Below are 129351 nucleotides of genomic sequence, written 5' to 3'. Positions count from 1 at the left end.
ACCTAACCTAACCTAACCTAACCTAACCTAACCTAACCTAACCTAACCTAACCTAACCTAACCTAACTAACCTAACCTAACCTAACCTAACCTAACCTAACCTAACCTAACCTAACCTAACCTAACCTACCTAACCTAACCTAACCTAACCTAACCTAACCTAACCTAACCTAACCTAACCTAACCTAACCTAAACCTAACCTAACCTAACCTAACCTAACCTAACCTAACCTAACCTAACCTAACCTAACCTAACCTAACCTAACCTAACCTAACCTAACCTAACCTAACCTAACCTAACCTAACCTAACCTAACCTAACCTAACCTAACCTAACCTAACCTAACCTAACCTAACCTAACCTAACCTAACCTAACCTAACCTAACCTAACCTAACCTAACCTAACCTAACCTAACCTAACCTAACCTAACCTAACCTAACCTAACCTAACCTAACCTAACCTAACCTAACCTAACCTAACCTAACCTAACCTAACCTAACCTAACCTAACCTAACCTAACCTAACCTAACCTAACCTAACCTAACCTAACCTAACCTAACCTAACCTAACCTGACCTGACCTGACCTGACCTGACCTGACCTGACCTGACCTGACCTGACCTGACCTGACCTGACCTGACCTGACCTGACCTGACCTGACCTGACCTGACCTGACCTGACCTGACCTGACCTGACCTGACCTGACCTGACCTGACCTGACCTGACCTGACCTGACCTGACCTGACCTGACCTGACCTGACCTGACCTGACCTGACCTGACCTGACCTGACCTGACCTGACCTGACCTGACCTGACCTGACCTGACCTGACCTGACCTGACCTGACCTGACCTGACCTGACCTGACCTGACCTGACCTGACCTGACCTGACCTGACCTGACCTGACCTGACCTGACCTGACCTGACCTGACCTGACCTGACCTGACCTGACCTGACCTGACCTGACCTGACCTGACCTGACCTGACCTGACCTGACCTCTGACCTGACCTGACCTGACCTGACCTGACCTGACCTGACCTGACCTGACCTGACCTGACCTGACCTGACCTGACCTGACCTGACCTGACCTGACCTGACCTGACCTGACCTGACCTGACCTGACCTGACCTGACCTGACCTGACCTGACCTGACCTGACCTGACCTGACCTGACCTGACCTGTTCTGACCTGACCTGACCTGACCTGACCTGACCTGACCTGACCTGACCTGACCTGACCTGACCTGACCTGACCTGACCTGACCTGACCTGACCTGACCTGACCTGACCTAACCTTGTCGCAAGTCTTGAGAAGTTCTTGTCCCAAGTCTTGAGAATTTCATGTCCCAAGTCTTGAGATGTCACTTGTCCCAAGTCTTGAGAAGTCCTTGTCCCAAGTCTTGAGAAGTCTTGATAAGTTCTTGTCCCAAGTCTTGAGAAGTCACTCGTCCCAAGTCTTGAGACGTTCTTGTCCCAAGTCTTGAGAAGTTCATGTCCCAAGTCTTGAGAATTCACTCGTCCCAAGTCTTGAGAAGTCACTCGTCCCAAGTCTTCAGAAGTTATTGTCCCAAGTATTGAGAAGTCACTCGTCCCAAGTGGCGTGAAACGCGAAGAAAACTAAGAAAAATCGAAATTTTCGAAAACAATTTGAATTCAGCTAAGATGGGTGAGGCACAGCCCTAAAAAAGCAGACAACACTTGGGACAAGAACTTCTCAAGACTTGATACAAGAACTTCTCAAGACTTGGGACAAGAACTTTTCAGTTTTTCTTAGAATTTTCCGAACTTGTACCAAAAACTAAGTTTTTGGCAAAGTTCGAAGAAATTCTCAGTTCTACCTAGAGTGTATGGAAGTAATTCAGGAATCCTAAATGATAACATTATTCAAAATAAAAAAGTCTTTATTATGCAAAAAAATTCTGTTTGTACATCAGTTTACAAAATATAATTCATTCACTTATTTCATCTTCTTAATCTCGACTGGAAAAAAGTATCATCACCTGAACAAAATCAAAAAACAAACATTAATTTCAATCAAAGCAAATAAAATTAACTGAAAACAAAATAAATATATTCTGCGTAGGACTTCTCAAGACTTGGGACAAGTGACTTCTCAAGACTTGGGACAAGTGACTTCTCAAGACTTTGGACAAGGACTTCTCAAGACTTGGGACAAGTGACTTCTCAAGACTTGGGATAAGTGACTTCTCAAGAATTGGGACAAGAACTTCTCAAGACTTGGGACGAGTGACTTCTCAAGACTTGGGACAAGTGACTTCTCAAGACTTGGGACAAGAACTTCTCAAGACTTGGGACAAGTGACTTCTCAAGACTTGGGACAAGAACTTCTCAAGACTTGGGACAAGAACTTCTCAAGACTTGGGACAAGTGACTTCTCAAGACTTGGGACAAGTGACTTCTCAAGACTTGGGACAAGAACTTCTCAAGACTTGGGACAAGGACTTCTCAAGACTTGGGACAAGTGACTTCTCAAGACTTGGGAGTCTAGTCCTGATAAAGATGGGACAGGTCAAATTTAGAACGAGAAATTTTCAAATTTTTGGAAAAATAAAAAAACGCTACAAACCTTCTGAAATGCGCACAAAACCAAAAATTTTCGGAAAATTCGGAAAAAAATTAAAAGTTGAAAATTTTCAAAAATTCTTAGTTTTGTGCGCTATTTGGACGATTTGCCACGTTTTTCGATTTTTCGAAATTTTTCGAAAAAATTGAAATTTCTCAAAGGGGTACCCCTTTGAGAATTTTCAAATTTTTTCGAAATTTTAAAAAAATTAAAAACGACTGCAAATGGCGCGAAACGCGAATAAAACTAAGAATTTTCGAAAAAATTTGAATTCAGCTAAGACAGGTGAGGCACAGCCCTAAACAAGCAGACAAGACTTGGGACAATAACTTCTCAAGACTTGGGACGAGTGACTTGTCAAGACTTGGGACAAGAACTTCTCAAGACTTGGGACAAGAACGTCTCAAGACTTGGGACGAGTGACTTCTCAAGACTTGGGAAAAGAACTTCTCAAGACTTGGGACAAGTGACTTCTCAAGACTTGGGACAAGAACTTCTCAAGACTTGGGACAAGTGACTTCTCAAGACTTGGGACAAGAACTTCTCAAGACTTGGGACAAGAACTTCTCAAGACTTGGGACGAGGGACTTCTCAAGACTTAGGACAAGTGACTTCTCAAGACTTGGGACAAGAACTTCTCAAGACTTGGGACAAGTGACTTCTCAAGACTTGGGACAAGAACTTCTCAAGACTTGGGACGAGTGACTTCACAAAACTTGGAACGAGTGACTTCTCAAGACTTGGGACAAGAACTTCTCAAGACTTAGGGAAAAGGACTTCTCAAGACTTGGGACAAGTGACTTCTCAAGACTTGGGAGTCTAGTCCTGATAAGGATGGGACAGGTCAAATTTAGAAGGAAAAATTTTCAAATTTTTCGAAAAATCAAAAAACGCTGCAAACCTTCTGAAATGCGCACAAAACCAAAAATTTTCGGAAAATTCGGAAAAAAATTAAAAGTTGAAATTTTTCAAAAATTCTTACTTTTGTGCGCTTTTTGGACGATTTGCCACGTTTTTCGATTTTTCGAAATTTTTCGAAAAAATTGAAATTTCTCAAAGGGGTACCCCTTTGAGAATTTTCAAATTTTTTCGAAATTTTAAAAAAATTAAAAACGACTGCAAATGGCGCGAAACGCGAAGAAAACTAAGAATTTTCGAAAAAATTTGAATTCAGCTAAGACAGGTGAAGCACAGCCCTAAACAAGCAGACAAGACTTGGGACAATAACTTCTCAAGACTTGGGACGAGTGACTTGTCAAGACTTGGGACAAGAACTTCTCAAGACTTGGGACGAGTGACTTGTCAAGACTTAGGACAAGTGACTTCTCAAGACTTGGGACAAGAACTTCTCAAGACTTGGGACTTCTCAAGACTTAGGACAAGTGACTTCTCAAGACTTGGGACAAGAACTTCTCAAGACTTGGGACAAGTGACTTCTCAAGACTTGGGACAAGAACTTCTCAAGACTTGGGACGAGTGACTTCTCAAGACTTGGAACGAGTGACTTCTCAAGACCTGGGACAAGTGACTTCTCAAGACTTGGGACAAGAACTTCTCAAGACTTGGGACAAGGACTTCTCAAGACTTGGGACAAGTGACTTCTCAAGACTTGGGAGTCTAGTCCTGATAAGGATGGGACAGGTCAAATTTAGAAGGAAAAATTTTCAAATTTTTCGAAAAATCAAAAAACGCTGCAAACCTTCTGAAATGCGCACAAAACCAAAAATTTTCGGAAAATTCGGAAAAAAATTAAAAGTTGAAATTTTTCAAAAATTCTTACTTTTGTGCGCTTTTTGGACGATTTGCCACGTTTTTCGATTTTTCGAAATTTTTCGAAAAAATTGAAATTTCTCAAAGGGGTACCCCTTTGAGACTTTTCAAATTTTTTCGAAATTTTAAAAAAATTAAAAACGACTGCAAATGGCGCGAAACGCGAAGAAAACTAAGAATTTTCGAAAAAATTTGAATTCAGCTAAGACAGGTGAGGCACAGCCCTAAACAAGCAGACAAGACTTGGGACAATAACTTCTCAAGACTTGGGACGAGTGACTTGTCAAGACTTGGGACTTCTCAAGACTTGGGACAAGGACTTCTCAAGACTTGGGACAAGTGACTTCTCAAGACTTGGGACAAGAACTTCTCAAGACTTGGGACGAGTGACTTCTCAAGACTTGGGACGAGTGACTTCTCAAGACTTGGGACTTCTCAAGACTTGGGACAAGGACTTCTCAAGACTTGGGACAAGTGACTTCTCAAGACTTGGGACAAGAACTTCTCAAGACTTGGGACGAGTGACTTCTCAAGACTTGGGACGAGTGACTTCTCAAGACTTGGGACGAGTGACTTCTCAAGACTTGGGACAAGAACTTCTCAACACTTGGGACAAGTGACTTCTCAAGACTTGGGACAAGAACTTCTCAAGACTTGGGACAAGAACTTCTCAAGACTTGGGACAAGAACTTCTCAAGACTTGCGACGAGTGACTTCTCAAGACTTGGGACAAGAACTTCTCAAGACTTGGGACAAGTGACTTCTCAAGACTTGGGACAAGTGACTTCTCAAGACTTGGGACAAGAACTTCTCAAGACTTGGGACAAGGACTTCTCAAGACTTGGGACAAGTGACTTCTCAAGACTTGGGAGTCTAGTCCTGATAAAGATGGGACAGGTCAAATTTAGAACGAGAAATTTTCAAATTTTTGGAAAAATAAAAAAACGCTACAAAACCTTCTGAAATGCGCACAAAACCAAAAATTTTCGGAAAATTCGGAAAAAAATTAAAAGTTGAAAATTTTCAAAAATTCTTAGTTTTGTGCGCTATTTGGACGATTTGCCACGTTTTTCGATTTTTCGAAATTTTTCGAAAAAATTGAAATTTCTCAAAGGGGTACCCCTTTGAGAATTTTCAAATTTTTTCGAAATTTTAAAAAAATTAAAAACGACTGCAAATGGCGCGAAACGCGAAGAAAACTAAGAATTTTCGAAAAAAATTGAATTCAATTAAGACAGGTGAGGCACAGCCCTAAACAAGCAGACAAGACTTGGGACAATAACTTCTCAAGACTTGGGACGAGTGACTTGTCAAGACTTGGGACAAGAACTTCTCAAGACTTGGGACAAGAACTTCTCAAGACTTGGGACAACAACTTCTCAAGACTTGGGACAAGAACTTCTCAAGACTTGGGACAAGAACTTCTCAAGACTTGGGACAAGTGACTTCTCAAGACTTGGGACAAGAACTTCTCAAGACTTGGGACAAGAACTTCTCAAGACTTGGGACAAGTGACTTCTCAAGACTTGGGACAAGAACTTCTCAAGACTTGGGACAAGAACTTCTCAAGACTTGGGACAAGTGACTTCTCAAGACTTGGGACAAGTGACTTCTCAAGACTTGGGACAAGAACTTCTCAAGACTTGGGACAAGGACTTCTCAAGACTTGGGACAAGTGACTTCTCAAGACTTGGGAGTCTAGTCCTGATAAAGATGGGACAGGTCAAATTTAGAACGAGAAATTTTCAAATTTTTGGAAAAATAAAAAAACGCTACAAAACCTTCTGAAATGCGCACAAAACCAAAAATTTTCGGAAAATTCGGAAAAAAATTAAAAGTTGAAAATTTTCAAAAATTCTTAGTTTTGTGCGCTATTTGGACGATTTGCCACGTTTTTCGATTTTTCGAAATTTTTCGAAAAAATTGAAATTTCTCAAAGGGGTACCCCTTTGAGAATTTTCAAATTTTTTCGAAATTTTAAAAAAATTAAAAACGACTGCAAATGGCGCGAAACGCGAAGAAAACTAAGAATTTTCGAAAAAAATTGAATTCAATTAAGACAGGTGAGGCACAGCCCTAAACAAGCAGACAAGACTTGGGACAATAACTTCTCAAGACTTGGGACGAGTGACTTGTCAAGACTTGGGACAAGAACTTCTCAAGACTTGGGACAAGAACTTCTCAAGACTTGGGACAACAACTTCTCAAGACTTGGGACAAGAACTTCTCAAGACTTGGGACAAGAACTTCTCAAGACTTGGGACAAGTGACTTCTCAAGACTTGGGACAAGAACTTCTCAAGACTTGGGACAAGAACTTCTCAAGACTTGGGACAAGTGACTTCTCAAGACTTGGGACAAGAACTTCTCAAGACTTGGGACAAGAACTTCTCAAGACTTGGGACAAGTGACTTCTCAAGACTTGGGACAAGTGACTTCTCAAGACTTGGGACAAGAACTTCTCAAGACTTGGGACAAGAACTTCTCAAGACTTGGGACAAGTGACTTCTCAAGACTTGGGACAAGAACTTCTCAAGACTTGGGACAAGAACTTCTCAAAACTTGGAACGAGTGACTTCTCAAGACCTGGGACAAGTGACTTCTCAAGACTTGGGACAAGAACTTCTCAAGACTTGGGACAAGGACTTCTCAAGACTTGGGACAAGTGACTTCTCAAGACTTGGGAGTCTAGTCCTGATAAGGATGGGACAGGTCAAATTTAGAAGGAAAAATTTTCAAATTTTTCGAAAAATCAAAAAACGCTGCAAACCTTCTGAAATGCGCACAAAACCAAAAATTTTCGGAATATTCGGAAAAAAATTAAAAGTTGAAATTTTTAAAAAATTCTTAGTTTTGTGCGCTTTTTGGACGATTTGCCACGTTTTTCGATTTTTCGAAATTTTTCGAAAAAATTGAAATTTCTCAAAGGGGTACCCCTTTGAGAATTTTCAAAATTTTTCGAAATTTTAAAAAAATTAAAAACGACTGCAAATGGCGTGAAACGCGAAGAAAACTAAGAATTTTCGAAAAAATTTGAATTCTGCTAAGACGGGTGAGGCACAGCCCTAAACAAGCAGACAAGACTTGGGACAAGAACTTCTCAAGACTTGGGACAAGTGACTTCTCAAGACTTGGGACGAGTGACTTCTCAAGACTTGGGACAAGTGACTTCTCAAGACTTGGGAGTCTAGTCCTGATAGGGATGGGACAGGTCAAATTTAGAAGGAAAAATTTTCAAATTTTTCGAAAAATCAAAAAACGCTGCAAACCTTCTGAAATCCGCACAAAACCAAAAATTTTCGGAAAATTCGGAAAAAAATTAAAAGTTGAAAATTTTCAAAAATTCTTAGTTTTGTGCGCTTTTTGGACGATTTGCCACGTTTTTCGATTTTTCGAGATTTTTCGAAAAAATTGAAATTTCTCAAAGGGGTACCCCTTTGAGAATTTTCAAAAATTTTCGAAATTTTAAAAAAATTAAAAACGACTGCAAATGGCGTGAAACGCGAAGAAAACTAAGAATTTTCGAAAAAATTTGAATTCTGCTAAGACGGGTGAGGCACAGCCCTAAACAAGCAGACAAGACTTGGGACAAGAACTTCTCAAGACTTGGGACAAGTGACTTCTCAAGACTTGGGACGAGTGACTTCTCAAGACTTGGGACGAGTGACTTCTCAAGACTTGGGACAAGAACTTCTCAAGACTTGGGACAAGTGACTTCTCAAGACTTGGGACAAGAACTTCTCAAGACTTGGGCAAGTGACTTCTCAAGACTTGGGACAAGAACTTCTCAAGACTTGGGACGAGTGACTTCTCAATACTTGGGACGAGTGACTTCTCAAGACTTGGGACAAGTGACTTCTCAAGACTTGGGAGTCTAGTCCTGATAGGGATGGGACAGGTCAAATTTAGAAGGAAAAATTTTCAAATTTTTCGAAAAATCAAAAAACGCTGCAAACCTTCTGAAATGCGCACAAAACCAAAAATTTTCGGAAAATTCGGAAAAAAATTAAAAGTTGAAAATTTTAAAAAATTCTTAGTTTTGTGCGCTTTTTGGACGATTTGCCACGTTTTTCGATTTTTAGAAATTTTTCGAAAAAATTGAAATTTCTCAAAGGGGTACCCCTTTGAGAATTTTCAAAATTTTTCGAAATTTTAAAAAAATTAAAAACGACTGCAAATGGCGTGAAACGCGAAGAAAACTAAGAATTTTCGAAAAAAATTGAATTCTGCTAAGACGGGTGAGGCACAGCCCTAAACAAGCAGACAAGACTTGGGACAAGAACTTCTCAAGACTTGGGACAAGTGACTTCTCAAGACTTGGGACGAGTGACTTCTCAAGACTTGGGACGAGTGACTTCTCAAGACTTGGGACAAGAACTTCTCAAGACTTGGGACAAGTGACTTCTCAAGACTTGGGACAAGAACTTCTCAAGACTTGGGCAAGTGACTTCTCAAGACTTGGGACAAGAACTTCTCAAGACTTGGGACGAGTGACTTCTCAAGACTTGGGAGTCTAGTCCTGATAGGCATGGGACAGGTCAAATTTAGAAGGAAAAATTTTCAAATTTTTCGAAAAATCAAAAAACGCTGCAAACCTTCTGAAATGCGCACAAAACCAAAAATTTTCGGAAAATTCGGAAAAAATTAAAAGTTGAAAATTTTCAAAAATTCTTAGTTTTGTGCGCTTTTTGGACGATTTGCCACGTTTTTCGATTTTTCAAAATTTTTCGAAAAAATTGAAATTTCTCAAAGGGGTACCCCTTTGAGAATTTTCAAAATTTTTCGAAATTTTAAAAAAATTAAAAACGACTGCAAATGGCGTGAAACGCGAAGAAAACTAAGAATTTTCGAAAAAAATTGAATTCAGCTAAGACAGGTGAGTCACAGCCCTAAACAAGCAGACAAAACTTGGGACAATAACTTCTCAAGACTTGGGACAAGGACTTCTCAAGACTTGGGACAAGAACTTCTCAAGACTTGGGACGAGTGACTTCTCAAGACTTAGGACAAGTGACTTCTCAAGACTTGGGACAAGAACTTCTCAAGACTTGGGACAAGTGACTTCTCAAGACTTGGGACAAGAACTTCTCAAGACTTGGGACAAGGACTTCTCAAGACTTGGGACAAGTGACTTCTCAAGACTTGGGACGAGTGACTTCTCAAGACTTGGGACAAGAACTTCTCAAGACTTGGGACAAGGACTTCTCAAGACTTGGGACAAGTGACTTCTCAAGACTTGGGAGTCTAGTCCTGATAAGGATGGGACAGGTCAAATTTAGAAGGAAAAGTTTTCAAATTTTTCGAAAAATCAAAAAACGCTGCAAACCTTCTGAAATGCGCACAAAACCAAAAATTTTCGGAAAATTCGGAAAAAAATTAAAAGTTGAAAATTTTCAAAAATTCTTAGTTTTGTGCGCTTTTTGGACGATTTGCCACGTTTTTCCATTTTTCGAAAAAATTGAAATTTCTCAAAGGGGTACCCCTTTGAGAATTTTCAAAATTTTTCGAAATTTTAAAAAAATTAAAAACGACTGCAAATGGCGTGAAACGCGAAGAAAACTAAGAATTTTCGAAAAAATTTGAATTCTGCTAAGACGGGTGAGGCACAGCCCTAAACAAGCAGACAAGACTTGGGACAAGAACTTCTCAAGACTTGGGACAAGTGACTTCTCAAGACTTGGGACAAGAACTTCTCAAGACTTGGGACAAGAACTTCTCAAGACTTGGGACAAGAACTTCTCAAAACTTGGGACGAGTGACTTCTCAAGACTTGGGACAAGAACTTCTGAAGACTTGGGACAAGTGACTTCTCAAGACTTGGGACAAGAACTTCTCAAGACTTGGGACAAGAACTTCTCAAGACTTGCGACGAGTGACTTCTCAAGACTTGGGACAAGAACTTCTCAAGACTTGGGACAAGTGACTTCTCAAGACTTGGGACAAGAACTTCTCAAGACTTGGGACAAGTGACTTCTCAAGACTTGGGACAAGTGACTTCTCAAGACTTGGGACAAGAACTTCTCAAGACTTGGGACGAGTGACTTCTCAAGACTTGGGACGAGTGACTTCTCAAGACTTGGGACAAGTGACTTCTCAAGACTTGGGAGTCTAGTCCTGATAGGGATGGGACAGGTCAAATTTAGAAGGAAAAATTTTCAAATTTTTCGAAAAATCAAAAAACGCTGCAAACCTTCTGAAATGCGCACAAAACCAAAAATTTTCGGAAAATTCGGAAAAAAATTAAAAGTTGAAAATTTTAAAAAATTCTTAGTTTTGTGCGCTTTTTGGACGATTTGCCACGTTTTTCGATTTTTCGAAATTTTTCGAAAAAATTGAAATTTCTCAAAGGGGTACCCCTTTGAGAATTTTCAAAATTTTTCGAAATTTTAAAAAAATTAAAAACGACTGCAAATGGCGTGAAACGCGAAGAAAACTAAGAATTTTAGAAAAAAATTGAATTCAGCTAAGACAGGTGAGGCACAGCCCTAAACAAGCAGACAAGACTTGGGACAATAACTTCTCAAGACTTGGGACAAGGACTTCTCAAGACTTGGGACAAGAACTTCTCAAGACTTGGGACGAGTGACTTCTCAAGACTTAGGACAAGTGACTTCTCAAGACTTGGGACAAGAACTTCTCAAGACTTGGGACAAGTGACTTCTCAAGACTTGGGACAAGAACTTCTTAAGACTTGGGACGAGTGACTTCTCAAGACTTGGGACGAGTGACTTCTCAAGACTTGGGACGAGTGACTTCTCAAGACTTGGGACAAGAACTTCTCAAGACTTGGGACAAGGACTTCTCAAGACTTGGGACAAGTGACTTCTCAAGACTTGGGAGTCTAGTCCTGATAAGGATGGGACAGGTCAAATTTAGAAGGAAAAGTTTTCAAATTTTTCGAAAAATCAAAAAACGCTGCAAACCTTCTGAAATGCGCACAAAACCAAAAATTTTCGGAAAATTCGGAAAAAAATTAAAAGTTGAAAATTTTCAAAAATTCTTAGTTTTGTGCGCTTTTTGGACGATTTGCCACGTTTTTCGATTTTTCGAAAAAATTGAAATTTCTCAAAGGGGTACCCCTTTGAGAATTTTCAAAATTTTTCGAAATTTTAAAAAAATTAAAAACGACTGCAAATGGCGTGAAACGCGAAGAAAACTAAGAATTTTCGAAAAAATTTGAATTCTGCTAAGACGGGTGAGGCACAGCCCTAAACAAGCAGACAAGACTTGGGACAAGAACTTCTCAAGACTTGGGACAAGTGACTTCTCAAGACTTGGGACAAGAACTTCTCAAGACTTGGGACAAGAACTTCTCAAGACTTGGGACAAGAACTTCTCAAAACTTGGGACGAGTGACTTCTCAAGACTTGGGACAAGAACTTCTGAAGACTTGAGACAAGTGACTTCTCAAGACTTGGGACAAGAACTTCTCAAGACTTGGGACAAGAACTTCTCAAGACTTGGGACAAGAACTTCTCAAGACTTGCGACGAGTGACTTCTCAAGACTTGGGACAAGAACTTCTCAAGACTTGGGACAAGTGACTTCTCAAGACTTGGGACAAGAACTTCTCAAGACTTGGGACAAGTGACTTCTCAAGACTTGGGACAAGAACTTCTCAAGACTTGGGACGAGTGACTTCTCAAGACTTGGGACGAGTGACTTCTCAAGACTTGGGACAAGTGACTTCTCAAGACTTGGGAGTCTAGTCCTGATAGGGATGGGACAGGTCAAATTTAGAAGGAAAAATTTTCAAATTTTTCGAAAAATCAAAAAACGCTGCAAACCTTCTGAAATGCGCACAAAACCAAAAATTTTCGGAAAATTCGGAAAAAATTAAAAGTTGAAAATTTTCAAAAATTCTTAGTTTTGTGCGCTTTTTGGACGATTTGCCACGTTTTTCGATTTTTCAAAATTTTTCGAAAAAATTGAAATTTCTCAAAGGGGTACCCCTTTGAGAATTTTCAAAATTTTTCGAAATTTTAAAAAAATTAAAAACGACTGCAAATGGCGTGAAACGCGAAGAAAACTAAGAATTTTCGAAAAAAATTGAATTCAGCTAAGACAGGTGAGGCACAGCCCTAAACAAGCAGACAAGACTTGGGACAATAACTTCTCAAGACTTGGGACAAGGACTTCTCAAGACTTGGGACAAGAACTTCTCAAGACTTGGGACGAGTGACTTCTCAAGACTTAGGACAAGTGACTTCTCAAGACTTGGGACAAGAACTTCTCAAGACTTGGGACAAGTGACTTCTCAAGACTTGGGACAAGAACTTCTCAAGACTTGGGACAAGGACTTCTCAAGACTTGGGACGAGTGACTTCTCAAGACTTGGGAGTCTAGTCCTGATAGGGATGGGACAGGTCAAATTTAGAAGGAAAAGTTTTCAAATTTTTCGAAAAATCAAAAAACGCTGCAAACCTTCTGAAATGCGCACAAAACCAAAAATTTTCGGAAAATTCGGAAAAAAATTAAAAGTTGAAAATTTTCAAAAATTCTTAGTTTTGTGCGCTTTTTGGACGATTTGCCACGTTTTTCGATTTTTCGAAATTTTTCGAAAAAATTGAAATTTCTCAAAGGGGTACCCCTTTGAGAATTTTCAAAATTTTTCGAAATTTTAAAAAAATTAAAAACGACTGCAAATGGCGTGAAACGCGAAGAAAACTAAGAATTTTCGAAAAAATTTGAATTCTGCTAAGACGGGTGAGGCACAGCCCTAAACAAGCAGACAAGACTTGGGACAAGAACTTCTCAAGACTTGGGACAAGTGACTTCTCAAGACTTGGGACAAGAACTTCTCAAGACTTGGGACAAGAACTTCTCAAGACTTGGGACAAGAACTTCTCAAAACTTGGGACGAGTGACTTCTCAAGACTTGGGACAAGAACTTCTCAAGACTTGGGACAAGTGACTTCTCAAGACTTGGGACAAGAACTTCTCAAGACTTGGGACAAGTGACTTCTCAAGACTTGGGACAAGAACTTCTCAAGACTTGGGACGAGTGACTTCTCAAGACTTGGGACGAGTGACTTCTCAAGACTTTGGACAAGTGACTTCTCAAGACTTGGGAGTCTAGTCCTGATAGGGATGGGACAGGTCAAATTTAGAAGGAAAAATTTTCAAATTTTTCGAAAAATCAAAAAAACGCTGCAAACCTTCTGAAATGCGCACAAAACCAAAAATTTTCGGAAAATTCGGAAAAAAATTAAAAGTTGAAAATTTTAAAAAATTCTTAGTTTTGTGCGCTTTTTGGACGATTTGCCACGTTTTTCGATTTTTCGAAATTTTTCGAAAAAATTGAAATTTCTCAAAGGGGTACCCCTTTGAGAATTTTCAAAAATTTTCGAAATTTTAAAAAAATTAAAAACGACTGCAAATGGCGTGAAACGCGAAGAAAACTAAGAATTTTCGAAAAAATTTGAATTCTGCTAAGACGGGTGAGGCACAGCCCTAAACAAGCAGACAAGACTTGGGACAAGAACTTCTCAAGACTTGGGACAAGTGACTTCTCAAGACTTGGGACGAGTGACTTCTCAAGACTTGGGACGAGTGACTTCTCAAGACTTGGGACAAGAACTTCTCAAGACTTGGGACAAGTGACTTCTCAAGACTTGGGACAAGAACTTCTCAAGACTTGGGACAAGTGACTTCTCAAGACTTGGGACAAGAACTTCTCAAGACTTGGGACGAGTGACTTCTCAAGACTTGGGACGAGTGACTTCTCAAGACTTGGGACAAGTGACTTCTCAAGACTTGGGAGTCTAGTCCTGATAGGGATGGGACAGGTCAAATTTAGAAGGAAAAATTTTCAAATTTTTCGAAAAATCAAAAAACGCTGCAAACCTTCTGAAATGCGCACAAAACCAAAAATTTTCGGAAAATTCGGAAAAAATTAAAAGTTGAAAATTTTCAAAAATTCTTAGTTTTGTGCGCTTTTTGGACGATTTGCCACGTTTTTCGATTTTTCAAAATTTTTCGAAAAAATTGAAATTTCTCAAAGGGGTACCCCTTTGAGAATTTTCAAAATTTTTCGAAATTTTAAAAAAATTAAAAACGACTGCAAATGGCGTGAAACGCGAAGAAAACTAAGAATTTTCGAAAAAAATTGAATTCAGCTAAGACAGGTGAGGCACAGCCCTAAACAAGCAGACAAGACTTGGGACAATAACTTCTCAAGACTTGGGACAAGGACTTCTCAAGACTTGGGACAAGAACTTCTCAAGACTTGGGACGAGTGACTTCTCAAGACTTAGGACAAGTGACTTCTCAAGACTTGGGACAAGAACTTCTCAAGACTTGGGACAAGTGACTTCTCAAGACTTGGGACAAGAACTTCTTAAGACTTGGGACGAGTGACTTCTCAAGACTTGGGACGAGTGACTTCTCAAGACTTGGGACGAGTGACTTCTCAAGACTTGGGACAAGAACTTCTCAAGACTTGGGACAAGGACTTCTCAAGACTTGGGACAAGTGACTTCTCAAGACTTGGGAGTCTAGTCCTGATAAGGATGGGACAGGTCAAATTTAGAAGGAAAAGTTTTCAAATTTTTCGAAAAATCAAAAAACGCTGCAAACCTTCTGAAATGCGCACAAAACCAAAAATTTTCGGAAAATTCGGAAAAAAATTAAAAGTTGAAAATTTTCAAAAATTCTTAGTTTTGTGCGCTTTTTGGACGATTTGCCACGTTTTTCGATTTTTCGAAAAAATTGAAATTTCTCAAAGGGGTACCCCTTTGAGAATTTTCAAAATTTTTCGAAATTTTAAAAAAATTAAAAACGACTGCAAATGGCGTGAAACGCGAAGAAAACTAAGAATTTTCGAAAAAATTTGAATTCTGCTAAGACGGGTGAGGCACAGCCCTAAACAAGCAGACAAGACTTGGGACAAGAACTTCTCAAGACTTGGGACAAGTGACTTCTCAAGACTTGGGACAAGAACTTCTCAAGACTTGGGACAAGAACTTCTCAAGACTTGGGACAAGAACTTCTCAAAACTTGGGACGAGTGACTTCTCAAGACTTGGGACAAGAACTTCTGAAGACTTGGGACAAGTGACTTCTCAAGACTTGGGACAAGAACTTCTCAAGACTTGGGACAAGAACTTCTCAAGACTTGGGACAAGTGACTTCTCAAGACTTGGGACAAGAACTTCTCAAGACTTGGGACAAGTGACTTCTCAAGACTTGGGACAAGAACTTCTCAAGACTTGGGACGAGTGACTTCTCAAGACTTGGGACGAGTGACTTCTCAAGACTTGGGACAAGTGACTTCTCAAGACTTGGGAGTCTAGTCCTGATAGGGATGGGACAGGTCAAATTTAGAAGGAAAAATTTTCAAATTTTTCGAAAAATCAAAAAACGCTGCAAACCTTCTGAAATGCGCACAAAACCAAAAATTTTCGGAAAATTCGGAAAAAAATTAAAAGTTGAAAATTTTAAAAAATTCTTAGTTTTGTGCGCTTTTTGGACGATTTGCCACGTTTTTCGATTTTTCGAAATTTTTCGAAAAAATTGAAATTTCTCAAAGGGGTACCCCTTTGAGAATTTTCAAAATTTTTCGAAATTTTAAAAAAATTAAAAACGACTGCAAATGGCGTGAAACGCGAAGAAAACTAAGAATTTTAGAAAAAAATTGAATTCAGCTAAGACAGGTGAGGCACAGCCCTAAACAAGCAGACAAGACTTGGGACAATAACTTCTCAAGACTTGGGACAAGGACTTCTCAAGACTTGGGACAAGAACTTCTCAAGACTTGGGACGAGTGACTTCTCAAGACTTAGGACAAGTGACTTCTCAAGACTTGGGACAAGAACTTCTCAAGACTTGGGACAAGTGACTTCTCAAGACTTGGGACAAGAACTTCTTAAGACTTGGGACGAGTGACTTCTCAAGACTTGGGACGAGTGACTTCTCAAGACTTGGGACGAGTGACTTCTCAAGACTTGGGACAAGAACTTCTCAAGACTTGGGACAAGGACTTCTCAAGACTTGGGACAAGTGACTTCTCAAGACTTGGGAGTCTAGTCCTGATAAGGATGGGACAGGTCAAATTTAGAAGGAAAAGTTTTCAAATTTTTCGAAAAATCAAAAAACGCTGCAAACCTTCTGAAATGCGCACAAAACCAAAAATTTTCGGAAAATTCGGAAAAAAATTAAAAGTTGAAAATTTTCAAAAATTCTTAGTTTTGTGCGCTTTTTGGACGATTTGCCACGTTTTTCGATTTTTCGAAAAAATTGAAATTTCTCAAAGGGGTACCCCTTTGAGAATTTTCAAAATTTTTCGAAATTTTAAAAAAATTAAAAACGACTGCAAATGGCGTGAAACGCGAAGAAAACTAAGAATTTTCGAAAAAATTTGAATTCTGCTAAGACGGGTGAGGCACAGCCCTAAACAAGCAGACAAGACTTGGGACAAGAACTTCTCAAGACTTGGGACAAGTGACTTCTCAAGACTTGGGACAAGAACTTCTCAAGACTTGGGACAAGAACTTCTCAAGACTTGGGACAAGAACTTCTCAAAACTTGGGACGAGTGACTTCTCAAGACTTGGGACAAGAACTTCTGAAGACTTGAGACAAGTGACTTCTCAAGACTTGGGACAAGAACTTCTCAAGACTTGGGACAAGAACTTCTCAAGACTTGGGACAAGAACTTCTCAAGACTTGCGACGAGTGACTTCTCAAGACTTGGGACAAGAACTTCTCAAGACTTGGGACAAGTGACTTCTCAAGACTTGGGACAAGAACTTCTCAAGACTTGGGACAAGTGACTTCTCAAGACTTGGGACAAGAACTTCTCAAGACTTGGGACGAGTGACTTCTCAAGACTTGGGACGAGTGACTTCTCAAGACTTGGGACAAGTGACTTCTCAAGACTTGGGAGTCTAGTCCTGATAGGGATGGGACAGGTCAAATTTAGAAGGAAAAATTTTCAAATTTTTCGAAAAATCAAAAAACGCTGCAAACCTTCTGAAATGCGCACAAAACCAAAAATTTTCGGAAAATTCGGAAAAAATTAAAAGTTGAAAATTTTCAAAAATTCTTAGTTTTGTGCGCTTTTTGGACGATTTGCCACGTTTTTCGATTTTTCAAAATTTTTCGAAAAAATTGAAATTTCTCAAAGGGGTACCCCTTTGAGAATTTTCAAAATTTTTCGAAATTTTAAAAAAATTAAAAACGACTGCAAATGGCGTGAAACGCGAAGAAAACTAAGAATTTTCGAAAAAAATTGAATTCAGCTAAGACAGGTGAGGCACAGCCCTAAACAAGCAGACAAGACTTGGGACAATAACTTCTCAAGACTTGGGACAAGGACTTCTCAAGACTTGGGACAAGAACTTCTCAAGACTTGGGACGAGTGACTTCTCAAGACTTAGGACAAGTGACTTCTCAAGACTTGGGACAAGAACTTCTCAAGACTTGGGACAAGTGACTTCTCAAGACTTGGGACAAGAACTTCTCAAGACTTGGGACAAGGACTTCTCAAGACTTGGGACGAGTGACTTCTCAAGACTTGGGAGTCTAGTCCTGATAGGGATGGGACAGGTCAAATTTAGAAGGAAAAGTTTTCAAATTTTTCGAAAAATCAAAAAACGCTGCAAACCTTCTGAAATGCGCACAAAACCAAAAATTTTCGGAAAATTCGGAAAAAAATTAAAAGTTGAAAATTTTCAAAAATTCTTAGTTTTGTGCGCTTTTTGGACGATTTGCCACGTTTTTCGATTTTTCGAAATTTTTCGAAAAAATTGAAATTTCTCAAAGGGGTACCCCTTTGAGAATTTTCAAAATTTTTCGAAATTTTAAAAAAATTAAAAACGACTGCAAATGGCGTGAAACGCGAAGAAAACTAAGAATTTTCGAAAAAATTTGAATTCTGCTAAGACGGGTGAGGCACAGCCCTAAACAAGCAGACAAGACTTGGGACAAGAACTTCTCAAGACTTGGGACAAGTGACTTCTCAAGACTTGGGACAAGAACTTCTCAAGACTTGGGACAAGAACTTCTCAAGACTTGGGACAAGAACTTCTCAAAACTTGGGACGAGTGACTTCTCAAGACTTGGGACAAGAACTTCTCAAGACTTGGGACAAGTGACTTCTCAAGACTTGGGACAAGAACTTCTCAAGACTTGGGACAAGTGACTTCTCAAGACTTGGGACAAGAACTTCTCAAGACTTGGGACGAGTGACTTCTCAAGACTTGGGACGAGTGACTTCTCAAGACTTTGGACAAGTGACTTCTCAAGACTTGGGAGTCTAGTCCTGATAGGGATGGGACAGGTCAAATTTAGAAGGAAAAATTTTCAAATTTTTCGAAAAATCAAAAAAACGCTGCAAACCTTCTGAAATGCGCACAAAACCAAAAATTTTCGGAAAATTCGAAAAAAATTAAAAGTTGAAATTTTTAAAAAATTCTTAGTTTTCTGCTCTTTTTGGACGATTTGCCACGTTTTTCGATTTTTCGAATTTTTTCGAAAAAATTGAAATTTCTCAAAGGGGTACCCCTTTGAGAATTTTCAAAAATTTTCGAAATTTAAAAAAATTAAAAACGACTGCAAATGGCGTGAAACGCGAAGAAAACTAAGAATTTTCGAAAAAATTTGAATTCTGCTAAGACGGGTGAGGCACAGCCCTAAACAAGCAGACAAGACTTGGGACAAGAACTTCTCAAGACTTGGGACAAGTGACTTCTCAAGACTTGGGACGAGTGACTTCTCAAGACTTGGGACGAGTGACTTCTCAAGACTTGGGACAAGAACTTCTCAAGACTTGGGACAAGTGACTTCTCAAGACTTGGGACAAGAACTTCTCAAGACTTGGGACAAGTGACTTCTCAAGACTTGGGACAAGAACTTCTCAAGACTTGGGACGAGTGACTTCTCAAGACTTGGGACGAGTGACTTCTCAAGACTTGGGACAAGTGACTTCTCAAGACTTGGGAGTCTAGTCCTGATAGGGATGGGACAGGTCAAATTTAGAAGGAAAAATTTTCAAATTTTTCGAAAAATCAAAAAACGCTGCAAACCTTCTGAAATGCGCACAAAACCAAAAATTTTCGGAAAATTCGGAAAAAAATTAAAAGTTGAAAATTTTAAAAAAATTCTTAGTTTTGTGCGCTTTTTGGACGATTTGCCACGTTTTTCGATTTTTCGAAATTTTTCGAAAAAATTGAAATTTCTCGAAGGGGTACCCCTTTGAGAATTTTCAAAATTTTTCGAAATTTTATAAAAATTAAAAACGACGGCAAATGGCGCGAAACGCGAAGAAAACTAAGAATTTTCGAAAAAATTTGAATTCAGCTAAGACAGGTGAGGCACAGCCCTAAACAAGCAGACAAGACTTGGGACAATAACTTCTCAAGACTTGGGACGAGTGACTTGTCAAGACTTGGGACAAGAACTTCTCAAGACTTGGGACAAGAACTTCTCAAAACTTGGGACGAGTGACTTCTCAAGACTTGGGGCAAGAACTTCTCAAGACTTGGGACAAGTGACTTCTCAAGACTTGGGACAAGAACTTCTCAAGACTTGGGACAAGAACTTCTCAAGACTTGGGACAAGAACTTCTCAAGACTTTGGACAAGAACTTCTCAAGACTTGCGACGAGTGACTTCTCAAGACTTGGGACAAGAACTTCTCAAGACTTGGGACAAGTGACTTCTCAAGACTTGGGACAAGAACTTATCAAGACTTGGGACGAGTGACTTCTCAAGACTTGGGACAAGAACTTCTCAAGACTTGGGACAAGTGACTTCTCAAGACTTGGGACAAGAACTTCTCAAGACTTGGGACAAGAACTTCTCAAGACTTGGGACAAGTGACTTCTCAAGACTTGGGACAAGAACTTCTCAAGACTTGGGACAAGAACTTCTCAAGACTTGGGACAAGAACTTCTCAAGACTTGCGACGAGTGACTTCTCAAGAGTTGGGACAAGTGACTTCTCAATACTTGGGACAAGTCACTTCTCAAGACTTGGGACAAGAACTTCTCAAGACTTGGGACGAGTGACTTCTCAAGACTTGGGACGAGTGACTTCTCAAGACTTGGGACGAGTGACTTCTCAAGACTTGGGACAAGGGACTTCTGAAGACTTGGGACAAGAACTTCTCAAGACTTGGGACAAGGACTTCTGAAGACTTGGGACAAGTGACTTCTCAAGACTTGGGAGTCTAGTCCTGATAGGGATGGGACAGTCAAATTTAGAAGGAAAAATTTTCAAATTTTTCGAAAAATCAAAAAACGCTGCAAACCTTGTGAAATGCGCACAAAACCAAAAATTTTCGGAAAATTCGGAAAGAAATTAAAAGTTGAAAATTTTCAAAAATTCTTACTTTTGTTCGATTTTTGGACGATTTGCCACGTCATTGCTAAAATAAACCTCTTCCTTGTATTAAAAGTGGTGGTGTCTTGTGTGAATCTCGTACATCATTGTCAAAAGAAACCTCTGCCTTGTTTTGAAAGTGGTAGTGTCTTGTGTGAATCACGCACGTCATTGCTAAAAGATACCCCTGCCTTATCTTGGAAGAGGTAATCTCGTGTGTGAATCTTGTACGTAATTGCCAAAACAAACCTCTGCCTTGTATTAAAATTGGTAGTGTCTCGGTTGAATCACGCACGTCATTGCTAAAAGAAACCCCTGCCTTGTCTTGGAAGTGGTAGTGTCTGTGTCATGACCTTGACCTAACAGTGACATCAATGTTACAAGAGAATAATCACTCTGATAACTGATGAAGATGTGAGGGCGAAATAATGTACAACAGTGGTCCCCAACGCGGTGCCCGCGTTGATACGGAAAGAGGTTATACTGAATAATAAAGGCCGTTCAACCATGAACATTATAAAATCAAAGCACAGTTCTCTACGTACCAATGCCCATCTTGACGATTGCGAGCAGCAACATCATCCTACTCTCCCAAATTTGAAAAACTGGCCGCTGAAATGCAGTGCCAAACATCACACTAACTTCCCACTTGAGTAATAATAATTGTACTTATAAAAGTACGTATTTTTGATTGCGTGGTTTCTTGTATCAATAAACGTCGTGTTGTTTTGTGTATTATTTGGTGTCCATATCTTATTTGTCCAGAGAAAAGGAAATTTGGCTTTGTTAATTGGTTGGCGCCCGCCACGATCTCATAAACTCTGAAATGTGCTCTTGGGCAAAAAAAGGTTGGGGACCACTGACGTAAGGCAATACATGCCAAACATTACCATCAGTGCGTTTGGTGTAATCACGCACGTCTGCTGATATCGAAGTTTCAACGTTCCTACGTGCGGACATCCGTATATCCCATGTACACATAAGATCGAGATTAAATACATTTCTTTTGTACATTCATGTATGTCTGATGGTACTCATGTTGATATGGGTTGCCATTATCCACACATTGAAGGCAGATTCAGATTTATTTATGACGGATTTTGCTCGACTGTCTTAACTACCACGCACCGTGGGACATAGCCGCAGAGCTCGACCGTCCATGTACGACGCAGTGCGAAGAATGAAACAATAAGAGAAGGGGGGAACTCCAAATTAAAATATAAATAAACATCAGCAGCTTACCGTGTCTCGTTTGTGTGCGGTGTGCGGTAGTTGGCTGCCTGAGTCAAAGTCACACGGTGCGTGATATCTGACTGGCTAACTTCTTCGGTGCGTGCTACTTTCCGCGTTGCCTGACAGCACAAGTCCCTCGGCGATACCGACTACATAAGAATAAAATTAAGAATATATATACGCATGTGTATATAAATATGGATATATATTTTTGAGAGAATAAGAAATTTTGGTAGAATCAAAAAAGAGTAAAAACATAATATAATAAGAAATCACATAAAGTACGTTGCCGTGGCTTCTGTGTGTGCGCGCGAGTGCGGTGCATGCTACTTGGTCGGTCGAGTTCCGAGTCAATGTCCGGCGGTGCGTCGTAGTCAGCAGCTCCCGTTCTGAGGCAAAGTCAGACGGCGCGCGGTAGTTTTCTGTTTTGCTTGGCACCACAAACCCCTCGGCGATACCGACTTGGTAAGAATAAAAAATAACAATATATATGCATACATACATTTTTATGTACGTATTTATATATTTTTTTAAAATAAGTGTTAGTGAAGGCACGACCGGCGATTGCTGATTTACGGGTGGCTGAGAACGCAGTGCCGCGAGCGAGGCAGGCCTCGAAGAGGGGACAGATACAATGGTCGGCCGGTCGCCGGGAACTCTTTCGCGGGAAAGGCCCCATGGGCAGCCCGGCCGAGACCGTGAGAAGCAGAGATTGGGTGCTGCACAGACGGAGTCTCGCATGGACTGGGTGTCATTCAACGTTTCTGGTAGGTATAGAATGGGAAAAATTTCGACATTTTCATAAATTTTCATAATTTTTTTTAAAAAACTAAAATTGCTGGAAATTGTCAAAAAAAACACAAAACACAAAAAAAATTTAAGTTTACATTTTTCTAATTCTTTAAGCTTTCTGCGTCCTTTCAAAGTAAAGAACTATATTGAGGAGACTTTATGGCCTTACAATTTAATGACATTGCACATTAAACAACAAAGGTCCTAATACAGATCCTTGAAAGATACCAGACAATAAATCAAAAGGAAATGACAAAACTCCAGAATAACGTACTTGCGAATGTCTGCTGGTTAGGTAACTAAGAAATCAATCATATAACCAGCAGACAGTTCATAGTCACCAAGTTTGTGCAAACGTAAGACATGCGAAACAACACTGATAAATGTCAAATCACAATTTATAATAAGATGATAAAATATAAAATATTTAAAATATCATTTCACGTTCCGCATCGAATGATCGATTTAGAAATTGGAACGTCTCTTACGACATGTTTCGGTTATATTTAACCGTCTTCAGGTATAAATTAGATTGGTAAATTTAAAACTCGAATTACAATCCTTTACAATGTTATGCAGTTTATGGAAGATGTTCTTATCAGAATTACTCTTATATATTAGAACGAAGGTATTGTTTTTTATATGGCGTGGTTCATCTGATGTTCATTATTAGTCTGTAAAGCAATGATTTAAAGAAAACATTAATAAATATGGAGTAATATAGAAAACAAAATGATGGAAGTAAATAAATGATAAAATCAACATAAAATGCATCAGCTTGAGACTGGGAACAAGCTATAGGGGAAAATACATCCAAAAACGTAACCAGATTAGAAGTGGTGGATTTGGATTTACTAAAACCATGTTGACAAGGGATTCATTTAGAATTAAAATTATAAGAAACATGGTATGTACAATAATTTCAAATATTTTGGAAACATTATTAATTATGGTAGTAGGTCTATAGTTTATAACAGAAACAGTTTTGTCTTCTTTTTTGAAAACTGGAACAATAGCTGCTTGTTTCCACAAAGTGGGAAATTGTTGCTGAGAGAAGCTAAAATTGAAAATAAATTTAAGAATAGTAGCAAGGATTTCAGAACCCTTAATAATAACTTGGTATACCATCTAGTGCAACGCTTTATAGCATTACGAATATGTCTGCGTTTGCGGGTAATATTTTCTTTGCGATATGGGAATGAAATAAAAGTAACGAAATGGATATATGGCTTTTATTTAGCACAACAAATATACAGCCACCTACAGATGCACCCGATGCACCCTAGTCAAACAATATCTATGCCACTGAACTGGTAGCTAGCTAAGAACACAGACAAGCCAAATCAACTCATCCACATGAGAAAGTACCCTGCTTTGGACGCAACCAAACCCAACAAACCTAAGTTACTAAGGACGTATGCTGTTACGGACACAGCCTAGCCCAACCAACCTGAAGCGGATTAGACGAACGAATTAAGACAACTGTGGACGCAGCCTAGCCCAACTAAATAAAACGTATGCAGTAGTATCCCGTTTCGGACGCAGCCATCTCCCAGTAATCTGTTTCGTACGCGGTTTACGGAAAATAACTCTGCTTCGAGCAAAGCCTTGCCTAACCAACATATGTTCGTAGTGAGGTCGGTGAATGGTGGTGACCTGTCAAGTATGTGTAAGAAGCCTCCTGAGCATAGAGCACAGCCAAACTAAATTATGCCCATAACAGAGCAGATCGCTGCAGAAAAAATCGTGTATATTGAAATTAAACAAAATTTTTGTTTTGAATCGTTTAATTCATTTGCAACTTACATTTATTGAATACAGGGTAGTGGTATGAGAAGTAGGATACATATGGCTTTGAAATTATTTGAATACCTCTTGCAAATGTCAAATCTATACAAGTTTTCCCTTGCGTGGTTGGTTTGTCCAAATTATTCACTAGTTCAAGTTTAAAGAATTTCTGAAGGTACGCACATCAGAGTTCTAAATTTTCGTCACTATTATATTCTAGTTCGAATGTTCGAACGTTTTCACGTCAAAAAGTATGGCCAAACATATCTGGATCTGAGCACGTAACCTGCGACGGACGTAGCCTACTCCAACCAATCTATGCAATTGAGCCTGTATCCTGCTTAGAACGCAGCCAACTATCAGAAAATTAAACACGCTAGGATGTAGCTCGCTTGCCTCGCAAAAATTACCGATAGCCTTAACCTGCTTCAGATGCAGCCTTGACCAACATACGACTCCCACGTACTTGATGCAGCCTCGGCTAAAGAACCTATTCACGCTTTGGACGCACACTAAAGTAAACAACCTATGCCAATCAGGTGGTAGCCTGTTTTAGACACAGCATAGCCCAATCACCCAAAACACTCGAGAAAGTACCTTGCTGTGGACGTAGCCTAGCCACACCAACCTATGCCTCTAAGAATGTAGCATTTTAGGGAGTTGTCATCAGACCTCACTTTATCATAACTACATATCAACTGTATGATACTACAATTTTAAATTCAGTTTTACTTAATTGCATCTTTCCTTCTGTATCTTTATCAGTTGTATTGTACTATAAATCATCTTGTATCTTCTTAAATAAGTTGCCTGTCTGCTTCCTCGCACAAACAAGAAGCAATGACAATACAAACACATTTACAGATCACTTAATGTTACTGCTACAGTGCGCCGGCCATGCATAAGCAACATAAGGAACCCATCACCAGTAGAAGGAAGAATTAGAACTTTGTTAGTCGGTTAATAGACACAAAATATCTTTAAGAGTGATCTGTTAATGTGTATGTAAGCATCATCTGTTGCATTTATGGCTTCCCATCTCATGAACATAATGTACTACTTCAACTTTAATAAGTGTTTGCCAGAAATGTTTTAACGCTTAAAGATTACCATAGTAAAGTGAACAAGTTAAATAAATTTCTTTATTTTTCTTCTATCTAAATTAAACGTTAAGAATTAATTTAATTCAATTTTTCTGTATTTGAAACAATTTATTATATTTCAAAATTTCATGTGCTCTTAAACATTCTTTTCTGTGCTTCCGTGCACTCCAGTTCTTCTTAAATCACTTTCTTTCAATCATTCTTGTGATAGACTTCCTAAGATATCAATTATAGTGAGCAATTAGCCAGCTACGGACGCAGCATAGCAAAGGACACTGCCTAGTACTATCGTAATATCCACGTTACAAATTATCCTCCTCTGGACGAAGCCTGACACAACAAACCTATGCAAGTAAGGCAGTAAGCTGCTATGGACGCGGCCTTCAACACAGTCGATCTCTTCGGACAGAGCCTTGTCAACCCAACCTGTGATTTATTCAGCCACTAGGAATCTATGTACGCAACCCAGACTGACCAATGTTTGCCTGTGGTCTTGTTGCCTTCTACGGCCACAGCTGGGCCAAACTAAGCATGTGAAAAGATTTATTGCTACCGCAGCAACCTAGGATTAATAACAAACCTCTACAGTGGTGGCCTATTTCAGACACAAAGTAGGCAAGCAAACATAAACCTAACTGGTACAGCACTGCACATGCAGCATTACCAAACAAACCCATACAACTGACAAGGCACACGGCTACAGACGCAGCCTAGGCTAAGCAAGATATTCACGTCAACCAGTCGCCTGGCATGGACGAAGCATCGCCCAACAAAACTATACATGTCGACCACTAGCCTGATGGCCAGCTACTGACGCACTCTAACCCAGACTTCTTAAGCCCTGCAGATGCGGGATAGCCGAACGAAAGTGTGTACCTGAGATCGTAGCCAACTACGGACACGGCGCACCCTCAACAATTCATGCAAGTGAGCCAGCATCCTGCTACCTATTCACGCAGAGCACGTACCTTGCTGTTTCTATAACCTACAGAACATGATGTATCACCATTTTCTTTTAGCCTGATTCCAACGCAGCTACTCCTACTCCTAGTAAATCCAAGCTATCCTCCAAGAGCTGAAAATCTCGAAGACGCAGCATACGCAAACTACACCGTGACCCTTTTCGGGTGGCCTGATTCAAACGAATCCACAATAAAAACATACATATGCTAGTGAACATTTCGGTAGAGGTGGCGTGACATGTGAGAAAGTAGGTGTGCCTCTTCGCAAGCAGAAAAGACTAAAGGCTGATGGATACATGCCTACGCTTCCGACCTCCTTGTCATAGTAGAGTAGTAGTAAACTATGTCTTATGCAGGAAATGTCTGAGAAGTGTTCGCCAAAAAACAAAATTGACAGCACAATCTTCCACGTGCCTCATGGTGGTGGTCCAGGGGGCAAGTAAACAGAGCGAAATGCACAATGCAACCAATTTCCTTCCATCCATATCTCTGCTTCTTAAAATAAATTAAAAAATAAGTCACTCTGCCTCAGTCTCTCCTTGAGGCTGACACTTGCCGTGGTGAGCCTCGTGGTCAACCAAACTCAAATACTTTACCTACTCAGAGTGTGTCATACTCTACATTTAATGGGGCTACACGCAATCTGCCTACATCTTTGACCGTTCTAAACAGCCAACAGAGGGCACATGTCAATGTCTGATTTCAAATCAGAATGAAATTTCAAAATTCCTTTGCGTTCGTCGGACTCCGTTAGAGACAATAATAACTCTACATGATCGAAAAAATCAACTACCTTTGCACGTTGCACCAAGTACTGCACCATACGCCATTCAAAGTAAGCTAATGAACGATACCGCAACACACGCACAAAGAGCCCTTCGCTTCGAGTCCCCTCCAGAACACGCCGCGTCCACTGGTACGTGTCCGATGCACTGGCGTACATGAAACACAAACACAGAATATAAGTCAAACATACCAACCACCGATCGCCAATGCTCAGAAATGACATCGATAAAATGGAAAGAAAACAAACCTTTTAACAGTATCGGCCTTTCTGAAGTTAAAATGGGGAGGTTCTTGGTGTCATTACATCCACCGGCAATCCCATTTTATGTAAACTGGATGTAAATGAACAATGATAAGGAGATATAAATACAATATCAATTTCAAAAGAATCAAACATGAGCAAACATTTACAAAGTTCAAAACCACAACAACGAAGACTCAAACGATATCTCAACCTCTCACAAGAAATAAATAAAACACTCTCTCAAAAAAGAGAAACTCGGCCTCAGTCTCTCACCGAGAGATAGGGCAGCTATCTTACCTATCCTAGAAAGCCCCTTTCTTGACCAAATTAAAATACCAATGCCAAACACATAAAATGAAGGCAGAGCTACCTCCAATGGAAAACATGGTAGAATACTATTATTATTATTATTCAGTGTTCTGTCTTACAACAGGTCCATTGCTTTGCCCAAAAAGAACTCTCCAGTTTTCCCTATTCTCAGCTTCTCATTTTAATTCCTGGAACTTCATCTTCTTTCCTTGTTTCAGATCGTCGGTTAGCTGTATCAGTCTTCTTCCCAGTCCTCGCTTTCCTTCAACCTGACCTTCGATGATGTCACTCAGTAACCCATTCCTTCTCGTAATGTCCGAGCCAGTTAGCTTTCCTTCGTGTAATCGCCTGCAGAATGTTTCTTTGCTCGTCGACTCTCCTCAATACTTCTTCGTTGGTAACTCGATCCGTCCACCTGATCTTCTCTATTCTTCTCCAACACCACATTTCAAAACTCTCCAGGTATTTCTGTTCCTTCATCCTGAGTGTCCATGTCTCTGCTCCATACGTAACACTTCACTAGTTTCTTCTTCATCTCCAATCCCAACTTGTTAGTGAGAAGTATCCTCTTCTTGACGGAAAACTGCCTTGGCCATGGCTATCCTTGCTTTTACTTCCTTGGTGCATAGGGCGTCCGTCGTGATTATGCTTCCCAAGTACTTGAAATTCTCCACATTCTCCAGCCGTTGGTTTTCAACTATAACGTTCAATGGTTCTGCTCTCGGTGCCATCCTCATTACCTTTGATTTTTTAATGTTGATTTCCATTCCATACTCTCTACCTGTTACCACTAACTTGTCCATCATGTTCTGTAATTCCTCCTCTTCCTTCGCCAATACTACCAAGTCGTCTGCATACTTTACAGTCATTATGATCTTCCTCCAATTTTGAAGTCTCCACAGCTTCCTTGGCAAGCCATTCCCCGTACAGGTTAAAAATAAGTGGTGATACGCAGCATCCCTGTCTTACACCTCTACCTATCTCAACGCTGTTGGTGTCTCCTGAGTCCAGTCTCACGTTGACTTTCTGCTGCATGTACAGGTTTTCGATTAGTCTTCTATCTCTCCAATCAATTCCAATTCTCTGTAGGATCCTCATTAATTTCTTCCATTTTACTCGATCGAAAGCCTTCTTCCTGTCGATGAAGCAGGCACATACTTCTTCCTTGACATCGAGAACTCTCTCTGAAATTATTCTCATAACTCCGATGGCATCTCTGGTTCCTCTTCCTCTCCTGAATCCAAATTGGTCGTCTCCCATCACTCTTCTTTTCTAGTCTTTTAGTCAGTATGGTAGAATACTAACATCAAATAATTAAAGAAATACATGTCTTTGACGGCCCCTACACCTCATGTAAAGCAAATAAATTCACATTCCATTTTGAGAAGACATTTTTTGTCATGGGTCTATTTTAGGTTAAGACAGTGAAGCAACCTTATATTATTAGGTCTGCCAGTACTCCACACCACACCCTAATACTGTCCTTCAAACTGTGAAACTTGTTCCAATGCAGATATCAAAACATCTTGTAAACATAAACAAGATCTTTACCTAAATTGACAGGTATTTCTACTTACAGACCAGTTTCATTACCAACGGCATTCTCTAAAAAATTTTCAAAAAGACATGCAACAACGTGCTATTGAATTTTACACACAAAATCTTAAGTGAACTAAATAATGAAGAGCATGTTGGTGGAATATTTCGCTATCTTGCCAAAGAATTTGATTGTGTGAATCATGAATTAGCACATCTGATAATCATATTTCTCGTATACTTACACAATGCATGTCAAGTTGACACAGAGATAAATCTCTCGCAGACATGAGGTCCTTCGTGATAACAGCCGATTGATTTCCTGTCGTCATATCAGTGAGCCACCATAGTGTTTCTGCACATACTCCACTCTTTTCCTGGCAAGCAGTAGTCATGTCAGGTGACGCATCCTTCAACCTCAGTAAAGTCCCATGGATCAATCAAGCTTCTTCTCTGCAGCTATTACCAGAAAAAAAATGCAATCACATTCAACACATCACCTAATTTAAAGGTTTCATAACCGATCCCCTTGCTCAAAATTAACCAAAAGCACAGAAAATATCCCAGCAGCTCCGGTCACTGTGCACAATACTCACACGTCAACAAAACTAAATTCCTCACCTTGGCAATTACTCACTTATTAATTAGTAAACACATCACATTAAAGGCTCCACAGCACTACACACATCACACATGTAACAAAACCACTCATTAACAAAACCTTATCACAAATAGTCACCACACTCGTCTACAAGCTATACCTAACCTCCAATTTTGATGTCCTATGAACAATATATTCACTAGAGAATCATGAATGCCTCTAGCATACCACAGATACTGCAATTATGCCAATCTCTCACCGCACATAGGTCTTTCAACATATCAAATCTCACATTTAAGTTCACAACATCTGAAGTACCTAATAAAATTGGACAGACTCATCTCTCTCACACGACAACCACATCAAATACATTCTAATGCTCATGTACTCACACAACGAATGCCTCGTTCAGACTGATATCAGTTTCTTGCGGATACGATGTTCCTTCTTTGTCCCAGCAGGTTTAATCTTCTGACATCAAGTCGGTCCGCCAACTGTTACCGCACGTACTTCAATGCTTGTCTGGCTGGCAGTACGCAGGTCACGTGACAAACAGCATGGTGCTCAGTAGAATCTGAAGGATCATTCTGTTTCTCGTAATCTGCTACTCCCAGAAAGAGAAAATACAGTCACATTCAAGAAATCAAGACATCACACTCTTCTAAGAGCACACAGTTTTACTTCACCAAGCAGTTAACACTCCTACCTTAGCCAATGAACAAGCACCTTCCATTTTCAGAAGACAAATTCTGTCAAGTTCATTACAAACCCATTCACAAGTTAACTTTAAATACGGGTCACGACAGTGTCACAACCAGCGACCTGACAAATTCTGAACTCCCTCACTCACAGATTCATACTGGAGCCTTTCTTTCCTCCCCCCCCAGCAAATTTAAAGCATTCGCCAAGTGGGCCATTATTCCACACGTCATAATACTGCAACTACAAACTCTACAACTCACACACATCACGTCAGTCCCACGCAACTTCTGTTGCCACTGATTCAGTGGATATTTAACGAACAGTTCGCTTGCCGTCTGTTTGGAACCGAGGATGTTGATCGCTGTCTCCAAGATACACGGCTCCCTCTCCTCGTGCCCCATTATGACAGCAAGGGAGTCTACAAACACCAGTCGGTCCATGCCCCTCAGGTTCGCCTGTTTTGATGTCATGGAGAAAGGACCTAAATGAAAGATTAAGAAATGGCAAGCCACTACAACACACCCAACATCTGTAGCACTTCTACTACTAAGGTGAATTCAACCGACAAGGGGCAAGAGGTAGCCGTAGCAATTAGATTTTTTTTCCATATCACCATCAGTAATGCCACTTTATCATACCTTCTGGAAGCAAAGGTGGAAACTTCACCATCAGTAATATAAATTGTTTCAATGTTGAACAATCTAAATTTATAAAACTGAACTCACCAGCTACCTGAGATATCGCCACCATTGTGTAGTGACAAACAAGGAACACACCGTCGTAACTCTTTCATGGCTGCAGCAACAAACACTCCTACCAACATACACAACAGGCCTTACTGGCTTTTCCAGATATGAAGCAGACGCTTTCAACAAGTTCACATACTAAATGTGGTTTTAAGAGAGATTTCAGGTTCTCACAGTGGTCTTTGGGTTCTAACACCACTTGGACTTACAGAAAACCAACACAGATTATGATTTTTAAACATTTAATGGTTCGCTATATCAGCTGCAGTTATCCTTGTGACTAAGCGCAATGCCATGAGGCAGTGGGAGCATGGAGGTACACTCCATGCATTCTCAATTATAGAACAATGTGGAGGTCAGCCTCAAAATGTGGTTCCTTAAACTGGCAAAGAAAAATCACGTTCTTCATTGTTTCTTTGTAGTCTCAATAGAAGAAATAGACAAGTTCTTTATTTCATTAAAACCATTTACTACTTTTCAGGAAAAAAGGTCTTCTTCTTTCAATAATGGCATTGCAATTCAGAAAATAAGTTCATTAAACAATTTACTCAAATGGATGAACTTGCCTGTGACTGCCATCTGGTGAGTGGCTCTGGCTTGCTTGTCCTGCAATCTGCACGCAATCCCATGGACTGCGGAGATCTCCACATGTGGATCATCAGAACTGCAACGGCGAATCACAATGAGTACAGATAATTACACTCACATCCTAATGTTCAGTGTACAAAATGTTGGTCACAACAGTGGCCAATGCAGTAGCTGCTTCCTAAATCAGCAACTGATGTAAAAGGGACAGAGAAAATGGGAAATCTGGGTTTATGATATGAGAAAGAAATACATTACGTGCAGATGCCTCCTGGTACTGGCAGGATACTAAACACAAACTAATTGTGATACAGCCTCTAACAGGCTCACTGTACCAGTAAATAATGAGTTCTGGGTGCTCAGAGAAAGATCTATACCAGTGCCTCATAGACTGCCATGGGACTCGCTTACAATTCTGCGTTGAAAAGCCAGTGATTAACAATCTGTTATGTCATGTTAGTACCATCAGGCTGGAAAAACATCTTTTATTTTGTACACTTTTTTAATATCAAGAATGAGGTTAGTTTTACAATATTCTTCTGCCTCCAACTGCTCTTATATACCTTGGACAGGAGAAAAGCTGCTGCACTGTATTCTCATCTTCATTAAAATTCAGGGATGCCACCAAGAAACAGCAAATTATTTCCCAGCACTGACGACGGTAACGGATCCGTCGTGCTTGACTTCAGAGCAATACATGCTGTCTCCACGACCTGGAAAACACAAGCAACAGTTTCAAGTTATAACGAGTGACAACGCAGGCCAGATTCACTGGTAAGGGAAGTCAAATGTTTTAGTTACAGTAACTTTCAAGTACTGCACTTACTGTAATACTCTAAACACCTTTTCTCCACATCAGGGCGCATGTCATATTTATTTCCAGAACCTTTGGGATTCATGGACACCAACATATCATTGACTAGACTTTTATTTTGTAAGTGGACTTTGACAAATCTCAACAATAAAATAAAAATTAATTACAAGTATATAATTTTTCTATAGTCTATGCTAACCGTAATAAACGTCAAAAAGGAACGTATTATACGCGTATCAAGTCATTTAATGATCTTCCACCAACAATTAAAACTCTAAATGATTTAAAGGTGTTCAAGCCTGCATTTAAATTATTTTTCATAATTGAATTGCAGAATCTGAAGGTTATGTACATTCACATGTGAAACACATCCTTGTAATTGTGTCAAAAGTACTGAAGTTTATATGTATTGTATGAAATGATTTGTTCTCCATCCTTTGGTTTAGTCCTAAGAAGGATCTATGGAATGTAAATAAACTGTACTCTCTAACATACCTGAACAATGCAATTCCTTATCCAAGTCACAAACACTACAGGTGCTTCGTTCTGTCTGGTTCTTCACATCTCCAACTCCAAAAAAGCTGCTTCCCCATCACGCACACATCTTCTGAAACGCTGATATTCAGACAAATTAGTCCTCCATGTCTTCGTTGATACCAGTAAACACACACTACAGCTACAGTTCACATGAAAGTTGCTGCTCAGTACATCCCCTGATCTCAAACTACTCTTTGAGACAGACTAGGCACTCCCACTAAATCTATAACCGTACACCTCCTCGGAAAGCAAGGTAATCGCACGAGGGCCTGAGGTCTTCCTTGTGGCATTGTGAGGCATGCTACGAACACCCCATACTTGGTCACTAGGAATCAAAAGTGGGCAACGGCTATAGTATCCCACATGCTTGCAGGCACTCCTACCTGAAACAATACCAAATACCAAAATAAATATCCGCATTGTGACACCAGTCGTAACTGCTACTACGAATGCACTCTACACCTCATCAATAATCAACTGGCCAACTAAACCAACCCTCCATGCAACCAAAATATTTCACACTTATGTCCTTCACACAAGGGAAAGATGACACACATCAATTCAAATTAACTTCCACGCCCTGGCAATATATATGAGAGTAAATCTGCACTGGACTCAGAATGCATCCTAGCAACCAAAGAAATACAGAGGGGCAGAACGCCCACGCCATTTTATCATAGGCAGGGACGGCAACGTCTGAAAAACAGCGAACTCATCCGACCTCCTTGTCATAGCAGAGTAGTAGTAAACTACGTCTTACGCAGGAAAAGTCTGAGAACTGTTGGACAAAAAACAATCTTCCACGTGCCAAATTCCTGTTGCGATAAGAAGTGAGCCTGCCAAGTGTACTGAACATACTCCACTGATTTCCTGGCAAGCAGTAGGCTGGTCAGGTGACAGACAGCTTTTCCCCGAGTAAAATCCCAAGGATCAATTAAGCTTCTTCTCTCAGCTATTCCCAGAAAGACAAAATGCATTCACTTTTAACTAACACAAATGCAAAAATAAACAGCATTCTGATGACGCAGTTGATTGAACATGTACTTTTGTTCTTGGGGAGGGGGGCACACCACACACACTTCTGAGTATATAAATGTCACTTATCAATGCCGTAAACGCCTCATGGCGTTTATTTATTTGATTCCTCGGGAATCATCGACACATAACCTCAACCGTTAAACGAGAACACCCCATCATTCCGTAACCTGATGACAGCCCACCTAGTTCGCTGTTCGCACACATAAACTTACAGCACCTCCAAGACTCCGAAGACTAGACTCACGCTTACCAACACACACTCACTCTCACTCACTCTCTCTCACTCTCACTCTCTCTCTCACTCTCTCTCTCTCTCTCTCTCTCTGTGCGAACTTGACCACAGCGAATTATAGTAGCGAACCCAGTAAACTACGTATTGAGCGGGAACAGAAGGGCAGCCGAATGGCATCGGCAGTTCGAGACCCAGCGGATTCTTACAGTAGTATTAAGTGTAGTATTAAGTTCTAAATATAAAACGAGGGCAGGACTGAACCGATTTCTGATTTCTGCCCTCTAAAAAAATAATTGAGGGTTAACGGGTGGGTGGGGAGCCGAAGATGAGAGAATGAGGGGGTTATGCAAAAATATATTTATGAGGGAGCAGCCAAAGGTGGTCCAAACAGACATCATATCAATCAACAATCTTTAACCAAAATGTGTTCAAAGCACTTGAGTCGAAAGAAAAAATCCAGCCAAATAAATCAACAAATCTGTCATCTACTGGGCATGAGATTTTTGCAAGCAAATCCAAATTCATAACAAACACCACACGCCAAACTTACAAGTTTACAAGTTTTAAAACCTTTATCCTTGCTTAACACACCACAAGCACAGAAAATACCCCGGCAGGTCACAGCACTACATAACAAAAACCAAAATCACTTCACAAATAGTCTCCACCCACGCCTACAAACGATACCTATACCAACTGGAAACAGCAATAATGTCAATCCCAAACTGCATTTACTTCTGTCAACATATCATCTCACACTTACAATCACAACATTTAAAGTACATCCTATAGGTCAGGTAATTACACACTTCATTCATTGTCCCATCAGGTTTCCTGTTCAGATATCAAGTCAGTCTGCGAACACACTCAACAGCTTACATGACAAGCATGCAGGTTTGATGGTTTGATTTATTTCGCTGGATTGTTTCTTTTTCGACTCATATGCTTTGATGTCTGTATGTTGTTGGTATACCCCCAACTGAGCCCCCTTTTATATATTTGTGCATAACCCCCCTCATTCTATCATATTAGGCGCCCCACCCTCCCGTTAACCCACAATTATTTTTAGAGGGCAGAAATCAGAAATCAGAAATCAGAAATCGTTTGAGTCCTGAGTCCTGCCCTCGTTTTATATTTAGAACTTAATACTACTGTAAGAATTAAGAATTAATACTACTGTAAGAATCCGCTGGGTCTCGAACTGCCGATGTCGTATTCCGCAGGCCAGCACGCTATCCATTCGGCTACCAGGCTCCTACAAGATTACGATTCTGGATCTTCCTGATATATCGATGCCCTGCATTTCCCGCTCAATACGTAGTTTACTGGGTTCGCTACTAGAATTCGCTGTAGTCAAGTTCGCGCAGAGATAGAGAGAGAGAGTTGGTAAAATTTGTTGCGTGAATCTAGTCTTAGGTGCTGTAAGTTTATGTGTGCGAACAGCGATCTAGGTGGGCTGTCATCAGGTTACGGAATGATAGGGTGTTCTCGTTTAACGGTTGAGGTTATGTGTCGATGATTCCCGAGGAATCAAATAAATAAACGCCATGAGGCGTTTACGGCATTGATAAGTGACATTTATATACTCAGAAGTGTGTGTGGTGTGCCCCCCTCCCCAAGAACAAAAGTACATGTTCAATCAACTGCGTCATCAGAATGCTGTTTATTTTTGCATTTGTGTTAGTTAAAAGTGAATGCATTTTGTCTTTCTGGGAATAGCTGAGAGAAGAAGCTTAATTGATCCTTGGGATTTTACTCGGGGAAAAGCTGTCTGTCACCTGACCAGCCTACTGCTTGCCAGGAAATCAGTGCAGTATGTTCAGTACACTTGGCAGGCTCACTTCATATCGCAACAGAAACCTGACCTGCCTACTGCTTGTATCACAATGTTGTTGCACATTAAATCCCTTACCAGCTGTAACATTAACTTCACAAAGTTTACAGAACAGAATTGTTCCATCAGAACTAAAATATTCCTCACCGAAATCTTTAATGAAAGCTCTTAACTTTGCACTTTCAGAACACCACTTTTGGCATCTGAACTAAATGAAGGATTCACTGTAAATGCCCGAGAAATGTAGTTTCAAGTAAGAATTTCATACCCAAAATATGAATTTTATCCTCAAAATATAACCAAAATGATCCTAACCATGAATCACCAGTATTGTTCCCAACAAACTGTGGTCAACCGGTGTCCTTGAAGATCTAAACATGATTTTGTGATTGTAAATAAAATTTTCATGAAGCAGAGTCCTTGAGAAGCTAATAGTAGATCATACAGTAAAGACTGCACCAAACCCTTAATTTAGTATGACTCCTTCTTGTTCCTGTACGAACAAATATCTTTGAACAGAATGAGCAGTTGATTGATCCACTGGTTGCTTAGCCGCCTGACTGTGATTAAGAGATCAAGTGGCTAAAAGGGTGAATGAACTGACTAATTGATTCGTAGGCTTTTTAATAATTATATTTCAACCGTACAAATTACTTAATACTAAATGGGATTAGGATTATTGTGAATGGAGGATCCAAGACATGAAATTGTAATCTGAACAAAATTAAACAAACAGCGATGCAAATACATAGTAATTAAATGGCTAATTTGAAGGAAAAAAAACATGCACAAACAATATTGATTATATAACTATCCACTGCTAATACTAAAGTGCCACTACATTCCTTGGGCAACACCAACCACCCACTGGTTTCTTGATTTGAACACTTTCCCAAAAAAACAGCACAATTCATGAAGCTCCTCATTATGTAATTTTCTCTCGCTGCCTGTATGTTTCTCTTAGTTACATGTATTCTGCTCATCACAGACATCAGTGCAAGACACCAAGTTTAACACCCACACAAAACAGCAGGTGAAATAAGTAGCCATTATTATCTGTAATTAAGAACTTTTCCAAAAGCAGGAACTTTGAACAATGAAGCATGAACTGGCCTTCAACCTAATAGAGGAAATAAATGTCTTAAATATACTGTCTCTTAGTATAACGATATTGCACAGTTCAGTATCACCTCACAATTGAATAAATATAGTCATTTCTTTCACTCTGATGTTGGAAACATACATGGCACCTATCACACCGTGCAAAGACGTCCATTCGACACAGCCCACACTGACAGGTTAATATTTCCCACTTATAGGACCACAGTTCCCTTGTTCTGTAGTGTCCTCTGTATCAATGAAACATTATGTCCATGTGACCATGCACTCTTTCTCCTACACAGTAACAATTCTAAGGCCATGTGATATCCCCAATTTCATCATGATCATGTAGTAACTGCTTACCATAATATACTACCAACATAATAAACAACAGGAAGCAGCAATTACCTGGCATGTCACAGCATTAGTGGGGGAGCCTACACAGACAAGACATGCAACATAAATCACATGCGTTGCGCATATGCGCATGCCAATCCAAATGTTCTTGGATCAGCACACAAGAACAAAACACAATTCTAACACACATGAAGAATCACAGCAAGGTGAAAAATCACTAACACACTGTCTGACCGGTATTCTACACTACTGTGAATGAAACAGTGATCCACAGAGCAATAAAATTAATTTAGTGTCCTACAAAACAACTCATTACAAAGATGGTTGCCTGCGACGTTGCACAAACTGATTTTTACATTAAATGGTGCAACAACCTGCAAGACAGCCACCTCCATATTCACTATCATAAGAACCTCAAAACTCAATTCAGTAATGGCAGATGACAAAGTTAAAATGAACAGAAGATCAAGAGAACTGAAATGGTAGATATTCACACCAAATTTCACAAAAACCAGTCAACTGCTGTGTAACTGAATCAGGCTAGATGGACATACACATGCAGCTTACTTAATTAATAAGACTGCTTTATAAGTCATTCAAAAACCACTGGATCAACTGGCATATTCTGATACACTATGATCAGATTCAACTGGAAGATCTGAGGAAACTGACAAAAAAAACCCTCTTCAGTCAGGACAGCAAATCCCCTGCTGAGACTTGTGCATAGGACGTAATTCATTTGAGAAACAGGAGTGCTAACACAACACTGCTATAATTTACTGGTAGAATCACTCCTTCCCAAACGAGGATTTGCACAGAATAGTTTTGTCCATGTACTACACAACAATTCAGATCATTTTTTCCTTACGCATAGGAGATATTTATTTATGGGGGATTTACACTAGTGACAGACTTCCTTCCTGTTGCTATAAAACAAGTTTGTGTCCCAAATTCCCCAAACCCTATTTCCTTCATGTATTCTAAAACACAGGTAACCCACAAATTTAGCATTCTGTACTTGCTATAGTACATTCTTTTCCAACTGAAACACATTTGCTCATCTTACATTCAGTTCACATATGAATAAAATGGGAAGAACCCTGAGAGAAGGCACAGACAGACCACAGAAATCACGTCCACAACATTCACAATAACACTCACCTGCGAGCTTCTTCATACTTAATCTGCTGTCGCAAGAACACCGCATTCTTCAGCAGTTCCTGTATGTTACCAAGGTTATCCTCTGCCCCCTCCATAGACTTCACTGCCCTGGAGAACAATACAACTGCTGAAAAAACTACACAAAGTTCTGGGAAGGTCTTGTGATTCTCACTTTTCTTCCAAATCATATATATATATATATATATAGATAGATAGACACATGCACACACACCATATTTGGCGACTTTGTGTCAGGACTCAGGATCTTATTCCTTTGCCAGGCAGAAATGTCAAATGAATGAAGGTCTAAAATCACTAAGTTAATTGATTAAATAATAAGCTTTCCTTGTAACATAAAGAAATTACACTTCACATAATTCAAAATGTCAACTAGAAATGAGCAAGATGCTGCTACAAGCCTGTGGAAAAGTATTCACTTGGGAACAAGGTTCCTCTTGAATACTAGTGAACGAACAGAATTTCCTTTAAACCTTACCCAATGGCATACTCCACATCGTAGCAACGTCCCTGCAACTCATGATGCAGTCTGGTAACTTCTACCCTCTTCTCCACCATCGGGGGCAGTGCTTTGCAATGTTACGTATATAAGTTCAACATAAACAACTCAATCCATGTTTGACACGTTTTCAAACCTTTTTTAACTTTCATTTCCAATTCCGGGTCTGATGACAGAGACATCGACATGATTCTCAACACAGTTACGTTATATTACCGATAACAAAGCACATCCATATGTGCCTAATAATTATTCCAAATAATCGCATACGAAGTACAGCCGATTAACAAACTACAGTTCTGAGTTACAAAGCATGTTACAAACTATGGAACTTCTAAACTTCCGTGTTTAACAGTGAAGCCAAAACAGTTTCATTTTAACATTGGCAACGGCTGGAACGGTATATTTTATCGTCATTAACTTTTAAATTGGTGACAATGAAGGGAACCGGAACTAATTTTTAAGTGCGGTCATTGCCAGTAGGAGTCGAATTACATGCTTTGTTGCTTGTGAGTTGGCAACGAGTTGGAAGTTTTGATAAAGAAGTGCCATTCCATTGGGAAAGATTCGAAGTACTCGTGCGTACAACACGTTGGGGAGTGTATAAATTAATATTTCGTTAAAAGTCTTGAAAGAATGAAATTTATAAGTATTTTTGTTCTCGCAGCCCTAGCTGCTTATGTAGATGGTAATGAGGAAGAAGAAACGGGTGCCAGATTGCTAATTTCGAAACAGATACTGAATAGATATCTGGTTGAAGACATGGACATAGTAGCTGGGATATTTAGATGTCATATTGTTTCAGAAACATTATCGTCCGGTTGTTTTTGCAGAATAGAAATTTTTACATATCATAGGCCGTTTATGTTACAAGCCAAAGAATATGGAGCATCTCATGATAATATTGTATTTAGTACCCATATAATACCAACATACCTCATAAACTTGTTTGATTATAACACACAACATTCTTTGCAGTACACACTATATAATGTTGGCACAAGTACTGCTCTTGGTGTTAAGCTGAGTGACAGTAGCTTTCACAAAGAGGCCTTCACTTTGGTGGGTGGTCAGCTCAACATCAAGATTGACAGGATCCCTGCAGGGACAAATGTATCTCATGTAGTAGCTGTCAGACCAAGGAAATATGGATACTTCAACTTCACAGCTGCAGAAGTCAACTACAGACCAACAGAGGATGCCTCTGAAGTGAGTTATCACTTGCATGGACCGTGGTCAAAATTTATAGAAATGTTTGTAATTTCCATTGTGCTGGTCCTAAATTATATATTTAGAATGTACAGGAAGCCATTGTAAAATAATGAGCATAAAACACAAATTCTTCAGATTGATAAAATGATTTTCATTTTGAAACATTTAAATATTATGTAAGACTTGAGGTTCTCACAGCGGTGAATATGAAGATTTCTGTCTTCTGGGTTATTGCGCTGTGTAGTCTGGTCGATGTTAACCAACGTTTCAGAGGTCATCCAGTTCACCATGGAGACTGAAAAGGACGGCCATCTCCCATTCCTCGACATAGACATTCACCGGAAACCTGACGGCTCATTAGGCCACAAGGTGTACCGGAAACCAACCCATACCGACCTTTACCTCAACTCCAATTCCCATCACCACCCGTCCAACAAACAGGCCGTGCTCTCGACCCTGGTACACAGGGCTAAAGCCCTTTGCGACCACGACAGCCTACAGAGTGAACTGGAGGCACTCACCACCACCTTCAGGAAAAACGGATACAGCAACCGTCAGATTCAGAAAGCTCTCAATCCGCCTGCGAGGCTGCCACCGCCTACTGAAAAACCAGCCTCGGTTGCCTTCCTGCCCTACGTCGGGACGACCTTCAACCGCATAAGCAGGTTGCTGGCCAGGCACGACATCAAGTCTGTTGGTCTTCCGCCAAAGAAAATTCCCAGTTTTCTCCGGCCGGTAAAGGACGACCTAGGACTGAAGACGCCTGGCGTATACAGAGTTCCCTGCGAGTGCGGAAAAGTCTACATCGGCCAGACAGGCCGTTCCGTTGAGGCCAGGATCAAGGAGCACGAACGCCACATCCGGCTCGGGCAGCCCGAGAAATCTGCGGTTGCTGAACACCGCTTCAACTTGGAGCACAAGATACAGCTAGAGGACACTTCTATCCTCTCCTCAAAAACCGGCTACATGGACCGGTTAATCAGGGAAGCCATCGAGATCGAACTTCATCCTGATAACTTTAACAGGGAAGATGGACTTCACCTGAGCCGGTCCTGGAAGCCTCTGATCCACACACTCCGAGGACTCCGAGAACGAGCAAGAGTGCGCCGCCAGAACCAACCAGACCACTAACTCGGCCCCTTTCAGGGCCTTTATCCATACAACTACACTCACCTTTCTCTCTCTACTTTCTCTCCCTCTCCCACCCTCGCCCACGTGCTACCATTGGTCCACTCCCATACCTGCTCCCATTGGCTCGGGGCAGGCTACACCTTTCACTTCCCTGCCTATAAAATCCAACTCCTCACACCCTATTGGCATATTCATCGCCCTGATGACGGAGGCAGTATGACCTCTGAAACGTTGGTTAACATCGACCAGACTACACAGCGCAATAACCCAGAAGACAGAAATCTTCATTTAAATATTACTTGGAAAATCCATCTATGGACACCATACTTGTTTCTGTCTGCTTCTCTGATATTCAAAGCTCATAATTAAAATGAACTGAGGACTGAATATAGCTAACATCAAAGCTAAAATTGAATATTAATCTCCAAACTTCTTACAAGTCTTCCAAGTGGTGTTCCTCAGGTTTCACCATCAAATTTCTGCATACATTTCATTTTTCCAGAACTTCTTGACAAATACATATGCCACAAAGCCTGTAATCATGTAAAATTCCTAAGTTTATCTCTTGTTTTGTTTTTTGGGTTTCTGTTAACATCGTCACACACTGCTCCTGTAGGACGCAACAGAAATGCATAACAAGTCTTTCCGTTTCAGCTGCAAGTGGCCGTGACAAGCGAACCCGGCGAGGGTCTCATCATTGCCTTCCGTGACTATGATAAGAAAACCCTGTCTCTCAAATGAGATACAAACCCAAGATCTGCCAGATATGAAGTAGGAGAGTTAACCGCACAGACAAAACGTTTAACCGATGAAAGTTTTAAGTTAGTCTGTATAAAATTTACTCTCTAACAGTGCTGTAAATCCATGACAACTGTGTGATACATACTCCAGGTGGCAACAGTATTGCCATCTTTGGTGATGTTGTACTGGAACACACCACCGATCTTCTTGGCACGCTCTGGGTTTGCCGCAACCCGCTTTTTCAGCAAGTCAAACACACCATCCGAATCCAGCGCTGATGTGGATGCCTGCACCAACAATGCAACCTCACATTACAGTTTACAAAGCCACCAACATCATACACCATTTCTGCATGTCTCTAGGAACCTGTTAACTCTCTGGTGATAGAAAACGAAGGTCGAACATTGCCAATACCAAACAGTATCACTAGCTGCAGGACCAAGCCACTTTGGCACAGTTCAAACACATCTGTATTTGTCTAAGATCCAGCTTAATATTATCCTCCCCTTAAATTCTCAGTCTTACTTATGTCCAATTTTTTTAACAGGATTCCCACCAAACTATGCATACATTATGTGTTTTCATCTTATGAACAACACATTTAGTCCTTTAGTTCACTATCCTAAGAATCCACTTATTTGATCCTTCAAGATCCCAAATAATATTTGGTTGTTTTCAAACACAATTTAGGTTCTTCACACAAAGAAAGAAACCATATTTTACAACCATACAAAAGTGGAAAAATATGGATATGATGTAATTTGATCTTTAGCATTACTGAGAGTAGTTTCGATGGTTACACACTCTGTAATCAATAATGAGTACTTCCTGAACGTGTTAAATATTTATGAATACTATATTTTTAGCTTAAAAACAAATGCAAAACAATGTTCATATTTTCATTCTATGTCAGGACATGAGATGTGCCTCTCAACTACAAATTCCAGTTTTCACTTCCCTCACCTTGGTGGACCACATCACAGCAGGCATAGTGACTGACTGATGCAACCAGCATACATCAGAGCTACTCACTTGTGTTTCTTCCATGACCTTGAACACAGCTACTGTACTGTACTGTACTGTACATGTTATCAAGACAACCTTACATGTAGGCTAAAGTGCAAAGTCTTTCCTGCCTCCTTGACAGTGACTCAGCTAGTCAAAAAACTTACTGCTTTTACAAAACAAAGGTTCATTATTCTGTTACACAAAACACACACAAATGGCCATATCATGACTCGGCTCCACCCCCAGCTTCATGCCAAAATTTTTTTCCAAGTCTAAGCCAATTTCTGACCTAATGACATTTTACATAAACAAGTGTAGTGAAACAATGTATTCATGTGACAACTTCTCTTTGTCTCCCACAGTTCACTATTCACAAAGCACTAAGTGAACTGTACAAATCGTGAAGTTTGTTCCTCACTTTGCCCACTGAAGATGCAAATATCCTGAGAAATTGATTTGCAGATATTTACCATAAGCTGGAAATGTAACTAGGAAAGAGAAAACAAAGAAATTCCATAGAGCTCTTGAGTAACCTCTGAAGACCAACTAGGAAATTAAAGAAAATAATTAACCCCTTCAGCCACAGTGAAGGTGCATAATATTCTATCAATCCATTGTTACCTCAAAGAAAACACAACACGTCTCCACGACAACACTAAACTAGTTAATGCTGCTTAGAGAAATAAATTACTGTTTATTCTGAGATCAATATAAAACCCACATTATATATTCTGTGGGCAAAATGCAGAGATAATGACTGTTACAGCAGGTGGTACATACAGTTACAACTCAGCTTTAAAGGGTTAAAATGGATCTTACTGAAGATGTGATACTAGCAATGCTGTAATGTTTGGGATCTTAACAAAAAGGAAACATAACCTTGTCACTGAGAGTAAGAAATTGCTAGGCTGAACAATGCAGGTTATCACAAGATAACAGAATATCAGTTACACTTTATATCGATTATAAACACAACTTGCAATCTGTAGGAACAAACACCACACAGCTCAGGCCTGCCTCATGGACTTATCTTGAACCACTTGAACACAATCCACAACCTAACACCCAGTATTTTAAAGATCCATTTTAATATTACACTCCCATCTATGAGTTGGTCTCTGAAGCCATCTCTTCCCTCAGGTTTTCCACACAAAATTCTGTACTCATTTCATGTCTTGCTCATGCATGCTGTATGCCCTGCCCATCAGAGCTTTCCTATCATTTTACTAAAAATCCAGAATTAAATCTTATATTTGGCTCATTAAACCCACACTAAATTAAACATTCTCCAACACACAATTACAGAATTTACATCAAAATGTACATTTATATTAAGTAAGCTTTACATGCAAACAACACAGCTCAAATGCTTCGTCTTGTTTAGTAGCAGTGTACTGCATAATCAAATTGCATTTTTCTGTGAGGAACCTGCAATATGTGTGACTTTTTATTTCCACTGCGTAGACATGAAATTTGACACAAAAATTTCATTGGAAAAGCTGAAAGGAAAACAGTACTTGGGAGATCTACACACACACACACAGACATTACTAAAATGCACCTTAGAGAAATATGATGTGAAGAGATAGATAGGACTCAACCAGCTCATGACAGAGCATAAGGGCAGAATTATGTGAACGTGATGAAAGGCCAGCAGCAACGAAATTTCTCACCAGCAGAACAACCATCATCAAAGATGATCTTGGCCCATCAGTCAGCCACAAAAACGTACCTTGTGCTGCGGGACGGATGCCTCGGTGAGATCGACATATGCGCCAGATATCACCACGCTCCCCGTCTCTTTCACCTTGGTCTGAAAGTGGATACGGTTCCCCTGTTGCCACATGTCAGTCTGTAGTGTCTGCCCAGGGATAACCGGCTTGCTGAACCGAGCCTGTAAACCAGTGACAGTCATCATTTTCTTCATACCCTCACACTCTGATGGCCTGTGTAGTGCAACGATCTAAACCATATTAATGGGGATATCAGGTTGCATCTCAGTCCAGTTTCTGACTATCCTTCTCAGGCTAATCAGAGTTCTCCTCAGTCCCTCCAAAGAACTTCCAGCATAGTAACATGAAAATTAATATTACTGCCCCTTTCCAAATTCATACCCATTCATTATCCTCTCATTCTATCTGATGCTATATAACCTCTGAAAATGAAACACATTCATGAAATAACATCATATTTAACAATCTCTCTGATGGAAAAAAAGTACAAAGAACTTACAAAGCAACAAGATGATAAAATTAAAAAGAAGAGACTGAAATGGTAAAATGTTATGAACAGTCCTCCGGAATTACAACTTAGAAATCTACTATCAAGCCACACCATTGCACCATGCTTCACATGAATATTTTTTTACTTACCATAGGCCTCCCTTAACGTATCCACTGTGAATGGGAGTCACGGTTATGAAGTATTCCAACAGGGATGCGAGAAAATAGGAAAGCATGTGGAAAGAATAAGAAAGTACAATGACTGACATCAACTGAACTGTACATCAGACACGGAAGAGGCAAGTGAAAAATGCTGTGAACACAAACAATCCATAGAACAACAGAAAGAGGGTGCTGGAATGTTATCATGAGAATGTGAAAATAGGAAAGCCCCAAAAAGAGATGTTTCTATTACACACCTTTATGGCTTTGAATTTGGTTGGATCATTATCCACATACTGCTGTAGGACATGGCGGGCTGAGAAGCCCAGCGAACACAGACCGTGCAGGATGGGCCGATCAAATCCACCAAATGCAGCCACATTCGAATCAATGTGAAGTGGGTTGCGGTCTCCAGACAGTCGGTAGAGTGCAGCCTGCAGGAAATAATGTTGAAGTGAAGAAACATTGACAATTAATTTGTAGGTGTGTTTATGATCTCTCTCCATACTAAATTCTACAGACTTAGCTGCAGTGTTTCATTAGTCATAATTTTCACACACAGCAATAAGTGCAGATTCAAAGCAGTCAGCATTTTCAGTCTACATCAAATAATCTTAAGGATGCACATTTTACAAAGCTCTATCACCACAAATATGTCAAGATCTTAATTAGATTGTGCTTCTTCTCCATATTTCACACGTTAGTACTACTGACAGAAGAAACTAAAAATACATACACAGAATAAGAAAAGTTACATTCACCCCCCCCCCCCCCCCCCCCCTCAAAGAAAAATAACCAAAGAGCCTCACACGTAACACATGCTACCCTCTATTCTGACCTGATCAAGAGACGTGTGTTGCTCAACAGACAAATCAGGAATCCGCTTTGGTGGTTCTGCTGTTGGCACATCATAGGGTGAAGTACGCTTGTCTGTAACACCCTTCATTCCAACAGCAAATGTTGTCAGCAGGGACTGTGCCACCTTCTCACCACTTTCATCAAATGTCTCCACTGCAATAATGACAACAGACAGCAACTGAATTTGTATCACCTTGAAGACTAGACTTTTAAACCACTTATATTCCCCCTAGCCTAGACAGATCAAAGAAAAAGAGACACGTTACAACTGCACGAACCAAGTTGACAGAAGTTACAAATGGAATGATCATACTGCACAATTTTATCTCACCTTCCACCAGCACAACAGTCCCGGATCCCTTGTCCAACACATCCACCACCTTGCAGTGCACCTCAAGAGTCCCTTCACTGTTGATGGGACGCAGAACCTCCAAGTACTGCTCACCATGCAACATCTGGCAACATAGCAGCAACACGATCCTCCTCAGTCAACTCCAATTATGTACTCAATCGTTTCTCATTCCTTTGTGCCTCATCAGCAACCCTAAGGTTCATAATCCAATCATTCTCTACGTCGAAACCACTGAACTATCTTTAAGTTAGCAGAACTTCTCGAATCCATTTAGTGGAAAGAAAGAAAGAAATACTTTATGATATATCTGCAAAAACAACTGAATACTGTCATTTGTTTACATGACCGAGTGGCATGCCAGTGGGAAGCATCTACACTCTGTGCAGCTAACTGAATCAGTGTGAATTCTATCCTCACTCTCTCTATGGTGCAGGATATTCTTTGAAAAACTGACTGTATACTTGGCTTCTCAAAAAATAGAATACTTTCTTTATAGAAGCCAAAGGTTCATCACTGAGTTCACAAAAGCCTGCCATAAGACTAACCTGAGCCAGCTGCATCCAGTTTGCTCCATAGATTCCTATCTCCCAAAGGTCCATCTCAACGCCATCCCACCTACGCCAATGTCTCACCCACAATCTCCTCCCTTCAGGCCTTCTAACCAATATCTTGTAAACACCCCACCCCTCCACAATGCGTTCCGCATGTCCCGCCCGTCTTATCCTCCTCGATTTAATCGCCCTAACAGTATCAAGTGAGGGGTACAGTCCGTGAAGCTCATAATGCAATTTTCTTCCTGCCTCTTAGGTCGAAATATCCTAAACACTCTGTTCTCAAAGACCCTCAATCTATGTTCCTCCCTCAAAGTGGGAGACCAAGTTTAACACCCATACAGCACAACTTTTGTATCTTTAGTTTTCTTGATGTGAGATGAGAGGACAAAACATTTTGGACTGAATGATAGCAAGCATTCCCCGAGTCCACACCACACTGCTCAATTACAACTTCACTAGCATAGAATACGACCTGAATGATCCTCCGTTGCACTGAACAGAAAAACAACTCACTGCAGTATTATTTTTGCAGAAGCTGGATCTGCTTTCATTCCATGAGGACCAGCAGACTTTTAATTTCTTCCTCACTGCATGTACAGTGAACTAAACAAGTCAAGTGCGATGGAGACTGGCTATTATATTCGTAATAGACAAAGCACAGGCAGTAAAATGTGCCTTGCGTTAAGATATATGGACATGTTCAGCTGCGAAGGCAAGAAATGCACATACAGAGATGAAAACACAGCAAGAAGATTGTGAGGTGGCTCAGGGTTGCATCCGAAGGCAGGCTTCGAAATGACCGATGCTGAACCTTGCGGTTATCCTCAAAAGAGTCTGCTTATCAAGACATAACCTCACTTACCCTGGCAGGATTGAAATCCCTGCCACTGAACACCTCAGCAGTAACACTAGACTCCATCACGGCAGACACGCCTTGCAACACGAGGAACGTCGGCAACGCAGAGAAGTCTGCGTGGCCTTCATACAGGAATCTCAGGTCACTTGGGTTGGTCACAGTGCTACCAACTGCAATAAAACAAACACATTACTTGTCTGTCACACTGTCACAAACACACGCACATAATGGCACATTACTCACCTCCCAGTGCATACAGGATCAGGTCACGAGGAGTGTATTGGAACTTTGTCACAACACTCTTCTGGAAAGGAAATCAGGACCTTAAACCATGTTCACAGAATAAGTGTCACCAAGAAGACAAAAGAAGTTCAAGTCTGCACAAACATTAGCCACCATCAATACTTGGATGGCAGCACCAGCCATTGCCAAAACTAATGTACACCTCATTTAACAAAATACTGGACCTCCAGTGGCGTAAGCCACAATGAAGCAGTCAGCTTCTTCCAACACCATACGCAAGAAACACACAACTGAAGTAACGTAAACCACGTACTACAATTATGGCGACGGGCTAAAACCCTGTACACAATAAACAAAATTAATTCTGCTCATTCATACGTCTTATACTACACTCCCTCTATACACCTCCACTGGATGGTGCTTAGACACAGGGGTAACTTGAATAATTACTATCTGAAAGCATATGTAAAAAACTACATCGAGTCATAACTCACGCCATCAGAAGAAAGCCCAGAGTTCGACTTCATCTGCTCCAGAACGGTCATCAGGGTACCAGATGCCTCCTGGATGGACTCCAATTTAACGGCAGCAGACATATCTTTCACCTTGCCCCAGTTCTCACGAACAGCCTCTGGTGTCACCAGCTCATTCATCTGTGCACGCAGCAGGCCGCCCGGTGAACGCACCAGATAACCTGAAGGTTGTCAGACAAGAACGCATCCTGATGGAAAGTTCTGCCGACACTCAGCACGGGAGGTAAACGGTTCTCTGCTTGTCTATCATTACTGCGTTTCATGGCTATTCCAAGCTGTCTCACTGAAATCAGGACCCTTGAAACATGAATCCGGTCATTCTACCGCTGTTGACACATCTACGGAAGTCCACATGCAGATTCTGCGACTTATCTACGATTGTGATTTGCAGTGAAAAAATCATTTCTGCATTTCACTGAAAGAGCAACAACAGACCCAACCTTCATGACCCTAATGAAATGCAGTCCTGTTTTGGACGGCATCACATCACTCAGAACCAGTGGTGTCGTTACAGGCATCGAGCATATTCCGAACAGGGGTGCCACTGACACTTACATTTTCCTGCCCAGCCAGCAGCAGACTCGATGATGGAGCCAGTCTCCTCACAGGATTCGTGACACAGCCACGTGACGACTGGCGCAATCAGCTCTGGGCGCAGCTGCGCAAAGAAATCTGTGCAACAAACAAGTGACTTATCAGTATCACATTAGTGTTTATAATCATGAGACAATATTAAAAACTGCTGATAACAGATCTCCAAAACATGAACTATTTATTACAACTGATAATATGACAAAAGGGTGAATATACTTCCAAAATGCACTGTTTGCATCACTTTGATGTTCATTTATTGTAAACAGAAGTGACACACTGTCAGGCTTTAGTATCAGCAGCACCCACCAGGTGGCAGGATGTCTTCAGTAAGCCGGGATGCCGCAGTTGGCACAATCACATTGCAGTGGATGTTGTCCTTCCTGCCCTCTATCGCTAACGTATTGTTCAGACCGACCAGCCCCATCTTGGCAGCACTGCAACCATAAAAAAAACATACATGGACTCTTCCCAAGAAATGCATAAAGCGGCCATCGCTCACACCAACTTTCTTATTTGAGAACAACTTTTCAGCCGCACGAATTACACAGTCCTGAAAGGAAGAGCGATGGTGAATGACGAACTGGAGAGGATGTAGAAGTGACCCTCGGTTATATAACACACTATCCCAGCATCTGTCTTGAGGAACTGTGGGGGAAAACAGTTTCTACCATTTCTGGCAACCAAAGACAAACTTTTATTTTTATAAATAACCAGAATGTTAAATCAATATTTCATAGGCGGGGGGAGGGGTGTATTGTAATTAATACTTTTAAATCCCAAAGATATTCAAAGCAGAACAGATTAATGTCCAAGATATCACGCACACATTATACAAATGATCAATCCTATGAAAGATAAATATACTAAAGTGTCACTAACACCGACCTGTAGTTTGCCTGCCCAAAGTTCCCATATAGACCAGAATTGGAGGATGTCACAATGACACGTCCATACTTTTGTTTACGGAAGTGAGGCCACGCGGCTCGAGTTGCCTTGAAAGCACCTGTTAGGTGTACGTCCTGAATTAAGCCTGCAACAGTAACAAATGATCATTAAACCTCAACAGCACTAGTAACTAGACAAAAAAGCATGCAAAACCATCCCTGAACTCAAGAAATCTACCATAGTCCCTTTTCTTTTGGCCTCCTATACAAAATCAACAACAGACAAAACAGCTCGGCATAGCAGACAGTATTTGTCAAGGTTTTCCTCAGCCTCTCTAGGCAAATGCCATGGACAGTCTCTTGAAACTGGTCAGAACCACAATGAGAATAGACGCTTGTGAATTTTAACTCTTTCAGAATTAGTCTCTGCAGAAAAATGATATTCCAATTTCACTGAACTATCAGACTTTAAGGTAAAATGGCCCCTGGGACAGCTACATAATATCCAGTCACTGGCGCTCTTAGTTTTCTGCCTGACTGACTGTAGCAGTCCAAATACACTGAAAGTACCCCACAATCTGATATTATGGCCAAGAATAAGATTTAATCTCAAACATACTCCAGTCTGCGTCACTAATCCTGGAGAATGACTTGTCCAGGATGCCAGCATTGTTCACTACCACATCTACTCGTCCAAACTCTTCCAGAGCCGTCTATATAATCTTCTCTCCATTCACCACAGAATCATAGTTGGCTACAGCCTTGCCACCTACCAGAAACAAAACAATCTACGATACAGATGCAATCCCGCGGTGCTGCGACTTCACCGTAAAACAGAAGTTGGAAAGGAAAGGGAATCAGACGGAGGTGGTAGAGGGGGACACAAGGAAGCAGTTTGTAAGAAGGAAGGAGAAAGAGAAGAGGTGAGAGGACAAACAAGAAACTTACATGCAAATGCAGTAGCAGCCAACAAGCATCATAATGCACTAAACCCACCTTTGTGCCGGATCTCTTCTACAACACTGTCTGCTGCACTGCTACTCTTCCCATCGCCATGGCGACCACCACCAAGGTCATTCACCACAACTGATGCTCCACGCTCCGCAAACAGCAGGGCATATGCTTTACCCAGGCCTGAAACATAAAGTCATGGCTGGTCAGAATTATGAGGAACTGGCACACAAGAAATGATAAGTGGGTGAAACGACACACAGAACTGTTCATTACAAGAAGTTGTAAGCAAATGCCATGATTAATACGATTATGAGACAATGGAAACAGACAAATGATAAAAGAGAAGGGTATTAACTCACCTCTGCAGTGCACACATCACATGGCATGTGGAGTCTCATCATACTTTAATATTATCATGACAACTTTTATCCATGGAAATGGACACACACAAACTGGTACAATTAAAACTGGAAACATACTGTTGTAGCAGCCCACACCCTTCAATTTCATATTTTTGTCTTAACAAATGAGGGAAAGAACTATATTTTTTTTGTACAATATAGTCATTAATGAAGCTGAAACCGCGAAGACAAGAACGATAACCTAAAATAATTTCGACAAGAATTAAATATTTCCGAAAGAAAGTCTTGCATACTAGAAAAGCGATCAGGCACAAACATTATTTTCGTGTACGATAATCACCTGCATCAGCTCCTGTAACTACAACCACTCGGCCATCGAATCGCAGATCTGTCATGCTTAATAGGGCCCTACAGAAGTCCGAACCTGAAACAAGACGAAGTTACGTGACCAAACACACGGATAAGGTAGTACAAGTGCAAGATTAACCAGTACTTCGTACCTTGTTTACTTTCGTGTGTATAACTGCGAAGTCATCGTCAAGAAATAATGTAACCGTTAAAATTATAATACAACGCACAAATTGCTAAATCTTACTACGTACGATAAATCCGCCGCTGTCTAGTCGTAGACTCCAAGACACAATCCACTACCACGAGATCATCACAGTTTGTGTGCTTGTTTTTTCAGACCTTCGCATCAGATACGGCCAGTCTGCTGTCTGACATAACTGCAAAACCTCTGTACAAGAAATATGTACTGTACTTCAAAACAGGTTACGAAAGTGATCGACGCAATTTCGCTAGTCATTCTTTCCCATATCGATATATTTAGATTAATGCAGTGCTACCAATAGTATCAGTAGATCTAGCGAAAATGTTCGAAAGCAACAAATGGCATTTTACCTGTCTGAATGTAGAGTTCCCAAATTGAGATATTTCCTTGCCCTACTTTCACATTTTATACATTGTATCATAATATCCCATAGAAACTGTACTTACTGCTTTTATTTTTCTTAACTCATGTCACAGTTTTCCTGCCTATGTTATTAATACAGAAAAGAAACATGACTAACTTAAAAGCATGAAGTAACAAGGGGAATATGCTTACTGCCTTCATCACCAGAGAGATCGCCTAATAATGGTGTCAATTTATATTACACTACACTGCGCAATATCCCACAACGCTGTCATCTTCACACTCTTTTCCCATGAGCATCTGCTCTACACAAGGAAGTTAAATCAGCAACTAGGATGTGTCTTACTGAAGAACATTAGGAAAGAGCATGCAAATTGCAACAATGAAAATTAAATGTGATACTGAAAGCTGAATAAAGCTAAAGCAGTGTTAAATGTATTTTTTATAAATTACTATGATATTTTAATGTCCCCAGTCCAAGACTGTGGGATTTCATGTCAGTGACAACTTCAGATCAATTTATAAGATGTCACTAGTAAGATGGGATGTCTTAAAATTCAAGGTCGTGCAGACACATGTTCATGAATTTCTTATCTCATACCATCACACTGACAGTCCCGAGTTTCAGGCACACAAAGTTACAGCATAACAAAAGCATGCGAGTCACAGTAAGAATTGAGGTTCTCACAGTGGCGAGTACGAATATGACTCGTTTTCTGTGTTGTAATGCTACAACCCAGAAGGCAGCCATCTTCATGTGACTCACAATTTATTTATACTTTATTTAACGATGCTGTCACTAGCTGAGACTTTATAATGTCGAGTGAGAGGATGATAGTAAACAGAGAATTGGAAAACATGTGGACAGAAGTGATCATGGCCTAATTTAAGGAACTATCCAAGCATTTTCTGGAGGGACTGAGGAAAACCACAACAAGCCTTCGTCACGATAGCCAGTCTGCAGGCCAAGATCTGAACCCAGGACCTGCCAAACATGTAGCAGGAGTACTAACCATTCAACTATGATGTTTTGTGTGATTCACAAGATACAAACAATTTTATTACACATAATCAACTGGTTACCGTAGTAAACCGACGTTTCGGGAACAAACTCTGTCCCCATCTTCAGGGTTTGTTCCCGAAACGTCGGTTTTACGTGGGCAAGGAACTGAGACAATTGTCTGTATGTCGGATCTCGCGTGGTGGCAGATTTTGAGCAACTTCAATTCTATCTCCGATAATGACAATGACTTCGTGGATTCAAACTTGTTACCCTAAAATATGAAGCCAGCGAATGTGAACATTTGCCAAGTGAACTCTGAAAACCAGAGATGAGCTAAATGTGGAGCGGAGAATTTCCCGAAGCGATGCCTACCGACGCCAGTTCGCGTTCAGTTTCATCAAAATCCGTTCAGCGCTGTTGAGGGCAGCAACCCGAAAGTTCGCTACGCGGGGCATTCTCCTCCTGAGCCAGCTTTATCCACACAACCTACTTCCCTCGCCGGCCCGCGGTAAATTCGAGTAAAGATTCCTGTTAGTCCCCGGGTCTGGATTAATCGAGCAGGGCGAGTTATTAAGCGAACGACCAACATTCCGTAATTCTTTGGCAGGCCCAGCCCTCGCACAACGCCGAAGGCCAGATCACAAATAGCGGTCAAGGTCAGGGAACCGTCTCCATGGAAACAACCGACAGTCGGAGAGACCCAGAAAAACGACTGGCGGCATTTCTCAGGAGCTACAAGAAAGGAATTAGCACGTCTCTCGAGCAACTGACAGTTGCCTACACTTCCGCGAAGGATCATCACCGCATTCCCCAGAAGCTGAGGTCCGAACTCCATCCGAATTAAATTCAGACACTGTGTAAGTTCCACGTATTGAGATTAAGCAGATGTAATATGAGAGCGCCCTCACAGCTCGCAACGCCTCCTGTGATAACAGTTTCCTTATGATGTCATCGCCTGTAACGAGATCACGTGTGAGGTCGCACTCATAAAGAGAATGACATCACGCCACCTTCTTCGATATTATACATAAACTTCATGGTCCCAGGGCGCGTGAACTTGATCTTGTCTTGAGACTGAATAAAACTCTTCATATTATTATCTACAAACTGACAATCTTCAGCTATTTCAATCTGCCCGCCAATCCTACGAAATACTACCAACGTCTGAGGAAGCCGATTACCAACTTTACCTCAGGCACTTCCAAGCGTATTACAACTGCACGACGCACCTTCACATTCTCCCGCCCGCAGTTCACAATCTTCTGTTTCCCGTCTCCTCTCTAACAACGAATGTTTCCTACTGTTTTGTATGGGTGTGAAACCCGGTCTTTCACTTCAAGCGAAAACACAGACTCGGGGTGTCTGAGAAGAGAGCGCTGAGGGTAATATCTGGACCCGAGACGGATGAAGTGACAAGAGCGAGGAGGAAACTGCGTTATAAGGAGATAAGAATTTCGTTCAGAATTTGACTAGCCGACCGACCGAGGGCTGAAGAAGGACTCTGCTCCATGCAGCTCGTTCTGGTCAGACTTTTACATCGCCAAGGATGCTGCAATCAATAGGCGTTCGGTGTAACCCAGTTATCGGCAACGTAGTCTGAAATCGGTTGTCAGCTTTACTGCGGGGCGTGGTGGCAACTTAACTTTCACAGAATACATTTTTATACGCCAAGGAACGGGGTCCTGCTCGATGCCTGACAGTCACGAAATTTGCAGGACTCATAAGTTCACTGTCGCTTTCATAAATGCCAGACTTAACCCTCTAAATCCCGAAGCTCGCCTAATTAGACAAAAGTGGTTAGTTGTTTGCGTTTTTATAATACAATATAACGTCTTCTAGACTTAAACACGTCATGCAATGAATGGATTATTACCAGGTTTTTGCGATCTACTTCCCTAGAAACTGCACCAGCGTCTGACATGAGATATTTTCTCAACTCTTCTCTTATCTCGCCTCCTGCTCGAGATAAGGAGTGCGTGTTTGGTGGCGTTGTTTCCACGTCATTACTGAAGTGATAGAAAGTTTTTCCAGATTTTTACTAGGAATCCATCGCGTAACAGGCGACTAATATCAAATCATCACATGTCTCCGGCAAAATGTTTATGTGTGTATAAAACACTCAAAATACTTGGCAAATCAACCCAAATGCATTTTCCGATACCCTTCCGGCACGACAAAGGCGATAATTGAATGTCTGTTCAGTTACGTCATTCTTTGCAACTTCATCAGATACGCGTCGAGACCCGATGCTTCGCCTGAAAGTTAGAAATGGTTCCCGGAAGGCACTCAGGACCCGGAAGATTAAAGTTATTTCCAATAATCACCTTCTTTGCCATATGCACCGACGTCGACCGCAATAAACTTGTAATTAGCGTCCACGATGGCTAAAAGAACGATAGAAAAGAAAGCTTTGTAGTTGAAAGAGATTGGCTCCAACGGCGTTCGGAAAATTCCATTTTATCCAAAATTCGTTTGAAATGCGTTGAAACTCTCGTTGCGTAGGTTCAGGCATGAGTTGAGGTACCAACTTGTTTCTTAGACACCTAAGAACCTCTTTCACGATTGGTGAAATATGACGCGCTGATATACGGTAAGCAAACGATAGTGAAGCGTAACTTTCGCCAGTCGCCATAAATCTGAAGGGAAAAAATTGTCAATCACTCAATAAGTGATATCGTACACAAAGAACACGCACACGAAAATGGGCGTATTTTCTCATTTCAGATGGAGACTGTAGAAAACGCTGGAAGTATATACGGGATTCATACAATCGATTTAAACGCAAAAGAAAAATGTCAACCGGATCAGCTGCACCACCGAAAAATTCTAAGTGGGATTTTTTCAAGAGACTCCAATTCTTAGAACCGGTTTCAACAGAAAGACCTACTGCATCTAATGTTGAGTCAGATTCAGCGGCAAACGCACAGTTTGAGACTCGGACTGAAAACAGCGAAGGTTGTCCAGATGAAGCATCGCAGTCCTCTGTACCACAGCCTCCACGACGAAAAAGACGCAACAACAATCATGATGATATTCTTGATAATCTCGTGCAACAGTTAAGTGCCAACACTGATACAGAAATTGAAGACGAAATTGCTTCATTTGGGAACCACGTAAAGGCTCCACGTTTGAAAATACAAGCTAACATTTTAAGTCACTATGAAGTGATTCAGATGGATATGCGAGGAGCAACATGGGATGTCCAACCCAAGTTCATCTGAGGTATTCTCCTTTAAGAACTGCCTCGACCCCCGAACCAACCAACATCACAGAATGAAGACAATTGTCATTACATTTGTGACATAATTAGTAATAATACAATATAAGAAACTTAACCGTAACGTGAGCGACAGTTTTTGTTGTTTGTATGTTTTTTCTATTAAACTCAGTGCGTAACCAAACTGCTTTTGATTCAATCTGAAATAACTCCTGAAACTTTCTTCTTCTAATGATAAATGATTCTTTATTAACAGACAGAAAGACCCTTCTTCGCGTCTGGTTTTGAATATTGAACTCGTAGGTTTTCTTTCTTTCTTTCTTTCGCAACAAATAACACAGCAACACATCTTCTTCTTCTTCTTCGAGTAACCTTTTTAGAAGCATTTTTCTACTCATTTTTCACAGAATATGTGCACGCGTCTCAACAAAACAAACACTTTGCCGCATGTCTCGGTCGTCACCTCAAAAGTGAGTGGCGGGAAGCTGCGATGAGTCCGTCTCTGTCGCGTGCAGCCAAATTGTACCTTAAGAAGACCCCATAAATATAACTGCAGGTGGTACATATAGTTACCACTGTGCTTCAAAGAGTTAAATGCATCTAAAAATATTTGAGACACGACCTGCAGTTTAACATTCCGTGATAAGAGAACTTTTCCATCACAGTGATCGTGTCGACAGCCATAAAATGCAGACGTCCTCTTCAGGAAATTCTGCCACGAGCTCTCGTACCGGATCCTGCCTGAAGCAAGAAATCGCCGCGTGAACCAATTACTTAGGTCAAGGCCAGCGGAAATCAGGCAGAGCCGTGCGTGAGACGACGCAGCTGCGATAATGATAAAACCTCCTCGTGATTATCTTTTTACAATTCAACGGATTACACAGCGTCGAATGAGAGGAAGACAATGAATAATGAATTAGAAAGGATGTGGAAGGAAGCGGTCGTGGCCTAATTTACGGTACCATCCCGGAATTTGCCTGAAGGGGCTGAGATAGCCGGGCTCTGAGCCGAGATTTTAACCCGGGACCTGCCGAACACGAAGCAGGCCTTTAACAGAACCCCGAGGATCAACAGAATCCTCCGTCTGTCCTAGTGCCAAGCCACACGGATCCAGTCCACGTACTCGCAACTTATTTCCATAAAACCAACCTCAATGGTATCCCCCATCTCCTTCTTGATCTTGCAAGTTGTCACTTTGCCAGAAACATCCTTGCTGTAAGTGAGATTTCAGCTTCTCACAGCGGCAAGTAATCTAGTAGAAACTGGCCGACGTTTCAGAGGTGCTTATTACCTACCATCATCAGGGCGATGAGTGCCCAATGATGCAGGAAGTAAGCACCTCTGAAACGTCGGTCAGTTTCTACTGTATTATACGGCGCGACATCCCGGAGAATTTTCGTCTTAATATTGCAACTCTGACACCAGATTCAATCGACCTACGAGTCCAGTCCGTCGAAACCTTTCACTGCATCAGCACAGCTGAGTGCGATGATGAAACCATTAATTCATTTTATGCCAAGTACCCAATGTTTCATGCTTTTCAACACAAAGCATTCGTCCAAAACGCAAAATGTAGGCGTTTGTGACACTGCATAAATGCCACTGACCAAGTTTCGCGTCGTAAATAATCCAAACACAAGAGAATTATTGAACATACATTAACTTGGAAACATCCAAGTTTCCCAATTAAAATCTGAGGGCCCACAAAATTGAGCCATCGTAGGTTTAGCTTCATGAAATTCTGTAGCCATTATTCAGTCTTTGTATAAATGTATTCAAATACATTAGGACTGTTCTCGTCACGTTATGAGCTCTAGATTTGACTGTGAAACAAACTATAGAACAGAATGCTTCTTGACAATGTAATAGTCGCTGGGCTATTCAAGAAATCTGACTTCTGGAAAAGTATTCTTGACTTCCGTGGTTTGCCCTATTAGATCACAGCGCATGGAGCATTATATTTGTTATTGACGCTGAGAACCAAGCAACGAACAGGCATCGACGCGCGGCTTGGGAACTGGGCGCTGTGGAATGGGGTTCGTACTCGGCAGGTTACTGGTTTGAATCCAAGCCTGTATGCTCTGCTGTTGTACTTAGTTACTGTGTTTTATGCGGAAACTCTGGATAATAAAGACAGGTGGATGGACTTTCGGACAGGTAGATAGATAGAGATCTGCTCTGCCATAATCTTAAGCTCAGAGGGGGTTCGAAACATTTATTACATGAATAACCATCCCCTCATACATAAAAAGTAAAGATCGAAAGAGGTGTGTTATACATCTAACGCACAGTAAATTTTATTTCAACGACAATTAACATGAAACACCCTGTTTCAGCTCAACCTTCTTTTAAATGGGGGGTCGAGGGTGTGGAGTCGCATAGCGTGTGTCACCAAGCAAGCTACCACAGCTGCAGTTTTAGTAAGTTCACTGTGACAAGAAATTCACGAACGCTAAAATTGTTGAAATAACACGCACGTTGCATTCTGCATTCATGGTCAGTTGCATCGTAACTCAGTAAAGGCCCAAAATTTAAAAAGTTTGCCTGCCGCATTTGAACGTTAAACAGTGAACGAAAATTCTGACAGCGTACAGAAGCCTGTCGTCATAACCGGCTCTTTTTAAATTCTAAATTACGCATGTCTTTTGAAAATCAGCCTCGAGCACGTGATAAAATAACTCCACCCCACAAAGTATTCTTGTACCCAATCGGTAATAGTCTCTACAAACCTCTAATTAGATCACGTGGCTAATAAAATATGCTCGGTACGGAATGATTTTCTGGATATGGACACTTGTTCTCGAGTCTTAGCTCTGCCTTCTTCTTCTTCTTTTTATCTTTAAGTTTCATTTTCACTTCTCGGCCTCTTAAAGCCGGGTCCACACTGACGCTCACTGCCATAACATAACAGCGGAAGGCGAAAATGTGGACCCAGGTTTGTGCCCGAAATATTCAACACAGTAATGTCAACGAAATTGACCATGTTTCGCACCCATACCACACAACAGGCAAAATTAGTATTTTGTATACTTTAATCTTCAGGTTCTTAGAAATCAGACGGGAAGACAAAATATTTTGAACTGAGAAGTAGCAAGCATTTCCCGAATTTAATCTCCTCCTAACTTCCTCGTGAGCATCATTTTGAATCGTTTTTGTTTTTCCCAAGTATTTGAAATCTGTCACACTTTCAAAGGATTTATGAGCCATCTTAATGTCTGTCGGGTACATCGCGGCTATTGGGAGGTTTCGGTTGTCGAATGTCAGAACGCAGATCCGTGGAAAATCCACACATGGAACGAGAGGTAAGATCACAATTATTATTGTGTTCCCTCTTGTTTCAGCTCCATCTTTTCCTATTCTCCTTCCCTGTTTCTTCTCCGTACATTTTATTCGTTCGCCGTTATCTGTCTCTGTTTTCCAATGAAACGATTCGAATTCAAAAGAAAAGTTACACAAATAGAAAAGGCATCGCTTACGCCCCACATTTCTGACTACGGTTTACGCCGAGCTCATAAGGAAGTCGGCGTCCGCTGAATTTCCAAGATGATATACAAAGTATATAAGTAACGCCTCCGTCAATCCGGATTGGGGCCTCTTTCAGGCTACTAGCTACGAACTGGGCGTTCGGGCTTCAATTCTTGGCAGGACGGGGGTTTCCTTCCCTTTGCCACAATGTCTGGGGACAACCTAGAATCTAGGTGAAGTTATTATAGGTCCATTAACCTAATTAACCAATCAGAGATTGTAAGAAAAAGTAAATTCTACAGCATCTTCTATGTCACTTTAAATTTACCATGAAACATAAGAGTAAGTTGAAGGATAATATTAAAATGGATTGTAATGAAGTTAAATGTTAGAGAGTGGGTTGAATTTGAATAAGGATAATCTTGTGAAGGCGGTGATGAACCTTTGGATTCAATGAAAGGCGGTGGATTTCTTGAGTGAGTAAGTTGCTATCGGATTCCGATGAAGGACTCTGATCCATGCAAAACAGAAATTAAAAAGTAGGAACAAGAAATAGACACAGCTTATAGCCCTTTTAGTGCAAAAGAATTTGGAATGTAATCGCAATAAACCTTCGTTAGACTCCCGTCTTTTGTTTAGATAGTTCTAGAAGATTTCCGGTTATGTGAAAAATGTGCAGTAGAAGCCCGTACTGACGATGGTTTTGAAGTGGCAGGCTCTAAGCCTCTTTCACAGTCAAAAGTTCTCTCCAGATGACCAATATTCATGGGCTGGTAATCATTATATCATATATTAATTATGAACCGAAAAGTTGAGTCATTATAAAATGGCATCGTTAAAGAATATTAACTTAAAATTCAAAGGAAGGCGACTGTCTTTTGGATATTTTGTCATGCCGTCTGGCATTAATTAATTTCTTTATTTACTGAGACGAGACAACAGATTTCCCGCGAATAAACTTTGTGTTGTTGGACCAAAAATGACCATTTGCTAATTACACGCCATAGTGAATTATGCTTATAGTTAAACACGTGCAAATTAATATACGTCGTCATTACATCCGCTGTACGAACAGGAAGTGGAAGTGTTGACACGCGCGCTATCTGTGTCTGCGAGCTGAAACTAGCTGCGTGCATGGTCTACATCAACATTCTCCTGCCATCTGGCGGACGAGGAACTTCGGGACGTTATTGATTTTTCTGCGCTTGAGGAAGGAAAGGTGGAGGATGACGACTGTGTCCTTGGTTGCAGCGCCGATCAGTAGTCAATCCAGAACGAAAGAAATTTCGTTCTTACCGCCGTGAGAACTTTAGATTCTGCTGGTGTCCTCGAAGAAATGAAACTGTTCTGTCTTGTAACACAATGGACTCGGGCCGGAATAAATGATGTGTTATGTTAACCACGTCCTGGTTAGTGGCGCATTCTGGTGAGGTATTGTCCAGGTTCGAGGCAGTTATAAGACGTGAAGTCTTCTTTCAGGCCCGGCTTACGATCTGTTAAGCTGATTCTGTATTTGATTTTATCTCGGAAACATGAATTGAGTTCCCCCTTTGATTAGAGCTGTATCATTTTCCTGTTACTCTGTATGTGCCTTAACGAAATTCAATTTTGTGTATTTTGTGGTAATATTTTGTGCTTATTCATTAAAATACCTAAAAATACCGTGAATAAATAAACACATCTGTTAACTGAAAGCACGGCATTTGAAGAGGTTGTGAAACCGTTCCCTTCTTCTTTGTAGATTGTTGCCAAGGTGGGTTTGGGTTCGATGAAGGGATTTATGAGACTCTTTTGCTGGGTTCACGGGGTTTAATTAAAGATCGCCTCAGCTGAGGCTTTAGTTATTTATTTTCAGGTGAAAAACAAGTTGACAAACAAGTTACAGAAAAAGACTCCGGACACCTGCAATTTCCCACGATGAGGCGCAGGGGAGGACGGGGAGGGGACCTTGAGACACGATGCACGTGCACTGAAAACAGGGGATCCGGACATAAGGGCTATAGCGATCTAATCAGCGCTGAACGTGGCAACGCTCAGCTACTTAATAAGTGCGTAGAAAAACTTACGAACTACGACTCGTAATTAAAGGACGGTGCAATCTGTAACGATCTGCTATGCATATTATTCCTGACTCACGGCGAAAGATTTGACCTCGGCAGTTCTGACCTCTGTAGAAGTCTGAGGGTTGTAAATCTGTGGCTTCAAACCGACGCTGCTTGATGCCTCCATCGTCAGGGCGATAAGACGACGTGATGATGGAGGCAGGAGGGACCTCCTACCAGACTTCGCGGCGCTACAACGCAGAAGACGGGCGTCTTCGTACTCCCCGCCGTGAGAACGTATTCTAGCTGAGAAAACATTTTCCTTATGATCTGCGCGCACTACCAAGGTCAAAGCTTTTCTCGTAACTGGCGACAAATCTCCCACAACATTTTCCGATTTAACGGGCTGTTCTCCATTTAGGTTTCTCCGGTCACGGAGCACGGAACACTACGTCTGTGTGTACGTGCTCCATCACGCTCTAAATTTATTTAATTATTTGACTGTACTTTGTAGAAGCTTCATTAAGTTACATCGCAGTAAATTTTACAAGTTATTATTTTGAATATTCGTGTTGCATTGAAGTAACGAAGACGACAGTGCATAATTGTTATGATACTTTGACATTCGGTCACAAATTGTCCGGATTTTTTATAAGCATACATTTATTTTAATTCGTACTATCAATTGCCCTGTTTTACATCGAATCTAATAAAAGTAACATAGAAGTCTAGTAACGCGAATACACGTCCACCAACACAACACGAGCAAGTCTTTCGCGGATGAATCTTAACTTTAATTACTGCACAAAAACACGCAGTACGCCTCTGACCTTGAAATTGAGACTAACCGTAAATGTACAGAGGTCAGGACAAAAGCAAAATCAAACACGGAAAAAGCTAATTTTGTTCTTAAACGAATTGAAAAGGGAAGTCATCAAGACGCCGCCTGAGATATTTACTGTAACTAAAATGCATTCGTAATTACCGTGGCACAAAGCACGAAACTTTCTCTGAACTCTTTCGAATTTGGATGATTCCGTTGTCGTAATGGAGTTCCAATTTCGACCGCACAAAACAGAAACAAACTCTCAGAGACAGAATCGAAACAGACGCCACGAGGAATTGATAAAGATGAGGCAATGAAATGTATCAAAGGCGACATTTTAAGCCCCTGAAAATATGACGTCAGGTGGACTTAAAACACAGCTCTCAGTCCAGTATCTTTTATACCATTTTACAATTCATAATTTCAGTTAATACTAACAATTTATCTCGTAAATAGTGACAGAAGTTTTAGCAACATCAATTTCAAAACAACATTTACACAGAATCAAATACGATGTACTAAGTACTAAGATTTGTGTTCATCCATCGCTCAGCGTTTCAGGAGCTCGCTTTGTTTCTAGGATATTGAACGACAGAGAAACAGCTGTACTGAATACATTGCACCACAATTAGAACACACGAGAATTATGTTTAAAAACACACGAAGGTTTGCTCCTAATATAATAGTCAATGCTCATCACAATTTGCTATGCGAGTGCGACGTAGGAGACCTTGGTAGCACGAGATGAAAACGAGGTGATGGTGGCGCCTCTTGTGGAACTGGGAGGAGTCTGGAGTAAGGCGCTCGGTTTTATTTACGTGTTTTTGGTAGTCGCCGTGAAGGTATTTTTACATTTAATTTACTCTAAAGAGAAATATTATAAATTGCGTAATTTTAATGTGATTTGTATTGATACTGCTGGAATAAATTGTGTTAACTGGACAAAGTTAAAATTAACATTTTACTGGACGGTAAAGAGGCTAATTGCACTTTCGAAACAAATATATTTTTGTTGAAAAAAACAACATTTCAGACGCTGGCTCTGCTTACATTATCCTGTAACACTAGAAAAACTCACTGGATGCAGCTCGTCTCAATCCCCAGGAAATATCCAAAAACATGCATCAAGTTAACAACAAAACTTCGTGATGATGAATTGTTGAAGGCGTAGCCGCTCTGCTCTGTGTTCTGGACGTCCTGTGCTCAAGAATTGGACTGCGGATGAGCTGTCCTGGTTTTTGTTAGTTGCTCCAGGTACCTGCAAGCGTAGTACCTTCCGATAAATCACAGATTTACGTACATCATTTTCACAGAATGTCAAAATTCAACTTGAGCTAGTGATGACACGAGTTACCTGAAACCTTTTGATGAACATTAAGCCCTCCATTCCACAATTCTTATACGTGACGTTAAGGCAAATGTTAGTGATAAAAGTCGAGTTAAGTGACTCATGTATAGTTAGAGAAATTATTATAAGAATGAATATTTCAGACATTAAATTTCAGAAACTGGATCCAGGCACTGCTATTACTACATACACGTGAATAATTTCGGAAAGATTCAGAAAATCTCTTCGGTTAACATTCAACACGTGACATCGCTAACATGAAAATAAATTTAAGGTTGCTAGGTTACAGGTTCAGACTGAAATGGCAGGATTTGTAAGAGGGAACTTCTTGAAAAGCTAAATACTGAATGCATTTGAAGCTGTAAACGAGGGCTTGGTGACCAGGAAATTATTTAAAATTATCAGGTTCATCCTGTTTGGCCAAGGAACGATGCATCCCCATAATTTCTAAATTACCAGATTCACGAATACAACTCAGTGGTCACACAACAGAGGTTTAACAGAAGTTTGTATCATCACACTTCCGTTGCTTGGCCAAAATATCAAAACGTTCTTTCATCATTCCGAGCATTTTTGGTCACCCTGTCAAATTTTTCAATTCTGTACATTCATGAAAGCAAATAATTGACACTTTTATAAGTGCCACAGAGTGTCACAATTAAGAAACCAAAACAATCCCCCTTGTCTGTGTTTTTTAAAGACCACCCATTAGTCTCATCGTATCCGTCCGCGAGTAATTGTCCAAATTACCCGAACCATGTTAATCAAAATCGATGAATCACAACTTCGTAAAATACTGCCCGGACATTTCCATTATAATTTCCACGTCACTTATGTGCATAAGTCGACTCTCCTATTCAAATCCTCACAACCTGGAGAAAATAAGACAGACGAACACGTGTCAATAGGCGACGCGAAATAACATTGAAACGTTTAAAGGACAATTAACTTGGGCAAATCACGAATCATAACCGCACACAGACGAAACAGTGTGACCAAAATGGACGGATTTCCGTCAAAGTAAAACCTAAAACCAATTTCGGGCGTGCATCGTTCTTTGTTGAGGCACAGGAAATGAGCGGGACCTGTAACAAACAAACAAACAAACAAACAAAACGACTTCTGTAAGAACGGCACAACAATCATACATTGGAAGTAAGAACACGAACTCAGAAAACTTACCTGTGCTGTTCGTTGACTCCGTGACTCATCTCTTCTGCTGTGCGCATGCGCAGAGTTCAGTAGCCATTTATGATTGCTCATTGCAGTTGTCCGTTTTGACAAGCGCAACTTCGAAGCGACACGACTGCAGGCCATCCACTTCGGCGAACGAAAACGCGGACTAAAATTTATCGAGCTTTTACGACGTCGCAATAAGATCGGAAATGAAACGAGAACACGAAATTCAGATTTGTCGCGCTGGAATGACGGTTCACTGAATCGAAGAACGAAACGTCGGAAACGAGGACCAAACAACGTCGAACCTCTCACCCACCTTTATTCTGTCACTTACCTTTACGCCCGTGCAAGGAGTTCGCCTTCCTGAAAAAAATAACAGCGACACGGATTCGCGGCCCGGAACAACACACGAAACTCCTAATTTGTTCAAACCAAAGCGCGTTATTACGTCGGCGAAGTTTTCGTCGTGCAAAATCCTAACTCCGGCGCCAATTCCGCGATTCTCGCGGACAAACGAAACGCAAAATGTTCGTGTAACTGACCTGCGTTCGATAACGCTGAATTACGCTTTCTTAAGAAAAAACACAATCGATGTCTTTCTCTAACGTCGAATAACCTGTAATTCAGTTCACAGAATAAAACACACAACAAAACATAATATTTCTCTTCAGAATTCCTGACAATAAATAACCTTACAGATTCAGACAAATCTTTCAGCACTGAAGCGAAAGACTGAAGAACCAAAATACGTATTTTGGCTTTACTGAATCTTTTTCCTTGCAATGCGATTTGTTCACAGGAAGAGAATGCAAAAGTTCTTTTTGTCTGTCTCTCCTTCTCGCATTGATTTCATTGGTCGTGCCGACCGAACCTGTCAAGTTGTGCACCCTGTGATAAAAAAAAACACACAGAAATATCAAACCCTCCTAACTGAACGTCCATTGCCATGGACACAAAAGCTAAGTGCACGCGACCTAACTTGGGCACCTATCGGGGAGGGCAGGGAGGACACTTACAAACTATAAAAAAAGTATAAAGTGCACAGGGTTGCCAACTTGACCTTAACCTAACATGCCCTCAGTCGTGGCGGGCGCCGCGTCAAATACAAGTTGCCTGGCACGGACCGACGTGGTTATCGTTGGCAACCTGGGGCCTGGCCGCTCTGATAAGACCGTGCCGATGCTATGGCGTACAAGATCTGCCGCGAGCACCCAGCCCATCCTCCAGCGGATGGGTCCTCGTCCACTAGGGGTTCGGCCGACACTGGTTTTTTCTCTTAACTTTACTGTTTGCGCGTTGCTCCTCTTGCCATGGTCCCTGGTTCGAAGTCTCTCGCTGGCACAACACAACACAACACAACCACAAATACTCAGAGGGCCGCTTCACTCACACACAGACTTTACACTCTTTCGAAACTCTGAGCCAATCTTTACTGAACACTAAACACTTCGAAATCCCTGACGAGCAAATATTCTCTTATATTTCCTGGTTTATCGAAAATCTTACCGCAATGACCAGAGCCTGCCTGCCTGTAATACACCGCGCGATATAACTACGAAATTTCGACATGTCTGTTAGTTCGCGATGAATGCGTGCGCCATCGAATTCGGCAAGTTATATGATCGTGTAACATGGCCTTTTAGTGTGAGAACATCACAGCCATAAACAAATCAATATGGTTACGATTGGCTGGGCATTTAGACAGCATACATAACACGTTGCGTATAAAATATAAGCTGTGGGGGGGGGGGGAGGCTCTTCAATGGACAGACAACCAATTTTAAAAAGATTTGTTGCTGATGTCTGCAAATCTCAATTTAACAATAACAAAACAGTTTTGGTTTTCCGTGCTCCGTCCACCACTGGTTGCATTCATAAGCTCCTCTGATCAAAAACCTCCTCTTTGCTTGGTTTCGTGATTTTATTCAGTTTCACATAGCGAAGACGGCCGTCCGATGTTTGGTCAAAATGAATTATTTAAAGTTTTGATTCCGGGTCCATGGAATCATCTTTTCTAGCACAGAACAAATTAGAAAACTAAGGCAACGCCTACATAAGTTCATACTCTACAATAACTGAAATTATTCTCGACTCGAAGCATGATGATATAACAACGATGTATCAGTTGAAGGAGTTTCATTTATTTTATTCTTTCCTGTGATTACATCAAGAAGGCCACGCCCAAGGAATTTGAAACCTAGCAGAAAACTTTGACACGGAAACACGTGACACGAGCTAAGGGGCCTCGGAGTGGAGGAGAATATTATTAAAACGGAGTTAAGATCCGAATTTAAGTTAAATGGTTCGGACTAGGAGTAGAATTTCGGTTTTTCTGGTGACGAGAATTAACTTCCGTGTTCTTTTGTGGCAGTGAATTTCCCGAAAACGTTGTAATGTATGAAGACGTGGAAGAGAATCGAGAAGTTGGAACAGGGACAGAGAGCCTCAGCGTCGAGATGTAAATTAATTAAGAGCTCTTATTGAAATGTCAGGATAACATAACACCTGATATGGAAGCTGTGTTCAACATTTGCAAACTTCACTGTGGTAATCCTGACCGAAACTTCAGAACAAAACACATTAAATAGAAGGTTCTGTCCAACTACCCATCACACGTAACATATTTAGCGACATTTTTAATATTATCATACTACTCTTTATAATATTCCTTGAATTTGTGAGTGGGGACGCCTTTGGTCCCATTTATTTACTGTCGTGATTTCGACTGAAGTTCATTCTTAAGCTCTTTCACGAAACGAAATTTAAAATTTGTCTACATTCAAAGAAGCAACGGATGGCAGGGGCACACGAGAACGTACAAATCATGAAAAGTTAGTGTTCGCCGGCCATGCACACAGAAGGAAAGAATTATTAGGTTTATTAGTGAGTTAGTCATGCAGAAAGAATGATAATTTGTACGATTCGTGTGTGGAGTCTGCCATCAAATAACTTTATATCAATGTTTAATTTACGTGACGTCAGCGGATTTGACAGTTACTGCTCTTACTCAGTCACAATCCAAGAACCTTGGCTATAATGGGGAATAATTTGTTGGTGCAGGAGAACATGTTTCAAGTTTTGTACAAATCCTGAATGCAATGAACCGAACTTTTTAAACGCACTGCAGTTTAGACTTCGTAGCCTAAGTAGAACAAACGACGGGAGTTTACGAGGAGATGAAAAGTGTTCATGGTTTCCTATCCTGGAAGATGAAATAGTGGAAGAATTCCTGACTCTATGGATAATGGGAATATTTTACGCGAGAGTACAGGAAAAGCTGCAAAGATGTAACAAATCATTTAACGTGTCGACGTAAAGATAAAATGCAACGTAATTTTAAGGAATGGAATGGTGCAGACATCCTAAGAAATGAATTTCACAAGCAATTAGCTTTTTCATTTAATCACAGGAAGATAATTGTCCGTCATTCTATTGCACGCATCCCAAATCTGAAACATCCCAAAATAGTGCCCACGACTTAACTTTGGCACATTAGTGCTCACATCCTTATGCAGCTTCGAAAATAAAGTATAATATAAGACACAGTGACTAGTTATGCGCTGAGAAACTGGATAAAAACACGAAACCTTCTGTACCAGCTCTGGAATCTATCCGAGAGCCTTCCGGATGCAACAAGCAGTGAGCCGAGCGAGGTCATTTTACGGTAATGTCACATGTAAATAGCTGATTATAAATATGAAAACAAAACTATTTAATATTAGCAATGACATCTGAGTGCATCGTAACCCTATTTGACGGAAATGTACTCATCAAATTATATGAAACCGAACTGACATAATATTATCACAATAATTATTTAAGTAAGTGCATTTCAAATTATTTGCATAAAAATATGACAATAACTTTACAATGGGACCACTGAATTTTTAGACTAAATTATAAGAATGACAATCAACAATTAATTTGATTCCCAAACGTTCGCCAGAATTTTGAAGAGAAACTTCTAGAAACTTTGCAAAACTCATTCATTATAAATATGTAATATAATTCAGATCAGCTTGAATATTCATGTCGGAAAAATCAAAATGTCTACCACTTTTGCAACTAATTAATTATTCATATTAATGTGTACTCGGTACAGTTCCTATAGGCTACGCGGATTACAAAGCCACTGGTCAGCAGTAATTTTGTGTACGTGCTCAAAAGTCGGCAAACAAATTTAATATTTTGGAAAAGTTCTTCATTTCTGAATGACTTGAATATTTAATATTTCTGCATCGCAAAAAGACGCCATAATGGCTACCAACTTCGCACGTAATTTTCCATGTTGGAATGAATATCGTGAATAATGATTTTGCAATTCTTGACCGAGCAACGTGAAATCAAAGTCGAAGTTATTTCAAATCACGAAACTGTTACGACGTTTTTAGTGAACACTTCTTCATTGTTTCACACGACCTGATTTGCACACACCACGAACTACTTTTTATCCAACTATACAAAGAAAAGTGAAGTAGCTTTTGGACGTTTCCGAGAACATTTAATTTGTCTCTATTAATACGAAATCACAATTAATTTCACGTAAACTATTTAATACAACTTATGAACACTAGTTGCTTATTCTACAATACCAGATTCGTACGATGTAGGCCAAGATAGACTGCAGGCAGGCTCACGTCTCACCCTTACGAAGGCTAATGGCTCTCTGATGCTACGCGATTAAAAAAATGAAGAGCGATTTCGCCCGTAAGATGTCACCCCACCTGACATCCTGTGACGGTTCAAGCTAAATCTAACAAACGGACGGCATTTAATGATCAAAATAATAAGTGCAGACGTCACTAAATATATTTAGTACGCCTATTATTTGGGTTTTAAAGTTCGACACACATAAAATTATATAAATTTTAACCTGGGGTAAGTGACGTTAGAGACCAGACAAGCAAATGGCGCGCCGCGGTTCCCACGCTATGTCACTCTGTATCCCTCCGCTGTTACTAGCCAAGTACCCAATGTTTCAAGCTTTTCAACACAAAGCATTCGCCCAAAACGCAAAATGTAGGCGTTTGTGACACTGCATAAATGCCACTGACCAAGTTTCGCGTCGTAAATAATCCAAACACAAGAGAATTATTGAACATACATTAACTTGGAAACATCCAAGTTTCCCAATTAAAATCTGAGGGCCCACAAAATTGAGCCATCGTAGGTTTAGCTTCATGAAAATCTGTAGCCATTATTCAGTCTTTGTATAAATGTATTCAAATACATTAGGACTGTTCTCGTCACGTTATGAGCTCTAGATTTGACTGCGAAACAAACTATAGAACAGAATGCTTCTTGACAATGTAATAGTCGCTGGGCTATTCAAGAAATCTGACTTCTGGAAAAGTATTCTTGACTTCCGTGGTTTGCCCTATTAGATCACAGCGCATGGAGCATTATATTTGTTATTGACGCTGAGAACCAAGCAACGAACAGGCATCGACGCGCGGCTTGGGAACTGGGCGCTGTGGAATGGGGTTCGTACTCGGCAGGTTACTGGTTTGAATCCAAGCCTGTATGCTCTGCTGTTGTACTTAGTTACTGTGTTTTATGCGGAAACTCTGGATAATAAAGACAGGTGGATGGACTTTCGGACAGGTAGATAGATAGAGATCTGCTCTGCCATAATCTTAAGCTCAGAGGGGGTTCGAAACATTTATTACATGAATAACCATCCCCTCATACATAAAAAGTAAAGATCGAAAGAGGTGTGTTATACATCTAACGCACAGTAAATTTTATTTCAACGACAATTAACATGAAACACCCTGTTTCAGCTCAACCTTCTTTTAAATGGGGGTGGAGTCGCATAGCGTGTGTCACCAAGCAAGCTACCACAGCTGCAGTTTTAGTAAGTTCACTGTGACAAGAAATTCACGAACGCTAAAATTGTTGAAATAACACGCACGTTGCATTCTGCATTCATGGTCAGTTGCATCGTAACTCAGTAAAGTCCCAAAATTTAAAAAGTTTGCCTGCCGCATTTGAACGTTAAACAGTGAACGAAAATTCTGACAGCGTACAGAAGCCTGTCGAAATAACCGGCTCTTCTTAAATTCTAAATTACGCATGTCTTTAGAAAATCAGCCACGAGCACGTGATAAAATAACTCCACCCCACAAAACATTCTTGTACCCAATCGGTAATAGTCGCCACAAACCTCTAATTAGATCACGTGGCTAATAAAATATGCTCGGTACGGAATGATTTTCTGGATATGGACACTTGTTCTCGAGTCTTAGCTCTGCCTTCTTCTTCTTCTTTTTATCTTTAAGTTTCATTTTCACTTCTCGGCCTCTTAAAGCCGGGTCCACACTGACGCTCACTGCCATAACATAACAGCGGAAGGCGAAAATGTGGACCCAGGTTTGTGCCCGAAATATTCAACACAGTAATGTCAACGAAATTAACCATGTTTCGCACCCATACCACACAACAGGCAAAATTAGTATTTTGTATACTTTAATTTTCAGGTTCTTAGAAATCAGACGGGAAGACAAAATATTTTGAACTGAGAAGTAGCGAGCATTTCCGGAATTTAATCTCCTCCTAACTTCCTCGTGAGCATCATTTTGAATCGTTATTGTTTTTCCCAAGTATTTGAACTTTGTCGCACTTTCAAAGGACTTATTAGCCTCCTTAATGTCTGTCGCGTACATCGCGGCGTCCGCTACGACGTGGCTGGTCGCACACTGCGTCCACTCCCGGAGAGTGACGTAGCTGGTGGGATATTTCGGGGTTTTGATGGGTTGTCTCAGGGATTCTTAATTAGCTTAGCGAATCGTTAGGCATGGACTCGAGTCTCATTCGACGTCACGGCCAATTCATAACCTGCGTGATCGTTGATCTAGAAATGTTGATCCCGCGTCTCGCAGTCCAATCCTTGATGCTTTATGATCCACGGCGCACGCTTGAGATGGCTCCCTCGCCCCTTCCGGGTCTCCCACTGAGGCTTTATTCTCATTGCCTTGTTTCCGTCGGTCTCTCGACTCGCATCTGCTGACATGGGATTGTATCGCTCGCTCTATCCGTGGCTTCAGAGTCCTGTTCTGTCCTGGGTGTGACGCGAGGCTATGACGTCATTTACTAACCCATGCGGCATTACCAGCTGATCGGGGCAATGACCTCCCGCTCGCCGATGTAGTAAGCCATCTTTGTCAAGGTTTACAAAAACATGCCACACAAATTATGCGACCTTTGTTGCAGAACCGGGCAGTTAACAAACAAATTTTGGAAAAAGAAGGTTACGCCTTTTCATAAGCATAAAATTTTCGAGTTCTTCTCTCTCTGTAGAAGTAAAAGTGCGTAAGAGCTTACATGATTAAGGACTTTCCTGCCTAAGTTACACGTTTATATAAACCAAGAGCACAATACGTCATTTAAATTTATCAAATGAACGCGAGAATTACAGTTGGGAACAGTCACAAAATCTCAAAGTCGTTCTAACGCATGCGCAGATCGGGCCTACATCACGCTACTCTCAACCTGCAATGAGCAAGATATTCTATGGTTCTCGGCTTGTCAAAGAACATCCCACTTCCTTTACTGAACCAGATGATTCATTATCGTGTTCGGAAAGCCAATTCGCTACATCGAGTCTCCCTAAGATCCATCTTAATGTTATCCTGCCACCTACGCCGAGGTCTCCTCCCTTCAGGCCTTGTAAACACTCAACTCACCCTAACAACATCGGGTGAGTTGCTCGTCAAGTATTTTTCTCTCTTATCTGTCCCACTCCCGTTTTGGGTCCAAACATCTTCTTCAACACTCTGTTCTCAGAGCCCCTCAGTCTATGTTCCTCCCTCAAAGTGAAAGACCACGTTTTGCACCCATAAATACTTTGCACTCAATAACAGCAAACATTCCCTGGATTTAATCTGCTGATGTAGGGAGATTCGTCGATAATTAGGCTTCTAAATCCGAAATAAAAATTCTTCAGAGTTCCCTAAAACGCTTTAATAATGTCGATGTATCAGGAATTGTAAAGTGTTAGAATTATTATTCAGAATATGTACCCCACTTCTTAGCATCGACATATTTTTATTAAGATTCTGGGCCACGAAACACGTTTAATTCCTTTAAAATTGTAAAAAGTTAATTGCCTACTGGAATATTCTTTTATTATCAATGTTGCCGTGAACACACACAAGTCAATCTAATGTTAATTGAAATTGTGTTAAAAAGAAGACAAGTCTAATTCTCGTACACGAGTTCAAAAATGCAGATGAAAACATTAAATGTGATGAACAATAATAATAAATAGGAATCCCTTACCTCAAACTTTGTTCAATTGTAAGAGACCACGACGTCCACCAGCAATGATCGATCTAATCAAAACTAAAATGGAAAGAGTGGAGGGCAGTTTGACAGATTTCTTAATAATTCTTATTTAAGATAAGAAATTGTGATATTCTATATTAGTAAGAATTGCCACAAACAACATATTCCTTCCACCTAACATTTACCTTGTTACAGCTGAACCTAAACGATAACAAGCCGCTGCATCCAGTCTGTACAAAAAGTCATTATTTCATGGTCACCAACTCTGAAATGACAAATGTTCGTGTAAAAGACAGATCAATGAAAATGTCACCTTATATTTTAAACTGCGGCGTAGCTCAGTCTTTTGTGTGGAAGGAAACAATCTTGGATGAAGATAAATTCCTCTGACAGCATAGCCGAGTTTCCAGGAAATTCCAAAGTGCTATGGCCGTGACATTCCACATGTAACCAGATTCATTCAGAATGGAGTTGCCTCTTTCCACATCCTACGTCATTAGGAACCCTGCTTATTCCAAACTGCATTACAACACTGATATTTAAACACCGCAACCTATCTGCTGTCACACCACAGCGACCAGAATGGCATATACAGATCACATCAGGTGTTCTGAGTAAAGGTGACAATTCTGAAAAAAAAGTAACACACACATCGCGAAGACAAGTTTACTGCAATTACTGTCATCATTATTGTCATCTTCTTCTTCCAAACATCTAATCTGTCTCACTGGAATCCTAACTGGTAATATTACACAATATCATATTTCAATAATAACTGTTTCCAAATCCAGACAACAAAAATGGATAAAAACTCAGATCATACTGGCTATACTACCAACTACAAAACATCTGTGCCTTCCTGGACAAACACGTAGTAGCTAGTTTTAACACTTTTCTTAGTATTCAAATTGAGCCGAGTTGTTTTTTAACGATTACGAGGACGAACAAGACCTCAAATCAATGTAGAAATACACGAATTCTGTCGGCCAATGTACAAACGTTCTAGGCTACACTTCGGCAAGTTGTCAAATGTCACTTTCATAAATTACAAAGGGACCCTTTTCCCCCGCCCAGTAACGTATCCAACGCAACGAATTATGGTCGTATCACGTAGGAAAATGGTGGGGACAAACGAAGTCAAATCAGACGACAAAACGATGAAGTAAAGCAAACGCGAAAAGCCGTTCAATATGACCTTCGTGACTGTGTGTTCGTAAATAATTTGTTTCAGTTACGGTAAACAAATGATCATTTCCTTGTTAACCAAAGCAACGCGCCATTCATTACGCTAAACTACGTTCAATTTTTCTGCTACCCTTTTTAAAACAATCCGCACACCTACGCCCACATCTTGGGGCAGATTTTTATTCAAAGTCTTGGTTACTCGTATGGTCACATTTCCAGCAATTACAGAAGCAGCAGTTTGCCAGAAGACAACTGCCTGCCTTCTCTCTCTCGCTCCACACCCAATTCACATAACATGATGGAAGGATGACTGTAAGTGCTAAAGAAACTGGCAGGGTGCTGGGGCCACCTACCCGGTCGCAAATACTTAGACATTCTGTAATATGGACGTGGGGATTCCCCACTAAGTAAAGGAGCCACCAAAAATTTCTTACTTTGAGGAAACATCTCTCCATGACACCAGCAGCAGCACTCTCAATGTAACAAGTAGAAACACAACAAAATAAAGAAAGCAATTCTACAAAACAATATTTTGTATCTGACATTACGTCAATAAACAGTTTTACGAGATGAGTTTTAGTGCACGCTGATTACGGAATTGCCAGCATGTCTACACGAGAATTTCTGATTGTGGTCACAATGTTTATTAAGATCCCGGGACCCCTTCAACATCATAATCGTATGTTGATTGACTACCCAATAACAAGATCAATAAAACGTGCAACAAACAAAGCTACGTTTTACCTCCAAGAATCATACGCAAAGGAATCTTCACTCACAGACGGCTCGAACATCTAATATTTTAACAAACATCCTGCAAAAGAGCTGTACCACTTAAAGTCCCCTCCCTTCCATTTCAGCACGGATTCTTACAGTAGTAATAAGTTCTAGAAATGAATGGAGGGGAGACACGGGTTTCGTATTGTATGCATTTCCTTCCTGATTTCTGCCCTCTAAAAAATAACTGAGGGTTTTCGTGGGTGCGATATGGGAGCCCAAGATGAGAGGAAGGAGGGGTTATGTAAAAATATATTTATGAGGGAGCAGCCAAGGTGGTCAACGAACACCAAACAGACATCATATATCATTTCATTTCCAGGTCAACAATCTTTAACCAAACTAAATGGTCAATAACTTCAGCCTGTCTCTCTCTCACACACACAAAAACACAATCTCTACATTCTTCCTAAGGAACACTCTGACTGACAACACTAACAAATTAGTCTTTCCTAAGCCAAGAACTCTTCACAACCATTTTACAGACATAAAATAACAATCCTGACGAACACCACCACTGGTACATTGTGACCCACATAAGTGGCACTGCCTTTCTATACTTGGTTCCAACCAACCACACCACTCCTCGATCCTAATGCAAATCCCCTTACCCCACCAACAACCACGGAATATACCAGAAGTAATACTGAGCCTCATCACATGTCCATGAGACTGACACCTGACAACTCTCAACTTATGGTTAAGTCTCAAATAAATGGAACCTCTGACAGTCATCTCCATTTTTGCAAGCAAATCCAAATTCATAACAAACACCACACCCCAAACTTACAAGTTTTGTAACCGATCCCCTTGCTCAACACAGCAAACTCTAAAATTAAGCACAAACACAGAAAATATCCCGGCAGCTCCGCTCACTGTGCACAAAACTAAATTACTTACACTGGCAAATGCTCACTTATTAATTAGTAAACAGACCATATTAAAGGCTCCTCAGCACTGCACACATCTCACGTGTAACAAAACCTTATCACAAATAGTCACCACCCTCGTCTACAAGCTACACCTAACCTCCAATTTTGATGTCCTATGAACAATATATTCACTAGAGAATCATGAATGCCTCTAGCATACCACAGATACTGCAATTATGCCAATCTCTCACCGCACATAGGTCTTTCAACATATCAAATCTCACATTTAAGTTCACAACATCTAAAGTACCTAATAAAATTGGACAGACTCATCTCTCTCACATGACAACCGCATCAAATACATTCTAATGCTCATGTACTCACACAACGAATGCCTGGTTCAGACTGATATCAGTTTCTTGCGGATACAAGGTTCCTTCTTTGTCCCAGCAGGTTTAATCTTCTGACATCAAGTCGGTCTGCCAACTGTTGCCGCACGTACTTCAACGCTTCTCTGGCTAGCAGTACGCAGGTCACGTGGTGCTCAGTACAATCTGAAGGATCATTCTGTTTCTCGTAATCTGCTACTCCCAGAAAGAGAAAATACATTCACATTCAAGAAATCAAGACATCACACTCTTCTAAGAACACACAGTTTTACTTCACCAAGCAGTTAACACTCCTACCTTAGCCAATGAACAAGCACCTTCCATATTCAGAAGACAAATTCTGTCAAGTTCATTACAAACCCATTCACAAGTTAACTTTAAATACGGGTCACAACCAGCGACCTGACAAATTCTGAACTCCCTCGCTTACAGATTCATACTGGAGCCTTTTTTTCCTCCCCCCCAGCAAATTTAAAACATTCGCCAAGTGGGCCATTATTCCACACGTCATAATACTGCAACTACAAACTCTACAACTCACACACATCACGTCAGACCCACGCAACTTCCCTTGCCACTGATTCAGTGGATATTTTACGAACAGTTCGCTTGCCGTCTGTTTGGAGCCGAGGTGTCCCGGCTTACACGGCTCCCTCTCCTCATGCCCCGTTATGACAGCGAGGGAGTCTATAAACACCAGAAGGGTCCATGCCCTTCAGGTTCGCCTGTTTTGATGTCATGAAGAAAGGACGTAAATGAAAGATTAAGAAATGGCAAGCCACTACAACACAGCCAACATCTGTAGCACTTCTACTACTAAGGTGAATTCAACCGACAAGGGGCAAGAGGTAGCCGTATCAATTAGATTTATTTTCCATATCACCATCAGTAATGCCACTTTATAATGCCTTCTGGAAGCAAAGGTGGAAACTTCACCATCAGTAATATAAATTGTTTCAATGTTGAACAATCTAAATTTATAAAACTGAACTCACCAGCTTCCTGTGATATCGCCACCATTGTGTAGTGACACACAAGGAACACCGTCGTAATTCTTTCATGGCTGCAGCAACAAACACTCCTACCAACATACACAACAGGCCTTACTGGCTTTTCCAGATATAAAGCAGAAATAAGTATGTCAGACGCTTTCAACCAGTTCACATACTAAATGTGGTTTTAAGAGAGATTTCAGGTTCTCACAGTGGTCTTTGGGTTCTAACACCACTTGGACTTACAGAAAACCAACACAGATTATGATTTTTAAACATTTAATGGTTCGCTATATCAGCTGAAGTTATCCTTGTGACTACGCGCAATGCCATGAGGCAGTGGGAGCATGGAGGTAAACTCCATGCATTCTCAATTATAGAACTATGTGGAGGTCAGCCTCAAAATGTGGTTCCTTACACTGGCAAAGAAAAATCACGTTCTTCATTGTTTCTTTGTAGTCTCAATAGAAGAAATAGACAAGTTCTTCATTTCATTAAAACCATTTGCTACCTTTCAGGAAAAAAGGTCTTCTTCTTTCAATAATGGCATTGTAATTCAGAAAAGAAGTTTATTAAACAATTTACTCAAATGGATGAACTTACCTGTGACTGCCATCTGGTGAGTGGCTCTGGCTTGCTTGTCCTGCAATCTGTACGGAATCCCATGGACTGCGGAGATCTCCACATGTGGATCATCAGAACTGCAACAGCGAATCACAATGAGTACAGATAATTACACTCACATCCTAATGTTCAATGGTCACAACAGTGGCCAATGCAGTAGCTACTTCCTAAATCAGCAACTGATGTAAGAGGCACAGAGCAAATGGGAAATCTGGGTTTATGATATGACAAAGAAATACATTACTTGTAGAAGCCTCCTGGTACTGGCAGGATACTAAACCCAAACTAATTGTGATACAGCCTCTAACGGGCTCACTGTACCAGTAAATAATGAGTTCTGGGTGCTCAGAGAAAAATCTATAACAGTGCCTCATAGACTGCCTTGGGACTCGCTTACAATTCTGCGAAGAAAAGCCAGTGATTAACAATCTGTTATGTCATGTTAGTACCATCAGGCTGGAAAATCATCTTTTATTTTGTACACTTTTTTAATATCAAGAATGAGGTTAGTTTGACAATATTCTTCTGCCTCCAACTGCTCTTATATACCTTGGACAGGAGAACAGCTGCTGCACTCTATTCTCATCATCATTAAAATTCAGGGATGCCACCAAGAAACAGCAAATTATTTCCCAGCACTGACGACGGTAGAACGGATCCGCCGTGCTCGACTTCAGAGCACTAGATGCTGTCTCCACGACCTGGAAAACACAAGCAACAGTTTCAAGTTATAACGAGTAAGGGAAGTCAAATGTTTTAGTTACAGTAACTGGCAAGTCACACTTTTCGATCATAGGACAACTGCTATTGCGCATCTCCCGTTAACGACTGTTTGGAAACTCCCTCTCGGTGATGATCACTAAGTATTCCCGTTACCTCCCGCTTTGACATAACGAGTAAGGGAAGTCAAATGTTTTAGTTACAGTAACTTCCATGCGGCATTGTTATAATACTTTCACGTACTGCACTTACTGTAATACTCTAAACACCTTTTCTCCACATCAGGGCGCATGTCATATTTATTTCCAGAAACTTTGGGTTTCATGGACACCTAGACTTTTATTTTGCAAGTGGAAACAAGTTTGACAAATCTCAACAACATTGAAATAAAAATTAACTACAAGCATATAATTTTTGTATAGTCTATGCTAACCCTAATAAACGTCAAAAAGGAACGTACTATACGCGTACCAAGTTATTTAATAATCTTCCACCAACAATTTAAACTCTAAATGATTTAAAGGTGTTCAAGCGTGCATTGAGAGGTCACCTCATCACTCACACTTTCCATTCTGCAGTTTATTTCACCTCTGCTGAAATTTCTTCAGTTTTATGTATATCTATAATCTATATTTAAAGTGGTTTTGCATTTCTATTTAAAATTCTGAGGTTTATGTATATTAATTTGTAATTTTTTTTAATACCTGTATTGCAGAATCTGAAGGTTATGTACATTCACATGTGAAACACGTCCTTGCATTGTGTCAAAAGTACTGAGGTTTACATATATTGAATGAAGTCCTGAAGTTTATGTTTATTGTATGAAATGACTTGTACTGCATCCTTTGGATTACTCCTAAGAAGGATCTATGGAATGCAAAGAAACTCTACTCTCTAACATACCTGAATAATGCAATTCCTTATCACACACACTAATAAGGCTTTTTACATGCAAAAGAAAATAATCACAACAATGGCAGGTGTCAAAAGCTGCTTACCTTATAGAGAATAATTTCGTAAATTTAATATACTTCCACTTGCAAGTGAATTTATACTCTGCTTGCTATCATTTGTGGAGGAAAAGTTGGATAATTTTAAAAGAAATACAGATGTACATAATTTAATTACAAGATGTAAACCCTGCTAAATGTCAAAGAGGAGTGTACTTTACACGTGTCAAGTTATTTAATAATCACCAACCAACAATTAAAACTCTAAATTGTGATATAAATGTATTCAAGCCTGCACTGAAATTAGCTTTCATACTTGAATTGCAAAATCTGAAGGTTATGTACATTCATATGTGAAACACGTTCTTGTAATTGTGTCAAAAGTATATTGAATGAAGTCCTGAAGTTTATGTTTACTGTATGAAATGACTTGCTCTGCATCCCATGGTTTAGTCCTAAGAAGGATCTATGGAATGCAAAGAAACTCTACTCTCTAACATACCGGAATAATGCAATTCCTTATCCAAGTCACAAACACTCCAGGTGCTTCGTTCTGTCTGGTTCTTCACAACTCCAACTCCAAATAAGCTGCTTCCCCATCACGCACACAACTGATCTTCTCAAACGCTGATATTCAGACAAATTGGTCTGCCATGTCTTCGTTGAAACCAGTCCACACACACTACAGCTACAGTTCACATGAAAGTTGCTACTCAGCACATCCCCTGATCTCAAACTCCTCTTTGAGACAGACTAGGCACTCCCACTAAATCTATAACAGTACACCTCCTCGGAAAGCAAGGTAATCGCACGAGGGCCTGAGGTCTTCCTTGTGGCATTGTGAGGCATCATACGAACACCCCATACTTGGTCACTAGGAATCAAAAGTGGGCAACTGTGGTGCAGTGGCCACGTAACCAACATTACAACCTGTAACCCTAGCTGCTTACTTCTACCTTCTTCACTGCGATAAGCTCTTGCACAAATTTAAATCAACAGCTACTGAATTTCCACATGCAAGTCACAAAAACAGAGGCTGCCACCACGAGTCTGTGGGTCATCCCAACCGCATCGACTGATGAATTGTGTCCATCACGCACAATGGTCATGTCAGCTACCGGAGCAAAGTCTTGCTACCTCCGTAGTAATGATGGACTCGAAACTGCATAACGGCTGAAGTATCCCATATGCTTGCATTCACGCCTACCTGAAACAAAACCATGTACAGAAATAAACATCCGCATTGAGAGACCAGTATTAATTCTTACTACGAAGGCACTCTACACCACATTAATAACCTACTGGCAACTAATCCGGCCTTTCGTGCAACCAAAATATTTCCCACTTTACGTACTTCACACAGGAGAAAGATGACAAACATCAGTTCAAATAAACTTACAAGCCCTGGCAATATATGAGAGTAAAGCTGCACTCGACTGGCCATGCATCCTACCATCACGCCGTCCGAAGTAAACAATAACAGCAGAGGAGCTGCGCCATTTTCTCGCACGCAGGGACGGCAACGTCTGAAAAACAGCGAACACATCCCGTCACCGGCGGTGCATGAGGCATATTCAATGATCAATATGTGCGCACCCTGACGAACTGTCCTGTCATCTACCGACAATACACCTGTGGTACATGCCCGTCCACGAACACTACACGGCACTGCCGAACCAAATGCTGACTGAAATACCACTCGAAAGACTGTAAAATTATGAAGACCTCAAACTTTATTCCGTGACTACCATTAGTGACACATCTTCTCCCTTAAAAACGACAGGAAGTAAAGAAAAAAAAAAGGCGAAACGAGCTACCAACTATAAGTAACCAACTACCAATCACTTCCATAACCTCAAAAATCATAAAATAATTTATGTATCCAACCACACCCAATAAACTACAGCTCAATCAACTTAGCACGAAGCACTATGAAACAAGTAGCCCACAATTTGCATCTACATCGCCTACATCCTAGGGCACATTTGTCACATAACCTCTCGGTCGCCGGAATGTTACTGCACAGAGCAACCTTCGACACCCTGCTCAGATTGATACCAGACACAAATCTTGAATACCTGCACGTCTACCTATAAATCACCCAGTGAAATCGTCCACGTCCTTTCCAACACGAACTTATCCTCGTCACATTTCATGTTGGCACTCAAGACATCACGCAAATTCAGCACCGACATTCTCCCTGCACGATAATTTCTCACAAGTAATTGTGGGATTTCGTAAACTACAGCTCAATGAACGAAGCACTATAAACGATTATTGCATATGTCGCCACTACACAGCCCCTCTGCCACCAGGTTGTACTTCACGAGCATCTATAACACACCCAACGACCCAGCCCACTGGTGACCGTACTTCAACAACACCAACTTCCCTTCGTCAGACTTCATTTTGGCACATGCAGCAATCAACACTTAATACACTACCAACAAAATTAATGCCGGCAATATTCGCTGAAAACCACTTGCAGAAAATCACACAGAATCCATAAAACTCATTGCACTTACCTGACTTACAAAAAGCAATCTCATCACTGGCAAGTCACACTTTTCGATCATAGGACAACTGCTATTGCGCATCTCCCGTTAACGACTGTTTGGAAACTCCCTCTCGGTGATGATCACTAAGTATTCCCGTTACCTCCCGCTTTGACATCTCTTTACAGATTTACATGAAGAAAATACAAACTAAGTAATGCGTGGTCAGCACACTTTTAAAGCCCTCCTGGGTCAGAGAACGGACACCCACTATTATCAAGACTGTCCGGTATAGCTATGCCAGAGATCTTCATCACCGCACTTCCTAAACGAGTGAAACTGCAGAGCCCCCCCCATCTGCTTCCGAACAGATTCACAATGACTGACGTTTTGAAGATCTTCCTGTGGCATTAGCTTGAACTGAGAATGTGAAATGGGATGAAGCAGATAAAACGAAATAACATATTCTTTCCAGGAAGAGGAATCACATCTTTGGTGACAAGCTGCGGCCAAAGCCAAGAGCACCTGCAACTTACAGCCTGTCACACATGACAAACTCTCTCTCATTCCGAGATGTGTTGGCCACCACACTATGAAGCAGACTCTTATCAACGCAATGTGATTGCGGCCGACATTTCTACTATTTTACTACACTCCGTAGAACACCCCACACACATAACTAGACATCCACACCTTACACGTTCACATGATTCATATCTAAGTTGCTATCACACTTGCAACACAATTACCACAACAGAGCAAGCCCCTGTCAATGGGTTAAATAACAGAAAACTGCACCACCTCTCCAGAGGCACACAAAATTTACACGCTGCATTCAGTCCTCTTCTCCATGTACGCACTCAGCAACAGGACGGCCAACCATCGGGGACACAAGCGGTCTTCTCTCGGATGTCAGTCTGTCTAGTGTTGGTGCACTCCTCCTGCAATATACCAGGAAAGGTGTAAGATACACAAGAAATCTAGAATCTCAAGGGGCCACTTTCACAGACATTGGAGGCAAAGTCGTCCGAAATGGAACAATCTCATGCCAACTTATTTTATCTAATGGGTGCCTCCTGCTTATTCAAATACTTAATCTGAAATGGGGGCGGGGGGGAATGCCGTTCATAGACATACAGGGGATTAGACACGTAAGAACAAACATCCAACATGCAGTCAGCCTCTGTCAGAGCATTACCGTTGCTTGGCAGAAAAAGTATTCCTCTTCCAACTTGGTACATATTCCGAATATTCATCCAGTTAATATTCTTTGTGATATGAAGTCAGAAGACAGTGTCCTACTTCTTGTACTGGTGCCTCTTATGAACAGACAGACAGACGCACACACACACACACTCACTCACATCAAGTTATTGTAGCTCTATACATAAGCTGCACTTTGTGAGCCAATTAATATGCTCTCTCTTTGAGAAATGTTGGTCCAACGCCCTATCTTGTGTCTGGCGCACAACACAGAGGTTTTACTCGCCAGTAACAGGTCATCTAACTGTTGCCAATATCGTTCTGGTTCTTCACCCCAGCCTTGTCAAACAGAACACCCAGAGGGAACTGAAGGAGGTAACTTCATGATGACGGCATGGCCGGTGTCCTAGAACATTAATGAAAATACATACTTCAGTACCCCAACACAGAGCAAGCGAGCGGACATCACGGCGCACGGAACGACATCCATCAACACTGCACAATACATATGCCCGAAAACGTGAGTACAGAAGGGATGTGGACTGCCTGCAGGAATATGCCGGGGCACCGACAATGTCGGCGTGAACAACTCTGTAAGCTCCCGAGGTGAGCATTCCACCCTAGGGAATGTTGTGAATGTGCATGTACCTACATACAGAGGCAAAAGGAGATGTTACGGTGATGAGAAATTAAACGCGGAAGTTGAAACAAACAATTTCCTTGGCTTACAAGTTGACAACACCTCAGATTGGAAGAAGCACACTGAGTATATTATTCCCTAATTAAGCTCTGCGTGCCTTGCCATCAGAACAGTCATACCACCCATGACAATAGATACTATAAAGCTAGTTTACTTTGCTTATTTCCACTCTGTGGTGTCTTATGGATTAATATTTTGGGGGAATTCAACAGACAGTAATAAGGCTTTTTACATGCAAAAGAAAATAATCACAACAATGGCAGGTGTCAAAAGCAGCTTACATTGTAGAGAATTATTTCGTAAATTTAATATACTTCCACTTGCAAGTGAATTTATACTCTGCTTGCTATCATTTGTGGTGGAAAAGTTGGATAATTTTAAAAGAAATACAGATGTACATAATTTAATTACAAGATGTAAACCCTGCTAAATGTCAAAGAGGAGTGTACTTTACACGTGTCAAGTTATTTAATAATCACCAACCAACAATTAAAACTCTAAATTGTGATATAAATGTATTCAAGCCTGCACTGAAATTAGCTTTCATACTTGAATTGCAAAATCTGAAGGTTATGTACATTCATATGTGAAACACGTTCTTGTAATTGTGTCAAAAGTACCGAGGTTTACGTATATTGAATGAAGTCCTGAAGTTTATGTTTATTGTATGAAATGACTTGTACTGCATCCTTTGGATTACTCCTAAGAAGGATCTATGGAATGCAAACAAACTCTACTCTCTAACATACCTGAATAATGCAATTCCTTATCCAAGTAACAAACACTCCAGGTGCTTCCTTCTGTCTCGTTCTTCACATCTCCAACTCCAAAAAAGCTGCTTCCCCATCACGCACACAACTGATCTTCTGAAACACTGATATTCAGACAAATTGGTCCTCCATGTCTTCGTTGATGCCAGTAAACACACACTACAGCTACAGTTCACATGAAAGTTGCTACTCAGCACATGCCCTGATCTCAAACTCCTCTTTGAGACAGACTAGGCACTCCCACTAAATCTATAACAGTTCACCTCCTCGGAAAGCAAGGTATATAATCGCACGAGGGCCTGAGGTCTTCCTTGTGGCATTGTGAGGCATGCTACGAACACCCCATACTTGGTCACTAGGAATCAAAAGTGGGCAACTGTGGTGTGGTGTGGTGTGGTGGCCACATAACCAACATTACAACCTGTAACCCTAGCTGCTTACTTCTAGCTTCTTCACTGCGATAAGCTCTTGCACAAATTTAAATCAACAGCTACTGAATTTCCACATGCAAGTCACAAAAACAGAGGCTGCCACCACGAGTCTGTGGGTCATCCCAATCGCATCGACTGATGAATTGTGTCCATCATGCACAATGGTCATGTCAGCTACCGGAGCAAAGTCTTGCTACCTCCGTAGTAATGATGGATTCGAAACTGCATAACGGCTGAAGTATCCCATATGCTTGCATTCACGCCTACCTGAAACAAAACCATGTACAGAAATAAACATCCGCATTGAGAGACCAGTATTAATTCTTACTACGAAGGCACTCTACACCACATTAATAACCTACTGGCAACTAATCCGGCCTTTCGTGCAACCAAAATATTTCCCACTTTACGTACTTCACACAGGAGAAAGATGACAAACATCAGTTAAAATAAACTTGCAAGCATTGGAAATATAAGAGAGTAAAGCTGCACTCGACTGGGCATGCATCCTACCATCACGCCGTCCGAAGTAAACAATAACAGCAGAGGAGCTGCGCCATTTTCTCGCACGCAGGGACGACAACGTCTGAAAAACAGCGAACACATTCCGCCACCGGCGGAGCATGAGGGATATTCAATGATCAATATGTGCGCACCCTGACGAACTGTCCTGTCATCTACCGACAATACACCTGAGGTACATGAACGTCCGCGAACACTACACGGCACTGCCGAACCAAATGCTGACTGAAATACCACTCCAAAGACTGTAAAATTATGAAGACCTCAAACTTTATTCCGTGACTACCATTAGTGACACATCTTCTCCTTTAAAAACGACAGGAAGTAAAGAAAAAAATTAAGGCGAAACGAGCTACCAACTTCGCCTATAAGAAACCAACTACCAATCACTTAAATAACCTCAAAAATCATAAAATAATTTATTAATCCAACCACACCCAATAAACTACAGCTCAATCAACTTCGCACGAAGCACTATGAAACAAGTAGCCCACAATTTGCATCTACATCGCCTACATCCTAGGGCACATTTGTCACATAACCTGTCGGTCGCCGTTATGTTACTGCACAGAGCAACCTTCGACACCCTGCTCAGATTGATACCAGACACAACTCTTGAATACCTGCACGTCTACCTATAAATCACCCAGTGAAATCGTCCACGTCCTTTCCAACACGAACTTATCCTCGTCACATTTCATGTTGGCACTCAAGACATCACGCAAATTCAGCACCGACATTCTCCCTGCGCGATAATTTCTCACAAGTAATTTTGCAGAAGGGCGAAAACGTCTCGCGAGCTGAGTCATTTGAAATGTCCGACCAACATCACCTATAAGACACCAACTAATAAACATTTCCATAATCTAAATATCTTCCATCATTTATGAAAACAGGTGGGATTTCGTAAACTACAGCTCAATGAAAGAAGCACTATAAACGATTATTGCATATGTCGCCACTACACAGCCCCTATGCCACCAGGTTGTACTTCACGAGCATCTATAAGACACCCAACTAAAGATTTTCGAAATTTTCGAAAAAAAATTTGAATTCAGAATTTTTCAAAATTTTTTGGTTTTGTGCGCTTTTTGGACGATTTCCCACATTTTCGATTTTTTGAAAATTTTCGAAAAAATTGAAATTTTAAATTTTTTTCGAAATTTTCAAAAAATTTAAAAAAGTGTCTGCAAATGGCATGAAACGCGAAGAAAACTAAATATTTTCGAAATTTTCGAAAAAAATTTGAATTCAGAATTTTTCAAAATTTTTTTGTTTTGTGCGCTCTTTGGACGATTTCGCACGTTTTTCGATTTTTCGAAAATTTTCGAAAAATTGAAATTTTAAAAAAATAACCTAACTTAACCTAATCTAACCTAACCTAACCTAACCTAACCTAAACTAACCTAACCTAACCTAACGTAACCTAACCTAACCTAACCTAACCTAACGTAACCTAACCTAACCTAACCTAACCTAGCTCTTTCGACGATTTCCCGTTTTTCGAAATTTCCGAAAATTTTCGAAAAAATTGAAATTTTCAAAAATTTTCAAAAAATTAAAAGTTGCTGTAAATGGCATGAAACGCGAAGAAAACTAAAGATTTTCGAAATTTTCGAAAAAAAATTTGAATTCAGAATTTTTCAAAAAATTTTGGTTTTGTGCGCTTTTTGGACGATTTCCCACGTTTTTCGATTTTTCGAAAATTTTCGAAACAATTAAAATTTTCAAAAAATTAAAAGTTGCTGTAAATGGCATGAAACGCGAAGAAAACTAAAGATTTTCGAAATTTTCGAAAAAAAATTTGAATTTAGAATTTTTGAAAATTTTTTGGTTTTCTGTGCTTTATGGACGATTTCCCACGTTTTTCGATTTTTCGAAAATTTTCGAAAAAATTAAAATTTTCAAAAATTTTCGAAATTTTCAAAAAATTAAAAGTGGCTGTAAATGGCATGAAACGCGAAGAAAACTAAATATTTTCGAAATTTTCGAAAAAAAATTTGAATTCAGAATTTTTCAAAAATTTTTGGTTTTGTGCGCTTTTTGGACGATTTCCCACGTTTTTCGATTTTTCGAAAATTTTCGAAAAATTGAAAATTTAAAAAAATAACCTAACCTAACCTAACCTAACCTAACCTAACCTAACCTAACGTAACGTAACCTAACCTAACCTAACCTAACCTAACGTAACCTAACCTAACCTAACCTAACCTAACCAAACATAACCTAACCTAACCTAACCTAACCTAACCTAACCTTACCTAACCTAACCTAACCTAACCTAACTTATCCTAACCTAACCTAACCTAACCTAACCTAACCTTACCTAACCTAACCTAACCTAACCTAACCTAACCTAACATTTTCGACGATTTCCCTTTTTTCGAAATTTCCGAAAATTTTCGAAAAAATTGAAATTTTCAAAAATTTTCAAAAAGTTTCAAAAAATTAAAAGTTGCTGTAAATGGCATGAAACGCGAAGAAAACTAAAGATTTTCGAAATTTTCGAAAAAAATTGGAATTCAGAACTTTTGAAAATTTTTTGGTTTTCTGCGCTTTATGGACGATTTCCCACGTTTTTCGATTTTTCGAAAATTTTCGAAAAAATTAGAATTTTCAAAAATTTTCGAAATTTTCAAAAAATTAAAAGTGGCTGTAAATGGCATGAAACGCGAAGAAAACTAAATATTTTCGAAATTTTCGAAAATAATTTTGAATTCAGAATTTTTAAAAAAAATTTGGTTTTGTGCGCTTTTTGGACGATTTCCCACGTTTTTCGATTTTTCGAAAATTTTCGAAAAATTGAAAATTTAAAAAATAACCTAACCCAACCTAACCTAACATAACCTAACCTAACCTAACCTAACCTAACCTAACCTAATCTAACCTAACCTATCGTAACCTAATATAACCTAACCTAACCTAACCTAACCTAACCTAACCTAACCTAACCTAACCTAACCTAACCTAACCTAACCTAACCTAACCTAACCTAACCTAACCTAACCTTACCTAACCTAACCTAACCTAACCTAACCTAAACTAACTTAACATTTTCGACGATTTCCCTTTTTTAGAAATTTCCGAAAATTTTCGAAAAAATTGAAATTTTCAAAATTTTTCAAAAAGTTTCAAAAAATTAAAAGTTGCTGTAAATGGCATGAAACGCAAAGAAAACTAAAGATTTTCGAAATTTTCGAAAAAAAAATTTAATTCAGAATTTTTGGAAATTTTTTGGTTTTCTGCGCTTTATGGACGATTTCCCACGTTTTTACATTTTTCTAAAATTTTCGAAAAAGTTAAAATTTAAAAAAATAACCTTACCTAACCTAACCTAAAATAACCTAACCTAACCTAACCTAACCTAACCTAACCTAACCTAACCTAACCTAACCTAACCTAACCTAACCTAACCTATCCTAACCTAACCTAACCTAACCTAACCTAACCTTACCTAACCTAACCTAACCTAACCTAACCTAGCATTTTCGATGATTTCCCTTTTTTCGAAATTTCCGAAAATTTTCGAAAAAATTGAAATTTTCAAAAATTTTCAAATGTTTCAAAAAATTAAAAGTTGCTGTAAATGGCATGAAACGCGAAGAAAACTAAAGATTTTCGAAATTTTCGAAAAAAAATTTGAATTCAGAATTTTTGAAATTTTTGGGTTGGTTTTGTGCGCTTTTTGGACGATTTCCCACGTTTTTCGATTTTTCGAAAATTTTCGAAAAATTGAAAATTTAAAAAAATAACCTAACCTAACCTAACCTAAACTAACCTAACCTAACGTAACCTAACCTAACCTAACCTAACCTAACGTAACCTAACCTAACCTAACCTAACCAAACATAACCTAACCTAACCTAACCTAACCTAACCTAACCTAACCTAACCTAACCTAACCTAACCTAACCTAACCTAACCTAAACTTACCTAACCTAACCTAACCTAACCTAACCTAGCTTTTTCGACGATTTCCCGTTTTTCGAAATTTCCGAAAATTTTCGAAAAAATTGAAATTTTCAAAAATTTTCAAAAATTTTCGAAATTTTCAAAAAAAAAAAGTGGCTGTAAATGGCATGAAACGCGAAGAAAACTAAATATTTTCGAAATTTTCGAAAATAATTTTGAATTCAGAATTTTTCAAAAAATTTTGGTTTTGTGCGCTTTTTGGACAATTTCCCACGTTTTTCGATTTTTCGAAAATTTTCGAAAAATTGAAAATTTAAAAAATAACCTAACCTAACCTAACCTAACATAACCTAACCTAACCTAACCTAACCTAACCTAACCTAATCTAACCTAACCTAACGTAACCTAATATAACCTAACCTAACCTAACCTAACCTAACCTAACCTAACCTAACCTAACCTAACCTAACCTAACCTTACCTAACCTAACCTAACCTAACCTAACCTAACCTAACCTAACTTAACATTTTCGACGATTTCCCTTTTTTAGAAATTTCCGAAAATTTTCAAAAAAATTGAAATTTTCAAAATTTTTCAAAAAGTTTCAAAAAATTGAAAGTTGCTGTAAATGGCGTGAAACGCGAAGAAAGCTAAAGATTTTCGAAATTTTCGAAAAAAAATTTTAATTCAGAATTTTTGAAAATTTTTTGGTTTTCTGCGCTTTATGGACGATTTCCCACGTTTTTAGATTTTTCGAAAATTTTCGAAAAAGTTAAAATTTAAAAAAATAACCTTACCTAACCTAACCTAACCTAACCTAACCTAGCTTTTTCGACGATTTCCCTTTTTTCGAAATTTCCGAAAATTTTCGAAGAAATTGCAATTTTCAAAAATTCTCAAAAAATTAAAAGTTGCTGTAAATGGCATGAAACGCGAAAAAAACTAAAGATTTTCGATATTTTCGAAAAAAAATTTGAATTCAGAATTTTAGAAAAATTTTTGGTTTTCTGCGCTTTATGGACGATTTTACATGTTTTTCGATTTTTCGAAAATTTTCGAAAAAATTGAAATTTTCAAAAATTTTCGAAATTTTCAAAAATTAAAAGTTGCTGTAAATGGCATGAAACGCGAAGGAAACTAAATATTTTCGAAATTTTCGAAAAAAAATTTGAATTCAGAATTTTTCAAAAAATTTTGGTTTTGTGCGCTTTTTGGACGATTTCCCACGTTTTTCGATTTTTCGAAAATTTTCGAAAATTTGAAAATTTAAAAAAATAACCTAACCTAACCTAACCTAACCTAACGTAACCTAACCTTACGTAACCTAACCTAACATAACCTAACCTAACCTAACGTAACGTAACCTAACCTAACCTAACCTAACCTAACCTAACCTAACCTTACCTAACCTAACCTAACCTAACCTAACCTAACCTAACCTATCTTTTTCGACGATTTCCCGTTTTTCGAAATTTCCGAAAATTTTCGAAAAATTGAAATTTTCAAAAAAATTTTAAATTTTGAAAAAATTAAAAGTGGCTGCAAATGGCATGAAACGCGAAGAAAACTAAAGATTTTCGAAATTTTCGAAAAAAAAATTGAATTCAGAATTTTTCAAAACTTTTTGGTTTTGTGCGCTTTTTGGACGATTTCCCACGTTTTTTCGATTTTTCGAAAATTTTCGAAAATTTGAAAATTTAAAAAAATAACCTAACCTAACCTAACCTAACCTAACCTAACCTAACGTAACCTAACCTTACGTAACCTAACCTAACCTAACCTAACCTAACCTAACGTAACCTAACCTAACCTAACCTAACCTAACCTAACCTAACCTAACCTAACCTAACCTAACCTAGCCTAACCTAACCTAACCTAACCTAACCTAACCTAACCTTACCTAACCTAACCTAACCTAACCTAACCTAACCTAGCCTAACCTAACCTAACCTAACCTAAGCTAACCTAACTTAACCTAACCTAATTTAACCTAACCTAACCTAACGTAACTTTTTGGACGATTTCCCACGTTTTTCGATTTTTCGGAAATTTTCGAAAAATTGAAATTTTCAAAAAAATTTTAAATTTTCAAAAAATTAAAAGTTGCTGCAAATGGCATGAAACGCGAAGAAAACTAAATATTTTCGAAATTTTCGAAAAAATTTTGAATTCAGAATTTTTCAAAATTTTTTGGTTTTGTGCGCTTTTTGTTCCACTTCCCACGTTTTTCGATTTTTCGAAAATTTTCGAAAAAATTGAAATTTAAAAAAATAACCTAACCTAACCTAACCTAACCTAACCTAAACTAACCTAACCTAGCTTAACCTAACCTTCTTCTACTGTGTCTGTCCCAATTTTTATATTTAATAGATCATTATTCATATTTCTGCTGCTCCTCATAACTTTCGTCTTGATTTTGTTTATCCTTAAGCCAAATTGTTCACTAAGTAATCTATTCATACCATTCAATAATTTTTCTACATCTTCCTTCCGTTCAGCCAAGAGGGCAACATCATCAGGGAACCTTAACATTGCTATCCTTTCCCCTTGATCCTTTATTCCTATCATGAAATTTTCTTTCACTTCCTTCATTGCTTCCGCAACATACAAGTTAAACAGCAGGGGCAATAGGCTGCATCCTTGTCTTACTCCCTTTTTAATAAATGTCTGTCTTTCATGATTCTCTACTTTTAATTACTTAATTACTTGCACCATAACCTCACGTTTTCCACTGTGCATGCAAACATACATGCGTATTATATTATGTTCCATGAATCCATAAGACAGTCAGATGACAATAGGATGTGGAGAATGTCATAATAATAATAATACAATACATATTATAAAGTGCAATTCATACTTTTATATACATTTCACATAATACAAACAAAGGGTCACCTAAAGTAATGATAAGTTACAAATACATCTGCCCATTACACACAGAAGATAAATTATTTCTTACTTGTATACAAAATAAATTCATTGACATTAACAGGAGTGTGTAATTAAGTATCTTTTTAATGCTACCTTAAATTGCTCCTTTGTATTTACAAGACTTGTGAGAATTAATGGTAGACTGTTGAAAACTTTGATTCCTGCATAATATGAAATCTTCTGAAAGCATGAGATGTTGGCAACTGGTGTATGAAGCTGATTCTTATTCCTTAGGTTGACACTGTTTACAGAAAAATTAGTTTGAAAAAGTTCTTGGTTGTTAATTGGTGAGAAAAATGTCCTGTTCCTAGTGCATGCTTCATACCCCTTTCTACATAAGATGTATTTAAAGAACTCTTAGAAGTTTTGTTTTGCAGTCAGTAGAGCACAAAAGAATGTAACTTCTATAGGCAAATAACCAGATTGGCTGTTGGAATTTGTGTGAACCCATAAAATGTTGACTTCATTTTACAGTTTCATACACAAAGTGACAATTCTCTGCCTCATTTTGTTTCAATTCTGTAGTATTTGTGAACTGGATTGCGCTGTGACAGCTTTGATAGTTTGTTGTGACAGAGAGCACATAACACAAGTGTTTGTTGATAAGTGTTGAGAAACTGAAAGCATTATGTGTGTGTAATAGCACACATTGTAGGCCAGGAAGTGACTTGTCAGTTTTAGGTTGTATCTGAAATGCATAGTGCTGTACAGACATCTAATGGGACCTTGTGACTGTAAGTACATAATGTGTGCTACGCTGATCGTAATCATGTTTACTCTTTCAACTTGTGCTGTTTCGCCACAGTTTGTATTCTATTTGTGTGTGCTATCCATGATGTAAGATAACAGTGAGGGTTGGAATTAATTTCCTTAAAAGCTTCTCAGTTAGATGCTCATCTTTAAAAACCTGCAGTTATTTCAATGATTGAATGGAATGAAAGTAGCCCAAGTGAATGAGTGCTTGCAACACATCAAGCTGAACTTAGTTTTGAGGTCAATGTGTACCACGTGCTTTTTCCAGTTTTAAGTTACCATCAGTTTGTAAACAAAGAAAATTGATTGTTTACAGTAGTTTGGTTGTGCTGGTATCCTAACCTGCATGAAAAGAAAAATTTTGGAATCTCAATCTTATCAAAAGTAAAGGGAGTTAATTGACATTAGGCCATTTGTCTTTGGATAATCCATAATATTACTAGCATCATAAGCGAGAAGCGTGGACTTTGACAGAGAACCGGTTACTTGCTATAGGTCATTGATGGTTACTGGGACGTACATGTATTGTGGAAACCGAGAGTGCTCGACATCATTTTAGGTGGAATATGTGTCTTTTTTATTCTTGTGTCCGTGAGAAATTTTCAGTGCTACCAATGCTTTTACGGAATCTCGTGACGGTCAGTATGTATTCGAGTGTGGTGACCAAAGAATGTAGTGACGAAAATCAAGGTAATGTATCGTGGAGGTATATCTGATGTGTGGAGGTGTTCTTTGTATGTCGACTGTTGAACATTTTAATACAGTCTCGCGAATAATGGTATACATTGTAAGTGTGCGCCTACATGTGGACAATGGAGTGCTGACAACAATAATGGTTCTCTCTGCCTTTCTGATAATGTCATCTCTGGTCGCGACGATAATGGCGCTGTTATTCTACTTCGTGGCATTGATAGCCATGTTATAGAACTTGTTGCATTTGCTATTCTTCTCGTAGGTCGGCGCATTAAGATAATATACGACGAACAGTGTGGATTTTCCATTGCTTCTTGGTTATTTTGCTAGAAGCTGCAAGGTATGTTGAGGTTACTGTAGTTAGTTTTAAGGGCGCAACCTTATGTGTTGATATTAGCAGAGTTTCTCAATGGCCTTTACATTTCATACAATCATTTGTGCATTGCGGATAACCAGCCCCTTAATAAGAAAGTCCTTCAGTTCCTTCTTAAACTGATTGTTATTTTTCATTTGTTTTATTATGGTAGGCAGTTTGTTATAGAAGAGATAACCTGCTACTGACGGTTATGGACATATATGTTGGAATGTTTAGATTCCAATTGCACAATGCACCATCTATTTTTTGTTATTTTAGTGACACAATATATTTATCTAATTAAATTTTAGGTTCTTTTTGGTAATAATACTTGCACCTTCTTTTACCATATTTTTCTACAGGAAGTACCTCCAAAAGTAACAATTTCAAGTTTTACCTGTATGATCTATGGTGTGGGTTAAACACAGATTAGGGTGTGTATTTATTGTTAATGGACACTGATAGTTGATCGGTTTTCTTTTAAAGTCCTCTTATATTATGATAATACACCACAGAATTTTTATCTTGATTATATTCTGAATTTAGAACTGGTTTATTTGCTTTGATGTAGACATCTTTCAGGTATTTGGGCTTAAGCCTAAAAGAGGCCTAGATCTTACATCAGTGATTACTGGTATCTTACCAGTATCCAATTTGCACCTAATCTCATTAGCAGTGAGTTGCACAAGCTTCTCCTTACCCTTTCAGTTAAGGTGTAATCCATGTCTGGTATGATCATTCCTATTTAAGGATGAATTGTCAGTTAATCTAATATGTGATTTGCCTGCATTCCAAAGCGCACACTCGTAGAATATCTCCACTCCCCACCCACTTGCCTATATGGGGCCTGTCATGATTGAGAAGGCCAACAAAACCAACATTTGTATGAATGCTGTTCATGGCAGTATTGTCCATATAATTTTCAGTCCTGTAATTCTATTGTCTAATTAATGTAGTCTATGTAAGACTTGAGGTTCTCACAGCGGTGAGTATGAAGATTTCCGTCTGATGACGGAGGCAGTATGACCTCTGAAACGTTGGTTAACATTGACCAGACTACACAGCGCAACAACCCAGAAGACGGAAATCTTAATGTAGTCTACCTTTATGACACAATTTCATAGCTTCCTTAAATGTAGATTATTGTCTGCTCTTCTTTACAGTGTGGTTCATAAAATTTTCACATACATTTATTCAGGCTTAAAAGTTCATTCCTTAATGTGTTTCCTCTGGTAAAATGCAATTTCCTTTAATAGGAGGCTTGGAAGATTTACATTTCTTCACTAAACAACCTACTTTCTGTGTTTACAGCTGATGTCTCGTTGCATTATACACACTATTATTTACAGTTTTATCCACTTTTTAGAACTAATTTCAACAAAATACTCAGCCATTCAGAAATGTGACAAACACTACAGTCATGATGACAGCAAAATGCTGCCAATAGAACAATGTTCAGTTTTGTGCACAATAAGGAGAATGCACACAACATTCTGAAGTTGGCTGTCTTCTGGGAATTAGTGCAGGGTAGTCTGATTGATATGTTGGCATAATCAGTGGTCGATATTGACTGACATTTTGGAGGAGCTTGCTTGGGGCCTGCCTTTTTGATTCTAAATGCCATCACTTTACTCTTCTGCTGTAATCATCAGGTTTAGAATGATGTCCATTAACCATCTTGAGTCCTGTTTTGAAGATAAACGCAGTTTGGTACATCACTGACAACTATATCATGGACACACTTGTTCACTAGTTCAATTCTCTTTTGATTATGGTTGATTACGGTGTGTGTTAAATTCTCTTGTGATAGCTATATTCTGTATGTGAATTCTTTTTGCAGTTGCAAATGTGTCGTGCTTTATTTTAGATCATGGAGGGTGAAAGAACAGAGAGGACTGCTGGGACCAAGAAAGCGAACACTGGTCATATTTACAGGCCTGCCACAAAGTTATGGATCAGTGATTGTCTTTGCGTTCCCCCATACCCAACAGTGAAAAATACTTACTTATTTCAAGATTTTCTTGTAGAATATGTCGATGTTTTTGGAGTTGTCTCAGGCAGAAAGTTATTTGGTACTTCTGCTGCAGCCTATACTATAGATGACGGAACTGGAGAAATAACGTGCCTTTTTGACCATGGAAGACAATATGCTAAAGATGATTACCAGCAAATTGTGGAGCTTGGTAGTGAATTGACCAATGTATCAGGATGTACTGATCTTGAACATAAGCTGCTAAATTATATGATGAAACCTGCAATTTATACTTTTGAAAACTTGGTGCAGTATAGAGAAGTTGGTGATACAGTTCATGTTGCTGGACGGTTATGCCAGTATCAGGACTTGAGACAGGTGAAAGCGTATCATCTGAGTCTTATAACAGATTTGAATGATGAGGTAGACAGAATACATGAACTAATGTTACTATATGAGAATGGCTACTGTAGAAGCAATGGTAGTCTTAAACAGAAGCAGAGAACCAGAGTTTGAAAAAGTATCCACAAGAATATAAGATCAGAATATTGCCAGATATTCTTTTTCTGGTTATGACTGTGTAAAATGTCATGAAGGAGAAATACTTGAAATTTGATGGCATTTTTACATATGGTTGGAAAAGGAAAGTACTAGAAATCTGGTGACTTTGTAGATTATGATTGCATAATGTCATGAAAGAGAAATCTATGGGTTTTTACTTGTTCAGTAAGCTCCTGATTATCAGTGTCTGGATTATTCATGCATGACTTCTTTTTTAAATAAACACAGACACATGTGAAATAGGCCTTCAACATCTTACTTGCTTGTGGGGGGGGGGGGGTCTAAAGAAGATAGATGAAAATCATAATAAAATTCTACTGACAGTAAAACAAAGGCTTCATGTACTTAAGAAATTTGAGAACAGAGAATGGGCAACAGAACTTATAAAAAAAAAATGTGGTAGGGATTGAGTGATTCCATCCTTGAAATAACACTACCAGGCTGGCCTTTTCAGAGCTCTTAGTGATGACGTATTTTGGGCATAGTTTTCTGTGAGTCCAGTAACACTGGTTTGATTATGGGGGAAACTTTCTCCAGATCTAGTAGATGATTTGCAAGAAATCAAAAGTTCATGTCATGGTGCGTGCTATGAGAAGTTTTGAAAAAATTGACAATGAAATGAAAAATGGCTTCAGAGTGGTGCATGTGAAGTGGACTTCCAGCACAAGACAGACAGACAATGTCAGTGCTGCAATGAAAGAAATGAGAGTGAAGTTCATGCTGTCATGAGAGAGAGTCTAAAGAGTTTTCAAAACAAGTGAGCATTACAAACTGTTTCTTAAAAAAGGTCTGTTGTGTAAAAAATGTTAAGCAGTTTGTGAAGTTCTATGAAAGCACCAAACAAAATAGTTTGTGTTTTATTATTTATGTATCTTATACCCTTCATTAGCTCTGATAATCAATACGACAGGTGGGAAAGGGAAATTCTTGAAATCTTTTAACTCTTTTGGTTATGGTTGTGAAAGAAAATTTGTTTAAATGTTATGTCTTCGTTATTATTGTATTAAATATGAAAGACAATTTCTTGAAATCAGTTTGGCTGTTATTCTGTAATTCATACTAAACCACCTCTCTTTTTCTGTTTCTAGCTGAATTGCTCAAATTTCTAAATCCTGTTCCTTACAGTGTTGTGAAATATCAATTTTGTTGAAACATTGATCCTTCTTAACATAAATACACACGCCTCCCGTTTGTAGGTTTTGTCTGCTGAAACTGGAACCTAATCTAATGTGAGGAGCAGCAAATCCTGTTCAACCATGTGATGTTCACTTAGACAAAATATAAGATATCCCCCAAAATATAACCCAACAAAACCGTTATGAGCAGATGAATACCGCATCAGCAGTACAAAATCGAAGCAGTGACTAATTAACATGACCATGTTTAAGAATTCAAATGCGAGTGCCCGAAAATATTATTGAAGTGTGGGAGGGGAGGATTGAACAGCCACTGAATGTGCTCACTTCATTGATGTTAAGAATTTAGTAGCCTTAATAATCGGCATTCCTTCATTCGCAACGTGTTTCATACTGTTATTTAATGATGGCCATGTTGTATCAAGCATACTGTATTCACATTGTCGCTCTGTCGACTCATCTAACTGGTTTAATTTATTTCCGAACTATAATTAGTATATGTCCTAAAGCCACTTTTCCTACCGTCCTTGCTACATCCTGCTTCGATATCTCGATATAAAGTCTGGTGATATATGTCAAAGGAAATATAAACTGTTTATTAACCGTAGATGCTTTTATAATCTGTGGTGTTTTCTGTGCTTTGCCCATTGGGTGCTGTTATGTGAAAAGTTTTTTACAAATTTAGTGGTTATTAAACAGGATGGAGCGGCAAAGCCCGGATTCTTCAAGTTTGGTGTGTTGTGTTACATTGGAATGTCTGAATTCGCAGAATTCGATGTGCCGTAGAACTAATTTCAAAACCGTTACACTACGTTTAATAAGGAACGAATTTCGCGACATTTACATTGAGCTACAAAATAACAACATGAGTTGCAAATATCACCTGAAAGGGATTAGTGTTCACAAAAAGTTTGTGTCAGAGGGTAAGGCTTCCATCCATTTTTCTGAGCAGAATATTGTGCTCCTTATTTTTAATGCTCCTCCGGTCCACTTAATGGCTTTCTTGAGAACCATGTTAATCAAACTGTCTGCGGCCAGGGGGGAATCGAAAGTGGGGCCTCGGGCACAGTTGTTGTCCAGCAAGCCAAAAAACCTGGAGGAGATCAGCCCAGTGAGCATAAAAGAGATAAACCAGGTGAAGAAGAAGGTGGAGTTCAGCTCCATAACACCTCCAGGCACCAAGAAGAGACTGTCACAGGGACAAGAAGGCCACAGGCTGGTATGTCTCATCATTCCTGTGATAGGTCACTGGGCAAAAACTGTGAATGAATTGTGAAATATTGTTGCAGGGAAAGAAGTTGTGTCTGTCACTGCCACTTGGCCCTGGTTTGCTGACGCAGGAGCAGAAGGAGGTGCTGGATGCAGCACTCAGTGGAAGGAACATATTCTTCACAGGTAAGCTGTGTGCATTGGTGTGTGAAACTTCCTGTTGATGGTTTGTCAGGTTACTATTGAAAAACGTTTTAATCTGCTGACAAGTTGTGTTTGGTAGCTGTAATTAAAATCAGGGTCACTGTTGAACAACTACAGCATGGAGCCACTAGACTGTAAAGAGCAATAGGACTGACATTTAAACAGGTGGAAATGGTGGACAGGTTATATAATATCACTATATGAATCTTAGTTTTAAAGTAAGAAGTCAGTAATATACCACTAAATATGTTTTTACTGAACCTAAGAAAGAAAGAAATATGTACAAAATTTTGTAAAGGAAGACACACAGAAACAGGAGGATACTGTCACAATTGACCTGCAAGAAATATGTAGGTTGTGGCAGTTGGAAGTGATTTGAACTGCTTAGTACCATGTCAATTGGCAGGCTTGACCCTTTGTGGTCCGATGTCGGACTGAGTCCACCACGTATTTTACGAATTTTATATATGATCTGGAGTCAAACTGAGGCTGGCAAACGGTGTCAGCATATCATTCAAGCCTTCTTCTTTGCACTAGTTCTATCCTAGTTCCCCTGGTAAGACTTTGTTTATCTTATAATATTGAAAGAATGCAGGAGAGAAATGTCACTTTATTCTGACACCTGTCCAAGGAAGCCAGGATTCCACACCAAGTGTTTTGCCATACATTATACAGTGTAGGAATACCATCGGGTGTGTAGCTGCCATATTTACTTAGGATAGAAATATTTTGTATCTGATAAAGTTATAAAACAAATATCCCATCTTCCTAGTATGAAATTCTGTTTTGTATATTATTTCTGACCCATAGAGCAATCCACCACTGATATATGCATATTCATTCGTCTTTCATCAAGCATTATTTGTGTGTGTAGTGACTTCATCTTTTACACTTCGCATTCTGTTTCAAATTTATGGTACCGAACTTAATCTTGAACTTTTGGAAACAATCAGTGCAAAAGGAAGCATAGCTCTGATATTATGAAATCCAATGCATATACGTTGTATATCTGCATGCAGTAAGAGATGTTTAGACATCGACAAAGTCATACCTGTCGACTTGGTCTTGCTTTATTCTCTACCGAACAACATCAAGTAGAAAAGCAACACTTACTACACATCTTACTAGCGACAGTGGTACAGCGTGTGAAAATTTTTTCACATGGTCAGTATTCAAACAAGAAGAACTGTGATCCTCTCAGAACATATTTTCACCAGATTTAGCAAAGTTTCTTCTGTTTCATGCAAGTTATAAAAGAAAATCAAAGCAGGTCATAATAGTAGTTGAATTTATACATCGTAGTGGAACTTAAAAGGGACCACAAAGGGTTAAGTATGGATTTTAGGATTTAATGCCACAAGCAGGGTTAGTTAGACTGAATGTCTTCCATCAAATGACAGTCGTGTTTGTTCACAGGCAGTGCTGGGACAGGCAAGTCGTACCTGCTGCGCCGGATCATTGGCGCTTTACCTCCAGATGTCACTGTGGCCACTGCGAGCACAGGAGTTGCAGCTTGTCACATTGGAGGAGTTACGCTGCATTCATTTGCTGGTAGGTTGGCTGCATGTTAAATGTACTTTGGATTGGGGAGAAGCCTCTTGGTAAGTGGTCACAACTCAAGAAGGGTAGGTGAGCATTGAACACCTGACTCTTATAATGAGATAGGAGTACTAAGTGTCACTGGTGCAGATTCCCTTTCCAGGCTTAGTAATCTACATTTATCAGCGGCTGTTGTCAATTTGTTAGAATTCAGTTTTCGTTGCTTCATTGAAGTTCAGAAATTAACTGCAGGTTTAATTATTCTGTTTAAATATGAATGTAACAGTGGACAATCTGTGGTTCCGAAAGAGCTGCGAGCTCGCTCTGGAGGGGAGGTTCCGCCTAACTCCCCTTCCTGGCTAGCAGATGCGGGCTGTGGGTGTGGCTGCCGCAGAATGTTCCAGACGCCTCATTCCCCTCCTTACCAGAACCTTCGAGTAAGCGTACCTTCAAGATCCTTGCTTCTGGAGCATTCCGCGACTGGGCCGGCGAATGTAGAAGGTGTGTCGGAGGGTCTCTCTGGTGCGGAAAGAATGGAACAACAGAGCGAGTGTTCTGGCAGTGAAGTATTGCGAAAAGAGTGGCAAGAGTCTTGTGTGGGGTCTAAGGTGGAAGAGAATGAAGAGAGTGCGGAGCCATCAAGCGGTCTGGTGTGGCGCTGAGCGAAGCGTGAGGATCGGCTGCGAGCGTGGAACACCGGGTCCGTGGGACCGTGGCGGCTGAGGAGGCAGCATGTCTAGTGGTGTGCTATGGGCTGAGGGCTGTGTGTGTGAAGAGCGCCAAGTGTCAAGTGTAGAGGCAGAGACCCAGAAACTGTAGTAGGAGAGATTTGCCTGTATGTGTGGACTCTGTAAACTGATTTATTCCCAAATAAATCAGAGTTTACGTACATACAGCCCATAGTCGATAGTTGTCAACGTCACAATATATGTGTGTATTGTTTTACATTGCCATTTCAAGTTTACTGCAGAACTTTGCTATTTTTATATTTGGAGCTATTAGACAATTAAGGAATATATGATGATGGTTGCTAATGATGATGACAATATAAATATTGGAAAGACCTTGTCATTTGCTGAAAGAGGATAAAGAAAAAGCAAACGAAAAGATACCTCAGTTGAGGCAGTCAGTACGCTAATAGTTTGTGTTTAGAGATCTCTGATTTTCAGTGTATTTTTTGTTTCCCTGATATATTGGCAATACAGCCCACCTTCCCATGGTGCAAGCACCCAAAAGCAGGATCGTTATTAACACTGAATCACTGTGAAAACTTAAAATCAGTTATGTAAATTATGTTTCAAACATTTTAAAATGTTACCTGCTGTTGCTAGTTGAGATTGGCGACTTTAAATCTTTATGGCTTTGCATTCGGAGGATATTGGCTACATTGACTACGGAATTTCATGGCTTTCCTTACTCCATTTAAGCAAGTTCTGGGGTCATTTTTATCATTTCTGAAATCCTCATTCTCGTAATCATCTGTTTCATCATTTCCTAAAAGTTAAAGTGTAAGAAAGGATCCAGAAACCATCACAAAGCAACAAAGTGTTGTTGTTTGTTTCTATTAATGTTAGTTTTGTCATCATCATCATCATCATCATTGTTATTATGCAGTGGTTTTGATAAGTGATCACATAACCTACAAGGGGTTAGTGCTGCAAAAGCGGTCTGTGTTTTTTCCGCACTGCATTTTAGGGCTGTTATTTGTAAGAAAGGACTTTGTTAATCTGAACTGTAGGAAGTTATTTTTTTATATAAAGATACTGTTTAAAGTTTTCGTTACTCCTCTCAAAGTTACCAAAATCTTATGTGTGAATAATCATTAGAATTCTGGTTGTGATTTGTTGCAGGCATTGGCAGTGGACAGGCATCAGTGGAACGCTGCATAGATCTGGCAAGAAGGCCTCACATTCAGCAGGCCTGGCGCAAGTGTCGCCACCTGATAATTGATGAAATCTCAATGGTGGATGGCTTGTTCTTTGAGGTGAGACGTACAACGTTTTATTAATTGAAGTTGTAGTGCAACGGAGAACATGTATTTTCCAGGTAATTCTCTATGATGTTTAAAGCTTAATTAATTGTAATAATATGGCTTTGTATTGATGCAATAATTTTTTCTTGAACTCATAACATGAAACGAATATGTCATATAATAATTGGAGAGCTTAATGATTTCTGTATTTTGTGTAATGGACTCATTTTTATGTGATAATTTTTGTCTTATAAAATAGAAAACATTTGATTTAAACCTCATGTTAAGTTTGGGTTATGTTGATCCAGAATGGATTTTCCCATCTACTTTTAGTGTAAAGGTCACTGCCATTTTAATCAAAATCTGATGAGTAGTTTTGGAAGTGAAACGTGCAGATAAGTTCTCAATTTTATTCAAAGAATTCATAAAAAGCATATATACAGATCAAACAGAGACTTAATAAGAGAATCTCTATTAAAAGAACGTGCAGTATTTGTTAAGATTGTTCTATTTATCCCAACACGTTTAATCAATATTATCGCATTGAAGTTAAAGCTCACTTAAGTAATGTTTCATAATTCAGTCCGTGTCACAAAGAAAACAGTGTCTACGTTATAAAGATTGGGTCGTTAATGTTATGTAGGAGATAATTGCTGTGTACTGTGGGAATCGCGCAAAGCCCATAAATTTACTCTGGCTAAGTGCAGTCTTAGTGAATATTAAACAGGGTGATACATATATATATAGTTTACCTCTGGGTGTTTAATTGATTACATCATCAAGGGATTGCAGACTTCAGTTTTTAAGAACTTAACATTTGAAATTAATTGTATGAAAAGTTAGAATTGGTTGAAAAACTGAAGCCAAATCAGTGGAGGTAATTACAAAATTTAAGATGTGAAAACAGTGGAACATTTATGAAGAAGACAAAATTCATGAACTTCAAACTAATTATAGAAACAAAAATATTGTAAATTTATAAAGAGTCATAAATGAATGGCCAGGGCAGTGGCCACGCGGTCTGAGGCACGGTCCTCGCGTGCACGGCGTCTGCGACAGTGGGTTTTAGTCCCGCTCAAGGCGTGGTTGATTGCCCGTGTCTTCTCTTCCAGTCTGGTGGGTAAAGACTGGCCATGGAAGGCAAGGCGATACCACCGTGGTACTTTCACAAGAAAACCCCGAAAGGGGTCATGACGGTCAAGCTGACCATGGACGATGAAAACAAAATGAACGTTAGAAAGTTTACCAACTTAGAGCTGATATTATCAAAGATGAGAATTTTTATCTGCTAGCAGATCCTTGCACGGTTTTTGAATAGATGGACAAATTTCTTTAACCTGGTGTTAAATGCTTATGGGGGTCGTGATATTACGCAGGTAGACATACATACAGCTGAGATATTAGCACCATAACCTAGCCTTTCTGAAGTGGAAACTGCTATTGAGAAGTCAAAAAAGTATAAATCCGCAGCTTCCAGCTGAATTGAGCAAAGCGGGAGGTGAAACGTTATGTTTCAAGACACGCAAACTTTTTTGCTCAATGTGGAATGAGGAGGAAATGCCACATCAGTGGAAGGAATCTCGTATTATTGTACTGATTCGTAAGAAGGGTGTTTCGACTGATTGTAATAATTATTGAGGAATCTCCCTCTTATGTTGTCCAACAATCTTTTGGTGAGGTTGACTCCATATGTTAATGAAATAATTGTGGATCATCAGTTTTTGGTTTCATCTTAACAGATCTACAACTGATGAGACTTTCTTCATTCGCCAGATACTAGAGAGAAGTGGGCGTACAATAGGACAGTACATCAACTATTTATAGACTTTAAGACTCACTTAAAAGAAAAGCTCTTTACAATATTTTGCCTGAATTTGCTGTATCTAAGAAGCTAGCAAAATTTGTGTAGGTAAACATTTTCCTGATACTCAGTGGCCTGAAACAGGGAGATGCTCCATCACCGCTGCTTTTCAGTTTTGCCTTAGAATGTGTCATCAGGAAGTCCAAGGAAATCAGAGTGGTTTAGAATTGAATGAGACACACATCAGCTCTTTGTCTGTGCTGATGATAAATACTACAAAATCACTCATTAGGGATAAATGCAGAAAGTACAAGGTACATGATCATGTCTCGGCATCCGAATTCAGGAAAGAACCGGAATATAAGGACAGCCAATGAATCGTTCGAAAATGTGACAAGTCAGAATGACATTCATGACGAAATCAAGAGGAGATTGAATTCAGGGAATGCTTGCTCTCATTCGGTCGAAAATCTTTTGTCCTCCCGTCTCATAAAAAACTAATTATTAAAATATATGGAAGTGTAATTTTGCCAGTTTTGCTGTTTGGGTGCGAAACTTGGTCTCTCTCGTTGAGTGAGGAATGAAGATTGAGGGTCTTTGAGAACAGGGTGTTGAGGAGGTATTTAGACCTAAAAGAGGGGGAGATGGATTATGGAGAAAACTGCGTAATGATGAGCTTCACGGCCTGCACTCCTCACCTCATACTTTTAAGGTTATTAAATCGAGGAGGATGAGATGGGCGGTACATGAGGCACGCATGGTGGAGAGGAGGGGTGTTTACAAGGTATTGGCTGGGAGGTTTGAAGGGAGGAGACTACTGGCAAGACCTAGGCGTAGTTGGGAGGATAACATAAAGATGGACCTTGGGGTGATAAGAATTGATGGAGTTCCATAAAGATAGTGGGCTGTTCTTTGACAAGTCAAGTATACAATTGACTTTTCAGAGAATATCCTGCACCATAGAGTGAGTGATGTTAAGTTAAAGTATCTTTTATTCTTCTGTGTAAATAAAAACATTTTAAATTCACTGTATATGAGAGTTTTATATGTATAGATTTTGTAGAAAATGTAATGGCTGTAAAAAACAAAATGTGATGGAAATTTATTATATTTTCACTTTTAATTCATTAAGTAAAATGAAACAAAAATTGAGCTTGTTTCGTGTACTTAACAATCTTGCTCCTGTCCTCTCTTTACAGCAATTTCTGATAATGGAAGATAAAGATTCAACATGCCATTGGATCCTGTTCTGAGCTGCATCATTCTAGTTCATATTATCAAAACCTATTTCCAGTTTATATATTTTACATCTTTTGTTTCATCTTATTATAGGTATTAACATTCTGAATAAATCTTTTGTTTTCCCCATCTGAAGTACATCTCCAGTCCCGTCCATGTGTGAAAAAAAAGCTTCATCTGGATTCTGGTGTTTATGAACAGTTCATGACTTTCTCAAATGTCTTCGCCTGAGCTGTGACATTGTCCCTGTTCCTCACAGAAACTGGAGCAGGTTGCACGTGCGGTAAGGGGGAACGACAGCTCGTTTGGAGGGCTGCAGTTGATCCTGTGCGGAGACTTTTTGCAGCTGCCGCCAGTGGTCCGGGAGACGGGTCAGAAGGGAGTCCGCTTCTGCTTCCAGAGCCGCGCGTGGGAGAAGTGCGTGCACATCAGCTTCGAGTTGACTCAGGTTTACCGGCAGTCGGATCCCGCGTTCATAGATATCTTGAAGAATGTGCGCATAGGCAGGTGAGGTTGCGCTCTTAAAGAAATATTTTAAAAATGAACTTTCATTTCACTGAGTTCCGGTAACTGTTCAGACGTGAATACTGTAAAGTGACAGAGATGAGAATACCATCACCACAATTTTATTATCAAAGAACTACTTTCACAAAATGCCTTCGGGTTTGGAGTCTTAAGTGTGTAGTAAGGTAGAGCATTTGTTATGTATATATTCATATACTTCCTTTAAGTATGTGACTCTACATAAGGTCATGTATGCTGTGGCAAAAGGAATATTTGGATGTGATTTACGTAGACAGTAAAATTAAAAAATAAAATCCGTCGCGTAACAGCCCTCTGAGAGCCAAAGCTGACTGCTGACCTCACGTTCACATGCCTAAGCAGAGGTGAACGATCATCCAGCCAGACGAACCCCCAGCCATTGCTAACTTTCCTGACCGGATTACGCTACCCATACTAGCTCCCCAATTTCCTCACGATCCTGGGTTGGCACCGGTCCCATACACCGGTCGAAAGCTCGTGAGAAAATTTCTTCTCCCCCGAGACTCGAGCCAGCGCGCATTCCGTATCGCCGGTCCAAAGCATGATGCCTCATACCACACGGCTATGGCAGACAGTATTCCGATGATAAAAGTTAAAATTGCTCAAAATGATACATAATCACAATTTAAAAATATGTAGCTTATTTATAGCTAAAAACTTATAGGTCATTATTCAAGTTGGGAGCGTCGATAAAGTCGACATGCCTCAGTGAAATGTACGTGGTTTCAGACAACATTGTGTGATGTAGAAGGCTGGCTGCTTGCGTAATGGAATTTCTTCGTCAATTCTAGAATCCTAGGAAGCAAAACTTTGAGTCCCTTCATGATGCCAGGTGATTCTTGATGCAAAATAAATTTACCTACTCACTTTGAAAGGAGGGGAATTCTGTTTCCATTATTCTGTTCATTGATTGTTGTTGAAGATAATTAATAAGCAAGACACCAAAATTACTAACATCTGTACAGAAATGTTAAGATTTTTTAAATGTTATGAAAGAAGAAATCTTGTTTTTGCAGAGTGACACCTGAGATAACAGCGCAACTCATGTCTACAATGGATCATAAGGTGGAGAGTGGAGACATTCTAGCGACGCAACTGTGCAGCCATACGCAAGATGCAAATCTGATCAACACCAGCAAACTGAATAACCTTGCAGGTATCAACACTCTTTCCTTTCTCCGTGCCTGGCCTTCGAGGCACGCGCACACCGGCACTTGCAATCCAGTTCGTTGATCCTTTTCTTCATAATGGTGTAGAAGTCCCGCACTTTTGATCTTTGGTTTTATGGAACGCTACTACTTTTTCTCTCGCTATGGTCTGAATACCTTCCCATGTTATCTTTTATTCTCTGTTCTATATACATTTGGATTTCGTTGTTTCTTTCAGTGATTCGCTGCAGTAACTTTTGGGTCACGTAAAAGGCCGGGATTTCTCGACGTTTAAGCGACTATCTTCCGTGGCATCAGTCTGATAATTCTTTTGATGATTTAACACGTAAAGGCATTCTTATCTTTGGTTTCTAGTTGAAATCACGTCTGTGAATAATACTGGTGTAGACTGTATTACCGTGCTCTCACGCAGACGTGAACTGCCTCCAGGTGCGAGCAGAACGTTTGAGGCGACGGACAGCGATCTCTGCTCGACGAAGACGCTCGACCAGATGACCCCTGTCCCCAGTTCCTTGGAACTCAAAGTTGGAGCACAGGTGATGCTCATGAAGAACATGAACGTGGCAGACGGCTTGGTGAACGGTGCTCGAGGCGTGATCACCAGTTTTGATGACAAAGGTACGTTGAGTGCTAATAGAATTTATGGCGATACTCATTGCCTTAGAAATGGCTGTTAGTGCTTGGGCTGGGCCTGATCAACGCCCGGTTTTATCCCCCTCGGCGCGATGTTTAACGATTATTATTGGGAGGGTAAACGGATTCTCACTGAAGGCACCTCCTGTAGTTCGGAATCTAAGCACGATAGAAGAATGTTGTCTGGACCAAAGTTACTTTGTTTTGAAGTGGAGGTCGTGGTAATAAGTTCCGCAACACCAAAATCTGTCGTGGTTTCAGTGCCTGACAAAGTCTGATGTAGCTCCAAAACCAAACTTACATGAAGAATGCACGAAGGCAAAATGTGTTTGCTTTGGAGACAGTTTTACAAAAACTAAGGCCACAAACATGGAAACTGCCCTGGGTTCGAGTCCCGGTGCGCGACCCTCGGGATAATATAGGATGCGACAAGAGCCCAGGTGATAGGCTTTTTGACTTTCACACAAGAAGATGCCGTCTTTTGCGCAGATAAGCCTAGGAATGCCACAAGACAGACACCATATTTAGCGTAGATTGACCTCGGGATGCGATCCTATTGGACGTGAAAAAGATAGGCAGGTGTCGACCACCGAGCTTCAAAGGGCTAAACGAACTTGAGTTCTTAAACGCGTTACAAATATCTCGGGCGTGTAACTCGTGTGGGCGAAAGTAATATGTTGGAGAAATTTAACAGAGAAGTGTCTCGGAGAGCGGCGATCGGAAAGATACCGTTAACTAATAGGGCAATGCTTAAAATGATGGTGCTTAACTATGTGTGTATTATAATAAGCCTCTGAACTGCACTCTTTTGTCCGTACCCTTCAAGACGCACCTGGCGTCTGTCGTCATGGACAATTTATTGAAACTAAGTGGCACTTCATTAAAAACGCTAGGCAAACAGATTCGCGTATTCCTTAGTTCCTTTTACGATAAATTGAATTTGGCGTTATTGCTAATTATCTGCATAAAATTGTGTAAATATTGCATCATGCAGGGTAGTACAGCGTTATAGAAGTCCGCAGACTGCAGATGTCGTGAGTTCCGTTCGTCCCATTTAGAGTGTCGGGTGGCGTCGTCGTTACGTCATATTTTTGTGTCCTCGTGTTCCCTACGTTTAAGTAAGCGAGGTTATGACGACGTACTTGCAGGTTGGTTAGAGAAAATACAAAATGCACACAGAAGAATTCATTGGGAAATTACAAGATGGAGATTAGGGGATGATATTAAAATGGATAATAGAGAAATTTTGTCGTATTCTGTTATCATGGAATAAGTCCGTAGTTCTCAGGAGCTAAGTGGCTTTACTCCGAACCTTGTTTCATTTCCACACGTTGAGCCTAATAATTATTGTCGTCTTTCTGATCGTTAGGTCTGCCCGTCGTGCGATTCTGTTCGAAGAGGGAGGTGGCTTTGAAGCCCGAACGGTGGGTGGTTAAGACGGGCGGCGGGGCGCTGCTGTCACGCAAACAGGTCCCGTTGCGACTTGCCTGGGCGTTCTCCATTCATAAGGCTCAGGTATTCCACTTGCTTTTACCTCGCGGCGAACACAGTTTGCGACCTGATTTGTCGTAGCGCTTGATTTTGGAGGCGCTCGCCGACATCTCAAAGGAACGCGTCGCTTCTGCCTTCGGCATAGGCGGAGGTGATTGGTCGTAGGAATTGAAATTCGGTAGCTGCCCCATTCACCCTACCCTAGGGGCTGTAGACTCGATTATTGCGATCAACACTTTTTTCATTTCTGTACTTGAGCAACTGGATTTTGACTGAAAATTTGAAAAAAGAAACTTAAATTACAGGGAGTCATGTGTTATTTAACGGCACCGTCAGTAGCTCACGCTGTGTAGCTTTAGTCATAAGATGAATACTGAAGATTGAATTGGAGAGGCTGTGGCAGAAAATGGTTACAGCCTCATTTAATTTGCTGCTATGGAGGAACTGAAGAAAACCATGAGAGACCTCAGGATAGCCAGTTTCTGGGCCAAGATTTCAACCCAGGTCCTCCCAAATGTAAGAAGGAATAATAACCACTCGACTGTGAAATTTTACATCATAATTCACGGCGCGGTAGAACTCGGTGAACGTAGATCTTGAAATTATTTGAAACGTTGTGTAATTAATTAAAGCTGTAACACGTACGACTAATGATTTCAAACTGAGCACTTGTAGAGATGAATCGTATCTGGTGTAGCGTTAAAAAGATAAAGTGTTGATGGCATTAATTGCTTCAGAGCGGAATGGACAGATTTCAAGCAATAGACTTGCATGTCGTTACAGGGGTGCCATAAACTTGATTGAAAACACCAGCATTGAGATTGTTGAACATCCTGTTTGTTCCGAAGTGCGGACGTCTCTTGGCCTTTCAGCTTTCTCGTTTGACTTCGCTCTGGGTTCGCTGCAAAAATTAAGCAAAACTTCCGGAGAAACCACGATTGTTCCTGATTGACTGAATGTGCACTGACATGCACTGTTACCAACTGAAGATTCTAAAAATACTGAAGTTAAGTAGTCGAGAACAACTAACAAGATGGCTTACCGAACCCGAAGGTTCATCACCGAATTAACCAAAGCCCTCCACCGGACCCAGTCTCCTTCAACTCCTATCTCCCATAGTTCCCGCCTGAGATTATCCTCCCATCTATGTTTAGGTCTCCCCAGAGGTCTCTTCCCCTCAGGCTTCCCGGTGAACACATCTTGCCCCATCCATGCGCGCTACATGCCCAGCCCACCTCATTCTTCTCGAGTACGCGTAAGGCCCGTCGTCAGCTCTGTGGCGCGGGTCGCGAGGGGACCCGACGCTTCGCCGAGGTGAGTCCGTGTCTTGTTATTTATTGTAGGGACTGACTTTGGACTGCGTCGAGATGTCCCTGGCAAATGTGTTTGAGGCGGGTCAGGCCTACGTCGCCCTGTCCAGAGCCAAGGGCCTTGACACGCTGAGGATCCTGGACTTCAACCCCAAGCACGTCTGGGCAAACCCCGACGTCCTGGACTTCTACGAGAAATTCCGCAGGAAGCTCCGCCAGACGCGGATCGTCCCGCTCGGCAGGCCCAGAGTTTGACGACTGCCGAAGCCAGGATTTAAATTTTGCTCTTGGACTGCGCGATGATGACGCGGACCGAAACTGAGAAGTTGTAGAATTAAAAGACTGAAAATTTTATACAACGTTTGTCCGTTTTGTAATTTTTGTATTTTCCGTTTATTAAAAGAGTGGACCTTCCCTCCTGAGTTACCAGGGGTGGATGGTGGTTGACATTTGCAGCTATTCAAGGGACCAAAAATGTTCATAACCACACAAGTCCACTGTAGGATTCTATCAAACGTAAGTTCAGTCGAATTCAGATCATCACAACCAATTTTCCTCCTTCCTGAATGTCGGTCACTTTCCGTGAAGTTTACATTCAAACTCTTTCAGATCATTTCTGTTTCCATGCACTTAAAAATTATTCTGGGCAGGCTCTTTAAAGTTTACTTTCGTATTGGCTGTCCCATTTGCTTTCAGTGCTGACGTGCATAATTTGTACGTATGTTCATCATCTAGTTCCATACCGGAACCCACCACGGAAAATATGCATCAGTAGTGCGTTCTTGTTTCAAGAAAAATTGTTCAAAAATTTCGTGGCTTAGTTTGATACTTGGACAGATGCAGAGGTTACGTACACGTGGAAGTAATTGCCTGCATTCAGGTAGTATCCTATGAGGATTAACAAACAAACAAACAAACAGGCTGTTTCTTTATTCTTGCTTTGGGCCTAGTGCACGTGAAATTGGTTCTCTCTTCATTACGAGCCCGCAGTATCAGGGATAAAGCGACTGACAGCCACTCGAGAGCCATCTGGCGGCTTAACGCGACAGGAATTGTTCATTACGAGAGTAATCGCAACATGGATCGTCCATTAAGTGGAATCCAGTGGCGTGCAACGTCACGAAACAACACGTAACTTCAGAAATTTGCGACAGGTACGAGCAAAGGCGTCTGAGAAAGCAAACGATTAATAGCCGAAGGACTTTCATTCGTTCGTCGGCTCCTTTTCCAATTGTCGGATCGCGAAGTGTCGATACGTCAGCATCTCGGTGAATGTAAGCTTGCACTCGAGTGTACACGAGAGAGATTAGCGAAAAACTATGCACCCCCAGCATTTTGGAAAAAAAAACTCCCTCGTTCTTTGGCTTTCACCAAATAATTTTGATGTGACAAAATCAAGGACGATGAGGTGGATGGCAATGCAACATGCATGCGAAAGCTGAGAAATGCATTCGAAGTTTTGATCGGGGATAATGAACGAAAGACAATTCCGAAGGGCCCTAGCTTTTTACGTAACCCAAACATTCCTTACCCTCACCTGCGCCAGATGAACTGAGGTTTCCACATTCTGTATCGTTTAGTAACTCAGCATTTCGCATCGAACAGTGAATTTGTCAGTTTTCTTTAGTTCCCAGAGCAGACTTAATTAAACGAAATGTTTTAAATTAAAATTCTGGCGTTCCCAGTCGCCCGTCTTATTTGCTAGTGCTGTTCTACAACCAGAACAATCTTGGGTTTCGTACGTCACACGCTAAGCGGGGCTGGGGATCATTAAATCGCGACACTACGTTAGAAGCTCCAGGAAGTTGCTCGGAAAGACCTCTTTTACCACCACAACCCCCCCTCCCTTCCATACCGTCGCTGGTGCATGTTGTCTGGTTTGTCTTACGTCGCATTTGTGTTCGCCATTCCCTTCGGTCTGAGCACCTTGCCGCAACGTCGGGATAGCACCGCGTGCAGTTAACTCGGCCCTGAAGACTGCAGCCCTGGCTTCCACGAAACGAGGACTGACATCAACGATGCTCTCTGCTGCGACTCGTTGTGACAGCCGTTTTCACGTTGAGGAAGTGGCCGTGGTAAGTACGAATTCTTCGTGCTCATGAAGTGACTCGTGTTTCAGTTGTGGTGCCTCGAAGTATAGCGTCCTGTATGCTGATGAGGCTCCCTCCTGCCATTCATTGCGCTCTGGCAGTGTTCGCAGGTCAGGTTGTACGGACGTGCACTTCACTCCAGGTCACTTACTTTCGGGTGCTGCTGTAGGATCGCTGATATTCATGCAGCGCCATTAGCTCATAATATAATGATAATTGTTTCTGTTTGTTGAGTAAGTCCCTCGAAATATGTTTTATGCAGACTGAAAATTCGTGGCTAAGAACTCGTGCATTTCTTGATTCTTCCGTATTTTCCTTCGTGATTCACTCGCTTGAACGTCTTTGATGGAATTATTTTAACAAGATGAGAAGAATGCACATTGTGAAGTTCCCATTTTCGTACACGTAAATCCCAGCTTCAGTTTCTCTCGATGGTCGTATTCATTTCCCTGGTTAATTTTAAGACGAAAATAATTGTGATTTGTTCCTCGCTAACAAATGAACTGTGCTTTGATAGTAGAGTCCTTCGCTGCATTTTCAGGGTTCGACTGATTCTCCCCGCACCCAAAATTCGGAGAGGATGCTGGAATCTCTCTCTCTGGTTCGCTAGCCCCGGGCGGTGCAGGTAGCCGCCTGCCTCGGCGCTCTGCCTGCCGCGTTGTAAGCACGGCAGTCGTGCGTTAGACGTCAGTGAGGTAAGTGGTGTTACGAATTCGTCCTCAAGTTCTATTTGTTCCTCAACGACTTGTCTGTTTTCTCATGAGGTGAGTCTTTGATATCGGACCGCTGTATGCGTTGGCATGTTTTATTGGTTCGACCGCCGCGGCTTAAGACCCCACGACAGCCATATTGAATTTTATTATAGCCTCTGTCTTGGCAGGTAGCCATTTTGTGAGGCGTGCTGAGAGAGAGAGGGGGGGGGCGAGATCTCTCGGCCATATTCATTGATACATCAGTCTATCCCTAAAACCAGTGAAGTTTGCTCAAGTAATAGAAACATCCCCGCGTTCCAAGAGATTAGAACAGGGTGCGCGAGGTGGTGCTTCGACGCGATTTCTCGGGAGACTGGCCAACTTGTAATGTGTGTTTTGTTTCTTCAGATAGCCGCAACCCACCAAGATTCCCTAGATAAAAAACCACTAACCTAACCTAATATTATGGTAGGAAAAATTACAACTCCAAACGTGACTTGCCACATCTGGCTCACGTACGGACCCTGATTTCACGCAGTCGGTTATTGGTGAAGATAACTTCTTAGTTCGTTTATTTTATTTGGAGGACACACACACACACAACTGCCCACTCGGGAGGTCGGCCATTTCATTTCTTTGTTGCTTGCGAGACCACAATTTTCCAAATGCTGTGCCGCCACAGTTCGAACTGTTGCTCTGACTACGGGCTTACACTGTCAGCAGGAGCGGGAAGCCATAATACGTCATGACGTGTCTTATCGCAAAAAGTCGTGTACGCCTTTTCCTACTGCAAAATGCTATCTAGTGTCATTTCTGAGTAAGTCGTCTAATGCCTCCGTGACACACCACAGTATGCACCGTTTCGTGATTTATCTCTGTACAGTCCAGTCCAGTGCATTGTTCTGCGTAGGAGGTACGCGTCTTCGCTACTGTAACCGTGCACCTCTAATTTAGGCGGTACGTAGAACTTTTGCTGTCTCATTTCTCTGTAAATATTACAAATTTTGCAGACCGTGCTGAGCTGTCTTGTGTAGTTTCTTTGAAAGCTGCAGAATTCGTGTGCACTCTCCCTTCGTTGCTGGAAAATTTGTATTGAAATTCAACGCGAAGATTTCCTCCGTACGTTCTCCCTGGCCGTCGCCTTGCCTTGGGGCACTCATTGCAGCTGCCATCTAGCGTCGTACCGAGTTCTTCGCCAGTCGTGACAGCAACAAACAATTATCCGCTCCTCAGTTTGAATTTACTTACTTTCAGCTGTGTTTCGGACAGTGGCGTCTGCAGATCCCACGAACTTCGACCTTGGGCTGAATTGAACTCGCGTTCTTGAAACAAGGAAGTCGACAAGATTACAGTTTTAAAAATTCGTACTGTCTGGAACAGCTGTTATCATTGACTTCGCAGACCTGCCGTCTGAAGTAAGTTCCACTTGAACAAAAGTTAAGTTGCATTACTTCGTGACATTTTCTCTCTCTGCACCTGGGTTCGGGGTGTGGGTGTGCCCGAGACCGGCACCTGTCCTTTCACCCGCCCAAGGCAGTGGGGTACTCAAGTGCATGTAAAGGGAACACTCCATGACGTGGGGTTCGTCTGTAATGGTATCTTGCGTTCTGTGCTACCGGAATTCATTGAAGTGTAACCGCTCGGAAGACCTGGGCGTAGGTGGGAGGACATCGTTGAGATGGTCCTCAAGGAGGCAGGAGTCGATGGAGCGAACTGGATGCAGCTGGCTCATGACGAAGTCTGGTGACGTACCTTCGGGTTCCGTAAAGAAAGTGGGTTGTTCTTCGACATTCCGAGTTTACAGTCGACTTTTCAAAGAAAATCACGCACCTTAGGAGTGAGTGAGTGTCTAACCAAAATCTGCAGATACTCGACCTCCAGAAAGTATCAGGGGGTCCTTTACCCTTCTTCCGTGTATATTATTTCTGAATTTTAATTTTGGCCAAAGGGAGCGAATGCCAAGTAGTATTCGAGATTTGAGATTCTCACAGCGCTGAAACTGTTTTGCGACTGTAATCTTGAGACTTGCAAGGAAAGCAGGAAGTTCGAAGCGTTAAAGGCAGACGCCATCTTTCCTCCTTCACCCCGCAAGTCTCAGGATTGCAGTCGCGAACAGTACATCTTCAAGGCAGAAGCGTTAGTTGAGCAGGGCGATCAAAGCGTTCAACTAATCCGAATTACTTTCTTGGTGAGGCGGGAATGAAACCCCAAACTGAACTGTAATTCGCTACTTTGTGTCTTGTTTCGAAATTGAGTCATGGACTTTTGTAATGCCATAAACAGCAGATGTGCAGCACTGTTGTATTCTTGTCTGCCTGCCCCTCCGCCACGCCTACCATCAGATGGGGTTGCTTTGACAGCAGCGACCCCTGTCGTCTTTGATTTGAACAAAAGAAATGAGAGCGGATCAGCTTCATTGCAGAGACAAATTCCGCTTTTTAACTGGTTCGAAGTTGAGATAAGGAAAAACGATCCATGTCCGGGTGGTGAGATTGTTTTCCAGCTACAGCTCTAATGCACTTTACTGCCAGATCGCGTGCATTTTATGATCTAATGTTTGATTATCGTTAAGTTAGGTCACCAGGCTCGTCTGTGGGAAAATTAGCTCGCCTATTTTTCTTAATCATGGGTTTTAAAGGAAAGAATGCGAAATGTCCATGGCTGTTAAAGAGCAGGTTTGTCAGTACTAGGAGACTTTGCTACCACGTCCGGTGGGCCTGTTTTCCACCCTCCCAGGTCATTAAAATCCCGGAGTGAATCTTTTTAAAAAAGTTTTGGGTTCACACGAACGTATCATAAGTTTACTTTTCTTCACGTGGGCCAGTGTAGTTTTCGTAGATACTCCGTTTTGCCCAAAGCATCTCCGGCATCTTCACACGTTCTCCGTTGTAACAAGCGTTAAAAGACTGCAATATAGGCGTATGTGCTTCCCGAACGCTTGGTCCGACGCTGCATAATCGTCGATGTTTGTAAAATGCTGCAGATCTTAATGAGACCAGTGCGGAGCAGCAGTCATGCCGGTGGAGGGCGCTGCTGAAGCCTCGGGAGGCCCATCCTCGTCGTCCGCTGCCCTGGACGAACCGCTGTCACTGTCCTTGCCAGCGCGCAGCTCTTCCTCGTCGTCGTCGGCGCGCGGGGGCCCCGGGTTCGAGCTGTACCACCACCACCTCGTGGGCGGCCTGCACCGCGAGACTTCCGCCTTTGTGCCAGTGGTGCCTCAGCGTTTCGTGGCCTACCCGCCGCTGCTTCTGGATGACAAGACGGAGGGGCGCAAAGGAGACCCGGGCTTCGAACTCATGGCCCTGATGGCCGACAAGCACAAGGAACTGGCGCTGCGCGAGGCCGCCGCGGCGGCCCATGCTGCAGCGGCCGCCGCCATGTTGCTGCCCCATCCCCACAGGGGACAGCCGCCGCCGCCTCGTATTTTGGAGGGTCTTCCCGGGGCACCACCACCACACCATCCCTACGGTCCACCAGCTGGGATCTTCGCCCCCGGAGGGACCGGAGCCAGTCCCGCCGGCTTCCCGTTTCCCGGAGGTGCGAGCGGAATTTTCCCCCCGCACGCCCACGCTCACCTGGACCGCAGGTTGCTGCGCGCCCCGGGCCGGGCGTCTCGCCCCAAGAAGCAGTTCATCTGCAAGTTCTGCAGCCGGCAGTTCACCAAGTCGTACAACCTGCTGATCCACGAGCGCACGCACACGGACGAGCGCCCTTACTCGTGCGACATCTGCGGCAAGGCGTTCCGACGCCAAGACCACCTCAGGGACCACAGGTAGGGGCTGCAAATTGTTTCTCAGACTGCCGCTAGTAGGCCACGATCACTTCCTTCCAAGTCTTTGCCAGCTAATGGCGATGTAGCTGGGTCAGGTGAGAGAATGAAGCGGTCCGTCTCGTACTTGGAAATGCTAAATACTTCGACTCGTGGCTTGCCACAACAGATTTGAAATCGTAGAAATGAGAAATATAAAGTATTTAAGGTTGGAAAAAATCGGGGGTTAGTACTACCAACCCTCCAACCCCAGGGTGAAGGAGCTCTCTGTGTCGCTTTCCACAGATATTCAGCACACATGAAGAGAAAATGAACGGCGAAATCCAGGCTCTGTGCCAGAGATCGGAAAAAGGAAAGTCTGTTGGTAATTCGGCAAGTTGTCTGCGGTGAACGTGCGTGCAAGTTACCCTCATTGCCCGGGCCAGAATGAACAAAAGTAGTTGGTGTGGCTTTAACAAATTTGCAGGTTTATTTTGAAGCATGTGGCTCCATGAGTGAGAAAAGCAGAGGCATCCTTCAACACTTCCCAGCTTTAAAATCATTTAGACGAGCTTCGGATTCACAGGGTTAATATAAAAATTGCCATTTTATCTAAATTGGTATTCTAATTTTTAATTGTAGCCTAATTGTTACCTAAACATAAAATTTTCGTGTCAGTTTCTGCTGAAAAGCTAGTACAGTTGATCGATTTACAGCGAGTGGTGTTGGCTGGTCCTAGGTTTCCGATTTGTTGGTTGCAACATAACCAGATATTTAATATCGAATTATATCGATGAGCGATTCTGAAAATAAACCAACTATGCTTTCTCCTCTCGTACAACAAACCTTGAAAGCAATTTCCCATTTTTTTATGTTTACCGGGATAGCCCACTCACTAGGCTCACCCAGTGGGTAACAGGGTTCATTTCTCGGGAGTCAACGCTCACCTCCATCGAGTGCCAAGGTTAAGAATGCGTGGAGCTGTATCTCCTCCCCCATACGCCTGCTTGTATTCGTGGGTTTAACCCATGAAATAGGCGAGCGAGAGGTATCCTACACTCGACGTGAACTGCGCACCAGCGAGCGGGCTCTCGAGCTGCACGATTTTAAATTGACGACATGAAGATGCAGTTTGATAAGGCGTAACAAACGATGACTTCGGATAGCGGCACTTCAAGTGGTTACGGGATGGTCGTGGGTTTCATCTAAATGATATTTAAGAATTCGGTCCGTACCGCAAAGAAAACACCGCACAGCTCCATTACAAAGATCAAGCCGTGAAGGGTAGTAATCGCTGTTTATTCTGAAAATCGTGTGAAACCCAAGAGGCGCTGAATTTGCTGACGGGCTCAGCTACTGTCAGCTTTTCGGGAAGGACTCTGCCCGCCTTCGTTGCAGGCGGGGTCAGACGCCAAGACTGTCGCGCGGAGGTCCTCGGCGTGCGTGTGACTTAGCATTCCTGAGCGTGGAATGCGGCGCGTTCATCCTGGCAACGCTGCAGCGACTGACTGACTGATGCTCCTGCGTTGCGGTTCGAATCTCGCCCGAGGCCAGTGTCAACAGTTGGCTGGCAGTCGTAAAGTTTCGCTGTTCATCTTATAGAAGAAAAGAAAATAGAATTTCGCTTTGTGCAGTCGGACTTGACAGTTCTTGAAGTGTTAAGAATGACACCAAAGAGTAGAAATTATTATCTGTGAGTTGAATTCCGGAAACGTCGTCTGGTTAAAAATAAACTGACTTCACGAAGCAGAGGCTTTCGGAAGCTGATAGTCTCTCAGCTAGTAAAGAAATATCTCGTCTTTCAGAGGACAGAAAAGGGTTCGTCACCGTGTTAACAACAGTCTGTTACTGCCCCATCGTCCTGATAATATTTGTGGAAGGGAACAGTTGATGGCGCGTGCGAGACGGAGGATGAAACTGATAAAATTTTAATCTCCTCTTAATTTTTCCGTGAAACTCGATCCCTTGTCAGAAGAAATAACGTGGAGGAGGGTGAGATGAGCGGGACATGTAGCACGCCTGGGAGAGGTGGGGAAGACGGGAAGCGGCCATTTGGGAATGTAAGGAGTGGATAAGCGTTCGGTGTTGCAATTAATCTTGGAGGTTAGGATCCAGTGGCGTGCTCTTGTGTCTTTCGACTCCACGGAGGCCGAAGAATTGCTTTCTAGTTGAACTTCTGTCAGCAGCTCAAGACAAAGAAGACCCTGCGGCGTGGAGTTGGGATAAAGGCCGGTGATTCTGAACACGATCGCGCAGACGCCACTTGTTGCTAATAAATGTAACGGTGGGGTTGGTATTTCGACTTTTTTCGCCGAATGACGTAAGGACTCGCCTCGTTTGCGGTTTGCTTAAGATTGAATCAGAATGGACCGACCGGATTGGTCTTCTGGGTTGAAACGCTGTGTATTTGTTTTCCGCCACGGAATTACCCTGAAGATAGAGGGAGTGTGTTCCTCGAAAACTTTGGTGTCCGCAAGGCTGGAAGACCCACCATGGACATACTCATTTGCGTCGATGATTCGATTCGAGATGCATGAGGACCGCAGCATTCAAGTTCCAATGAAAAGTTAACATCTCTTTGGGGCTTGGCGGCCGACGTTCGATTCTCGTCGGGGGTACCGATTTCTCTCCTCGCCGTCGCATCTAGACCGGATCTCTGGTTCATCCACCGTTTTGCTGTGAGGTATTGTGGTTGGAGCCTGGTTGCAGAGTTAATTTGCCTCCGTCTGGTCAGTTCGCGTCGCTGTAGCCCATTGGGATTCTGACCCCTGGTCACGAACGCAAACACCGGCATCCCGTAACGTAATGGCTGTCGGGCTGTTTCCATGTGCGCGGAGCGCAATATTTACTTACGACTTGACGGTAATCGAACACAGGAGCTCTGACCCCGGACCTGCCGACGATAAATTTAGTCGCCCAGCGCCGTGCCATGGTGTGAGTGGCGCGACGGGGGGCGTGACTTGCCGACACCTGATCCAGGGAGGCGAACCGCGCAGAAATCATTCATTGTCTTGTGTTTGGCACCCAGTGGCCCGCCACTCGCTGCCTCCGATATGTACAGTACAAAATAAGATAAGATTTAAGAGATTGGTGGTTGGCGTTCACAATTCTTTCACCGCCGACAACCCAGCGTGATTTAGGGTTTCTGTTCCACACGGTTGATGCGCCGTGCGTGTTAACATCCACTTCATAGACATCGAGAACCAAACGCGAACGCTGGCACATTCTTCATAAAACGCAACCTTTTACTCCAATTTATAGGGAACGCAAGGCACTCTCCTCCCGAGTCCCGGCGTTCATGGTTTATGCACGTTTCATTTTCACGTACAACCTCCCCCTGTATTTTGAGTCTCCTGCCATCCACGCGATCTTCATTCGCTGCTGCCCACATTGTCTCTCTGGCGGACTTGTATGTCTGCTGTGGGGCCCGCGGGCCCTTTTCCACGCGTGTCCTGTGCGCTACACGTGCAAAGAAACACTTGCCAGCCTTTTCAGGTTTCTAGTTAGAGGAGAACGTCACGTGTTCTTCCCAGACGTTCGTGTCTTTTTTCCTTTCTAGTCCTGAAAATCAGTCTTAAGTGGCGGTCTCGTGCAAACAGCAAGGAACCTTTTGGTCTTTGGGTACCTGAGCGACTGTCAGCTTCTCAGGAAGGGTCGTGCTTCCTTGTGTTCCTTCATCAGTGTTGTTTGTTGTAACAGAATCTTTGTGGTTGTTGTGGACCTCACAACACTGAGGTTCCTGCACGGAACTGCCGTCGCCTTCTGTGAACTTCTAAAGTAAGGGAATGCTCACACGTAATTGGGGCTGCAGCGCTGTCTCCTTCATCTCGCGTGATTTCAGAGATGGAGACGTGACGGCTGTCGTCCAAAATTTCATGAAAATCGGTCATTCGTTTCTGGTCCTGTAAAAGGGAACGCGCTCAGTTTCCACGAACTGTTCTCGCCACTTGTCAGTGGGGGCCGCCGTCGGACCGGTTCTTGGCTCTGCCAGTGCTACCAACTGCTCATTAAGATGCCACCAGCTTGATGTTTAAACATAAATCCTTTGTTCCCGCGCGCACTTCCTGTTCGACGACCTCGGGTTCTAATTTCCGCGGCCAGCTGCATTTCGCTGTTGGCCTCGCGCGAGTCTTGACAGAATGGTGCTCCACATCCAGGGGCCAAGAGTTCGATCCTTGGTCTGTGGATGTCAGTCGCTGTAATTCAACCAGTGTCCAAGCGGTCTGAAATGACTCAACAGGAATCAATTGCTCGTGAGGGCAACGGAATGCAGCGGTCGGCTGTTTCTTACCTGCGCTGGCCTTCTCGCTCGCTCGCTCGCTCGCTCAGGTAGAGGAGAGGACCGGTTTTTATTCACATCAGAGCGTTGTTGCCACGTTCTCCGTTTGATGAGCTGCGGTCAGTGTATCAAACATTGGAATGTCGTGCGTCCCAAATAATGTTCTTGAAATGTCGCACTTAATCACCAGAATGCCGGGTGAAGATTAATGAGCAGGTCCTTGAGAAATTTGAACAAATTCAAATAATGGGGTACGACAATTTCATTCATGAAGAAATTGAGAATATTAAATTCGCCAAGTGCGTACTGGAGTCTCGTAATTTGTGTTTCCCATTGCGTTGTTGATATCGATCTAATACAGAAGCAAACTTTGGGAAATACGAAATTTCCGCAAATGTTTTGTTGGGAAAACTCGTGGTATAAGCGAGAAAAATATTAAGATGTATTTTGAAGAAATTGGGTGTTGAAATTTCGACTGGATTAGCCTGAATCAGGACCGGCACAAGTTGCGACTTTTTGCTAACGGGGTGTTGCACCTTGCAGTCAAGTGGGTATTGGCCGGGGTTTCGTAGGGGCTTTCTGCTGCCATCCTCCTGGTGCCGCATCCCAAAAGACAGCCATCTTCATACTCGTCCCCGTGGGAACCTGCTATCTCGCCAGGATGATGAATCAGGAATTTGTTGACCTGCGTGGTACTGACTGCTGGATCGGGATTTGTCTGGTGTCTAGGCGCTTACGAGTAAGAGCGACGCAAGCCATGACGAATTTTCTGTATAAAATAATGCGAAACCAAATTTCGGCCCAAACAGGAACCACGCTGCGTTTGCACTGGACCTTCCAATTGTATTCTGGTCGATCTGTTAGAAGACTTTTCAATGCCATTCATATTTAGAGTGACATGTTTCGGCCCGCAAAAGGGGTCATCTTCAGGCCCCAGCTAATCCTACTGTCAATACGAACGGAAACTCCTGGTACACTGACGCCCAGAAATCTGTTTTCCAAACTTAATGGTACTTCAAAGAAATGCGCGTTGACATTTGTTGTAGGTGAAGTTTTAATCGATGAGTATTTAAAGTGTGAAATTATTCTTTGAAAGAGAATAATTTTGAACATTGACAGTTTTTACCTCTAAATGCAGGTGATGTGAGATGGAACGAATCAGGACTGCGGAATTCAGAAAGTAGGCGTGTGTAAAAGTGCGGAAAACACTATAAACGCATGTTAAGTATAAATGTCCAGATTAAGACAGAATCGCAGTTTGATAAGTTTACAGTGAAAGTGTAAAAGCGACTTACGAAAACAAGAAATATATTAATTTCACGTCTTTATTAAGAATTCAAAGACATTGGCGATATAAGAAAGTGAATTAAGTTGCTCTGTGCAGTTCAGGAGCTGAGACAACGCCTGTTCATTGCTTTTGGCAAATTCCTTTTCTGTGCTGTCCTCTTGCGTACGTCATTTTCGCTTTTATTTTGCTATTAATTAAATACCTGAAAGAAAGACCCGTTGTAGGTCCTGCGGAGATGCGCTTCGATTCAATTTTGGAAGCAAATTCTGGGGAGGAGAATTGTCATTTTGGTTCCACGAACTTAACGCTGACAGTTGCAGTTTACTTCAGTCCATTTTTCATGTGAAACAAAGTAACTCTCTTCGTTCGTGTTAACAGCTCGTCTTCTGTAAATCACTTTGTGTGGAAGAATGTGAAGTAATTGTTAAACGATGCTTATGTGTAGGAAGAGGGAGAAACGACACGAGGGCAGGACTGAGAGCGTGGAAGCGACGATTTGGAAACGTGTGAGGAAGGAGGCCCTTTGAACGGACCTCAGTGTACATGAGAGAAAAATATTTAAATTAATTTCAAAGACGATGAGCGAGGGTTCGCTGCGGGTTCTAGTGGATCCTGGGTTCGACAAGAGACTTGAAACCCTTGACCAGCTGAGGCTCTGTTAGCTTCTGCAGACAAAATGTTAGAAAGAGGACGAGTCTGAAGCTGGGTGGGGCTTTTGACGGTTGACGGCTGTCTGTTGCAGGTACATCCACTCGAAGGAGAAGCCGTTCAAGTGTGGCGAGTGCGGGAAGGGGTTCTGCCAGTCCCGGACGCTGGCCGTACACAAGATCCTGCACATGGAGGAGTCCCCGCACAAGTGCCCGGTGTGCAGTCGCAGCTTCAACCAGCGCTCCAACCTCAAGACGCACCTCCTCACGCACACCGACCACAAGCCCTACGAGTGTGGCTCGTGCGGAAAGGTGTTCCGGCGCAACTGCGACCTCCGGCGTCACGCCCTGACGCACACGGTGGGCGACGTGCCGTCCGAGGTGCTGGGCGAGACGCCACCACCCCCGCACAAGGAGCCGTCGCCGCCCTCGTCCGAATGCACCCCTCCGACGCCTCGGAGAAGTTCGCCACCCCCCACGACGCGTTGCCACCACCACGACCCTTCAGAGTCCTACACGATGCGTCCCCCGCCCGACCCCCCGCACCTGCCACAGCTGCAGATCCGCCGAGACCTGCACAGGCCCTCTGCCACCGTGACCAGTCTGGAACCCACTCCGGGCACGAGCATGGGCCTCGGCATATTCCGGAGGAAGTTGCCGGAGCCTCCGGACATCCGCAGCCCGCGGCCTGACGCAGAGGCAGGACCGTCGACATCGCGAGACATCGCCAGGCCGCAGAGGAACCCGTCCACGAAGATGCACGGCTTCAGCATAGAGGAAATTATGAGACGCTAGCATTTCGCGCGTCGTTGCAAGATGAAAGAACCAAAGAGACCAGACGCTCTCATTCGGCATTGAACATTTTAGTAGGTCCGGGGACCTCCAGGACGTTCCGTTGTTGTTTACGATCTCAAGATGTAGTAGAATACAGAGGAGGGAGATGTCGCAACGTCGCCTCATCGCGCCCTGCACGAATGTACTAGAACAGTGAATAGCATTATAATTAATACAATAAAAAATGTTGCTTCGTTTTTAATCTGGCCTGTACCATAAATCAGAATGTTCTTCTCCCCTCCTCTCTCCGCTCGCTCAGATCCTGTTCCGTCCACTGCCCCGGGAGGCTTGCGCATGCGTCCAGGAACAAGTTTCACGGCCCCTCCCTGACGTAGTTTACATAAGTAGAGCAGCTGCAGTGCCACCAACTTCTGAACAACGCTTCGTTTCTCGGAAAAATGCACTTTTAATTCTTTTAGGCTAATTTGAAAGTTGAACCTATTTTAAATGTTATCTTCGCTGTTTTTGTGTGTGGAGCGTTACAGAATGTTCAGTACCCGGTTCGATGTTTTCTGATGTATGTAGTAAGATTACAGTTTTCCGTGCGAGTTGTACGTTTAGTTTGCTTCGTGTAAGCAGCTTTTATACCGGGCCGGCACGTTTCGAAATCGAAGTGCAGTGTAGCCCCATCATCGAAAGTCATTCTTCGAAACCTGGCTCTCCGAAATGACGCTTTCAGTGGCTGCCTCGCCCTCGTGGGCAAATGCGTAGCTGACAGCACGAACTGAGAGACAAAGAAATTCTGGCCATCTGAATCTGTCGCTGTAAATGTCCGACGTCCTGGGCTCCAAGGTCAAAGCTGCGCCGCGTTCCTGGCTGCTTGTTGGTACAAAAACGTAATGAGTGCTCCGACGTGATTAAAACAGAAACAGCCCGGAGGGAGGCTCAGCCTCGCCGAGCCGTGGCTTTTGTGTTGCCGTCATGACTTCGCCCTACTCGTTCGGAACGCGGACAAATGGCTTTAGCAGGTGGACTACTTAGTAATTCCTCTGCGTATTTACACAACGGACACAGTTTCTCTTTGCGTTTTCACAGCGCGCGGAGAGAAACCCGAACGAACAGAGCTGCTGCGGTCCTCCTATCCAATCCAGGGAAGTCGAGCCCCTGTCCGTCCTGCCCGCAGCCTCTGGCAACGGAGCAGGCGAGAACTTACCGACGTTGCCATTCGGCTTCGCCCAGAGCCAGCTGAATGCAGTCCACGGCTTCACAAATTTGTTTCTCGAAGCTCTGTTCTAATATTGTACGCCCATCTATGCCTAGTTCTTCAAGTGACGTCTTCCCTTGAGGCCCATCACTTTTACAGGTGCCGCCTTCTTGCCCCCGTGGTCCATGCGTCGACCTCAGGATCTGCTTCACAAAGGCTAGCGTAAAAGATTTCGGCGTTGCAGAGGAAACAGAAATTATTTTAATTTGGTTCAAGTTTTGTAGTTGCTCAGTTTTTGGCGCAGAAACTTTGATTGGAGGATATGTCGCAGGTGATTCAAAAGGTTAGGGCCAAACTGGAGGAGCGTATAGAGGGACTCGGAGAGTAGGAATCCGCGTCCTCCGAAGTTATCCTGAGTCAGTAGAGGCCGTTGAAGGTACGGAGGTCTGATAACATTCCGCTGAAATAATCTATTCTCCTATTAGCTTAATTTGTTTTATTAATGTACAACGATAACATTAGCAATCTTACAAACCAAACCAAACCCAGGAGCCTCTGTAGAATCTGACGGGATACGTGTGATTCAAAACTAAGCTACCAATGGCCTCGACTGACTCAGGATAACTTCGGAGGACGTGGATTCCTACTCTCCGAGTCTCTCTATACGCTCCTCCAGTTTGGCCCTAACCTTTTGAATCACCCTGTACTTATGGGGTTTCCGTTTAAAATAAAACTCGTTTTTTAGTAGAGTAACGATAACTTCCCCAGTTTCTCTGCCCCACTCAACAAGAGCTTTGTTGCCACACATCCCACGTGACTCTGTGCCGTGTCTTTTAGGCGTTCACTCTCATATTCCTACTCGTTTCCGTCTGTTTGAGGTCTCGGACTCCGCTCTCCCTTGAACGTCAATCTGGCACATACACACAATTTTATTCCATATTCTGTGTTCTCATCTGCATGAAATTGTAGGCTGAGAAAACAAACGGCCATGGCCTATTTGAAGGCAATATTCCATAATTTGCTGGACAGACGGATCGGGGCTAGAACCCGGGGCATCTATTTAGAATACCGCGGAAGGAAAACCAGTAAGTAACTCGACATTTTAGTTAGTTTACGGGATGAAAATCCCCCGTGGGAAGTCGATAGGCGCTCAGGTGCTAAAGAAATTTCCTATCTCGCACTGGAGGTGCACAGACAAATCCAGTTCACACCCGCCTCCTGAAGACCCACTTTCGTATCAGCTTTCTGTCTCCGCCTTATATTCAGATAACGGTAATCAGGTACGCGAAGAACTGGGTTCACGCCTCGTCACGAGAATGCAGGACAAAACAGGCCTATAGCTGATAAACCCTGCAGAGACGTGGGCAAGTTCAGAAACTGAACCAAGTCGAGGGAAAGGAACATTACGTGACGAGGAGCTTCGAAATATCCACTCGTCAGGTAAGATGGGATGGCATTTAGCACGCATGGGTGATATGAGAAATGCCTTTAGCAAAACGTGACGCAAAGAGAGATTCGACAATACTAAAATAAGTTTGTTATGAAACAGGGCGTGAGTGGTTTGAACTGGCTCAGGACAGGGGCCAGTGGCGGGTTGTGTTGACAACAGCAGTGAACTTGCGGGCTGCATAAAAAGGGGAGGACTTTCTTGAGTGGCTGAAGGACTTCTCTCCAGGATGTCGGTGTTTATTTAACGACATTGGAGAGAATACGCAGTGTTTAAAAGAGAGATCCTCTGCGTTACCATTATCCAAAACTTTGCTCAAACAAATTCTCAACCGCCCTGGCTGATCCTGGTGTCGCACTGAACTTGAGGGTGTTGGTGCTCGATCGGTCAGAGATGTGCACCAGTCGCTGGACCCAGCAGACTCAGGCTTTGATCGCAGAAAAATATTACAGGTTTATGAACTTGCTGAGAATATGTTTCGATGACTGGATAGGCGACTGTGGTCATGGCGACGAAACGTTTAGGCCTT

The 129351-nt window shown here is 41.1% G+C and overlaps 6 protein-coding genes and 2 long non-coding RNA genes across 16 annotated transcripts; 5 read left to right on the top strand and 3 right to left on the bottom strand.

Annotated features, from left to right (window-relative positions):
- Positions 1-21737: 21737 nt before the first annotated feature.
- LOC110833787 (uncharacterized) lies at positions 21738-80138 on the bottom strand. The gene is made up of 8 exons (XR_015537868.1): positions 79986-80138; positions 79416-79513; positions 31453-31540; positions 30988-31208; positions 30418-30629; positions 29670-29883; positions 27343-27481; positions 21738-22053 (listed from the first exon to the last, which is right to left on the bottom strand). It is a non-coding gene; the product is annotated as an uncharacterized LOC110833787 (long non-coding RNA).
- Positions 40286-43621, top strand: LOC147872225 (translocon-associated protein subunit beta-like). The gene is made up of 2 exons (XM_087358787.1): positions 40286-40858; positions 42647-43621. The coding sequence occupies exons 1-2, from the start codon at positions 40286-40288 to the stop codon at positions 42731-42733; spliced, it is 660 nt and encodes a 219-aa protein (XP_087214913.1). The 3' UTR covers positions 42734-43621.
- On the bottom strand, positions 40917-53129 carry LOC147872224 (peroxisomal multifunctional enzyme type 2-like). Its single transcript, XM_087358786.1, has 15 exons — positions 52918-53129; positions 52656-52739; positions 51996-52133; positions 51001-51145; positions 50422-50549; positions 50077-50193; positions 49483-49682; positions 48989-49049; positions 48752-48915; positions 47315-47438; positions 46964-47136; positions 46383-46559; positions 45474-45635; positions 42879-43020; positions 40917-42525 (listed from the first exon to the last, which is right to left on the bottom strand). The coding sequence occupies exons 2-15, from the start codon at positions 52708-52710 to the stop codon at positions 42464-42466; spliced, it is 1848 nt and encodes a 615-aa protein (XP_087214912.1). The 5' UTR covers positions 52711-52739; positions 52918-53129; the 3' UTR covers positions 40917-42463.
- Positions 53212-57579, top strand: LOC147872223 (uncharacterized). The gene is made up of 2 exons (XM_087358788.1): positions 53212-55091; positions 56959-57579. The coding sequence occupies exon 2, from the start codon at positions 57027-57029 to the stop codon at positions 57453-57455; it is 429 nt and encodes a 142-aa protein (XP_087214914.1). The 5' UTR covers positions 53212-55091; positions 56959-57026; the 3' UTR covers positions 57456-57579.
- Positions 80139-81612: 1474 nt separating the features above from the next.
- Positions 81613-87352, bottom strand: LOC147872222 (uncharacterized). Of its 4 annotated transcripts, none has more exons than XR_015537864.1 (6): positions 87068-87287; positions 86254-86972; positions 84966-85210; positions 83632-84542; positions 82506-82632; positions 81613-82309 (listed from the first exon to the last, which is right to left on the bottom strand). It is a non-coding gene; the product is annotated as an uncharacterized LOC147872222 (long non-coding RNA). The 4 variants fall into 4 exon arrangements; XR_015537867.1 differs by having other exon boundaries at positions 81613-82313; positions 82560-82632; XR_015537865.1 differs by having other exon boundaries at positions 81613-82313; positions 87068-87285.
- An 8321-nt stretch (positions 87353-95673) lies between these two features.
- On the top strand, positions 95674-99440 carry LOC110840391 (CST complex subunit STN1). The gene is made up of 2 exons (XM_022085389.2): positions 95674-95859; positions 97742-99440. The coding sequence occupies exon 2, from the start codon at positions 97745-97747 to the stop codon at positions 98360-98362; it is 618 nt and encodes a 205-aa protein (XP_021941081.1). The 5' UTR covers positions 95674-95859; positions 97742-97744; the 3' UTR covers positions 98363-99440.
- Positions 99441-100162: 722 nt separating this feature from the next.
- Positions 100163-113112, top strand: Pif1 (Pif1 DNA helicase). 3 transcript variants are annotated; one of them, XM_087359014.1, is made up of 9 exons: positions 100163-100762; positions 100833-100938; positions 102373-102507; positions 104346-104479; positions 107767-108014; positions 109067-109206; positions 109649-109837; positions 111222-111367; positions 112498-112674. In XM_087359014.1, the coding sequence occupies exons 1-9, from the start codon at positions 100244-100246 to the stop codon at positions 112534-112536; spliced, it is 1656 nt and encodes a 551-aa protein (XP_087215140.1). In that variant the 5' UTR covers positions 100163-100243; the 3' UTR covers positions 112537-112674. The 3 variants fall into 3 exon arrangements, with proteins under 3 accessions (XP_087215140.1, XP_087215141.1, XP_087215139.1); XM_087359015.1 differs by lacking the exon at positions 112498-112674 and adding an exon at positions 112127-112491; XM_087359013.1 differs by lacking the exon at positions 112498-112674 and adding an exon at positions 112687-113112 and having other exon boundaries at positions 100164-100762.
- A 201-nt stretch (positions 113113-113313) lies between these two features.
- On the top strand, positions 113314-126433 carry LOC110839920 (uncharacterized). Of its 4 annotated transcripts, XM_087359017.1 has the most exons (5): positions 113314-114728; positions 115285-115438; positions 116690-116850; positions 118419-119207; positions 125493-126433. In XM_087359017.1, the coding sequence occupies exons 4-5, from the start codon at positions 118450-118452 to the stop codon at positions 126190-126192; spliced, it is 1458 nt and encodes a 485-aa protein (XP_087215143.1). In that variant the 5' UTR covers positions 113314-114728; positions 115285-115438; positions 116690-116850; positions 118419-118449; the 3' UTR covers positions 126193-126433. The 4 variants fall into 4 exon arrangements, with proteins under 4 accessions (XP_087215143.1, XP_087215142.1, XP_087215144.1 ...); XM_087359016.1 differs by lacking the exon at positions 116690-116850; XM_087359018.1 differs by lacking the exons at positions 113314-114728; positions 116690-116850 and having other exon boundaries at positions 115423-115507.
- Positions 126434-129351: the final 2918 nt, after the last annotated feature.

Source organism: Zootermopsis nevadensis, unplaced genomic scaffold (genome assembly GCF_977971745.1).
Source record: "Zootermopsis nevadensis isolate Lab colony 2312 unplaced genomic scaffold, Znev_1.0 Znev_ptg000030l, whole genome shotgun sequence".
Lineage (NCBI taxonomy): Eukaryota > Metazoa > Arthropoda > Insecta > Blattodea > Termopsidae > Zootermopsis > Zootermopsis nevadensis.
The sequence above is the reverse complement of the archived record's forward strand: the minus strand, read 5'-3'. Positions and strand labels throughout refer to the sequence as shown.

What these genes read in the sequence shown, in the direction of transcription:
- LOC147872225 (XM_087358787.1), top strand. Translation starts at nt 40,286, where the DNA reads ATGAAATTTATAAGTATTTTTGTTCTCGCAGCCCTAGCTGCTTATGTA. An exon ending in CAACAGAGGATGCCTCTGAA is followed by an intron (nt 40,859 to 42,646) that starts GTGAGTTATCAC and finishes TTTCCGTTTCAG; the next exon opens with CTGCAAGTGGCCGTGACAAG.
- LOC147872224 (XM_087358786.1), bottom strand. Translation starts at nt 52,710, where the DNA reads ATGACAGATCTGCGATTCGATGGCCGAGTGGTTGTAGTTACAGGAGCT. An exon ending in TTTGGGCAGGCAAACTACAG is followed by an intron (nt 50,550 to 51,000) that starts GTCGGTGTTAGT and finishes TTATGGTTGCAG; the next exon opens with TGCTGCCAAGATGGGGCTGG. An exon ending in GATCCTGTATGCACTGGGAG is followed by an intron (nt 48,916 to 48,988) that starts GTGAGTAATGTG and finishes GTTTTATTGCAG; the next exon opens with TTGGTAGCACTGTGACCAAC.
- LOC147872223 (XM_087358788.1), top strand. Translation starts at nt 57,027, where the DNA reads ATGTCAACCGGATCAGCTGCACCACCGAAAAATTCTAAGTGGGATTTT.
- LOC110840391 (XM_022085389.2), top strand. Translation starts at nt 97,745, where the DNA reads ATGGAGGGTGAAAGAACAGAGAGGACTGCTGGGACCAAGAAAGCGAAC.
- Pif1 (XM_087359013.1), top strand. Translation starts at nt 100,244, where the DNA reads ATGGAGCGGCAAAGCCCGGATTCTTCAAGTTTGGTGTGTTGTGTTACA. An exon ending in GACAAGAAGGCCACAGGCTG is followed by an intron (nt 100,763 to 100,832) that starts GTATGTCTCATC and finishes ATATTGTTGCAG; the next exon opens with GGAAAGAAGTTGTGTCTGTC. An exon ending in CAAACTGAATAACCTTGCAG is followed by an intron (nt 109,207 to 109,648) that starts GTATCAACACTC and finishes AACTGCCTCCAG; the next exon opens with GTGCGAGCAGAACGTTTGAG.
- LOC110839920 (XM_087359016.1), top strand. Translation starts at nt 118,450, where the DNA reads ATGCCGGTGGAGGGCGCTGCTGAAGCCTCGGGAGGCCCATCCTCGTCG. An exon ending in GACCACCTCAGGGACCACAG is followed by an intron (nt 119,208 to 125,492) that starts GTAGGGGCTGCA and finishes TGTCTGTTGCAG; the next exon opens with GTACATCCACTCGAAGGAGA.